The sequence below is a fragment of the Agelaius phoeniceus genome, chromosome 9 (assembly GCF_051311805.1).
Source record: "Agelaius phoeniceus isolate bAgePho1 chromosome 9, bAgePho1.hap1, whole genome shotgun sequence".
Lineage (NCBI taxonomy): Eukaryota > Metazoa > Chordata > Aves > Passeriformes > Icteridae > Agelaius > Agelaius phoeniceus.
The window spans coordinates 3,070,207-3,212,106 of NC_135273.1; the positions used below are offsets into that span (position 1 = coordinate 3,070,207).

Below are 141,900 nucleotides of genomic sequence, written 5' to 3' on the forward strand. Positions count from 1 at the left end.
ACAATAAAGGAGCCACCAAAAAAAATTATATATAATAATAAATAAAATAAATTACCTTTCTGCATGTTTTTCCATTCTGCAGGATCTAAAGCATCAGGAATCCACACCCACAGAGAAAGGAATAAACCTCAGTGCAGAGAAAGGCAGACACCTGTGCCATAAAAACACTTTGGGGGGGCGTGTGTAATATATTTTATTGGGCAAATAGAAAAAGCATTCACATTAATCAAAGCCTAAAGAGGCATTTGGAAGACCTTAGAACACAGAAAAATAATTCTGGAGTACAGAGGCATCTCACTCCAGCATCCATCAGAGCAGCAATGAGCACTCTCAAAGTTCCACAGCTGCTGCCAGGAGCTGTAAAGAAAACTGAAGCCATGAATTCCCAAAACAGAGCTGAGCCCTGCAGCTCTCCCCTTTCACCTCCCTCTTTCCCCAAAATCCACAGATTCACCTGCTCAACACCCCTGCATTTCCCTAAAATCCACAAATTCACCTGCTCAACACCCCTTCATCTCCCCCAAATCCACAAATTCACCTGCTCAACACCCCTTCATTTCCCCAAAATCCACAAATTCACCTGCTCAACACCCCTTCATCTCCCCCAAATCCACAGATTCACCTGCTCAACACCCCTTCATCTCCCCAAAATCCACCTGCTCAACACCCCTTCATCTCCCCCAAATCCACAGATTCACCTGCTCAACTCCCCTTCATTTCCCCCAAATCCACAGATTCACCTGCTCAACTCCCCTTCATTTCCCCAAAATCCAGATTCACCTGCTCAACACCCCTTCATCTCCCCCAAATCCAGATTCACCTGCTCAACACCCTTCATTTCCCCAAAATCCACAGATTCACCTGCTCAACTCCCCTTCATCTCCCCCAAATCCACAGATTCACCTGCTCAACACCCCTTCATTTGCCCCAAATCCACAAATTCACCTGCTCAACACCCCTGCATTTCCCTAAATCCACAAATTCACCTGCTCAACTCCCCTTCATTTCCCCAAAATCCAGATTCACCTGCTCAACACCCCTTCATTTCCCCCAAATCCACAAATTCACCTGCTCAACACCCCTTCATTTCCCTAAATCCACAAATTCACCTGCTCAACACCCCTTCATTTCCCCCAAATCCACAGATTCACCTGCTCAACACCCCTTCATCTCCCCAAAATCCACAAATTCACCTGCTCAACACCCCTGCATTTCCCCAAAATCCACAAATTCATATTCCAGGCTGTGAAAATCTTTCTGCCTGCACAGCAAACATCACCACATCACCAGTACTTTCACAAACACAGTTCCTAACTTGTTCCAGGAACCTCCCAGAGAATATTTCTCATCAGTTTTCCAAGCAGCTCTCTCAGACAGCCCTAGGTCTCTCTATTTCCCACAGTTTTTGCTGCTGCCCCATCAGACATTTTGGCCCCCACCCAAACTCCTCATCCCTCATTGCTGTCATGTGGAAAAAACTGGACTAATACCATCCTAGCTGACTCTTCATCTCATTTTAATCCAAATTTAAAATAGTTTTTATTCTCTTCCCAATGAATTCTCTTTATTTCTCCCTCCTCCTGCAGCTCTGGAAAGTGTTAACTCTAGCACACATGAATATTGTATTTATGGACTGAAAACTAAGCTGGTCTTGCTTTTCTGAACAACAGAAAGAGAATAGAAAACAGATTAAGATATCCCATTACATTAAAAAAAAAAAAGGCAACAATAAATTAGAATAAAATCTCATTTAGGCCTCCTATCATCTGTCTTAAGCTGTCTTGGTGTTTAAATTGTCCTTAAAGCCATTCTCTGAAACAGCCAAGGAAAAAATGTACTTGCAAAAGGCACACAGAGGTAGGAATTTGCTTTTGATGTCATCATTCAAATGGAGAATAAAAGCCCAGATATGCTGCAGGGCTGACAGTTCTGTGGGTGCTGTCTTAACCCAGCTTTACAGCAGATAATGAGATAAGCAATGGTTTTATTAAGCAAATGCTGGTGAGGAATATGGTGATACATAAAGAAAACTTGGTTTGAGCTGTCTTTTGTTTCTGCTTATGAACACTCAGGGCATTCAGACAGTGCTCCACACCAAAGCAGTCTAGCCCAGTCCTTTCCTGGAGCTGACCTGGGATTGAATAACACCCCAGCTAAGTGTATTGGATACAATTGCACAATTTCAGCTCAATTCTCATAGCGTTTCCATCCAATACTGGCCAACCAGTGAGGTAAAATTAGAATTATTTTTTTTTATATCCTGACTTGAAACACTTTGTTCTGCACCAATCCATCACTGGCTGTCAGTACTTTTAAGAGCAGTAATGCAAAATATTTTACCAGACAGCAGGACCTTAAGTGGGAATTAAAACACAATAGGAGTGTGACACATCTGTGCTGCTGGTGTCTCTCTCACTGGTGAAAATCCTCTGCTTTAGTTTTACACTTTGCTCAATAAACTGTAATTTAGTTACTGTATAAGCAAGGTTAAATGCTGCTGTCTGTAGGCCAAGAGAGAAGTAACAGAGTCTTCAAATGAGAGGGGTTTTTTCCCATTTATTTGCTGTCTCTTGGCCAGGCACCAAGCTTTCATATTCATAGCAGCATAAAAAGCAACCAAAACAACAACAACAAGAACTCCTGCTGAGACTATTAAAGTGTCATTTTCAGCAGCAGGACTCCATAAATCACAGAGACATCCTCACCTCGGCTTCTGCCCCTGCAGTCACTGCAGCTGCTGTGCTCACACAGGTGACTGCATCAGCTTTGTTATGTGCAAGGAGAGCCCTGTCCCAATCCCTGCTTTTGGCTCAGGAAACACCTTCCATGAGGATTTCCTGTCCAAAATGCAGCTCTCACCCAGCTTTCCTCCTTGCACGCCCTGCCTTGGGCTGTGCATGCTGAGCTGCAGCTCCAGCTCCAGCCTGGGCTCACAGCCCTGCAATCCAACAGTCCCAGGTCATGGACAAACAGAGGCTCAGCAGCATCACCCAGTCCCAGGGAATAAATCCAGCTCCAGCCTGGGCTCACAGCCCTGCAATCCAACAGTCCCAGGTCATGGACAAACAGAGGCTCAGCAGGACCACCCCGTCCCAGGGAATAAATCCAGCTCCAGCCTGGGCTCACAGCCCTGCAATCCAACAGTGCCAGGTCATGGACAAACAGAGGCTCAGCAGCATCACCCAGTCCCAGGGAATAAATCCAGCTCCAGCCTGGGCTCACAGCCCTGCAATCCAACAGTCCCAGGTCATGGACAAACAGAGGCTCAGCAGCATCACCCAGTCCCAGGGAATAAACTCAGGTGTCTGGGCAGGTAAAACACAGCCCTCGTTAGGAAAAACAAAGGTCAGGTTAATTCCCAGCAGGGGAGACACTGGGTCACAGATCAACCACACAAAGATAAAGAGGAAATAGCAAAAAACACCAGCACACAGCTTTGGGGGGAGGTTGTGTTAAAAGGGAAAATTATCAAAGCCTTCAGGACTAAAATAATTCAAGGTTAGGAGCAGCCCCTCCACTTCAGCTGCAAAGATGCTGTTCCACATCCCACTGGAGGGATCTGGCATCAAAGAGCCTGGGCTGGGAAAGAGGATGGAAGGAGGAACTGCTCTTGACAGCATCTGCTGGCTCTCATTTAACAACAATAAACTGTAATTCTGATGTGAACAGGCAGGATGTCTCACCTTCACATTTCACAGGCTTTGTTCACTACATTATCAAGTAAATTTAATCTAAACCCCTCAATTTAAACAACATCCTCGGGGTAAAAAAAAAAAAGAAGTGACACCCTTAAATTCCCATTTCTATTGCAAAATATTTCTGCTGAAATGGGGGAGGAAAAATGGGGAAGAAAGTTCTCTGTAATGCCACTGATAGCACAGATGAAGTTCTTTTAAATTACACACAGAAAATCCTCCTCTCCTGAAAGATTTAATAGCAAAGCTGCAAAGAGTAGCTGTGTATTAAGGAGCCTTTATTAAATATCCAGAACATGTTGTGTGGTATTTATTCCTTTCCTAGAGTGCATTATCATCAGCACTTGCACAACAATATATAATTTATATCAATAGCAAAGTTCTTATTGATATCTTTGAAAGCAGCTTATACCTAATTTACTAAAAGCACTCATCTGCAGAGAGTGTTTTGTTATTTATTAGAATTAATTAAATCCTTCTGTATTATGTTAAAGCACACATCTTGTAAGTCCTTGAAGGCCTGGCTGAAAAGAAAAATAAAGTTTTACTGGCTCTATTTTGGAAGAGATAAATAAAGTCAATCAGTCAACAGTCTGGTCTGTTAAAACATGATCACAAAAGGAAAACTAGTTTCAAAATATTTCATTTTCAAATAGTAAAATGTTCTTCTTGATTTGGTAACATTTTAATCTGCTTTCTTGTATTACACATACCAGAAAGGGAGAACAAGAAAAAATTGCTGTGCTATGACAATTCAAATTTGTTCAGTGAACCAGGAATATTGCTGTCCAATTCTCAGTGTTTAGGAGATGAGCCTGTACTGCAAATGAGGAAACCAGAGCTACTGCTTCTAAATATGTGAAAAACAAGGAAAATGCAGGATAATAGCAATTCATGTGTTTGCTTCAAGATGTTCTAATATTAATTTTACCCTAAAAAATCCTTAATGTTATTTTAAGATGACTTTTACCAAAAAAAACCCTTTGTGGGATTGAACTTCCAATCCCCTCCTGACATTTCTGCCTTATTGAGTAATTTGGGGCCCATTTGGGAGAGGCAGAGACCCCAAAGGCAGGGAGTTTGTACCAACAAGCAGGGAGGGATGGAACACAAAATGAGACAAACAGGGTGGATGAGAGGGACCCGTGAAGGTCAGAGCAAAAGTGGAATCCAAATGCAGCAGAATGGCCTAACTGAGCATGAAAAGTGGACATCAGCAGCCTCCTGGTGATAACTGCCCTCTGGAGCTAAAATAAAAAGAGTTATTTCATGTTTGTCTTACAGGCCAAGATTAGGAAGCTATTTTGCTACTTTTGAGTCCTCAGAGTTGGAGTTACTTTACATCAATAATGTTTTTTCTTCCACCACCTTCCAAGGCCACTTCTGGTGCCCTTGAAGGATTAGAACTGGGATTTTTTCATGTATTAAGTGTAGTTTAACTGCAGCAAAAGCTGCCAAAGCCTCCCAAGACCTCCAGGCTCATGCACAGAGTGCAATAAAAAGAGTTTTTGCCGGTGTGACTCACTGGAGCTCTGCAGAGAGCACAAAGGCAGCACCCAGGGGTGCAGCCTTTGTGCTGGGATTAGCTCCCACATGCCAGCCCTGCAATCACAGCCACAGCTCCAGAGCCTCCCCCGGCAGCCACAAAGGTCAGGCTCAGCTGCTCTGCCCAATTATTCCCCGGCTTGGACAAGAGCAAACACTGGGACTCGTGGGCTGGACTCAATGCTGAACTGCAAAATCTGCTCAGCTTCTCTTTCTGCTTCCACTGCTGCCATTTGGAAGATTTTGGGGTGATTATTATTTTTTAATCTATTTTCTCCAGGCTCACTGGGATTGTTAAACCACCCAGAGTGAGACAAGCAGACCACAAAGGCAGCTGGACACCGAGCCTGGACTTTTAAACCCAAGAGCTGTGAAATGCTAATCCTGGAGTGAGGAAAAATGGATTTGCTCAGGTTTAGGGGGCCAAAATGATCAATCAGCACACAAAGGACTCCTTCCATCACTAATGTGCTTTTGCTGGGAATAATATATGTAAGAAAAATGGAGTTTTTCACCTTTTCTCCAGAGAACCACTGCTTTTCAGAATTACTCGACGGCAGTGACGGGGATGAAGAGGAAATTCTTGTCTGTGGAGAAGATTTAGAGCTTAATCCTTTTGATGGCTTGCCTTACTCCTCCCGTTATTACAGACTGATGAAAGAGAGAGAAGAGCTCCCAATATGGCAAGAAAAATGTACTTTCATGGAAACTTTGCTTCATAATCAAATTGTGATTGTGTCAGGAGATGCTAAGACTGGCAAGAGCTCCCAGGTCAGTACAACAGACTTGGTTGGGGTTTTTTAATGTGTTTTTAGAACATTTAATGAGGTATGAATTTCAGAGTCACTGTAACTATTGTAATCCAAGGATTAAGGCCAGAAAGGGAAAGTGAAATGCAGAAGGTGAAGAAAGATTAATGCAGTCAAGTGCAGATTTAAAATATATTAAACATTTTAATAACTTTCTTCAAGCACTCAAAAATTTTTGAAGATACTCTGTGTTTTGGTTCTGGTTAATGCTGTATCAGGAAAGAAATCCAGGAGATTTGTCCTAAGATAAAGTGACAAAACATTCCCAGGGAATGAAGGATTGAAATCAGCAGGGCTGATTCTCAGGGAGAATTAATGGTCTTTCACCCACCTCAGCCAGGAGCAAATGTTCTCTCCAACAGCACAAAATTACTTTACAAAACTCCTGTTAAAAGCAACCACTGAAGCCACAGTCTCAGCTGAGTCTAAGCACACAAGTATCAGTCAGGGCTATGAAATTCTGCTTTACCAATATATAACAACCCAGGTCTGTTGTCACAGAGAGTAGAAAAGAATTTTCAAGTAAGTGCTATCAGCCAAAATCCTGTTGTTTATGACTGGGATCAGGAGAAAAATTTCTTGCAGGTAGAGCTGCAGGATAATTACTGTTACAGGGCACCTCATATATCCTACAGACTTCAGTGCTGGACACTTCTAGAGATCACATTTTAAACTAGACACATCACACCTCTCCCTGAAAATTCCACTGTTCCCATAAAAATGATTCACACCCAAATAATTTTTGGAGTGCCAAGTTTTTACCCCTTGTTATTGCCTGTAATTTACACACAAAAAATTGTGTAATAGTAAACAACTTGCTAAGAAATGTTAGCTTTTAAAATGTCCTTTAACAAGGCAAATTTTATTGAACCTTCAATAAGATGTAGCACATTGCTGGTTGGTTTTTAAACATTTCTAGAAATGCATATAACTATACAGAAATAAATTATATGTGGCTGATGCACCTAGGTTTAGATGTTAATTAAATGAAGGATTTGAAACCTAATCCATCCATTAAAATAATATTTTTAATGCAACTTTAATTTCTCATAACAACACATGGATATTTTCCAGTGTTGATGTTAGTAAATATATAAATTAAGGAGCTGCTGTGTAAGTTTCTGGAGCAGTCCAGTTTCAGTTATGTGTTTGCAGAGTAATTCATCTGAAATTACAGATATTGGCTGTGGCATTTGTCAGTTTGAAATCCTGGGATATGTTCTCCATGGATATGATCCAGCAGGGGCAGGTTTGCTGCTGAGCCAGCCCTGAACACAACTGCACTGACCTTGCTGTGATGCCTCAGGTTCAGCTTTTCTATTTTTCCCATTCTGTGCTGCTTTAGTGTGTGGGTCTGGGCTCACATCAGGGGATGCTGAGCTCTGTACACAGAGCAGGGAGACAAAACAATTCCTGCTCCAGCTGGGCACCAAGGACAAATGATCCAAATCTCAGCCCAGGAGCACAAACCCCGTGGGCTGGAGAGAGAAAAACAAGCAGGGTGGGACTGCAGGGGCTAAAGCTGGAATGGGACAATGAACTGCAAGATGCAAATGGAGCAGAACTGATCCCAGGGACAGAGCCCGTGCCCGGCCGTGCATTTTGGGGCCATTTTGGGTTGTGCTGCCCAAGGTGGATCTATTTGAGGCCTCTTAATGAATCCTTGCTTTATTCTTTAGCTCTATCCAGCCTCTGTTCTAGGTCAGCCTTCACAAGGCATCAGCTGGATCCATCAGCATGTGCTTGCAGTGACCCTGCTGTCACATCCTCCCCAGAGGCCCCTTCTGCAGCAAATTCCAACCTGAGTCCAGCTGAGCAATTCCCAGACAAACCTTCTAATCTAAGGAGAATTTAGGAAATTCCAAGAGCTGACATGGGCAATTCCTGTGCATGGTGCAGGCCCTGGCACGCAGCGAGCGCTCAGCTCGGTTTTGCTGTTCTGCACTGCTGAGAAGATTGCAGTTGTTCAGAATTCCAGTCCTGGAATAAGGTCCTAACAGGAATTAGCCTATGGGAAATTAGACTAATAATAAATTAGTAATTTCCATTATAATCTAATCAAACACAAACCCCACAGTTTGTACACCTCACCCTCTAAAATAAACATGTGTTTATTCCATGTGTTTAGTCCAGAAAATACTTATTAGTCTAGGGATAATGGGATAAATCCATTATCCCAATATAAAGGATTGGAAAATGTTATCATTGGCTTTGCAGTATATTCATTTTAATTTCCTTTACTAGGCTCTTTCACAGAATTCACAGAATCACTGGGTTGGAAGAGACCTTCAAGATGATCGAGTCCAACCCAGCCCCAACAGCTCAACTCAACCCTGGCACCCAGTGCCACATCCAGGCTTTGTTAAACACACCCAGGGATGGGGACTCCAGCACCTCCCTGGGCAGCCATTCCAGAGCTTTATCGCCCTTTCTGTAAAAAACTTTTTCCTGCTATCCAACCTGTATTTCCCTTGAGGCTGAGTGCTCTGGTTGTGTCAGTGCTGCTGGAGAAAGAGCCCAGGGCCAGCTGAGCACAGGCACCTTTCAGGAGCTGTGAGAGTGATGAGGGCAGCCCTGAGTCTCCTTTCCTGCAGGCTGAGCACCCCCAGCTCCCTCAGCCGTTCCTCTTTACAAAAAAAAAAAAAAAAAAAAGACGGGGGAAAAAAAAAATTAAATTCATGAAGCACTTTTGATAACATTGATTCGCTCAGCTCATAGCTTTGGTTTCCAAAGGAGCTGAGCGTGCTGATGACGGCGGTGCCGTGCTGTCCCCGCAGGTCCCTCAGTGCTGTGCCGAGCACTGCCTGGCCCTGCAGCCCTGCAGGGATTTCCAAGAGCCCGTCCGGCCCTCACCCTGGTGCCGTGCTGTCCCCGCAGGTCCCTCAGTGCTGTGCCGAGCACTGCCTGGCCCTTCCAAGAGCCTGTCCAGCCCTCACCCTGGTGCCGTGCTGTCCCCGCAGGTCTCTCAGTGGTGTGCCGAGCACTGCCTGGCCCCGCAGGGGTTTCCAAGAGCCGGTCCAGCCCTCACCCTGGTGCCGTGCTGTCCCCGCAGGTCCCTCAGTGGTGTGCCGAGCACTGCCTGGCCCTTCCAAGAGCCCGTCCAGCCCTCACCCTGGTGCCGTGCTGTCCCCGCAGGTCCCTCAGTGGTGTGCCGAGCACTGCCTGGCCCTGCAGGGGTTTCCAGGAGCCCGTCCAGCCCTCACCCTGGTGCCGTGCTGTCCCCGCAGGTCCCTCAGTGCCGAGCACTGCCTGGCCCTGCAGCCCTGCAGGGGTTTCCAGGAGCCCGTCCAGCCCTCACCCTGGTGCCGTGCTGTCCCCGCAGGTCCCTCAGTGGTGTGCCGAGCACTGCCTGGCCCTGCAGCCCCGCGGGGCCGTGGTGTGCACGCAGGTGCTGCCCCGGGCCGCCGTGGCGCTGGCCCTGCGTGTGGCCGATCAGATGGAGCTCGGCGTGGGCCATGAGGTCGGATACTGCGTGCCCTTCGAGAGCTGCTGTGGGCCTGACACCATCCTCAGGTTGGTGCCAGTCGCGGTTTTTAAAAATTTAAAAGTAATACAGTGGTTATAAAAATAGTAATATGATTAGAGTAATGATAATTTGGACGATTTGAATTAGGACAATATGAGACGATAAAAACAAAGAGTTACGGATGTCCGGGTACCTTTTTCTGGGCAGCATAAGCCCAAAAAAGGACCCACGTTAACAGAGGTTTAACCCTTAAAAACAATAGCCTGTTGCATATTCATACACCTCATACATGATGCATAAATTCCATTCAAACACAGCAACAACAGAAGAATAGCATTGAGGGGGATTTTTGGGAGATTAGAAATGCACTTAATGTAGCAAGTACAGGCAGGTGACAGCAGGAACACAGGGATTCAGCTTTTGAGCCTCCCAGAAAGTTATGAGAGTTATTTTCTCTGGTTCCTTAATATGGGAGGCACAAAGTATCATATCTAGACCACAATCTTTTTTCTCAGCCACCAGTTTCCAGTGAAGAAGAGGATGCCCACCACTTCTGAAAATCAATTTCCACCACTCTTCCTCTTAGAACCTGTCCTTTCTCTGTCTGTGGAGAACTCCTTAAACCTCATCCTGCCGCAGAACTTCCTGCAGCTGCTCCTGTTGAGAGGGAGATGAATCCCTCCCTCTCACACATCAAAACCTGCTTCAAGAATTCCAAGTCCTGCTGAGCAACACAACAAAAATAATATCCTTTTAAAAACCTGTCAGCAGCAGGGGTAGAAGTGAGCAGGGCCTTATGGTATAAATGAATTGCTCATCTTGGTTCTGGCTCTGCCTCAAGTGCACCTTCTTTTCCTCATCCAAAGGGATTTGTTCCTAGCTCAGGAATTATTTATGGCATGTGATGGAAGATGAAGAGATGATTTCAGGGCAGGAGGATTTCTGGTTTTGCCTGGAGCATCCTTTCCACCACTGTGTCTCAGAGTGTCATTGAATCACATCAGGTTTGTAGCTGCTAAAGGAAGGATTTGAACATGTAACTTGAGACTAAAAATACTCCCCGTTCTTATCAAACCTTTCCTGTTGGAACAGAAAGAACCAAGCTGCCCCCAAGACACCGAATTCATTTCTTACAATAATAGCCCAAGACTTCTGGTACTTTTGGTAGCTTTTTTTTGGTACTCTGCTGGTAGAGTGTGGTGTGCCTGTGTTGCAGGTACTGCACGGATGAGATGCTGCAGAGGGAAATGATGTCCACGCCCCTCCTGAGCTGCTACAGTGTCATCGTCTTGGACGACGTGCACCAAAGGACGGTGGCCACAGACGCCCTGCTTGGCCTCCTGAAGGGGGTGTTGGCAGCCAGGGCAGAGCTGAGGCTGGTGCTGCTGACTGCCCCCCACATGTGCAGCGCCCTGCAGGGTTTCTGTGGCGGGGTGCCCGTGCTGAGCGTGCGGGGCAGGCACCGCGCCCAGGCCGTGTTCTCCTGCAGCCCCCACAGGGACCCCTTCCTGCCGGCCCTCAGGCTGCTCCTGGAGATCCACCACACCAGGGAGAAGGGGGACATTGTCCTCTTCCTGGCATCTGAGCAAGTAAGTTGTGGAACTGATGCCTTAAGTTTTAGCTTTCGTGTTGTCCACGTTCTGGGCTGCGTTAGGAAATAATTCTGAACTTCATATGAAGTGCCAGCAAGTTCTGCTCACAGCTCAGGCACACAGAACAATCCTTTTCCAGGCCCAAAAAGTGCAAACAGAGAACTGGGGAGAGCAATTTGGGAGGATGAGACTGCATAACCTGGAGCTGGGATTGGACAATCAACCCCAGTATGGAAATGGACCAGAATTTATAAAAGTGTGAAAACTCGTGACACGCCATCCATCTTGGGTCCATCCACATTAAAAATAGAATCAATAAAGTCTCCATATTTCAGCAAAAATACTGCACAAAGAAACTTTGATTAAACTCCTGGCTGTCTATTCCAGGCAGATATTCTGAAAGCAACAACATTTCCACATTAACCCCAATATGGAAATGGACCAAAACTTATACAAGTGTGAAACTCGTGACTCATTGTCCATCTTGGGTGGAGCCATGGCCAGGCTCTTGAACTGCCCAGGGTGTATCTGTGAAGGCCTTTTAATAAATACCTGCTTTATTCTTTAACTCTGCCTAGTCTCTCTTCTAGGTAGCCTCTCTAGGAATCAAACCTGCTCTCTTCCTGATTTTAATCAGGAAATGTGGGTTTTTTTCTCTGACCTATAAATACCTTGCTGTCAGTAGCTAAGACAGCAGATCAGCCACCAGGTTTTATAATTTCAGGGTTTTCCTTCAAAGAAGTCATGGCATACATAATGACATGGCATACATATACTGTGTTTTATACACATAGAGCATCTATATAACACATAAATACTGTGTAGAAAATATATATTTTTCTGTAGGTTTAAAGAAAGGCCACCATCCTTTAGTGTGGTGCAAAAAGCTGTAGAAGCAGCACACAGGGGAACAGGCCACAAGGGCAGGGATTTAATAACCTGTCCTGGCACTGGGCATCCCAGAGTTTGTGTTATCCCCGTGGGGTGGGAATGGACACATGGACACAGGTCCAGCCTCCAGCAATGCCCTACAGCATAAGGGGGTTTTTACCTTCAGCCTCCCAAGGAGATTTTTCCATTTGGATTCTTCTTCCCAACCATTTGTGTGCACAGCAGCAGGAGGAAAAGGTCACTCCAGAGGTGTGAAAGAAAATCCAGGAATCTGCACAGGCTTGGACATTCTAAATAGTGACACCTTTGAACCTCTGTAGACAGCAGTGGTTCCCTAAATTCACTGCACCAGCAGGTCCTTTATAGCTGTCAAAGTAACCTGACAATCAAATAAATATTTCAGTAGTTGTGATTATTATTATTATTATTTTCCTGATAATGATCCCCAGTCTCCCACTGTGTGCCATTAAATCTGCTTTAGAACAACCATGTCCCCAGGAAATAATGACTTTTCACAAGCAAAGATAATTTACCACAAACTACCCAGGTAGTGTTTGTTGCTTTTCACTGTTAAAAGGGGGATGGATATGAAACACTTTTAATAATGTCAATAATCAGTTTTAAACCTTATAGACACCAATTTTACAAATGATAAAGTGATGAATTCTCTGTGGTCATCCCCATATTTACCATAGATAATGTTAGAGAAAAAACACACTCTCTTTCCATTTCAAAAGTTTCATTTCATTTCTGCTTAAAAGGGTTTGTTTTTTTTGACAGGTAAATTCCCCACAAAACTAGAATAGGAATTTCTTTCTTGCCTAGAAGAGATCACTCATTTTTCTCTCTCACAATGAACAGAACACTCATTATAAACCAGAACATCCCCTGAATTCTTGTTTAACTGTGATTTAAAGTTTCATAGTGGTAATGGTCCACTGTTCCCAAGCACTCAACTGTCTTTTAAACTAAACAAAAATATGAGTTAACCAAGAACATCAGAATTTATGAGCTGCCCTGCTGCCAGCCTTGCTCTTAGATGCCACTCTTGTATCTTTATAACAATTTTTATGGAGCACTTTCAACCTGTAACTGCTGGAATGTGCTGTCACTCTCAAAGAGAAACTCAGGCTGGCTTTTCAATTTTGCAAAACCTTTGCTAATAAAAATGCTTTTACAAAAATTCCCTTTCAGACTGAGGAAGGCCATGAATTATTTTTGTATGCCTTTCAAAAAATCGTGCAGAACACAAATGGTTTCTTATTAACCCCTTCCAACAGCAAAACACTAAAACAGCAACAAAAAGCTTTTACAATTCATATCCAACCTCTGGATGTGTGAACTCTTTTAAAAAAAAGCTGATGCTCCATCAACACGAGTTAGGGACATTTTATTGACTTTATTAAATCTTTATAGGGTTTATTAATCATTGGGGGGAAAAAATTGAAACCTTTACAATACTTAAATCTACTCAAATATAATAATTAAGAGAAAGTAGGGAGCTTCCTGCATATTTTGATCATTTTATGTGTTGCAATTGGACTAAGAATATAGCAGTTTTGTAAGGAAAAAATGTATTTCTCTTGATTCCAGGACATTGAAAAAGCTTATCAGATGATCAGACAGGAACAACCCAATTTAAACCCTGACCTTGGAGAACTCATCCCCATCCCTTTGTACCCCACAAAACAAGACCTGACTCCCAAACTAATTCAAAACAAGCAGAAATGCTGCAAAAAATACAGGAGGAAAGTGCTACTCACCACCAGCTCTGGAGAACCTCTGGTCTGGACTAAAAATGTGACTTTTGTCATCGATGTTGGTGTGGAGACAAGAAAGGTCAGTGAAGGGAACCAGAAGCACTTTGTCCAAAATAAACTCTGCAAAAGGGCTTTTCAGGCAGGGGAGAGGGAATTGTGCAGCTCAGATTAATGCAAATAGTCTCTAGAGGATCGTGTGGTTTTCTCTTCTTTCACAGCACAGGTTCCATGATATTTTTAACAGGCAAATTAATGGAATTTATATCATTTTCATGGGCATTTCTTGTGAAAACCAAGCAAGAAATCACAGTTATTTCACAAATTCAATCAGAAATTGAATTTTTGAAGTTTCTAAAGCCAGATGAACACTTGCAGTTGCAACTGCCACTCATTTGGGCACCAAACCCATGACAGGTTGGTTGTAAAATAAATCTCACTTGACTTCTGGCCTATCAGTCATGAATGTCTCTTCAGTATTTTACATAAAGCAAAATACAATCACTTCTTAGGCACCTATTGGCAGATCTCCTGGTTTAGGAGATTATTCTCATCCCTTATTTAATGATTTAGTAATTGCCCACACAGGGAATCTCTATTTTTTTCGACATGTGTTCCCATCCAAATGCTGCAATTTATCTAATTGCATTAGAAATAATTAGATAAATTAACTAAATAAATGGATTTATCTAATTCATACTTAACCTTTTCCAGTTCATTCTAAGTTTGGCCTCATTGTTTTGTTTTCCACCCTGGGAAGGATTAGTGCAACTGCAAAAAAAAAAGAAAAAATCCCATTTATTTCTACAAAACTGATGTCCTAAGTAGGAGGAACATGAACTGGAGAGCTGCACTACTACAGGTTTTGTAACTGTCCTGGTTAAAATAAAAATTCCAGTAACAGGCAAAAGAAACAATGTCATATATTTCCTTTCTATAGTACAAGGTGGAATAGCCAAAATTGGAGTTAAGTGTTCCTAACGTTGTGGAGCAGGGATCATTAATCCTGATTGGCCTTGCAAGTGTTTCAGGGAAAAGCTTGTGAGCTACCAGTGCTTGTCATCTGCATTGCAAAAATCTGTCATTTTAAAAGGTTTTTAACTGGGAATTATGAACTAACTCAGTCTCAAGGCAAGTTTAAAAAAGTTACAGATTTGTGTGCAAGGAGGAAAAGCCCAAAAGCAGTTTTCAATTAGACCATGCTTATTTCTTAAACTTATTCCTACAACTGCATTTTCTTGGATGGCAGAAATGAATTTCACTGCCATGGTGACCTGAAGCCCAAAGTACAATTCAACAAATTACAAATGTTGTGAATTTAAAATACAAATCATTGGGAACAAACCAGATCCAACAGTCCTGATGTCTGTCAAATCATCTCTATCAGGGATGCAATTTTTTACCTTTAAATTCAATTCTTTTGTTCAGTCTTGTGATATTCCTCCCTCACCAGTTCAAATTCCCATTCAGGCAAAGTCAGCTGAGCACAGAGGGAACAGGAAAAGTTCAGTGCAGAGCAAAATCCCACCTGGTCCTTGCAGCTGAGCTAAATCAGCAATTCACCTGCAGGAAAAGAAATTTGTGCCCTGCACTGAGGGATTTTTTTTTTTAAATTTTATTTTTTTTTGTCTGCTCAAAGCAGATAGAGTTGACTCAGAAGGCAGGACTAGAGAGCTGCCTTATCCTGGCAGTTTTATGTCTTGCTGGACACCACAGGTTTGTGGCCAGAGCAGGGAGTGAATCAGCTCCTCAGCTTAATCCAAATAAAGCATAATTAGGATAACTATAAAACATGGCATCATATATCTCCAATGCTGCCCTCATCCCCTGGCATTTCAGTATTAAGGCAAAAATCTGCAGTTAGGGAGCAAAATGCTGTCAGAAAATGTTGGGATTCTGTCACTGCAAGAAATTAATAATATTTTCTGATGTTTTTCTTGATGATACCATTTTCTGCTTCAGTAAGGTACATTTCTTCAGGGGGAAAAAAAAGACATTTATCTCAGAGCACACTTTAGAGTGACTGCAAAACATCTGTCAGTTTGTCAGGGTGCTGAGTGCTGAAACAAAAAGAAATGAAAACTGTTCCTACCCTTTCTGTGAAATGACCTAGAGAGAAATTCAGTACAGACCATTCATATTTTTGCAGCCCTTGTGTACTTGTCTGATGCTTGGTATCTCTTTCATTTAAAGGTGTACAATCCTAGAATCAGAGCAGACTCTGTTCTAACCCAGCCTATCAGCCAAAGTCAAGCAGAGGTGCATAAACAAATTCTGGGCATGTCTCCATCAGGTAGAAATATTAGCTCAAAATTTCAATCCATTAGCTCAAATTTATTAATACAATCAACGTGGCAACATGAGGAGGAAGCATTTTAAAAAAGGTAATTTTCCTGAATTCTCTTCCAGGGAAAATCTTCTGCTTGTACCCTGAAGAATTTACACACAAGGAAATGAAGGCAGAAATCCCAGCTAAAGTTCAGGAATCCAACCTCACCAGCTTGGTCCTGTTCCTGAAGAGGATGGACATAGCAGGCTTTGCACACTGTGACTTCATCAGCAGCCCAGGTAAGAGGATCCACCAATTTCTCATATTTTTATCATTATTTTAGAAGCTCTTTCCAGGTTAATTTTACCCTGTCACTCACAGGATTGTTTTTTATTTAAAGACTTGTAATAATATCACCCTGCTTTTCCCACTTACCTGCTACAGCAATAGCACTTAGAAAAAAGACCATAAAGTATCTGAATGGAATTGGAATGCTAAAAAAATATTCAATATTCCAAGTATCTTCTCATCTAGGTTACATATTATTTTCCTGTAACCCACAAAGAAAATTTGTGCCCTGTTGTACAAGGTATTGTACAGATATCCAACGAAATATATTCCTTTAATCAAAAGTTTACAGGCCAAATAAAGCCCTGTTGTTGCCTGGGGGATGTGTGTGGAGGAAATGAGCTCCCTCCTTATCCTCCAGCATCTCCCACCTCAAATTTACAATGGGCTGCTCCTTAAGGACAATATTCCTTGTAAAATAAACCCAAATATGCTTTCAATACCAGCCAGGGAAAACACTGGATTTTGAGGTAAGAGAAGAAAGGAAGTTGCCTTTGTTTTCCCCCTGACTTCATAATTTAGGTTTTTTTCTATAGGATATTTTCCTCTGTTCTGGCTTATCACAAACCCCAAGTGCCACTGCAGGTTCTGCTGAGGCTTTGAAACCCATTGAAGTGAGGGAAATAGCCCTGATTTCATTGGTTTGGGGATTGCTGGCTTCATTCTTGAAAATTTTCCAGTGCAAACAGGAAAATAATATGTAGAAAATAATTTCTTATATTATTCTGCCTTTCCTCGTGCACATACACAGAATTGGAATGATCCCTTCTATGTGTTGTTCACTGTAATTAATCAGTAATAAAGTGCTAATTCTCACTGTTGGATGTTGCAATAGATGGTTAAGTGGAATTTTTAAGAAAAAATTATTCTAATTTTCCTTTGTGTGTCTGTTTAGCAGAAGCATACCTAAAAGAAATAGCAAAAACCTTGACCAGTCTGATGGTAATTAATTCAAAACCAATGAGAATTGGAGTATTTTGGCCTTGTGTCATCTCCTGTGCTGAACCCACAAAATCTGCATGGAAAATGTTTATGGAATAGTTTGCTCCCACTCAAATTTAAAATATATTTTACTATTAAAAAAATATACTAAAACATATGAATGCTTTTCCTGGATATGAAGAAAGTTGGTCTTGAACTGTAGAAGGAATTAGCAGAATTATATGAGGGACGGCATTTGGCATTTTTGGGTTTAAAGGCACAATGGGGACAACATTCAGAGAGCATGAAGTGCTAGAGGCACACAAGGGCTTCACAGATACAGGAATTCTAAGTTTTGGCTGTATTTTTGGATGATGCAGCTGAAGAAAGCATTGTCCTGATGTGTAAAACCTTGTGAAGGTATTTGATGAGTGAAAGAATTGGCTTTACTTGGATGGGCATCACATATGACAAAGTTTTGCTGACTAAATCAAGAGTGTCAGGTGCAGGTACTGAACAGTTTTAGGAATTACTGAATTATTGTCCACTAAGTACAGTGGACAAACTGGGTGAACAAAGGAAAAATCCCACAAACTTCTTGAGCAAAGGAAAAATCCCACAAACTTCTTGAACAAAGGAAAAATCCCACAAACTTCTTGAACAGAGGAAAAATCCCACAAACACTGCAGGGGTGCTCTGAAAGGAGGGGAGAAAGGATTGCACAATTTCCTTGGCTGCTTCCTGCCTTACACAATTAAACATTTGAGACACAGCTTTGATGATCCAGCACAGCTCTTCCTTTAACCAGGACACATCACACATGGGCTTTCTTTCCACTTTGGAGCAGACAGGGAACTTTTTTCCTAGCAGCACTTGGATTGATCCCTACAGAACCCTCCAGAGATGAGGGCAAAGCTGCCACAGTCAGAACAGAGTTTGGAGTGCCTGCTGGGAAATTCTCTGAAAGAAACTGGAGAGCCCAAGGGAGAAATTTGTCAGGGGAGTCAATTCTTGTGTTGGAACAGCTCACAGAACTCAAAACACATCAGGCTTTCAAACCCAAGGATGGTTTGGGCTGGAAGGGACCTTAAAGATCACCCAGTTCCATCCCTGCCATGGGCTTGGCTGTTCCATGGCTCTTCCCCTCCTTGGAGCTGAGTTCCCTTGGAGGAAAAGGAGTAAAAACATTGCAGCATCCCCTGGGTGCCACAGGCTTCCCTCTGCTCTGTTTCTGTCCAGCAAACATTCTCACCTGCTCTGGGCAGCTGAAACACAGGGAGCCCTTAGGGGCTCTGAGAGGTGCTGGGGTCCCCATGCCTGGGGGTGTTTAACAAGGCCTGGATGTGGCACTGGGTGCCAGGGTTTGGGTGAGGGGTTGATGATCTTGAAGGTCTCTTCCAACCCAGTGATTCTGTGAATTCTGTGAATTCTAGGTGAATTTCTCCTAGCAAAAAATAGCAAGTTTTCACTGAGATGACAGAGTAAGACAGGGCATGAGCTGGTGAACAAACAAATCAGAAGGACACTGGAATTCATAGCAAGAAGGACTTCTCAATCTGTCTCCTGCACATGGAGAACGTGCAGCAGATAAGAGACAAAAAATACATCAGTAAAACATTTTACATTTTATTTCTGCTCAGCAACAATGTGCACAAGGGATTTTTTTTTCCCTGCTGCTCTTTGAGGAGAAATAAAAGCCTGGATTAGGTCTGACTCATTACTGCATTATGAAAGCAACAAACATGTCAGGCTTACAGCTGCTGCATTTAATTCATGCCATAATCGAGAGCAGCAAATGCAGCAGAGCTCGTTCCCCTTTCTGGAATTCATGAGCCAGAGGAAAATGAACCTGGCACTGCAGCTCCAAAGTGCATCAGAGGGGTTTCCTGTACCCCTAGAACAGGGATGTGTTTGCATTCTGATCAGTAAATCAGATAGATCTTTGCTGGGGTTTATAATGGGACAAAAGAATTCCAGTCCCATGGATTGCAGCAACGCTGAGTACTTTTGTAAATTACTGTAAGTACTTTTGTAAATTTAAACTAAGTGAATCATTAGAAAGATGAAGCCATGTAAAATTTCTCTGTGGGATCAAGGGGAAAGCATTTGCAGATTCTGCATTCATTCAGAATTTCCCTAAACAATTTTCAGATTAAAGGATGTATCAATGGTCATGACCATGACATTGAGAGCTATGCTTTCACAGCCCCCTGGAGAATATATTTCTGGAAAATCCAGAATAACAAGAGTTGTATAAATTTACATCATTTCAAATTGTTTCAGAAAAATTAATTGTTGGCATATTTTCACTGGAGACTGTCAAAGTCAGAAACTCAATCCACCACGTAAACTCTGCTCAGCAGAGATCACTTCAGGGCAGATTTATTATCTTACATTTACTTGTGAATTCTTTGTTGTATTAAATTCTGGATTTCATCAATTAAATGATGTGTGCAGACATTATTCAGTATATTCTGTCAGGACAGGGCAGGGCAGGCCCTTCCTGGCTGTCCCTGCTGGCAGAAAAGCACATCAGGGACCATCACCAGCCAGACTGGAGGAGTGATGAAGCAGCATGAGGGAGAATGGAAATACTGCAGAGTGTGAGCTTGGGGAGGTAATTTTTAATGATCAACTATCATTTCAAAATAATAGTTCTAACTGGTGGCTTCACAGCAAAACACACACATAAAAAATCCTGACTCAGAAGGTACAGGGGGAAAAAGAGAATCAGGACAGAGAAACTCGTGCTTGCAGAAGAAAAACCTTTGCATAATTTGAGGAAAACTTGGCATAGAGTCCTCCTTGTTCCCAGTTTGCTGTCCAAGGAGCAGTGTTAGAAAGCAGGAACAGCAAACACCCTTCCCCAGGACTGCTCTGCCTGCAGGAATTACTTGGGCAGTTCTTTCTGCTCTTCAGCCCAACAGAACCTGCAAATCCTGGGGTGTGCCAGGCAGAGCATCAGCTCCTTTAACACAACATCCCTTCACCCCCTGACATCCATGGCAGCTCTTTTTTTAAGTTATTCCTCTGGAAGGAAAAGATCTATCCAAAAAAAGGTATTTTACATCCTCAGCATTTGCAGAGTAGGCAACCAGAACACAGGAGCTGTGGATCTCCAGAGAAGCACAGGAGAGCAGTTAAATGGACTATTAAAATCCCAAAATTTAAGTTTCATTCCTATCTCTAATATCCACTTATTACAGACCAAATCCTTAAATCACTTGCTTCCCAATGCAACAAAAATAATACTTTTTAATTTATTTGCTCACACCTTGAGCACTTGGCATTTCAGCCATCTGGGATGTGGTGCTGAAGACTACAGGTGTAGCTGACTTTAGAGACAGAATTTACTCTGTTCACATCAAAGTCACAGAAATATGAAACCAAGAATATCATTTCAAGTAGCTTGAAACTCTCAGATAAACTGTTCCAGTGCCAACAATAACATTAAGTTATAGATTTGCTTTCCTAAGCCTAAGAAGGATCAAAAGCAGGATCTGTATTTACATAAAACTGGTCAGATCTCCTGAAATGAGTCCAGAGCAGCCAAAGAACACAGAGCAGGGAAAGAAATATCAGGTTAGGAAATGCCTTTTAAAATTCCAGGGATGTGACAGCTTCTTGTTGAAAGCACAGGACACATCTTGAGAGGGTTTTTGAGCTTTGCTGCTGTGAAAGCAGCAGTGGAGTCACAAATCCTCGTGCTTCACACCTCAAGGCACCAGTGGCTGGTGCTGGCACGAAGCCCTAAAAAGCCCTACTCTGTTTTTTTATTTTTGCTTTTTTACTGTTCCTTCACCTGCTCTAATCCACCTTTACTGTCTTGTCCTTTTTAGAGCAATAAAACTCCAGGAATCTTTTTTGTTTTTTTAATTTTATTTTTTTTTTCCAGAACACTCATAGCAAGACAGGGAAGTAATTTGTGCTTATAAATCTCAAGACAACTAACTCTAGGGTATAAAAATGCAAATTACTGATGCCATCAGGGGGTTGAAATTGGCAGCCATATAAGCATGTATTTTGTGAGCTCTAGCACAAACTACCTTGTTGAATTCTGGAAAATAGCTTTCCATGATCTCCTAGTAATTACTACACGTCTGAGTGACCCTTTTACTACCCCTGGTTTTCAATCACTGATTTTTATTTCCTGTCACTGACTCATATTCATCATCAGCTGCTACTTCTCATTTCTTTAAAACTCCTAAGTATTTTCTTCTCAGATACTTCAATTTTTGCAAGGCCTCATTGTTTATCCCACTAAACACCACATTTTTTATAATAAATGAGCTCTCTAGAGAGAATTTTTCAGGCAGAGGGAAGAACTCTTAAGACTGAAATGAAGCAGTTTCATAAGGAATTTGCAGGTTCCCAAGAGAATTTGTGTGAGAACTGGGTGTTTTAAACTTAACCAAAGTCACATTAGCAGATTGAGATGCTGGAGCAGTTCTGGAAAAGCTCATGAAAGGGGAATTAATAAACTATTTTTCCCCTTCAGAAATAGCAGAATGAGGTTAAAAGCAACAGGTGCTTGTTTGCTTCCCATTTTACTTTTTCCTTGACTCTGAGTGGTTAATTCCAGAGAGATGGCAATAAACAATTCACTGCCAATGAAGTCAAAACCTGACCTCAAGATTTTCTTGCAGAATGTGTGGGGAGAGTGTGGCAAAATGTGACCCAGCAGCTCATTACAGCCTTTTAGTCTTGGTGATGCCACACACATTCCCACTCTTAATGAATGCAAGAAATTATTTCAGTCATCTACTAATGAAGATCCAAGTGCAGATGCACCCCCTGCCTGTGTGGGCAGCTGTGCCTGTGGCCTGGATATTTTATTTAGGGATTTTTTTCCCCATTAATGTACAGACTGACAAATGGCCAGTGCAGCTTCCCAGGGCTGGGGGTGAGGCCAAGTCCTGCTGCAGTGGAATTTCTGCCACCAGCTTCAAATTGAACTTGTTGTCCATAAAACTGAGAAAATATCAACCAGATCCTTAGGCTGGAGTGAGGAGAAAGTTGCTGCAGTGGTTGGAGAGCAGCTGTGAATGTAAATGAACTGCTACCCATGAAAGATATTGACCATTCAATATAACCTGGAATAGAAATCTACCTTGGAAAAGAGCTGGGAGGAAAGAACCTCAAAGAACCTTCACACTTCAGGAGTTCCCAAATCTCCACCATGTTTTTCATGCTCTGGAAACAATGTTTTGGAGTGTAGGCCTGACAACTTCAACTTGAGGGTCCCTCTTTCAACCTTCAGAACTGGAGCCACAAAAAGCTCTTCTATGCTTGTTTAACCTCTTGTTATCACCATCAGTTTTCTTTTCAGACCTGCTCAGTTCCTAATTTTAAGTGTTGATTTGTTTAATCTTGTCCTCTCAGGATATTTTCTTATATTCCCTCATTATTTTTGCTGCCTCACTGTTGTCACTTCTACCTGTGGAGGTTGTAAGGAAGTTATAACCCACACTAAGGGAGTGTTATTCAATGAACATTCACACTGAACATTGAATTTTGTGGAGTGAGGAAGTACAGACGATTGCTATGGAGACATTTTCTACATTCCCATTTTTCTTCTGGTATTATGAGAATCTATGTATAAAAAGTATAATAATTAAAAAGACAACCAAGAGAACTCCAAATACCTGGAAGAATAGCAGTTATAACTTCTGTAAATATCAGAATATCTCCTCTGGTTAAAAAAGATCTTTCCTAGACCTGTTCTGTATCTTAGCACCCCTCATATGTAACCACCCCTCTTAAAAAAAGAATAAACATAAAAAACCCACCTGAAATCTGCCAATACTGGAAGCAGTTTTGACAGAGTCTGGGAGTATTGAGGATTGTGTCCAGGCTTTTGACAAAAATTGTTCTGACATTAAAAGTATCAAAAAAGTGATTTGCAGCTCTGTGATTGTTACCTCTTCTTTGCTTCCTCTAGAATTTTCTCAGTCTTTCATTCATCCATTACTTTTTGGTCTTAATCACTTATTTTTGTTCAAATACCAGAAGTATCATTTTCCCACAGCTGAACTATTATAATGAGAGTTCAGACATCCATTCCTGTGCACCACTCTCAAGAACTGGAATTCTCTTCCCTTTTCCTTAGCTCCTGAAAGCCTGATGCAGGCTTTGGAAGATCTGGATTATCTGGCAGCGCTGGACAATGATGGAAACCTCTCTGAATTTGGGATTATTATGTCAGAATTCCCCCTGGATCCTCAGCTGTCCAAGTCACTGCTGGCTTCCTGTGAATTTGAGTGTGTGGATGAGATGCTCACCATTGCAGCCATGGTCACAGGTACTCTCACTGCAGGCCTTGTGCCACCTGCCCAGTCCAGACTCCTTCCATATCTATCCACAAAAGCAAATTCTTGTTATTCTCATCCTGCTTACTTCAAGTAAATGAATATATTTGGCTGTTCAAGTTTTAACTGTAAGGATACAAGGAAAACTAAGTAAAGAATTCCCACTTCCAGAATTCCATTTCCAGGCTTCAGCTGCCCATTGGCTTTCTGCCTTTTGTCAGAAACATCCCTTCAAAATGAAACTTTCTCATATTAATCTACATTTGTGACAGATCAGTGCAGCAAAATAAAGGAAGTTCTAATTAGAAAACATTTTACTGTTTACCTACAAAGAATCACTTTGTGATCTTGTCTTTCTACTTCAAATATTTTATAAAACTGACATAACCTTGTAGTCTTGAGCAGCAAACAAATGAACCACAAGCTATCAAGCTGCATGAGTTGTTCTCCTTGTAGGACAACTTTTTATGCCCAAACTGGGTTGATTTTTAACTTGTGATGGTTTTTCTAAAGTACATACAACAAATGTAAATGTTTGAGCATAGGAACAATTCCATTTTAGAAAAGCTCAAAAGACACAAAAGTAAAATGCACTGGAAAGCCCAAATTTCAACACAGAGGGGCAAATTAAGGCATTAAATCAAAAGATGTCTTTTTATAATAAAGAAACCATTTGTTGGATTCTGGCTGAATTAGGTTGTGACATTAGGAAGCTTTTTTGGCATCAGTCTGGGAGAAAGCTGCTCTTTTGTGTTTGCAATACATATTAACTAAATAATATCATTGTTGCCTCTGGAAATGAAGGGATGGGACTATTGTCAGGCTAAGAAGGATTTATGGCTCAGACAAACATCAGGCTCAGAGTCCCTGAGATTTCAGAGGAGCAAGCATTCAGCCATAGCTCAAGAGCAGTCACAAGTTCTTTGTTACAAGGCACTCTAGAACTTTCTAAGCCAATGGACAGGTGCCACCACAGGGTTTATTTTGCTTTTCTGACCCATCACCTTTACTCACTTCTGCTGCACTGAGGATACTTTTGTCCAATGGGCTCCTGTCTCACAGGCACACATCTGCTTCTGTTCTGACTTCTGAACTCTCAGTTTATTCCACACAACCCCACCCCTACATTATAAACCCTTCACCACCTTATCAGTGCAGTTTCTCCCTTACTTCAGGCATGTTCTTACTTACAACTATAGAAATATGAGTTTATGATTTTTCTGCTTAATATCTGTGTATTGTATTTTTACATCAATCCAAGCTTCTCCCAAGGCTGCAGATCAAACCCTTCAGTGTCTGTGGGAGTTTCTGTTTTTCTGATTCCCCCAAAACAAGACTGGAAGGACACCCACAGAATAAACCCTTAGTGAATGCAGCAGGTTCAGTTCTTCAGCACTGTTCCAATACTGGGGCTTAAATGCAACTGAGGAAGGAGAAACCCAAAAAGAACAATGGGTTTTGTGCGTGCACCTCTGTGTTTTCACCACTGCCCTGGTTTCCCCTCAGCTCCCAGCTGCTTCCTGCACGCCCCTCCTGGCACAGAGGAGATCGCTCGGAGCCGCTGGCGCCGCCTCTCCCACCCTGCAGGAGATCACTTCACCCTCATCAACGTCTTCAACGCCTTCAGGGCAGCCACTGCCAGCCCCACACAGCCAGGCAAGTGTGCCCGAGCCAACAGCAGCCCACCGGCACCACTGTGGAAAAAACAAACCCAAAAATCTGGTGGTTCTTTCTAGAATTGCTGATATGTGGGGAGAAACCTATGGGAGTAGCTATTGCTGATGAATATTAATTGACTAATTAATTAAAAACGTCCTAGGACAGCATCTCTTACCCAACAGGGATCCACAACCACTATTCCAACTGTCCTTTGAAGTGGCACTGTGCAAAACCAGAATGATGGTTCCTCCTGTAGAAGCACAAAATCCAAGTTTAGGATGGATAAAAGCTGTTGAGGAGGGCCTCAATTCCCCCAACAGCCCAACACACAGCCAAAAAACTTGTGAACTGAATAGGATAGCTGTGAACTGAAAGGAAAATTTAAGGGACAAATGGAAAGCAGTAAAGTTCACATTTGCAGGAGCACAAATAAAAGCCAGGAGGCTGCAGAGCAGCAGAAACTCTTCACTGCATTTTCCCCTGCTCCAGGTCATTTAGGCCCAGTCCAGTGCTCAGACAGCAGAGGGATAAATTTGCACACACTGAGTAAAACCTTGAGACAGGGAAGCAGGATTGTCTCCTGTTCAGTCGTGTGGAATGCTGCAGAGAGCTCCAGCAGAACCAGTCCTGTGCAGCACCAGCACTACAGGTGTGATTTCAACTCCACATCCTGCCTAAATCCACAAGGCCTGAAAAACAGAATTGCTACTCATTCTGTGGTGAGCTTTACTCAGAGCTCAAAGAGAAGGGGTTAGATTGAGGAAGAAATAGCTGCAATTCTGTAAAACTGACTGAGGATATCCAGTATTGCCCCCTGACTTTGTGACTGAGCCTGAGCTGTCTGTATGGCTCACTACCAGAATTTTGGACATCACCTGCAGCAGTGCAAGAACATTTATTAGCATTTATTGCACAGAGCAGCACCTCTGCAGCAGTGAGAATTCTGCTTTAAGCCAAACCCTTGTTTTCTCCCCACAGACCTGAGCAGGGAGCAGTGGTGCTGTGAGTATTTCCTGAGCTGCTCCGCTCTGAGCACAGCAGAGATGATCAGAGCCGAGCTGGTGGAGATCATGAAGCGCATTGAACTTCCCATCTCAGAACCAGACTTTGGATCAGAAGCAAATCTGCTAAGCATTAAGAAAGCTCTTTTATCTGGTTACTTCATGGATGTAAGGAAAAACACTGTGGTTTCATCTTCCTGCACTGTTAAATTATGTAGAATGCTTTCAGAAAACTTAAGTTCATTAGTGAAATCTCTTGATTACCATAAAAGCCATTTTTTTCCCAGTCTATCAAACACTTCTTCTCATTTTCATCCCCCTTTTCTCTGAGGTTCATCTCTCACTGCATGGAGTTCACACTCTCCATAGCAAGAAAAAAACTGCCAATATGCCTTTCACTCAAAGAACTCTTACACCTCAAAAAAACCTCTTGAAATTGCAATATTCTCTCAGGAATTATCTCCTTTTTGAAGGTGAAAAATTGCCTGGAAATAGAGAAATGACTTGGATATATTTAGGTGTGCATAACAGACAGCTTGCCTCATCTCAGGAAGGCACTCTTAACTGTAATTGTAAATGTAAACTAGATTGATTTATTCCCACTTGAATCCCCAGGCTTTCCTTTACATGTGCACAGTTTCCACACAAAAATTACCTCTCCCAACTGCACATTTCATGGCCTGACACATTGTATTTAAAACAATGTGCTAAAAAATACATGTTTGAATGCCTTCACACAGACCTGCAAAGCCAAACTCTGAGAGTTTTGTATTTCTTGTAGCTTCCTTTCAAATACACAGATGAACATTTTCTTTAAGTCCCATTTCATGGTATCCACTCCCAAGCTTTCCCACAAAAACTTGGGAAGAGTTTCCAGTTGAAAGTATCTGGAGGGAAGTTTAATTTCTGGTTGAAATCTAAAAGGCACTGATCAATTAAATAATGGATAACTCTCCACATTGTTATTTTTTTCTTAGATTGCTCGTGATGTGGATGGCTCAGGGAACTATTTAATGTTAACACACAAACAAGTGGCCCAGCTCCACCCCTTCTCATCCTATTGCAACACCAGGAGGATTCCAGAATGGGTTTTATTCCATGAGTTCAGCATCTCAGAGGGCAATTCCATCAGAGTTGTCTCTGAGATCTCCCCCCATCTGTAAGTGAACTGTGATGCAAATCTCCTTCACTCCTGAAATCATCACTTTGGGAGGATAATAAAAATAGAAAGGGAAGATCTGTAATCCCAGGCCCTCACTATTCTCAGCAGTTGCCACTGTAAATGTAATCAATTAAAAAAGTCCACATTATGAGCTGCAAAAGTTTCTTACAAGGTAAAATATACAGAAAAAAATTCAATCAGAGTTAACAGAGCAGGGTACTCACACATGAATCCAGCTGGAAAGGTCTTTGCTCCCTGAATAGCTGTTTTCCAGCAAATCCTTTTCTTAACATATTTTCTGTACCCAGCCAGCTGAAATCATGGCCTGTAATGGATTCAGGGAGAAACCAGAGTCCTCCTTCTGCAAAAATCTCTTTACACAAAGAATATACATTATATATTTCACTCTCCCATCTTTTGCATTCCCCATGTTTATAGGAGAGCTGTTTTCATAATGTTATTGAACCATTCTGCTCCAAAGCAGGGAAATTCCTATTTAATGCAGCCTGCAGCACTGGGAACTGCACTGCAGCTCAAGTGCAGGCTGAGGATTTTCAGTGCTACTGAAAGCACAAACTCCTGCTACATCTTGCAGAGAATCTTGGATTCTTGCAGAGTTTGGGGCTTAAATATCAACTCTGTAGTTCTTTTGGATATGCCTAGAAATAATTATTCAAGTATTTCAAAAATCAATTACAAATGAATATAATGTTTTGTGTGATTTTCTCCCCAGATTTGCAGAGCTGGTGCCTCAGTATTATTTCAGCAATCTGCCTCCAAGTGAAAGCAAGGATATTCTGCAGGAAGTGATCAATCACTTGGCACCTGTTTCAGCCACAAAGGAGGAACAGAAAACTGCCAATGACAGCAAAGAGAATGAAGACTTTCCCCAAACTCCCACTGAGCAGAGATGTGTTATTCAGTGAATTTAGACTGAACTCTCACATACTGGACAACAATAAATAAAAGCAATATATCCAAACCACATCCCCACCTTAACCTGTGTAATTATTTCAAACTTTTGACATAAATACATTTAACAGAAGGAACAAAGAAAAAGCACTTTTCTCAACAAAAGGAGATTGCAGGCATTATTTTGGAACAAAACCACCTGATTTAGCTTTGGTTAAAAGCACATTGAACAGATATTCAGGTTTCCTTTTGACACTGGTTTTTTATTGACTGCTTCATGATGATATCAAAGTAAAATAAGATGCAGTATTTAAAAATATTCATTTGGTGCTATTTTTGTTGGTACAAAACCGTTGACTCAACAGCAGTTCTGCAAATATTCTGAGCTCACAGTCCTGCATGGCTGCTCTGTAAAAACCTGGTGTTTGTAGGGGAGCTCAGAGGGAGAGATAATCTTTGAGTTTATCCATAATTCCATGGATTCCATCAGCTGGAACTACCATAACTGTCCTCAGAGGCTTCATGGGCACATCATCAAAGGACCATCTGCCACCCAGACAGGTGTCACTCTCCTCTTGCACAGAGTAGTTGAATTTCAGAAGGGCTTTCTAAACAACAGAAACAAAAGCATTCAAATTAAAATGTTTAATTAGCATGAAGATAATTCATCATCCAAACAAAGTGAAAATAATGAATCTATTATGCCCGTGCTTATTAAGAAGTTTTTTCCCTCTTGAAGTGTCCACCAAAAAGAACAACCAAAAAATTCCACTATCTGAAGTATTTTAAACATACATTTTATTTTCACAGAATTTATATATTTCATATTAAATTCTATAATGATTGCTACCATTATAGTTTGGGATGAGAGAAATAACTTAGGAGGGAGGGCAAAAAAAAAATTTAAGAAAAAAATAAATCCATGTTCTGAGGCTCTCCTGCTTTCAGGGCCTACTCTTGAAAGTGCCCAGAGTCCTAAAAATTAACAAATCTGTAAGAATATGAGAGGAATCAAATATGAAGGGGATGGGCCCCAAATGAATCCTGAGGAGAATTTCAGAAAGGTCTTGGAAAGGTTCCAGATGGCTGAACAACTAGAAGATGTATTTATGCCTCTCCAAACAGGCAGGTGTCTGGAATGTGCATTATTCCTTTCAGGGACCCCATACAGAAAGTCCCTTTCCATCAGCTTTCCTAGACAAAATTTCCTGGTCACAAAAATAACCTAATGAATGTTTCCAGTTCTCCCCCAAGTCAGATGAAGAACTCTGAGCTGAACCATCAAGTAGAAAAACTTACCTGATTCCTTCCCTTTGAAGGAAAATCTAGATCCACTCTCCTTTTAGGTTTGCTCTCCACTAACAATACATCAAGGCTTTAAATCTCATTTTGGATGAATTCCCACACTACCTGAGTGGCTTTGCTCAAGAACAATTGGAGCACCTTCAATCAATTGCAGGTCTGGTTAAAACTGATTTTCTGGTTCTAATTTTAAGGAACAGAATGAAGCCCAGGGCAGGGCCAAGTGCAGGAAAAGGCTTCTCTCAGTTTGATATGGCTCCAAGTGCCTCACCACATTTAATGCTGTTTTATGGCAATCTAATTAACATTATGTGTGATCAGGGAGGACAGACACTCAGCACTAATTTAACATACATTATTAAGTACAGAGAGACATTTCATTTAATACCCTCCATAATGTTTAAAATGATTTTTTTTAAACACTGAAAGACTGTTAAAAAGAAAAACATGCTCAGTTTCAGCTGGGAATTACTGGAGTTTAGATGAAAGCACACAATTAGCCTTTAATAATTAACAAAGCTGAGATAAATAAATACAAAATGGGTCTTCTACAACACAACAGCCATGGACACATGAGCTTCACAGGCTTCTCCCCAGCAGCTTCTCAGTAACATTTTACACTGAGTTCAGCTTCAGCATTTTCAGCTGCTGTGGCAGGAACACAAAAACAAAATCCACAAGCTGCTATTGCACAGAGGCTGCAACACAATTCCTACAGCTACCAGTGAATTCCCCCACTTACATTGCTCTCACTCTCAAAAAATAAAATTACAGCCCTATCAGAGCCTCTGTCAGAATGATTACACACAGGAACCTTTGCCATTAACCACCCCATGCATGTGCAAGTCCTTTGCCCTGCAGGCACTGCCAGAAATGAAAAATAACAGCCTCTTGACAAAGTAATGATATTGTATAATAGTGGTTTTAAAGCTTTGGGAGCAAAAAAAAGGAGGAAAAAAAAAGAAGCCATGAAAAATTCTTTGCATTTCAAAGCACATCTTAAATTTAATTTCCTGCATTTTGCCCTCACCTGATCTGGCTTGGGACCAGCAGAATTGTGTGGCCAGGTTACCTTAGGAAATGGGAAGTAATATTTTCATCTCAGTGTTTCACCACTTTTCATTAATATACTTGCCCTGAGTAGAACAGAGACAGAAAAAGGAAGCAAGAGCCACCTCTTAGGATCTCCTTAAGTTTTTATTCTGAGCATTTTTTGCAAGTAACAGGTACCCATGAGGGAACAGATAAATCAGTACACACAAAGAGCTTGACTGCTCCTCTCTCAACACTACTGCAAAACACCCTGGATTTAATTAAAAAATATGTGTGATCATCTTGCTAAAAGCTCCCCTTGAATTTAAGGTGAAACATCTCTTGTTGATATGTAAAGAAAAAAGAAGGGTTTTAAATTAAATACTCATGTTACCTCATGAAAGAATTCCTCCTCTGCATTTGCAAACATCAATTCCTCCTTTGGCTGATTCCTCCCTTCCTTCCTCTTAGAGCTGCTCTTTGTGGCTTCTGTGAAGGTCTTGCTGATGAGGAGGTAATAGTGGCACTTCCCACAGGGTTTGTTTGTCCTCTGTGCCTCAGTCAGCTCCTTCCTAAAGAGGAAGAAATGTTTACACAACTTAAATGCTAAACAAGCACATAACCACACCTCAGAATGTAGTGGTATAGAAAGGGTATTCAAATTGCAGCCTATTCTTTTCTGACTACCTCAGAAAATCAATTTTGCAGATGCATTCCTGGTACTTAAACATGCTATTTGTACTTTAAACTATAAAAATATGGATTTTTTTCCACAGCTCACAGGACAACCCTTTTATCCCAGAATTCTGTTCATGGTAATGTCTGTACAATGATTCTCAGTGCAACTCTCCTTAAAAATACATCACATTATCACTTCCTTGAGGACTGTAACTGAAAAGACAGAAAATATTCTTGCTCACCCCTGTGTTCAACATGTTGTCACTCCAAAACCTTAAGACAAAGAGGCTGAGATGTGAATTTGAGCTGTGACAATTGCTGTATTTGTGGTGACCTCAATCTGACTTCTAATCTCATCTCGCATGAGAGGAAAGAAGGCAAAAATGAAAGAAGAAAAAAAGATGATCTCCATTCTATTACTGGTTCCTTATCCAACAAAACTTCCTGGTTTCCTGTTCTCAGTGTGACACCAGAATAATGCAATGCTGTGTTTCAGTGGATTAAAACATTTACATTCACCCAGCTTTTGATATAATCCATGAATTAGCAGAGATCAAGCAGCACTTCACCTGCTTTTTCATTACCTGAAACTAATCAAAACACTGCATATTTACATGGGTCAAAACTACTTCACCTTTTAATTAAAATTCTGACATTCCCTCAGTCCAAATCTCCCATTCCTGAACCAGCCATTGACACAGAAACACCCCAACTGCTAAAAGAGCTCTCATTTTTGAATTTTCCTAGATCAGTGTGAAAATAATCTGCAATACAAGGATAACCTGCAACACAGACACAGCTATTTCTGTAGAACAGCACAAATTCTCAAATTGTGTTTGCTATAGAATTTGAGAAAGTTTTGTACGTTTATAAAGATATAAAAATATTTTTTAAATTAACTAAAGACCATATATGAGATAATATTTATTTTGTCCATGCTTTACTCATATCTACAGCATCAACTGTCTTAACACAGCTCTATATACAGAAGAATTCTGAAAAATAGGAAGAAAAATACCATTCAGCATCATGCAAGGAAAAAAATAAAATAAACAAACTTACTGGAGCTGCTGGTGCATGGGCAGAGCAATCTGTGGGGGGACATTGATGAACCTTTCACTCAGGATGAGCCCCACAGGCTTTGTGCTGTCGTTGAGGAGTTTGCTCAGCTGCTCCAGCACCTGCTGCCCACAGCTCTGCTCACAGCGACTCAGGAGCAGCTCTTTGATTTGCTCAGCACACTGGGTGCCCTGCAAGCAAAGGTGCATTTCCTTTACCTGATACAGCAGCTGTTTACACAGGAAAACCCTCAATGCCACCTTGCAGGGAACTTCCTACAGGCCAGGTGGCAATTTCCCTCAGCAGCCTCTAAAGCACTGCACAGTTGCTGTGAAATCATTCTCCAGCCTAAAGCTGAGGGCAAACAAAGCTTGGGAAGTGATGGGAACAAGGAACTGCAAGAGCACAGCAAAACTCCAAACTGCAGAAGATCAGAGGGAGGAAATACAAGAGACTGACAGCTCATTTATGCTGGAATTACTAGGCCCAGTTTTAACTCTCTGTTCCATTCTCTGCTTCCCAAAAAAGCTAAGCCACTTCCAGTTTTATCACCCCAGTCCTCCAGAGTGGAATTCCAAATCCTGTCCAGCTGTCCAGACCTGTTACACAGGCTGCAGTCTCATTTACTACTGATGCTAACATTCATAACCAGATGTTACTGAGGAATACCAACCTTCCTTTCTGTTAAGTTCAAGCAGCTTATAAAACCAAATACTTCATCATCATCTTCTTCGTCATCAGAACTGTCTTCCTGCACTTCTGCTTGCTGTTGGATGAAAGGAAAAGCAACAGCTCATGCTGACATTCTATTTCCACTCTGTAGCAAAAGATGTTTTTCTTTGCAGGTGATATCAGCAGATGAAAACCATTGAGGAAATCTGCACAAACACACAGTGCCCATTCTGCTGCATCACTGAGCACCTCAGTGTGCTCAGAGCCAGCTTAGAGAGGGCCAGGTCGTGCATCCTCCACAGCAGAGCCCTCTGAAAGGCACTGAAGGCTGATAGCTCACATTTAATAAGCAGCAGCTCGGCCCAGGGAATGGCAATATCTTCAACAAAACCAATTTCCTTCAGTTTCTAATGCAGTAAACCTGGAATGTCTGGACAAGCACAGAGCAGTGAAGCTTTGACAGGGAGGGGGACAAAGAGCTGTGTCTTTGTAGGAAAGTCACAAGCTCCTACCTCTTATGGAGATGGTAACAAACCTCTCCATTGCATTTTCAGCATTACTACACTGAAATTCAGGGGGGGAAAAGCTTTCCATATGTAAAAAGAAACCAGCAATAACAACACATCAAATTCATTCTTTGCTTGAAAGAAGGCATGGAAAATTTCAGTTCCCATAGAAAAATTATTCTTAAAGCAGAAAAAGCAAGAAAGCACACAATAACAGACAGGATCCCCTTCTGAAATACAGAAATAATGTCATTTTAACAAAGAAAGCATTGTACTTCCATTACTACTATCCTATCTGTCTTACCTTGATAATACTCCCAATATGGTTCTGTTGTATTAATATATCAGTTAATTCAGCAGTGTTAACAGCAGCTTTTAGAAACAACTGGAAGACAGAAAACAAGTATTACATTTCAGGCACTGAGAGTAACTCCTGGACCACTTAATAGAAAATAAAGTGAGATTTTTTTTTTTTATTTATCTTCCTTCATTATAATACTGCAAAAACTAACAATCAGCTGCTGGAGGTGCTTGCTCCTGCACCTTCCACATGCTGATATTTTCACACTGGTACCCTCTGGAGTTTGGTATGATCTGAAAACTGTGGCTATTCCATCCCTGGAAGTGTCCAGGGGCAGGCTGGATGGAGCTTGGAGCCATCTGGGATAGTGGGAGGTGTCCCTGCCCATGGCAGGGGGTGGCACTGGATGGGCTTTAAGGTCCCTTCCAACCCAAACTACTCTGAGATTATCTAATAAAAGGAATATAAAAGTGATATATATATATATATATATATATATATATATATATATATATATATATATATATATAAAATATATATATATATTTATATATATATATGTTTATATAAATATATATATATATATATAAATCAATACAGAGAATGTGAACTGATGCCTTTGCACAACTCCTTAGATATTATTTATCAATGCAATATCAACCAAGCTGACAAGTAGCCACAGTACCTGCTGTAGCAACTTCTTTATCCCATTATAGTCATTGTCTGATATGGAATGTGCTTCAAATTCAACATTCACTTCCTGTGGAGGAAAATAGAGAATATCACACACACTTGGCAAGAGGTTACATCAGAACAAAGCTAAACTGTAAGAAACTTGAAGACAAGTAATGGCAAAGAGCAGAAACAGAACTTATTTCCACCTTGCAGTAATGTCAGCAATTGCAATAATTTCTCCTGTGACCTTTAGAGAACATCTGTGAAAGTAACTTTTTAAAGCTGACCCACCAGTTGTGCCATGAACAAAGCTTTAATGCTTTGCTCCTGCCATCTGGTTCACACAATTACAGCTGTTGTAGCCACAGGTTCTTCCTGCAGAGAGGCTTGACCCAGGAAATTAAACCCTGGCAACTTCAGCACTGGGGTCTAACACCTTAGTGCAGATTGCTGCAGACATTTAAATAATTACACCCAAACCCACACCCCTCCTATTTCCCCAAATCCTCCTGGCATCATTAATCCCACTGTGGAACTCTGCACATGATGAGGCACTGCACAGCCACAATGGGAACTGCTGCTTCTCCTTCCAGAACAAATGCTGTGTGTCTACCAACATTTTTATTGCCATTCAAATTTAATAGTCACACCTGCCAAGGTTACTCTGCACACCTATTCCACTGTTCAAGATCATTCAACTTTTAATTGCCAGTTTCAATTACACCTCCTGAATAACCTCAACAACTCTGCCTTACTTTTGCCACTATTCAGCCTCAGAACTCTCTCCAGTCCCACATGGAGGTCATGGCCTTTGCTGTCCACTGGAAGAACAGTGTTAAAGACCTGTTTGCAATGTAGAAAACAGGCACACAATCCCTTGGAAGCCAATAAAATTCAGGAGGCACTGGCACAGGCTGCCCCTGGATCCCTGCAAGTGCCCAAGGCCAGGCTGGACAGGGCTTGGAAAACTCCAGGACAGTGGAAGGTGTCCCTGCCATGGCAGGGGGTGGAACTGGATGGGCTTTAATGTCCTTTCCAAACCAAACTACACTGGGATTCTACAATAAAAGGAAGCAAATCTATTTTTATAACAATAAAACATAGCAGAAAATAATAAAAGAGCTAATGCTCTGTGCTGACAGCACCATTTCCAAGCAGCTGCCTCCAGCCCCACACCTGAGCAGACACACCAAAGGCCAGGGGGCTGTACAGCTGAGACCTCGGGGACCCAACACTTGAAAAACAGCGAAAAAATTAAAAACTTTCAACAACAACGCAGCGAACACACTTTGGGACGCGTTCCCTGCATTCCCTGCGCTGCCACAGGACACGCACCCAGCGCCGGCTGGGCCTGCCAGGGGCACAAACCCTTCCCAAGCCCTTCCCGAACATCCCTGACAACAAACCCTTCCCGAACATCTGACAAACCCTTCCCAAGCCCTTCCCCAAACTACCGGACAGTCCCTTCCCGAACATCCCTGACAAACCCTTCCCAAGCCCTTCCCCAAACTCCCGGAGAGTCCCTTCCCGAACATCCCTGACAAACCCTTCCCGAACATCTGACAAACCCTTCCCAAGCCCTTCCCCAAACTCCCGGAGAGTCCATTCCCGAACATCTGACAAACCCTTCCCAAGCCCTTCCCCAATAATCGTATTTTCAGGGAACCCCCGACAAGGGGAGAGAAATGATGCTTCTGACTCCATCTTATCAGAAGGCTAATTAATTACTTTTTTATACTATATTATTCTGTATTAGGTTACCCTGTATTACATTACATCTAAACTGAATTTGCCAAGCACTCAACTCTGCACACACTGCACAGAACTCGTGACTGTCACCCTCAGTCCCGACACACACTCACACACACCTGGCCCCGATAGGCCAAGCAAACAAAACACCAAACAATCTCCACATTGCATTCTTCATACTTTAGCACAAACACAGCCACTGCAAATTATAAGAAGTTTTTCCTTTCTCTGATGTTCAGAGAATGTGAAACCCAGAAGTATTCTTGGGAAGAATTGTGCTTTGTTTTTCTCTGTGAAGAGAAACGTGGCGACACCCGAACATCCTCTGACACCTTCCCAAGCCCTTCCCGAAATCCCCTGACAACCATCCCTTCCCAAGCCCTTCCTGAACATCCCCTGACAGTTTCTTACCGAATATCCCCTGACAAGAAGCCCTTCCCGAATATCCCCGGACAACAATCCCTTCCCAATCCCATCCCGAACATCCCTGCCAACCCCACCCGTGCGGGAGCCCTGCGGGGCCGCTCCCGCTCACCTCAGCGATGGGCTCGTCCGATTCCGAGCACCCGGAGCTCTCGGAGCCGCTGTCGGAGCCCTCGGAGCTGCCGGAGCCGCTGTGGGATCCCTGCTCCCCGGCGGGGCCCCGCGCCCGGCGCTTGGCCGGCGTGGCCATGGCACGGAAGGGCGGTGTGGCCCCGGGATGTCGCCGAATGTCGCCGAATGTCGCGATAGAGAGCGGCAGGCAGCGCCCGCTGAGCGCGGAGGGGCCCGGGCAGCCGCGGAGCCTGAAGGGGGAGGCGCGGCCCGCACCGCCCCCGTGCCCGCGATCCCGGATTTCCTCTCGGTGCTGTGGTGTCACTTCCTTGCGAAGGGAATCCCTTCACGGGAATGGCTGTCGGAGGGTAAATCCGCCTGCCCAGGGCGGTCTGCAGTCCCCGTCCCTGCAGGAAGGGCTGGAGGTGGCTCTCAGGGCTGGGGACGCGGCGGGGATCGGGCCCTGCTCGGGCTCGGTGACCCCGGGGGCTTCCCCAGCCTCAGGGATCCTGTGCTTTAAAAGGAACAGAGTGTCTGAGCATCTCCGACATTAGCAAAAAATCCCTGTAAGTAACAACCAGCGTTAGTGAAAATTGCCGATTAAAGCAGGAATCAGGCTGCTAGCTCTAAAAATCGTGTCCCGGCTTCCCCCGGCCCAAATTCCCTGGATAATTCCAGGCAAACCGCACAGAAGGGTGACAGGGAGAGCACAGTGAGCACAACGTGATCCTGGGCTTTATAAAAAATGCCAGTCGGGAAAACGCGTTCAAACGCCCTGAACACTGAAGAAATGCTCATTAATGATCAAGCCTCGCTTATATGGAACGTGTTCCATTTAACGCTTTGTGTCTAATTAATGAAGAAATGTGCTGTTAATGAGGCCATGGGAAGAAGAGCATTGGGCACTCGCTGGTGCCAGCCAGGAGAAATGCAAGGCACAGAGCCCTGGGATGTAATTCCAGCTTTATAAATGTGCTTCAAGTAAGCTCAGATTTTCATCTTCCCTTTAAAGCCTCAAACACATCTGTGGAGGGTTTTATTTTGGTTTGGTTTGGGGGGTTTTGTTTGTTGGTCTTTCTGGTTTTGTTTTTTTGTTTTGTTTTTTTTTAAAGCTGTGTTTGCTCTGGGAGCAATCAGGTCGTTGCCAAAATTTGAATGCTGATATCCAGGGAAAGAATTTAGAGGAAGGTGAATTTTCCTATGTGTGTGATCTGTCAGGAAAATACCACACTGGTAATTGGGGTAAATATGCACTTAGAGAATGGATTTCTGTTTGTATTATTTGCTTATATGCTTACATTTTGTAACTTTGAGTTTAGCACAAAGTTTGTAAGGAACTGAGAAGTCTCATCTTTTTTCTTCCATTTTTATGGCAGAATAGATATTTTCAGTCCTGCCTTGTTTCCTAGACTATCAGAGAAGACATATGAAAATTATCTATATTACTATAGATGTATAAATATAGACACACATGTATTAAATAAAATCAATCTTTGCATACTCGTGGGTGCATGGAAATTAACAGAATAAATAATCTTTTTGTAGATAGGAGCTGATTCAATTGCAGAACGTGGTGGGGTTGTAGGACCTGTTGCTGCTTTTACAGAATATTCTTTAAAATGTGTTCCCCTTGATGAGTTTGCCAGAGCCTCTCCTTTGAGCAGTGTTATCTAAAGGCAGCATATTATTTTCTGCCCTTATCAGGGTGGGTGTTCCTGCCTGGAGAATGCACAAATAACTGTTTACTCACTGTGTAAGAGCAGTACAACTGCTAGCAACCCCCTTCTTGGAGCTGCTAAAGTCACTGTTAGAGTCAAAAACTGCTCTAGATCCAACTAAGGTAAATTCCATTCCTGCATTTCAGGGTTCTGCTGTGCTTCCTTGGTGAACAATGAAGGTTCTGCTGCTGAAGGATCCCAAAGACAAAGATTCAGGACCAGATCCTTACACTGAAGTGAGTAAATGTTGAGAAAACTAAAAAACAAAAAGTGTCACTTCTTTATTAAATGTGAGTGCAACTGTTTCAAACAGGGGCTTGATCAATATTAGAAGAGGGTGTCTGAAATTATGCTGGGAGAAAAAGTATCTTGGAAAACAGCCCTTCCTGCAACAAATTGTGTTAATTATGGGACATTTGTACTGAATTCATTGTAAGGCTCTTAGCAAAGTACTGATATTAAACCAGCTCCATTTGAATTAATTAGTATTGATATGTTTATTTGGACAGAATAAAGATAACAGAAATTCTTTGTGTTTTTACTGGGACTGTGATGTGAAATAGAGGTTACCTGTTGCTGGGGTCCCTTCTGCTCCTGCCCTGGGCCATGTGAGTAAATCTCACTGATAAGAGGAAGCATTCCTGATAAAGGAGGATTATTTCTTCAGGAGAAACCCACTGACAGAATTACAGAAATGCACAGGGATATCCACAGGACTGGGTGGGCACTTCAGAGTTATGTGCTGGTGTCTCCTGTACCTCAGGAGGTCCCACAGCTGATTCTTTAGTTAAACATTGTAATACTAAATAATTAACAAATTCAAACTAGATTTACCAGGGAAAGGAAATAAAATGTCTTTTTATTTTGCTTTAGCAAAGAGAAATGCTTGTGCTGACTTAGTCAGCTCTTTGAAAAAGCAAAAATGCTGTTTGGAATTTATCCCAAGAGCTGCAAACCTTTTCTTGACAGGAATTAGGATCATACAACTTGGAAGCAACCTTGATCCCAGTTTTGTCATTTGAATTTACCTCTCTTGACAGCTTATTTGAGAAGGTAAGTTTGAAACTCTTTCAGTTGTCTTATTTCCAACAGGATTTGGTTGAAAGATCCCATTTAACCATTCTCTGTGTGGTACCTCTTTCTGTGTTGCCACAAACCAGCTCTGTACAGTAAAATTTCATGCACAGCATCAAGGAGCTTGCCCTTGCTTGTTAAAGAATTAAATTGGTCAGACAGAATCCACATTTAAATTGTAAATTGTCACAAGTGTTGGGGCATTTCAGGCACTCATTGAAGCTGTTCTGTTTGCCACAAGGTTATAAATAATTGATCAACTGATTTTTTTAAAATTATTTATAATTTTTTTTTTTTTTTTACTTCTTAAATGTACTGTTTCTAAATAGCTTTCCCATCCAGAGTGCTATGGAGGCCTAGTTTTTACCAGCCCAAGAGCATTAGAAGCCATCAAGATATGTTTAAAAGAGAAGAGTAAAAAGGAGGGTAAGTACATATTGATATTCCTTGGGCTTTTCTTCTTCTTGACAGTTTCTCTGTGTTTCTTATCTATGGAAAAGGTAACAGCATCTTGTGAAGTTTGGATTTTAATTGATTTTATTTCACCCACCAGTAGATATTCGGAGCATGGTTTTTTAAAGAAACCTGAATTTCATCATTCTTTTAGAATCATAAAGGGCTCATGCTACACTGAGCTTTTAAGGGTTGTGTTTCCACACTGGAAAATGAAGGAAAGGAGTTTTTGGTGCAAATTCCTAATTAGTGAGGGCTTTGCCAGCTCTGCTTCTCCCTTGCACAAGGGATTTTTGCTGCAGTGCCTGGTTTGCTTGCTGGCTGCCTTCCTCCCTTAAAGAGAAGATCATCTCATAGAGACTGGCCACCACTTCTGTGCCTGTAGAATTCATATGGAATGCTGCAGAAAAAGGGAGAAAAATTCTTGAGTAAGAAATTTCTCAAGTGAATTCATTATTAGCTAAAAAATGGTGAGGAAGTGCTGAGGCATCAAAGCCAGGAGATGAGGGGTGAGGAAGAATCCTGCTAAATAGAAATACCCATCACAATGAAATGCCAAAGCCTTATAAACTCTTCCAAATTCTTATCTTGGGTGGTTCTGGCATGGAGTTTCTGCTTCACCTGCTCCATTTTTGGGCTGTGGACAAATCAGTGTCCTGTGAGCAAGGTTACACCCTTAAATGTGTAAATGCACTGAGACCCTCAGCTATGGTAGCATTTGCAGCAGCAGAGGACAATGTATTAAGATTTTAGGTCAAAAGTAGTCTCTAAATTCCATCCCTAACCTTGATTAGGACTTTTGGAAAATAAAGATTTTAATAATAAAAATGAGTCTGCAGTTCCTATTTGGGTTCCTCTCAAAGGCAATAAATCCTTGGGTTTTTACTTCTGATTTTTATTTTTACTGTTGTACTTTGTATTTCTTTTTTCACCCCCAGCAGTCCCAGAAAAAAACTCAGTGTCCTGTGCTGCTCTGGTGAAAACAAGACAATAAAAAACTTGGAGTATCTGTTTTTGGTCCTTTAGGATTTGTACATCCAGGTTTGCTGAATGTGCAGTGGAATTTTAGCTATTATTATCATTTTGCTGCATTTGTGGATTAAAGAGGTCCAGATAGTTATTAAGCATTCACATTCTGTTAGCATGTGCTTAAATTGCATTTAATTTAGTATCATTTAATGTTTTTCAGCCTGGTCAAAATCTCTTAAACAAATGTGGAATATCAAACCAACATATGTGGTAGGAAAAGCTACAGCCTCTTTAGGTAAGCTGGGGTTTAAAAGAAGAAAAATTGGCTAAATCTGATTTATAAGTACAATTTTTAGAGGAGGAGCTGCTCTTCAATGGTGCTGAGAAAGAAATTTAAGTTTTAAACTGGTAAATTTGGAAGAGAGGTAATTATGTAAACATTGGAATTATCCATGCTCCAGCCAAGGATATCCATGGATCTCATCCAGCCTCTGGATTTCTGCTGCTTTTGTTGTAATCTGATGGCCACTGCTTGAAAAATTGGGTCAAAACAGGAAAAAAACCCCTTTGTTCTTAATTTGAATGTGGTTTTGTCATTGCTTTTGGAAGTGAAATTGGATGAAAAGGATTCTAACCTTGCACACAATTTATTTGTGCACAAATTATTTGTGTGCCTCCCTTTCTATCCCAGGCTTCTGTGGCAGGAAATCTGAATTGTTCTCATTGTTTTCCATGGTTTTTTCTTTGCTGCTTTTGGTTCTAGTGGAAGAAATTGGTCTTGTTCCACAAGGAGAAATGGCTGGAAATGCTGAGAAATTAGCTGAATATATTTGTTCAAGTAAGTGGTTAAAATGTTGGAGTTAAATTAAAGTAATCTTAAATAAATTAAGGTCCCTTCCATCATTTCAGAATTTCCTTAAGGTAAAATCAAGTGCACAGTGAGACAAAAATACTTCAAAATACATTTACAAGATATTAATCTACATGTAATCTTAGACCCTCTAGTTAATTAATAAATACTCTATGAGCCAGCAGGAAAAAAATTATTTTTACTGGAAGATCAGAGCTATAATGATTGGAAATTGCTGCTGACTTCCCCCAAAATTACCTTGTGGTATCAGAGGGATCTGATTTTCAGCACCAAAGCTGAGTGGATTTGAAGAAATTAAATTGATGCTTTAAGTTTTGTTTAGCCATTTTGTTATGGTTAAATCTGTAACTCTTCTCAACCTATTATCAGAATTATTGAGGAAATTTAAAAATCTATTTGCTGACTTCTTCTGGTTTTACTCTTAAGTTGTTAAAATTTCCAGTAGCAATAAGGAAAATTTTTAGACTTAGGAGCTTTTTATTTTTTCCAGTGGATGGCCCAGTAGGATCAGTGAAAAAAAAGGAGTTTTTGTACAGATGTGAGAGCTGCTGAGCAAAGTCTGCCCAGCAGCAGAGATTTATAGGGAAAAGGAAAATGGGGTGGGAGCTGGAAAGGATTGGTTTTGCTGGCTCTCTAATTCACAGGCAAATAAAACACTTCAGCTCCAGGGAATATTTAATGATGAAAATGGGAGTTGCCAACACAAGATCAAATAATAAATTCTGAAAATTAAAAATGCAACATGAATATGTCATGAGTGAAGAATAACCCATCCCCTCTGTTCTAATAGCAAATGTATTAAAGCAAAGAAAGGTTTCAGCTGATTTTTAGTGCTGGAAAATCAATTTCTGGCAGTGAATTAATATTTGCCAGGGATTTTTTTGAGCAGAAAGACAAGAGAAATACCTGTTTATTGTGTTGTATGAAGGTGAAAGAAAATTACCCAAGCAGTGAATTTCAGTCACTGGAGCCTGTTTGTTGTTGAGACACAGAAATATCCTCCAGGATTTATTGGGCTCTGCATATTTAAATGCTCACAGCTGATCAAGAGCTTTATATCAACCTTGGAAGTACAGATTAAATTATCTCATGTTCCCTATTATGTATAAATTCATTTTTGTTGGTGCATGAAGAAGTGAATTAAAAGAATAGCTCTGAATCTTCCTTGTATCATGAGAGGTTATTGCCAGAATAAAAATAAAAGCTGAAATAATGAGATTTTTTTTGTTGTCACCTTTTGTGCTTTGGTAACACAAAGGGATTAATTTTAAGGGATTGGGAAATAAAGGGATTTACTCCAAGGCAGTCTGGCTTTACTCTTCTCAAGGCAAATATTTGGCTACAGAAGCAGGAGATCCCAGTCCTTGTTGTGTTGGTCAGGCCTACCAAGGAATTTTTCTGTGCCAAAAGAATTTGGTGTTTGCTTACAGGTGTCACACTGACTCTTCACACAACTGCCATGACTTGCAGGAGAATTGATGCTGGAACATTCCAATTTCATCTAATTTTAAAATCTTTTTTACATTCTGAGCCAAGTTCATTCTTCCTCTAATTTTTAATTTTAATTTAAGAATCTCTGGTTTCTAATAAAACCTCAGTGTGCAGTCAGAGCACTCAGGTGTGTCTGGGTTCACTCCTACAGGGGTCTTCCCATTTGATTTTCACCCTGCTGCCCTTTTTGGTTTTTATCCCTGAAGAATGTTTGCTTGCATAAACCAAAAATCTCCTTCCAGCTCTTAAAAGCATTTCTTCTCTAGTAATTGTCTCTTAAAAATGTATTAACAAATCTGAATTAGTAATAAAATAATTTAATTTCTTTGGAAAGCTGAATGCAAAGCTGTATCAATCTGTGTAGAATTAAATCTTGACATTTTCTCTGTGTTTCTTATCAATAGAAAGGGTAAAAGCTCTGCAAAGCAAGTCTGCTGTTAAATTCCTAATTTGACAAAAGCAGGTGAGGATATCTACTCCCACCCCAGCAGTGCAACCAGAATCCTTTTTCCTTGGGGAATTAAGAAAATGCAATTGCAGATAGATCAAAACGTTTCCAGCACAGTATTGTCCTTTCTTTGTCTGCCTGAATATTCTTCTATAGAGAGCTCTGTCATTTATTGAGTGGGACAGATTTTAAATAGCAAATTGAGGCAGGTTGTGCTGAGGAGGAGATAAAGTGCACTTCTATTCCCCTTGCCCTTCTACAAAGGAAGTTATCTTTTTAGCCAAGATTTCAATTCTAGTTATGGAACATTTTTAATGTTCCTGCTAAGTAGCCTGTCCTGTGAATTGGGGCTGCAGATGTTTTCAGTTACCTCAGAGCTGTGTCTGTGGTGAGGCATTTGATAAATCAGCATTTGATACCTTTAAAATGTATTCAATCACATTTACTCTTTATTAAAGGCCTGAGTTAATTAAAGTTCTTGTTTGTGTGTTTACAGGAGAGAAACCCAATTCCTCAGCTCTCCTATTTCCTTGTGGAGCCCTGAAAAGAGAAGTACTTCCTACAGTGCTTAGAGAAAAAGGTTGGACTTCCCCTGGAGACCCTTTTTAATTAGTCAGTGATGAGAAAAGTTGTATCTAATGCTTGTGAACCAAATTGGAAGAAGTAAAAGTGGAACTTGCTGAGGAGAGGATAGGAGTAAACACTGGGAGCTTGGATGGCTGCCCACAGCTCTGGGACCTGCAAATCCTTCCCAGAACTTTCATGTGTCTTTTTAGCCTAAAATAGTTACACTTCAGTGCAGTTAGGATGTTGTGAGTGCTGAACTGAAATAATAGAAATTAATGAATGAATTAATTATGACTGCATGTCCTGATTGCAGGCATACCCCTGGAAAGCCTCACTGTGTATCAAACAGCCCAGCACCCTGACCTGCAGGAATCTCTGAGCAGTTACTTCTCCCAACAGGTACTGGACACTGAGGTGGTTTGGGATTTTCTGAGGGAGGTGACAATGCCTCCCAGAATATTCCTGGTTTTGAAGTAGTGTAACTGAAATACCACTGGGCATCTTTGCTGTGCATCACAAATCAGAATCCAGGAGTTATCTGCCCTGCATAGTTTGTGTAAAAGTAAATCATTGCTTTTCATTTTTCAAGATTGGCCTACTGGTTTTCCATGTTAGGAGCCTCCATCATAGAATTACAGAATCATGGAGTGGTTTGGCTGGGAAGGGAACTTAGAGCTCATCCAGTGCCCCCCCAGCCATGGCAGGGACACCTCCCACTGTCCCAGGTGCTCCCAGCCCCAGTGTCCAGCCTGGCCTTGGGCACTGCCAGGGATCCAGGGGCAGCCCCAGCTGCTCTGGGCACCTGTGCCAGGGCCTTACACCCTCCCAGGGAACAATTCCTAATTCCCAAAATCCCACCCATCCCTGCCCTCCGGGCTAAAGCCATTCCCTGTGTGCTGTGCCCATGTGCCAAGGCACTGGCACACTGCTGGAGTGAGCTGTGCCAGCCTCTGCTTCTCTCACCCAGGGGATCCCTGCCAGCATCGTGTTCTTCAGCCCCTCTGGTGTCAAATTCTGCCTCCAGCACATCCAGAAGCTTTCAGGGGATTTGATCAACCAAGTCAAGGTATCTTCTCTTACAAATGCTGGAATATGAGAGGCAGTAAATTTGGGGTGGGCAAATGAGATAGAAAGGCTCTAGCAAACACTGCAAACCTTATCTTTGATTTGTGTTTATTTCTCTGAAGAAAACCCCAGTTTATAACAAATACAAATTATATTATACAGAATTATAGAATCCCAGAAAGGGTTGGGTTGGAAGGGACCTTAAAACCCATCTTGTTCCAGCCCCTTGCTATAGGCAGGGACACCTTCCCCTACACCAGGTTGCTCCAACCCCATCCAACCTGGCCTTGGGTGGATTTTAAAAAATAAATTGTTTTCACCTGGAATGTTTTCCCCATCCAATTCCCCCATCTCCACTGGGATAGACTTCATTTTCCCTGAGTGATCCATGGTGTGAGGAGTTGTTGCTTGCAGCAGGCTGCACCTGATTAAAATTCCTCTCACTTTTCCCTGTTCCGTGGGACTCGGAGCTTTCAGTGTTTGTAATGGCCAGATAAATACTCATGTTTCTGAGTCCCTGCTAAGCAGCTCCATTGATAGGTGCCTTTTAATGCTGCAAATCTTCAGCCTGAGCTGGGAGAGCTGGGCCCTGACAGTGCAGTGTTGTCCCTGCAGTTTGCTGCCATCGGCCCCAGCACAGCAAAGGCCCTGCGAGATGCCGGTGTCGCCGTGAGCTGCACTGCAGGGAGCCCCACGGCCCAGGACCTGGCTGCTGCCATCCACACAGCCCTGCAGCCACCAAACTGCTCCCTCTGACAGCCCAGCCTGCCCAGCAAGCACTCCAGGAGGGCTTTTGCAGTCTGCAGACCCGTGGGTTTTGGGATTATGAAGCACTGTCCTGGTCAGGGATGGGTGCGAGAAGGTTGCACTTCAATATCTTAAGAAATCTGGGATCTGTCCAGCATCCTTAAAGCATCCAGCTCTTCCCTTTCCTCCTGTGTGCACTGTGAATATTTTATCCTTGACAAGCAGCTGTGAACACTGAGATTCTGCAATCAGCCCCACACCTCACCTCAGGTATCCCCCAGCACACAGCTCAGGTTGGATTTCTCTGTATGATCAGTTTTATTTGCACATCTTCTTTTGTAGAAAAAAACCCCATATTCCAATGAAGTGTTTTCTTTTGTAAACTTGTTTGCTTGTTGTTCTGCTTTTCAAACACTTGTATAAAATGTTAATTGTAGATTCTTAGTGGAACAGGAGGATTCTTGCTGTGAAGTTGCTCTGTGTGGGGCTGTTGTCAGTTCAGGTCAGCTCTTGCCCCTTGTTACCCTAACAGGGTCTTCAAAATTAGCTTTTGGTTTCTGTTCCTGTAATGAAGGATTTATGAACAGGGAAATAAACTGGCTTATCAGAGTTAATAATGGTGTTGGAGTTGTCTGTTCTGGATGTGGTTTGTGCTTTAATTGTTTATCTCTGGAAGGGGAAAAATAATCCTATTTAGCACTAACACTCCCTCCAGCTAATGCCAAGGGCTTCACAGGAGATTTGAATCATAATATACTCATTTATAATCCTCCTGAAAGTCATTTGTGTTGTTAGCACAGTGCTGAGGTTCCTGGAATAACAGAGAAAGCCTCGTTTGCTGCACAGTGCAGGTGAGGTCTGAGGATGGGGCCTGAATTTCCATCCGGGTGAGAGGCTCCACACCTGGAACAAGGGGGAAGCCAAGTTCTGTTGCTGTCATTCCTGTGATGAGTAATTCCAGAGTGTGGGGGCATCAGGCACACTGACAGGGCACAGCAGGACAGTGTTTGGCCTGGGAAGCACTTCCCTGTCTCAGGATGAAATGGGATCTCAGGAGGGTGCAAACTGCTGCAAGATCACAGAACCCCAGCATGGTTTGGGTTGGAAAGGACCTTAAAAAGCTCATCTAATTCCATAGGAATGCATGTAAAACCCATTTCTACCTTTCTGAAAAGTGGTTTATACTGTTATTATGCAATAAAGAAGCACAATTTTTGTAGAAGAGCATCAGGACATAAAATGCTATATTCTGGATAATACTATCTTCAAATAACACAGATTAGCAAAAAAACCCAGAGTCCTCATGTGCTGAGGTAAGACCCCACTCAGTGTTTGATTGGAGTTTAAAGATTTTTTTTCAAAAAAAATAAAAATTTGTCTTTCAAATAGTTTTAATTCTGTTGGGCAGATTGCTGCTCTGAGGAGGGTCACAACCAAGAAAAACAAGGCAGACTAATGTGCTTATATTTAATAAATAAATTTTTATTGAAAAATATCCTCTCATTTATTCACAGTTTCAAGTCTGAAAAAGATAATACTATTCTTGATCAATTCCAACATAGCTGAAACCATTCACTTTCCAAAACAAAATCCCAGAGATGGCTGATAAATTGCAAGAGTCACATCAAAGCTAGAAAGGCACAGGTTTTTGTGCAGGATCCTCCCTGGGATTAACAAGTGCATCCAGAAATCTCCTGGTACAGCTTGGGCTGCCTTTAGCAGTGGAAGTGCTCCAGTGCAGCCCTGCTTACAAAACACATTTCAATAAATACCAAACCAGAGCAGCTGTGAGGTTACATCTTTATGCAAAACACAGATTTCACTGCAAGAGAAAAAGCAGGAATTTCCCCACGGTGCAAAAGTTCCATTTTTACCTCCAGAACTCCAAGCTGGCGTTTCAAACAAAGAAACGCGGCGAGCCCAACAAGGAGAGCTTTGTGGGGATAAAGAATCCCTGTGCTTTGCCAGGCTCCAAGAGAACAACAGTGGAGAGAGCTCCCCCCTGAGTGAACACAAACAGCCCACGGGAACACCCCGGTGCTCCCAGCAAGGCACTGGTGCTGCAGGCCTGCAGGGCCGCCCTCGCTGCAGGCCTGCACGGCTGCCCTCGCTGCAGGCCTGCACGGCTGCCCTCGCTGCAGGCCAGGGCCGCCCTCGCTGCAGGCCAGGGCCGCCCTCACTGCAGGCCTGCAGGGCCGCCCTCACGGCACGCCAGGGCCGCCCTCACGGCACGCCAGGGCCGCCCTCACGGCACGCCAGGGCCGCCCTCACGGCACGCCAGGGCCGCCCTCACGGCACGCCAGGGCCGCCCTCCAGCTGCTCCAGCAGGCTCAGCAGGAGCTCGCTGCGCTCCAGCAGGGACAGCCCCTTGTTGGCAGTGGCACGGAGCAGCAGGGAGTAAACCTGCTTGTTTGTCCTCAGAGCTGCTTCCTCCTCACTGCTGCCCCTGCCAAGAGAGCACAGAGAGAGAGCACAGTGACCAACTCCTAACTGAGCACAGCGCTGCCTTCTGCACATCATCCACAGCATTATTAAGTCACATTAATGATAGTATTAAATGTGAGTATCCAACTTGTCAGAATTCAGGACATCCCTCTGGCTGGCCAGGACCCCTGCCAGGGGGCTCAGAGACCCTGGCACAGAGCCCAGGATGCCCCTGTGGGTTTGATTATGACCCATGGAGCAAGTTACCAACCTTAGATGAAGATCTGCAAGCCACAACAGTTTAAGCAGAATGACAGTGAATTTATCACGGGGTGGAAAAGTAGATTTTGGGGTTTTCCAGAATGGGGGTTCAGGGGGCAAGAGGGAGGGAACTGGGCATGTCCAGCCTTTCTCCTTCTTGGCCTCCATCTTCTGCTGTGATGGTGGCACTTTTAGATTGGTTTAGAGTAGAAGCTCACTGTCTAACATAGGTGATAGGTGTTGGGAAGTTATTGTAAATATTGTACAGGTAGTTTTTAGTATAAAAAGATAACACTGCCCCTGGGGCAGGCAGAGTGCCTGGAACTGTCCTGCTGAGCAGACCTTGGCTGGACAGGAGAAAGAATTTTATAGATAAGGAACAATAAACAACCTTGAGACTGAGACCTGAAGAGCTCTGACTCCTCCTTTGAGCACCAAGCTGGGAAAAGAGACTTTAAAACATATCAGGGTCACTGTGAGCAGTGAGAGACCCTGAGACCAACTGGGTACTGGGGACATCCTCTCCTTCTACCATTCCCTGCACTGCAGTCAGGGCATTCTGTTTACACTGCATGCAGGAACATAAAACATAAATAGAATAGAATAGAAAATGTACAAGCAGCAGTCAGGTTAATTGTAAGCGCTTCAGGAATGACTGAGAAAGGTTCAAGCAAATTAAATTCATCACACACTTGGCAGGAATCAGGTTCATTTATTAAATAGAACAGGTAGTCAATAAAAAGCCACTGAAATGCAAAGTATTTCTGGGATAAGTTACAAAGTTATTCCCAGAACAAAGAATTACTTTCAATTACTTTTCCCCTCCAATTTGCACAGCCAAGTTCTGTTCTGCTCACGATTCCACTTTGGGAGGGTACAACTGATTTCATCCACTTTGACTGCCAGGCTGCAAGTTTGGCTATCCAACACTGATTTCACTGCCTGTTCTCCTGGTTTTTGCCAAAGTGCACCTGAGACCCCCAAGCACCATTTGAGCTCCAATTTCCCCCCTTTTCACCCCCATTATCAAAGCAGAGGGCAGAACTTCCCCTCTGCAGAGCAGAAGGGAGGAGATGCACACAGGATGTACAGAAGGCACAAGAAAGGTTAAATCAAAGGTAGTTTCAATCTTAGCCTCAAAGTTTCAAGGAGCTGAGGAGATTTTAAGAGTCCCCTGACACAGCATTCAAACTGTAACAAGTTCCCTGAGTGGAATCTTCATTGCAAAACCTCACAATGATGCCAAGGTAAATGAGGGGGCAAAAACCCTCCAAACCAAAAAATGAGGAGTTGCTCATTTTATGAGACAACAGAACTAACCCATTTACTCAGTTAGCTGTGACATCTGCTTGATAACATAGAAATTATCCTGTAAAAATCCTCTGTGTTTCACATATTCAGATTGCCACCTTGTGGAAGCTCTTTTTTTAGGAGCTGAAAGCTCCTAACACTGCCTGAAAAACAGCTAAAAATGCACCCAGGCTGTTTTCTCCTCTCATGTTTTTTATTTACCAGTCTCCCACTACCAAATTCCTGGGCTCAATGAACTCATTTCACAGTTTACTTTTAGCAAAACAGCTCTTCCATCAGCAGGGCTTCAATCCCCAAAACTATTAACCCAACTTCCAAGCCTAAAAGAATGCTCTAAAACTAATGCCACATTTTCAGAACTTCACTTTATGTAACATTAGGAGCAGCTCCTGCAGTCACACGCTTGCTGCAGGGGGAGTAAAAGGCATTTTCTGAGTCCCAAAAGGAACACCACACACATTCAGACCAAAGCAACAGAAGGAGTGGGGGAAGGAATTTGCTGCCACACCAAATCTCAACATCTCTTCCAAGTCAGCACAAAAAGAACTCAAGTTTGTCCTGAATGCCAGCAGCAGGACACAAGACTCCATTAGGAGTTAGTGAATTCTCTGACACCAGGGCACATGTCCCCACATCCATCCCTCTCCCTGCAGCATTACTGATGTGCCTGAATTTCTGCTCAGGTGTTCTGCCTGCCAAACTCCACTGACATTTGATCAGCAAGGTGCATCAAGAGACCCAGCAGCTGCTCCCCCAGAACTCTGCTCAGTCACACACCAATGTCACTCCACTCAGGATAAAGGACACCAAGTTCCAACTTACCCAATCTTCTTTTTGCTTGAAGCTAACAATTTAATGGATTGGAGGAGAAGGAAAGACATCCTGGACTCAAAAATCCCGAGCAGTTTCAAGACTTCCTCTTTGTTAAGGCCTGCAGAGGAATCGCTCACTGACACGCTCTCAGCAGGACTTTTATCCTTGCTGATCTGCAGGAGACAAACAACCCAAAACAATTTAACTGAATTCCACCTCTTAAATACAGGGAGTGATTTAAAAAACCCTTCTTGCAGGTGAGCTGACTTTTACATGTGTTACCCAAACTGCCAGCAAGGGACACACACATCAGCACATCCTGCAAGGAATTCTTGTCTGAGGCATCAGGAACATAATTCACACTGGCTACAGACATCCCTGCACGTTTTAATATTTAAATTATTTAATATACCAGAGACAGAGAACTTTTTTTATTATACACAGATTCTGAAGTTCTCAGAGAAGACTTTTAAGGAATAGCAGAGCTGCACAAAAACAAGTCCATTTGCAGAGTCAGGGAGTCCACAACTGTACAGAAATATGTTTTAATCCAGCTCTGCATCATTTATAAAGAAACTTTTTTTATCCACTTCCAGGTTAAGTGAGAGCTGCAATACATCTAACTGTCCACACTCTTTAAGCCACTGCTTCTATGGAAAAGTAACCAAGGAATATTTTAACTGCCAAATGCCCCTTCATTGGTGAAGGCACAAGCCAGAAGGGAGCAGGTATCACACCACTTGAAGCTCCTTTACCTGTTCAGTTTCTGCCACAAGCTCCTTCCTGATGAGCTGAAATGCACTCTTGGTCTTGGTCATTATATCAAGGGCCCCAGACAGAGTCTTCAGTTTCCCAGCACTGCTGTTCTGACCTAAAAAAATGAAGCACAAAAGTCTTATGTTACAGACTGTATTATTCTTCTATCCAAAGACTTCAAGAGTTAGGAAGAAAGCCCTTACTGCCCCAGTCAGCTGAAAAGCAGCAAGATAAAAAGCGCCTTGTCTCCTCTCTTGAGGAAAATTCTATTCTGAGCAGCAGATTGCTCCTGCTCTCCTATAAATTTAGTTATCTAAAAATGAAACTAAGTAGGCAGTGGTGGTTTGGAAAGCTGTTGAAAGGCAGAGCTGCACTTACTGGCCATCTGGAACTCTGCAAAGGCCACTCTCTCCAGCTGCACACGCAGCAGCTCGCAGGGTGCGTCCTTGAGGAGCTGGAAGAGCCGCACGGCTTTGCTGTAGTGGAGATCAGCCAGGACACGGTGCTGCTTCCTCAGGTGCTCATCACCAACCTGCACTCACAGGAGGGCACACAGTGAATCCCCCTCTGCATGCTCAGGAGGAGCCACTGCACAGCTTTGCTTGGAGAGGGCTGGGAAACAGCACTCCTTCCTTTGGTCAAGTAATTGAAATAAATATATCCCAGCTACAGGTAGAAGGATAAATATCAGCTCCACACATATTGAGCATGTTAAGGATGGAATTTAGAAAATCAAAGAGCCTGGAGCAATACCTGGTTCCTGAGGCAGCTGTGGTACATGGAAGCCAGCCTGTGGTGGATGGTGGCAGCTCGGTACTGGCACAGGGGCTGTCGTTCAGACACTGTATCAACATCACAGTACTTCAGGGACTTCATCATGGCTTCACTGACCTCCTTCTCTATCTACACACAAATAATACAAATGTAAGGGAAAAATCCCTGAAGAGGTGGTGTTGTGCTATTTCTAGAGTCCATACTGTTGTATTGTTGTTCTTCTATTTCTAGAGTCCCCTGCTGTTGTTATCAGATTTCTAAAGTCCCATACCTCCTCGGTGTGTTCTCATGGCTGCAGATCTTCACAGCACAGACTCCTTCTGCTGCATGTTGTTCTCTCCCAGTTCAGGGCTCCTTCAATGCTCTCCCTGACTGGCCAACCCACCCCCTTTTATCCCAGTTCTCTTCATTGGTCACAGCTGCAGCCCAATTAAGGACATGGCAGCTGCAGCCCATCAAGGACAGCCGGGACCTACCGGGGCAAAGCCTCTATACAGATATTCAAGTGCAATACTTGTATTTTGCTAGGACTCAAAGGCCACCTTACTATAAAGAGGGGCTTTTCACAACAGCATGTAGTGTAGGACAAAGGGGAATCAGCCTTCAGCTGAAGGAAGGAAGACTTAAATGGGATTTTGGGCAGGAATTGCTCCCTGTGAGGGTGGGCAGGCCCTGGCACAGGGTGCCCAGAGCAGCTGGGGCTGCCCCTGGATCCCTGGCAGTGCCCAAGGTCAGGCTGATGGGGCTTGGAGCAGCCTGGGACAGTGGAAGGTGTCCCTGCCCAGGGTTTTAAGGTCTTTTCCAACCCAAACCATTGTATGATTCTACAATTCCAGTATCAATTTTGCTCCCTGTTCAGTTCTCCAGGATGCCAACAATGCATTTTTTCAGACACAATGAATGCCCTCTGTTACCTGCTCCTGAGCCTTTCTGGATAAGGGAGCATAATCCTGCTGCAGAGTTGCCATGGTGAAATAGGTTGTAGACAGCTCCCAGTTCACAGAATCCCAAACACCTGGATGCACATCCCTCTTCCCCAGAGACCTCAGTGCCTTCAGGTAGTAGTCAATAGCCTACAAATGACAAAATCATGCACACAGTTACTGCCTGCATTTCTAACAACTACAAATCAACTTGCCTTGACTCAAAATATCTCTGAGCCTTCTTCAGTATTTCTCATTTGATAATCACTTGAATTTTGACCATGCAATTCTTCTCCCTTGTGTGTGTTCAATGTAGGCATGTGAATGTCACAGCAATCAGGCCTCAACACCACCAAAGCCCTCACAGCAAGGATTAGGGTGGTGTGGAGGCAGGACAGCCATCCCAGATTATTCCACCCAAATTTCAACATATTTACCAAAGTATTCACAAATACCTCACAGCAGAAGGCATTTTGGGGTCTGGGGTTACCTTGTTGTAATAAAGGGCCTCTTCTGGGGAAAACTCCCTTTTGAAGTCCCCTTCAGCTGCACAGTGGGCCTGGGCACAGATCCTCATCAGCCTCCCCGTGTTGCACAGCAGAAGGGCAGCATTGGTGGCATCATCAATGGACTCAAAATTCTGAATTCCCTCTTCAAAGCAGGAGAAACTTTTCTTCCAGAGCTGCTGCTCTGTCGTTGAGACGTTTTTACTCACTAGGGTGAAGCACAAGGCTTAGAGACTCAAATTCATCAGAGTTTGAAGTTTTCCCTGATGGCTTTTTGAGATCATTCTACCCATTTTAAAGGAATTTCTCCAAACTGAATATTCCATTAATCAATTTAGGCTCAATTAACTACAGTTTACAAGCCACAGTGATCTACTGTAACCAAATAATCACAGTGGACATTAAAAAGCTACAAAAGTCATTTACATGTCCTCTTTATACAGAGAAATTGATTTTTCATCCAATTAGTGAACTTGATCACTGCTGTAGCCCCATGAAATGGCCAGGAATGGAAAAAGGATACTTGCCCACTCTCTCAGTCTGCACTGCAGCTGCCTGGTTCATGTAGAACACTCCAATCTCATTCCTGATATTGCCCATCCTCTTGAGCACCTGGATGTGCTGCTCTGGGTTTTGACTTTTTAAGTTACTGAAGAGCAGGATTTCATAAGCTGCTTCATAGCATTTACAGCTGACAGAAAGCTGGTATTCCAAGTCTGTGGATAAATCTGTAGCCCAGGCAAACACTGGAAAACAAAATGCACAAGTCTTTGAGTCAAACAGTATTTCTCTAATTTAAGACTAGGGGAAAATGTCCAGGGAAAGTACAAGACTCATGTCAGGTAGATTTTGTTTATCACTGAAGCAGTTACTGCCTTCAGTTGTTTCACAGCTTCAGGCCATGTCATACAATACCTTCACAACTCCCTTCTGTACGACAGGCAGGATGAGCCTCCTCTGAAGAAAGCAGAAGTGAAGTGCAATAACCCCTCTGCCACAAGCTCTCCTAGGGCATGGTTTTGAGGAAACCCAGTGGAATTTTTTATGCCTGTCACGTATCCAAAGTCTGGCACTTCTCCTGTATCAGAATCATACCTTGGCACCTGGATTCTCTGTGAAGGCTGTGTAATATCTCCTGATCTTCTTTAGTCTGGTAATTATATTCTTCAAGGTAAGCTGCTCTGTTGTTTGCATTCTGAGCCAGCATTAACTGGATATCTCCACAAAGGGTTAAGCACTGACACAGGAACACCAGCACCTCGGGCAGCATGCTGCCACACAGACAGCAGTAGGTATCTGGTGGGGAAAAAAACAACATGGATTAGGGAGGGGAAAGAAAAGAATCACACATCAAAAGGCTTGACACAGACTGACAAGATAATTGGGTTTTATGTTACCTGTCTGCAGACAGAGAATAAGTGTGACAATGTGTTATCCTCAGAAGAAATAACCTATTTTAAAGACAGAGCTGCTCTACACAGCTGATGGTTTCAAAAGAGCCCCTGTGCTGTCCAAGATGAGCAGTCACTCTGGTAATTACAAATGCTAACCTCAGAGTTGACCAAGGGAAAACTTGACGTTTTGCAGATTGACTCAAGGGAAATACAGCCTGAAAAGTTAATTTCCAAAAGGTAGAGTTTATAAAAGACTGAAAGCTGCAGAGTTCTGTGAGTTATTGAGAGGTCTATTGATGCTTTGTGCTAAGATCAAGTGGGTTTGCTTTATAAACCTCCTCCTGCCCTAAGACAGGAGCCTTCCCTTATGGCAGAGAAATAGCAGCACTTTAGCACGAAGCTACTGGCATTTCCCAGTTAGTTACTCTCATTATGGCAGTATTAGTCTAAACAGCTTCATTTTACATTTTTCCTTTTCCTCAGTAATACTTCAAGATGTATTCTATTTTAGCATCCAATCCAGCTGCTGAAGAGGTTTAGTATTTCTCCAAGATACATTTAAATAACATGGGAACCACCAGGGAATAAACACCAGCTTGCAGCAGCATCACTTGGAGCACAGAACACTGGCTTGGCCTTGGCACCAGACAGACTCTCCCACATCCAACTGCTCTGGAGCTCCAATGTGCCCTCAAGTTCCCAAGCTGTCAAAATGGGATCATCTTTTATCGGTCAGTGACAGAAGTTATCCTCACTTCAGACTTCTGCCCTCAATACTGAGCTGGACACTGAGTTCAGTTGAACACAAGCTTGTCACACTTGTCACTGCACACCACAGGGAAAACCATGCACAGCAGTGTCTGATGTGGTGGCAGGTGTCTCCAGCAGTGGCACAGGTGACAGATCACTCAAGGAACTCACCGTGGCACTGCAAGGCCAGCTTGATGTAGCGCAGCGCTCGCCCGTACTTCTGCAGGACCATTGCAGCATCAGACAGGACATAGTAGGCTCTTGATGATTTCAGGATGAGCTGCAGTTTCATCTTATACTGCCACGACCCAGGAATCATTCCTGACTGACTGGAATGCTTCCCCTTCTGGAAGGAGCCCACTGTGAGAGGAACACAACCCCATCAGTGACTCTCCCCTCACGCACGTGCCAGAGGTTGGACTGGACTCCATCAACACAGGCAGGATGGGAATTGCCTGATTACAGCCCTGCACAGGCAGAGCTCTGCCACTCCAGTGCCATCTGCCAAACACACCCAACACGTGGCACTTCTCCATGCACTGCTCCTGGCAGCAGCATGCTGGAATCCAGTGGGACAGTGACAGTGCAGGTGACCTCTCTGACCTCAGACAGCTTGTGGAACACAAGAGCAGAGGCCAACACTTCTCCCTCAGGGAGCAACAGAAAAACCACAAGAAAGTCACAGGCAGAATTTGTCATGTTCTCCACCACATCCTTAAGATAAATGCTCAGTTTCTGTATGAACAGTCTCAGGGGGAAAGCTTCCATGTGTGGGTTTAGCCTCCAGCACACAAGAACCTGGATAACCTGGTCCTTCCCACAAGGAAAACCAAGCACTTTCTCACACTTACTTCAGGATATCCTCTGCATAAAGTTATGAAGCTTTTCTTTGATGCTGCAGTGGTTATGGAGCCAGAAAGAACAGATCACCATTCCTGATTTAAGGCCTGTCCCTACCAAGGGACAGAATTTTGCCCTGACAGTATTTGCACACAGAAATGAGTGGATTTCCAAGGCCTGACTTGTAATCCCACTATCTTACCACATTATATAGTAATTAAATATAATAAATCCTTAAGCAGTACATGTTCTCCTAGGACAAAGACCAATCTACAACAGTAACACCCCACCCAGCTAAAGACACACACACTGCACAGACCCTGTATCCATCCACTGTTCACAGGTAGTTCTCTTGAAGTTAGAAATTCCAGCATTTAAAGCACTTATCCTTTCCATATGTACATAAATATGTACATGTGGCAAAGAAAATACAAAATTCACATCACAGAGAACAAACCCATGGACTGGGAAACAGAAGTGAGCAAGCAGCTCTGCTGCTGCTTCAGGGATGGACTCAAGCACAGATCCAGGAATGTCTGAGTGTGAATAACTCAGAATTGAACTGGCTTCTTATTCAGAGAGTTTTCAGAGGCAGAAGGGAAGAGAAAAGAAAGAATAGAGAACTGCCAAAGAGGCAAGATAATTTTTTTTTCTGGGCTATGCTTACAGGGCTCCTTGCCCTGCAGAGAACTCCACTTCTTTCAAACAAAAAGTCTTTCCTGGAACTTGTTATGTTGCTTCAGAACAAAATAAAATAGAGAGACTGTGGTCTGAAACTTCAGGAGTTTGAGCATTTAAACAAACAAAACATCTTTCATTTGCTGCTTCTTTTCACAACTGTAGAGGTACAGGAAAAAACCCAAAATCCTAGTGAACATTTTATATGCAATTCAAGCACCTAATGTAGGAACAAAACCTGCCAGAAGGGAGAAATTCTTCCAGAGAACATCCAGGCCACACACACATAAAGAAATTAGGGCTATTTTTAAATCAGCCCACAAAACTTACGGTGCTGCACATACCAAACCTCAAAATACCAAACCTTTATGGAAGTCATCTGAAAGCCACATCTAAATAGGGTCCAGTAAAATCATGTGTTGACTAATAAAAGATTCTTTGCTATGCAAAATAGCTCAAATGAGCTCCTCTGTTCATATTTAAAAAGGAACAGACTGTTCTCTAATTCTCAGTGCACTTTTCCTTAGGCAATGCTGTAATTAGTGATTTAAGCACACTGTTTTGACAATCAAAATAAAGTAGCAGCAGTTTGTGTTGGGACTGGAAAGGTCTTATTTGCACAACAATACAACTTACTTTTGTCTAGAAATAAGGCCATCTGTTTTTCCAGAGACTCAGGACCACCACTGGTGGATTCATCCTCATATTTCAACGGGATTGGAGTGCTGGGGTCAGCTGCAGGAAGGTCACCTTCTTTTTTCACACTGCTGTCAACAGACTTCAAACCCTGCAAAAGGGAGAAATCCTTTCATTCACCTTGAGAGCAATATTTAGCAAACAGAGCAGATGAAGGACTGGGGTGGGAGGTGAAGCATCCTCAGGAAGCTGGCACTGAACTCACCTCCAGGACGTGGTTGAGCACCAGCCTGCAGCGCTCCTCGGTGCCATGGCAGACAGGGAAAGCACAGCTGGGCTTCAGTGGGGCACCAGGGAGGGAACAGAGAAATGGTCAGCACAGGAAATGCAAAATCACTGGCCAGAAGATGCAAATGAGAGGTACCATCAAAACAAAGTGCAACATGGAAAGGAAAAAAATCTACATGAAGCTTTTACCATAAAATTCAAACACCTCAGATTTTATGAGCAGCTCATGAACTGTTTCTTTGCCCATTTCAGTTATCCTGAAGGCAAAACTACCAGGGAACAGAATTTCAGTACCCATGAACTGAATCATCCAGGAAAGCCCTGAAACACCCCCCAGTGCCACTTACACGTATTCGATGCACAGACTTGTACTTCTCTGGTACTGACAACTCCCCAACAGATTTGATGATTGCCACTGCTTTATTGTCATCTGGGGGATCAGAACTGTTGCTGTAGGAACCATTTTCATCACTGTCTGGCATCTCTTCCTCTTCCTCACTGTAACTTTCATCAGAATTTCCATTTATAGGGAAGTCTGCACTGTCTTCTTTTTTAGGTTCATCCAGCTGAAAAAGCTCTGATAACATGTAGTTTGCTGAAGCAATAATCTTTGCAAAGAAGAGAAAAAAATTATTCATTCTCAAGTTAAATTTTTCTTTTGAGAGGCAAGAATATAAATTATCTCAGAATAAGGAGGACAGAGGACATGCAAAGAGGTGTTTGATAACCTGCAAATACAGCCTGAGCAAATTCCCTGGAAGGGAAAAGGATCCAAGCTGATCAAGTTTAGAAGAGAACTTGCTCAGAACTGTGTCCAGCTGGGCTTTGAGTATCTGAAAAGATGGAAACTACAACTTCTCTGGTTGGCTTGATCCAGTTTTCAGCCACTCTCAGAGTAAAAATGTTCATATATTCACATTTTACACTTTTTATCCAGGATCTGTTCCCAAAGGGCTCTCTGGCAGCAAGAAAAACAGACTGAATGTAATGAGAAGTTCCTTTTTAGAGCAGGACAGAAGACTTGTGCTGTAATGAGGGGCAGCAAAAAATACTAATTTTAAAAAATAGCATGGGGATTCTTCAAAAATAAAATCAATTTTTAAGTTTGTTTATAAATTTAAATTCTCTCCTTTGAGAGGAAGAAGTAACACACTATTTATTACCAGGTTCATTATGATTACAGCATATTTACACAAAAGTGCAAGAAAACTTTGAATTCTCACTTGAGGATGTCTGCCATTGTCCAACAGCTTCAGACAATTCAGGAGCAATGTTCTGATTGTGCCATAGTGTTTCTTGTTCTGGTTTTTCTTCAACATCATATTGCAAGCAACTCTAAGAGAAAGTTGAACAAAACAGTGAAATCCCTGGATAATTTCTCTGTGCTAGAAAAAACAAGAAGCTTTAAACAATATTCTACAGCTACTGATCTTCCAAACTTTATGATGAGTCTACAAGACTTTATCAGCAAAGAAGTTTACATGGAGAAATGGTGAAAAGGAAGAAGTTTGTTTTGATCTGGTGGGACTGAGATTTAGTGAGTTTGTGTGTGATTGTCATTTGATCATGATCTGTGGCCTGTGTTCTGAATAGAACTGCACCAAGAATGAAGGACTGCAATAAAAATGACAAGAACTCACTTGTACAGCAGAATTGCCACTGGCATTGTAAAAGGGTTTTGGTATTTGTCTTCAGTCTCTTCACAAAGCGTGGTGAGGTCATAGAGCTTTACTATGTCACTCCCACTTGCTGAAAAGGAAAATTTTTCATTAATCAACACCACATTAATATCAATCTTTTCAAACTAATCTAAACCTTCTTACCTTTAAACAGCCAATAGGTGTGTCCTTCTTTGGTGCAATTTGATTTCAGAAAAGATAAGATATTTTGAGCAATATCTTTTATCACTTTGGTAGAAAAATTGGAGTTTTCCAAATTGGGAATATCTTCAGTCTTGATCATTTCATATTTCTGCAAAGAACAGAAATTAAGACTCAAGCTCAGGAAGGTTTTGTGACACCAAAATGAATGTATCAGTGTCTCCATCAGCAGCTAAACCAAAGGCTGCTATTATGATAAATTGAGTTAATTTCTATGATTTACTTTAAGAAAGCACATCTTGACAACACTACTCAAACAAAGCTTTAAGAAGGATCCATTTCTGTCACAAACATGGCAAATGGAGAACAAAAGATGAGGAAAAATAAGGGGGAGAAGGTACAACATCTGCTACTTCAAGCAAACCTAGTCAGCCTAGGAAAGAACTCCAGGCTACCAGGTAGGACAGAAGCACAGCTGGTCCACAGTAAAACAGCAGAAACATTCAAAAGCTTGCATCTGTCTTGGCAAGAGAACACTGCAGACTTCAAGATGTAAGAAACTGATTTCTGCAGTTGCATTTTTTATTTTTGCCTTCACTCAAGCAGCAGGGGAAGAAGGAATCTTGCATGCATGAAAGGGAGGGGATGAAAGAATACACTATTTTTAGAGGACTGCTGCAAGCTGTCTAAGATGCTTCTCATTCTGCACCACAGGATTTTTGCCATCTTTGCTCAGAACAGTGTGAAGGATCTGTGATAACTGAGGCAATTTTAGAAGATGAAAAATGAATTATTATTTTAAGGCATAATGCAAAGAGCCAGACTCACCTGAACAATTCCATTGACATGAAAGCACATCACAAGCTCTGGTACGTTGCATATCAAGTTGTCCAACCAATAGTCAATCCCTGTTAGCACATTTATTGGCTTATTGTTATCCCTAAAACAAAGTATTTCTAGTGTTACTTAAACCTTTGTTTAGCCTTCAGAAAACATTAGGAAATTAGGAACATATTCAGGAAATGTTAGGGATGTTTACTAATGGAATTTAGGTTTAAGTCACCTGAGAGTGGATGAAGACTAAAACAATAATTTGTGAATTGTTGTATTAAAGAGTTATAACAAAACAGATGTGCTGATCTCTCCAGTGGAATATGCTCACATTCCATCAGCAGTTTGGAGGTTTTGCCCACATCTAACAGGCTTCAGATGTCACACTATTACCAAGATAAAAAGTACTTCAGAAGTTCTAAAGGAATAGCATCTTTAGCTGCAGCTAATTATAGCACAAACCTACTCCCAGACCTTCCAAAATTCCTTGCAGAGCAAGGTACTGTTAATTCTTAAATGCGTCTTTAAAAGATGACAAATACACCAAATCAGCTTCAAGGTTTTGCTCATTCTTTGCCTATTTAGAGGCAGCAGCAGGATGAGTGGTAATGAAGGGACTGACATTAAATTGGGACTGGAATGGTTCTGTCTCACTGCTCAATAATATTTTAAGTGCTTATGCCCAACAAGCAGCTACTGAAATTCAGACTCCCAGGAAGAGAAATGTTACTGCTCTCTTTTTAAAAAAGAACAAAAAAAAAGCAGATAGCTAACTAGGAAGCAGAGTAACAAACCAGTCAAGGCTGGTATAAACAATATCTTTTCATTTCTAAGCTCACCTGAGACGCAGGCTCACAGCAGGGTATCTCCCACCTCCAAATATTGGCATATTTGATCCCACCAACATGTGGATATCTTCAAAGGTCCACAGGATGTTACGAACAAAGTCATTTTTAAGTCCCTTCATTAAGAGAAAACAGAATTGGCCAGTAAATCAGTGGCATAACACTTGTTCTCCATGACATTCTGTGGAATTCTGAGACAGCAAGAAGCCAAAGCAGCAAATAAAAGCCAGCACGTGACAAACCCGGCGCGTTCGCAGGAACTTAAAATTGCAGCTGCCACAAAAGCCACAAAAGTCCAGAGGGACTGAGGTTTGGCCTTGGCTCCAGTCTAGGCCTGGCTTGGAGGCGCTGCTTTCACCTGGGGTTCAGCTCTCACATAAAGCGTACCTGACTGTTCTCCCCGTCATTGAACAAAGGAGTCAGGTTTTGTTCTCTGGGGGCTGAGGCCACGTGCCCCACTAGATATGAGGGTTCAAGAGGCACATTTCCCTGTGGAGAGCACAAGGATAAGGAGTGATTCTGCTGCTGAGGTCAAGTCAGCCATTTCAAAAGAGATGAACAACAAAAGCACGTAAGGGAAAAACCTTTGCCTCTAACATCTTTAAATAAATCTGCATAAAACTGCAAAAGGCCTCTAGGCAGTGACTAGAATGCTTCTTTTCTGCAGTTAGTGCCAAAATGTTGTGTTTTGTAATATTCTCAGAGGCTCTGGGAAGAAACCAGGAAGTATTTACAAGAGCTCCTTATTAACCAGGGTCAACACCACATTATCAGTGTCCAGAAGCAAAACCTCTATTCCTGCTGGTTTATTTATGAACTCAAGAAAATGGCACTGTGCAAATGCACAACAGATTCTTTATGATCAACAGTCTGCTGAATGGGGCAATGGTTCCTCCAGAGGGTTGAAGAGAGAAGGAGTCCTTTATCTAAAAAGCTTTCAAGCACTGAAGCATTTCTCCACTTCACACAACACATGCAGTTACCATTTTATGGCCAATGTAGGTTAGAAACCCCCTAAATTTGGCAGATCAGTTGGTAACATTGTGCAAGCACAACTGTAGCATCATTATTATATGAATGCAGACTGAAGACAGCAGACCTTCCAACCTCTCCAAAATTTAATCATTTCTGTTTTACATTACTCACAAAAACCACAGGAATGAACAGTTTTCAGAAATAAGTTTAGCCAGAATTGAAACCCAGAATTAGGGCCTGATACTAATCATAGCTTGTTGCATAATTGCTGTAAACATCTCCCCTTTCACTTGTGTAATCTCATGGCAAGTATTTTTAAGTACTGCTTAACTGTTTTCCATTTTCAGAAATTTTCATTTTCCTCTTCCTCTAATGAATTCAGGGACACCAGAAAATGGATTTTAATGGCAGATTTAAAAAGAAAGGCCAGGACTTTAAGGTTCCAAACACATCTTCTGATTATGAGCATTTTCTGACTCTTGGGTAAAGGCACTGATGAACACTCTTAGCCAAAGGATTTGTTTCTCAAGGATACTGGGATAAAGAGCAATTTAGCATTACAGTGACAGAACAAATATCTGAATTTTGGAGCTCAGAACCACTGGCAAATCTGGAACTGCACCTCCTGCCAAGTTCTCCTCATGCCTTAGCCCAGCTCTTTCAGCAAAGGGAGCTGCAGCAGCACTTCTGAGAACCTTTCTCCACCTGTGGCTCTACAAACACTGCGGTGCCATGTAAAACATTCTTCACACCAACCTGGTTGGAGGCACCTGGATCTTCAGAGAGCGAGGAAGGCATTTCAAAAGGAGCTGGCCAGGAGGCCCTTCCTGCCTCATCACTCTCACCTGCAACAGGACCCTCCTGGTGCTGCTTGGAAGTGGAAGGAACAGGCTGAGCAGCTCCATCTCCATTAATGCTGACAAGGAAACATTTACAAGTTCAGCTGACAAGATGCAAACAGATCCATTTTTAGAGTTGTTATGTTTGATGCACCCTTGCCAACAAATGACTTGGCTGATATGCAGTTAATTAAGTCATGCTGTTTATTTTATTCTTTAGTATTTCAATTTTAAAGTCAAATACTTCAAATTCCATGAAAACATTTCATGTTTCAATTCCCTCTGTTTAAGGAAAAAGTAGTAAATAAATCAGACCATAAAGGAATTTTAACATTTACTCCAAGACCAAAAACCAAGCAGAGCTGGTGCAGAATTCAAGTTTCATAGAGACAAAAAGACAAAAGGTTACCTGTAATATAAAAACTTAGAAAGTATTGCCTTCTGGTACCAATGTTCTTTACTCTTCTTCTTTCTTTGCCATTTCTGATCAATCAGCCTTTGATAAAATTCTTTCAGCCATGTCCAGTCCCCTGTCTGGGCAACAGAAGAAATATAAAAATAATGTCAAGAAGCATCTGCCAAGTAAACCAAGTGCCTTATAAACTTACAAATACTCCTCCACAGGAAGAAACCAAGAAAGTAACATCAGAGTTGAAGTCCTGAATTGGTCATTTATTGAAAATACAGCTTCTAGGAAAGTTATGTTCTTATTGATAATGTGACTTAATTAGAAAATCAGATATTTAACAGGCTACATAGAAAGAAATATGTATTGCTTATAAAATCAATCAAAGGGTATAACAATACTGAAGTAATTACACAGAAGTGAGACACAGAATATTAACCTTACAATGCCATAAACACAAGACATCAGTGTAGTTTGTGGGTAAACTGCTGCAGAACAGAACACCCTTGGCAGCCACGTAAGATTTTAAGGGATTTCCAGACATTTTCTTGCTACTCTATTCCTGAAATAATGCATTTTGCTCACATTGCAGAGTTATCAAGAACAAAATGGTTCACCTGAGATGATCTCATGAAGAGCTCCTGGATGTCCAACTCATCCAGCAGGAGTGTCCTCCCAATTCTGTGCACTGCCATGCTCACATGGGACTTGCTGTAAGGGATCTTCAGGAGTTTTTTGATGTTCTTGCAGAAGGAAAGTGAAAAGAGAGAGTATTTAATATAAATATGCTGCATGGGAAGACAACTGTCAGGAAACTAAGGCCCCATCATGTGTAACAGTGACTTGGAGAAACTCCAAGCCTAAACTCCAGCACTCCAAACATTCCCCCTTCCTTCTTCTTCCCCCCAGCCCCCTTTGGTCAGGCAGGGTCCCCTGTCCTGGCTGGGTCCCTTCCCAGTTCTCCATGCACTCCCTGCCAGCAGGGCTGGGTGGGAGCAGGAAAAGCCTTGGCTCTGTGTAAGCCCCACTCAGCAACAGCAAACACATCTATCTCTGCATTATCAACCTGTGCTCAGGACAACCCCACAGCAGTCCCTTACCAGCCTCTGGGAAGAAAAATCAATGCTACCCCAGGCCACATGGCCAAACAAAGCCTGACAGGGCCAGGGATTTGAAAACCATCCCACAGGAAAATGTATTTGCTGAGGACAGAGAACACAAATGACACTGATAAAGAGAGCAGGAACAACACTCATGGCTTAAACACATTCTCTGATTGGATCACCATGACCAGGTACCAACAAAAATGACAAAAATATCCAAGGGCATGATTTGGATTGTAAACCTTTATTTTCACAGCATGAATATCAATTCTTTGCCAGGTGTCCAAAGCAATCCAGACAAAGATCTAAATCTGAATACAAATCTGACAAATATTAATATGAGCATGTTTCCTCTTCTGAGTAGCCTCATCTGAATTCTACAGATATTACCAGCACCAAAAGAGCTGACAAATTGACAAAAATCAAATGAAAGGAGAAGTTGGAAGGGAGCTCTCTCTTCTAGACAAGAATAGAAAAGAAACATCTTGAGAGTAACAGTTAGCATCAAAATAACTGATTTCAAACACAAAAGACTGATGTGCAGCATTCACTAAACTGCACACTTTAGCTGCAGATTACCTGTAGAACTCCAGAGGAAATATGACTTTTCTCTCTACATTTCTTATTCAGTGACCACAATTACTTGGTGATCTGTGATTCATTAAGGGATCTTTCCTTTTCCCCAAAGGACACAAAGATGCCAGAAGCCATCACAGTATCTTAAAATAAAAGTTTATGCAATGTAAAAATTTGAATGAGAGAATTTAGGATGTGTCCATACCTCTGAATCAGATACAACATCCACATCATTTCCAACTGAGTCAATGAAGTCATAGGCCATCCCAAAACTATTAAAAAAAAAAATTAAAATTAAGACAGTTCCAGTGTGACATTACAGACCTGGCTTTTATATCTATTTAATCTTTGAATGGCTTCATAAAATAAAAAAAATTGTAATTTCATCTTCATATTCTGCAAGTTTTTCAAATATATCTTTGAAAGTGCTTAGATCTAATTCCAGGACATTCTACAACACTTAAAGTCTTGTGGAAATCAAGAAAAATCAGAGAAAATGAAAGATTCTTTCTAACACTGAAAATAAGAGTTCTTCAAGGAGTTTCTCTGTAAGGCATTAAGCCTATTAAAGACTTTAATTTTAGTAGCTGTAATTGAATTTTACCTCTTATTCACATTTTCCAGAACTGCCCTACATGTTGTAACAGACACATTGTCTCTTCCTCCACCCTCGTGAAGGAAATTACAAGGTACTTAAGCTGGAATATTTCAATGTACAGGTCATTCTTTAAAACAAATCCAGATACCACTAAAATCCAAAACATACATGATGGGCAAGTCATGCTTTTGTTACCAGCTTTTTAACACTGACACTAGGGAAAGAGATTGAACTGCCAGCCTCTATTTGACAATCAGAGTATCTAAAATAAACATGAAACATTCATAAAGCCCTGAAAAATATGTTACTCTGCTCTGAAAAGCACAGCTCCTAAAAGAGATAATGAGGATATAAACACAGACCTTGAACAAACTGTTAAATTTCACTGACTGACTGACTTGGTGTGAATTTGCTTGTTCAGCACAGGATTTGAGCCTCCTGTTTATGAACACTGTGAACTCAACTCATTCAACAGTTCAGCAAACATCCACACTGAAAGGCAACACTGCTGCTAGGGTGTGCCCCTCATTTCACCTACAGTGTGACAGAAATATGAAATCCTGCTAGAAATACAAAATTTGATTTGTATTGGTCAGGTTCAGTTTCTAAAGATCCAGAAGAGCCCTAAATTGGTTTCCAAGAGGAACCAACCACATGTTCTATTTCACCTGTTATCAAAGGCAGGAGGGCTGGCTGAACCATCCAGTTTGATCTGGGCCAACCAGGGAGGAACAAAAAAGTCACTTTGACTGTCTGAGGCAAGGTGTTAACATGCACGTGAGCAAACAAACCAAACCATCTCTGTATGTTATGTAAATAATCAATATCATCAATCATTCACTAATGAGACAAGATCAGACCATAGAGGCAACAGCTCAAGATGAAAAACTAGAGGGAGAAGGGTTAAGACAAAGCAATATGGAGTTGCTATGGTAAAACCTGTACTTTCTACTTTAAATGGTACAGGATCAAAGTTCACAATCACAATTATTCTTAAAGGCCTGCGAAAAAAAAAAAATAGGGGCTGCTGTTATTTACCTTGAGAAGGGTTTACTCTTTTTGCTGTTGCCCAGAATGGTTGTCCCTGCTGGTCCCAGCTTGGCACTTTCCCGTAACCAGTTGGCAGGAGGCAGCTTCAGGTCTGTTTTCTCCTGCAGTCGGGCAAAGGCTGCCTGAGGAGGGGCTGAGGAGTATTTCACCACAGCACAGCTCTTCACCTCATTGCCTCCGAGGAACAGCACCGAGCCCTGCTTTCCAGAGAGAAATCAGCCTTCTGCTTAAGTGCTGGCAATTAAAACTATCAAGCTTGTTCTGTAATAAGTTATTTTTAAGGCTAAGTGAGCAAAATCCAGTCCTATAATCACTCACCTTTCCTCAGCACATACAGTTTTCCAGTTATCCCAATTCCAATTCATGTCAAGCATAAGCTTCACTTTATGAATTATCACAGAATCATTTAGGTTGGAAAAGATTTCCAAGATTATCAAGTCCAATCTGCGATGGACCACTGAGCAACACATCCAGTCCTTCCCTGCACACCTCCAGGGATGGGGACTCAGTCTATTCCAACGCTTGACAATCATTTATTTCCATGAAGGAATTCTTCCTGGTGTCCACCCTGAGGCTCCCTGGCCCAGCCTGAGCCCATTCCCTGTTCCCTGGGAGCAGAGCCCGACCCCCTGGCTGTCCCCTCCTGGCAGGAGCTGTGCAGAGCCACCAGGTCCCCCCTGATCCCCCTGTTCTCCAGCTGAGCCCCTGCCCAGCTCTCTCAGCTGATCCTGGGGCTCCAGAGCCTTCCCCGGCTCCATTCCCTTCCCTGCACACACTCCAGCCCCTCAATGTCTTTCCTGACATAAAGCCCCAGAACCAAGCCCAGAATGTGAGGCTGGACCTCAGCAGTGGGACACGCAGGGGGACAACCCCTGTCCTGGTCCTTTGGCCACACTGTGGCTGATCCAAGCAGGTGACAGTGGCCTCCTTGCCCACCTGAGGTACGAGAATGAGGTGCCACTAAGGTCAGCTGCCCACACAACACACAGTCAGTCAGAAAGGCTAAAACGAACACGACTCCTCCCACTGAAGTTTGTGAAAGTAGGTGGTTATTAACACCAAGTGTTCCCTAATACTAACATTAAAGCTAAACAGGCTTCTACCTTATTATTATTAAATAATAATAAATTAAATAAGCTTGGTGTTTGCCTATTTCTTTTCAAACATGCAGCTGTCACCCGTGTGAGAGGAGCTTTGAACTAACACATGTCGCGGGAAAAACAGCTCCACGGGACACCACTTACGTAAATACAATGCACTTAGGCATAACAACAGCAACACTGCTCGCAATTAACGCTTAATCATAATTAGCGTGTTCCCTACAGCACTCCGGCCCTGACAAACTGGAAAGAGGATCAAAAACACCGCTTCAATTAAAACACCACTAGGGGTTGTGTCTGTAGGCACCGCTCGACCCCCCCTCAGCCCCTCTACCTCACCCAGCACGGCCCCCCCTCAGCGCCGCTCACCTGCTTGGGCTCCTCAGCGTCTCCCCTCAGCGGGGCAGCGGCGCCCGCGCCGCAGGGCTCCTCCATGGTCCGGGAATGGAACGGGAAGGGAACGGGAATGGAGGGGAATGGAGTCGGGAAGGGGCGGCGGGAGCGGAGCCGCTTCCCGGGGGCGTCCGGCCGGGAACCGCCGCCTCTCGCGAGACTTTTCGAGAAGGCGCGGGAAGGGCGGGCTCTGAGGGCGGTGCCGTGAAGGGCGGGAGGCGGCGGCGGTGGTTCCGTGAGGGGCGGGTGTGGCGCTGCCGGCGGGGTTAGAGAGGTTATGAGGTCGGAAAAATGCATGGCGAATCTGTGAGCGATCCCTACTTTGTCAATTACACCGAAGCACGCAGTGTCACGTCCTGAAGCACCTCCAGGGATGGGACTCCACTACCTCCCTTGGCAGCCCCTTCCAATTCTTGGCTACTCTTTCCATGAATAAATTTTCCCGAATCTCCCGTATAAATCTCCCCTGGCACAGGTTGAGGCCATTCACAGCTGTGCCAGAAGGTCCCCCGAGCCTCCCTTTCTCCAGGCTTGTTTGACTGGATAACTGGGACCTTAATGAAACATGCAAAAACTTGGTGGTGGGGTACCTCAGCATGGGAGAGGGTTGAAAATTGCTGTGTCCTGCCCTCTGTACACTGAGTTCAACAAAAGCTGAGCTCTGATGGCTTCAGTAAGCAAGTAATTCCTAAACAGTGCCCATGGGATTTTTAATATTTATTATTTTCTGCGTAGATGGTATTCTTCATTCTCTAAACTGCAAGAGGCAGTACGCTTCATGACTGGTCAGGGAGTACAAATGCTGGTTGCCTCATAAATTACATCTGTATCTGTATCTATAGCCACATATATCTTTATATATATATGTATACACACACACATAGATATACATCATGGAATCACAGAATGGTTTGGGCTGGAAGGGAACTTAAAGATCATCCAGTTCCACCCCAGCCATGGGCTGCAGCTTCTCTGGGCACCCTGGGCATCCTTATTCTCTCAGGTAATAATTCCTTCCTAATATCCAGTTTAAATCTAGTCTCTCTCAGTTTGAAGACAAAAAGGACACAAGTGTCATCTTCCTTCCAGTCTGTCAAGGCCAAGGAGGCAAAGTCTTGGTTTGTGCTACAGTGGCCAAGTGTGCTGCAGTTAAATAGTTGGGATGTTTTCAAGTCGGCACTTAAAAGAAAAAAAATCCTTAAGACGCAACCAGGTTTTCTGGAAATATTGGGGGTGTGTTCAATTAAGATGTGTATATGTGGAAAGCCATTTTCAAAAGAGGAGGAAGTTCCATCTTAAAAATTCTTTCTCTAACTTCCTTTGGGTTTTCCTCAAAACCAGCTCTCCTTTCCCCACCCGTTCCTATTCAGGCAGTCAAGTGTCGCTGAAGCGACTGTGCAGAACTGATTTGTTTCCAACATTCCAACATTTCCAACTCCTCCCAGGAGCTGTTATTCCCCTCTGCCCTGCAGCACAGCAGCAGCAGCAGCGCTGCTCCCAGTTGTGTGGATCTCCGGGAGGGCTCTGAGGTCACAGGGGAGGAGGTTCCACAGCCCGGCCGCCCCCCGAGCGCGTCTCCAGGGAACCGCGGTGGCGCTGGCAGAGTGACCGCAGCGGCAGTGACATCGAGCCATGGCTAAGGACGGGCCGGAGCACAGCGGGGGGCACAGTAGCGACTGGGTAAGGGCCGAGCAGGAGCCCCCGTGTCCCCCACAGGGCTCCTTGATCCCTAAACTCTCAGAAAAAGCACCGTGCTAAGGGTGGCTTCGTCCTCTAGTCAGGAATGAGTCTTCCCATGCCTGAGGTTTACGAGGAAAGTGTCCTACGTATTCAGTGTGCAAAAGTTCTGGCTTGTTAACCAACCCTGGCTGGATTTTTCATTCCCCCCCCCCACATACACACACAAAGCTGGAGGTCTCTTATTTGATAGTTAGCCCTGGTTGATTTACCTTCTCTTCTGGAGAGCTCCAGCCAAGGTTTGCCTCAGTTCTCGCCTCCAGGAGAGCGCTGTGATCCCATCAGAAACGCTGGGCTGGGACATGTTGGCATCCCAGGGCACTGTGACACTGCTGGCACAGGCTGCTCCTCACTCTCTGAACCCTTTGGCCTGATGTTGGGTTGAGCTGTTCCCAAAAGTTTTGTACTTTCAAACTTGTACTACACCAGGAGTAGCATGGGTAAGGGGGTTAGAAGGTCGTTGTTTTCCTTGGTGGTTATTGCTGTGAACAGTTTCCAGAAAGTTCCTGGACATTCTTGTCTTGAAGATTCCTAAAATTCTTGTCTGGTTGTTTTATCTACGTTTGAACGTCTTTATGGTAGGGTTTGTGTTGTGTGTGTGGGAGACTCCTCATTTTTCCAGGCGCCACTAGGTGCTGCTGCAATCCAAGTAATAAAAAAGAAACGGGAAAAAACCATTTTGCCCACATTTCTGATCAGATTTATTTGTTATGTGGGTTTTGTTTGTTTTGGGTTTTTTTTTTTTTCCCAGCTGGCTTTTATTTTAAAGGCTCATAATCTTCATTATTTTTTAGTTCACTCACGACGGACTGGAGCTGGGCGAGCTGGAATCAGTAACAAGCGCTTCACTAAAGCATGTCCTGAACTCCGTAGCCGCTGTGGGCCAGGAACACAGGATGCCGCTGCAATACAAAGCTCGGGTGCAGGTGAGTTCCTGTGCAGCGCAGCCGATTTTCGGAGCTCTTTTGCAAGTTGTCACTCGCTGAGTTGTGAGTAAGAGCAGCACTCGGGGTCCTTAGCGGAGCAGTCACGGCGGGCTGGCAGACTTTGTGCCTCGGGGGATGGAGTGATTGCTGCCTGTGCTGCGGAAGAAACATATTTCCCTGTTATTCACTCATAATTTTAGTTGCTCCGAGTCCTGCTGTATTACTGCTGATTTTTATTATTGAGACACCGAATACATTATGATCAATCTCAGCCCACAGCCTGTGCGTAAAGAAGGTTTAATGGACATTTGATCAGCTGTTTGGCAATGAATGTTGGAAATTCAGTATATTCACACAAAGGAGTGTTCTTTTTGATCATTAAAAAGTTAGAAGCTCCTCATTTCAAACATTTTTAAGGCTTGGTTAAAAATGGGACTTTTGAAAAAATTTGTGATGAAAGGAAATACAGTATTTTTAAAAATCACAAGTATTTAAAAATTTGCAGTGTTGTAAGCACCTTTTCATGTCCTTATTTTATCATCACACTGAGCTTTGCTTTACCCACCCGCTTTGGGCACCGAACATTTTCTATTTTCATTTTCTATAAGCACAGCAGTTACAGTGGGTTCATTTCACTGGTTTTGCTATAGTGAAGGGCAGAAATGAAGGGCTTGGAAGGAATATTTAAAAGGGAAGCTTGGGACTATGAAAAGGAGATTATATTGTAACATGAGTATACACTGTGTTAATATTACATCCACCTTTCTGTGGAACATCTGGCCTTAGCCACTGCCTGAAAAGGGTAGGTTTTATCAACTGGTAAATATACCTAAAAAAAAAAGGAAGAGAACCTGCCTAGTAAACCAATTATCCTGAGATCTGACCATGGAGCTGACCCTGTGCAGGCACATTTTGTGAATCTTCTTGCTGGATCAGGCCTCCAGTCACATTGATCTTCAGAACTCATTCAGGTTCCCCTATTCTTGAGACACTTCTTTTACACTGTGTCACATTAAAACTTCCTTTTCTGTTTGGAGTGGAATATCACAGTTGGGATATTGCACTGATAACATTTAAAAACTCAGATATGTTCAGTATTTCTAAAATAGCACTTTTTGCAGTTGTCTTTTTTTTCCTTCTGAAACTCTGCTTTCATTTAGAGACTGGATGAACATTATGTTAAAGAATGAGATTATAAATTAGTTAAGTAATTAATACCTCTTCAGCTTCCCCTGCAACAAGCAGTGTCCATGACATTCAGTTCATAAATCACAGACTAATTCAGTTTTGAGGTCCCTTTTGTAGTTTATTTTAATTAGCTCTAGGCCTACTGCTAAATCAAGGAAGGCAATCCTGACATATATCTAGCATTTTGCTGCTTTGCAGACAGAATGTATCATTTCTTATTTGAAAATTCGCACTTTTATATTAATCATGTATATATTCAGCAAATCCTCCTGGTCATTTTATTTAAAAAAAAAATTAAAAGTCCACATTATGGCTATAAAATCACGTGTAGGTGAATATTTAATATAGGAATATGACTTCTGTGCTAGAACAAAGGCAGCTGTAATCTCACAATATAAGAATAAAGACTAATAGACTCCAAACAGAGTTTAAAATTATCTTCTTTTCTTGCTGTAATTTCTTTTCTTGCAGAAAGCAGGAAACAACAATTTCCCATTCTCTTCTCATGACAACAGACACGACATATGCAATGCAGTCGAGTATTTTGACCTGGTGAGTACCCAGCACTGTGACAAATCAGGCAACTCCAGATCTATTGGTCTGCCAGAGATTAAACACAGCATCTTTTCTGTCCCCTAAAAAAAAAAAGAAAGAAAAAAAGAGAAAATAGATGCTAAAACTGTGAGAAGAGAAAAATGTAAATAGCAAAGAAAAATACACTTTTTATTAGTAGAGGGCTGGAACATCTGTGGGACTGTCACAGATGTGCAGCAGCACATACAGTCATTGAGGATGGTGTGATTCAAAGGGAAGCAAAAAGCCATGATCTGGGTCTCTGACATTTTCTGGTATTTTCTAATATTCCTGTTTTGGTTTGGTACCCAGTTAAATGTCCTATTAGTCTGCTCTAAGTGATTTGCCTTGCAATGAATTTCTGTAGATATCTCAGCAACTTCTAATTTGCGGTCCCAAATATTTGGTTCAGACTCATCTTTATCATAAATTTAAACAAAATCCATAGGATACCCACAATATATCTCAAGAATGCATTCTTTGAATTCTTTACAATACACCTGTTTAAATGTATGCTGCAGAAGCCACAACTTTGACTAGAATTAAAATTTTTTTGGGGCTTTTCTCTGTGGGCAACGCTTCCATTCCCCTTAGATTGTTGGTATTGTTCCAGGCAGCAAAAGAAATAGTGCAGTTCACAGGATAATGAGTAAAGGAGGAAGCAGTGAATTGTGATATAGGGAGTTTGTCTGATTTTGGGCTCTGTCAGGCCTAGACTTTTTGGAATTCATTATTCACTGAGTAACCTCAATTTCTGTGCACTTTGGGCAGTGTCTCATTGTTTTAGAGATACTGATCAACCATAATTCCAGCTAAATTTCCTGCGAGCTGTGGAGTGTGAAAATCAGGCTCTGTCTTTCTGTGTTTGGACACACAAGGGATAGCACTGAAGATTCAGATTTCATGGTCTGTCTCAGTTTCTTTATTGCAGTCCAAACCTAGAATTATTAACCTATTTCTATGGGTGCCTCTGAAGATTAATTTAGCCGAGCTAAATAGCCTTGAGTAGCTGGTGTGCTACAGAAATGCAAAGTAAAAGTGGTTTATTAGCTCTGAGAGGTGGAAGGTCAGCAGATTTCCCATTATATATGCAACCAAAAATGTTCATACAGGCAAGTCTGACAATATTATTTTTAACTTGCTAAAGGTCGACCGTGAGTTCTTGCAGTCACTGCGGTAACAGCTTCGTTCACTTCCCAGTGGGGCAGTGACTGTTACAAGATTCATCTGTGAAGCTGTGACTGGAAGTCATATGGTTGCATGAATTTTAGTTCCCTTTTTTTTCCTGCAGGGCATGGGCGTGAGGAAGTTGGACCCAGAGAAGCAGAGACAGAACTCCCATAACTTCTTTGAGTGGTCTCGCGCGCCGGGCCGGAGCAGCCGCGAGGGCTTCGTCACCGTGTACCAGAGCACGTTTGTGTCGGGTCAGAGCCCCGGGAAGGAGGAGCAGTCCCACAGGCGCTACCCCAAACACCACTGCCAGAGCCACAGCGACCACAAACAGAGCTCCAGCAAAGCTGCTACTGAGGATGAGAAAGCCCTGAAGCCATCCCAGACATCTTAATCAGCAGAACACCTCTGGAACACCCCACCGAGCAAATGTGAGCTGTTCACCACTCAGACCAACGGTGGAGGAATAAACATTTGAGTGAAGTGCACGTGGCAGTACATTGAGAGTTCATTACCTGATACTACTCTGAGAACATAATTCTAGAAAACCTTTAAGGAAGAGGAGCATTACAAGGAAAAACAAGATTGTGCATATTTTTTAGACATATGTCTGCTAGAACACAGATAGGGATTGTGCTTGTGTTACCTGATACTGGTTGACCCTCATCTTCACACAAATGCTCCTTCAGCTTCTGAATCAGTAGCAGGGCTGTACCTCAGGCAGCTGACAGCACCTCCACTGACACAGGAGCATAATGGACCTGGATCCTTGAGGGGTTACCACAGCAGGGAGCCAAACCCCTGTGTGCTCAGGCAAGAGAGAAACATTTTGGAGAGGTTTCATGGCTGAGAAGGCAGGTGACCAGCCATTAGAGAAAGCAGAGAAAAAAGAAGCTGTGCTTTAGATTGCTGTGCAAAATCAGTGTCCTGTTTGGTAAAAGCACAGCAGTTGTAGAAGTGAAAAAAGAAGGAGTGCTGTGAACAACATTTGTGCACTTAAAAATTTGATTCATGGCTGTAAGAGGGAAAAAAGTTGAGCTGAAGTGAAAGGTTGCATGGAGGTTTGAGTTTGGGGTGAACTGGATCTTAAAAAGAGCTCATGATTTTATAGTTGCATGTCCCCAAGGAAGATAATTCAAACCCAGTCCTCCAAGCACTCTTCTCCCAGAATATTCCCTGATGTTAGGATGTGGCAGGCAGTTGAGTCACACCTAGAGTCAGACCTCCAGATGATGTGTTTTCCTCTTCTGGATCATTTCCATTAATATCAATAAAATAATAAGCTAAGCTATGTGTCCTAAAATATCCTACAAATAAGCTTGTTGCTATGCAAAATAAAGTTGACTTAAAAAAAAAAATCAATCATAAGTTTATGAGATAATTTCCTTTTTTTACAAGATAAATGGAAAAAATAAACCCTTGACCCTTAGAATTCCCTGCATTGTAAGAGCTGCCTTGAACATGAACTCAGTTAAAAAATGACATTTCTGCCTTTCAGTGAACAGATGCATTTTTTGCTATCAGCATGCAGTGGCTGAAGGCCTTTTTGTGTGCCATCAAAATAGATGGGATTAGATTCCCCAAACGTGTAGCATGTTTATTAGCACATGTTGAAATAATAAACTCATTTTTTTTAATGGAGTTCCCCCTCTTAGAGTTCTTGGGGTGCTACACAATACATCAAAATCCAAAACATCAATGAACAATGTAAAACCAAATAAAAAGCCAAGTAACATAGTGCTATTAAAAAGAATTGCATTTTCTCAAAGTAAAGACAGCCTGCCTGACAGCTCCAGAGTCAGAATTTCCAGAGCTTTAGCCAACAGTTTCATCCCCAGACTGATTCAGAACTGCAGTGTGTGCCAGTCACATGGTGAATGAAGTGCCCCATGCTGTTTGGCAAACTCCAAAGGGCAATCTTGGACCTCCATCAGAAGGAAGGAGCACATTCTTGTTCCATTAGTAATGTTTATCTGTGGTTTAGCATTACAACTGGATGTGGTGAAATAAATTGCTGGAGTTTGTTATGCCTTAAGACACCAATAAAAACACTCCAGATTTCTTTTTTTCCCCTCTTTTTTTTTTCTTCCCATTTTTGGTTAAAATGTGGCTTTAAAAAAAGAAAAGAAAGTACCTGTGTATTAATACATATTTTCAACTATATTGTAATAAGGATTGCAGAGGAGAAACTGAAGAGATCATGAATCCTTTATAAACTGAAATAAACTGTGGTGGGTTGAATAAAGCAGGTGATTCCCACATATCTTATGCTTTGCCAGTGTTTCTTGGGTAAATAACAGGATACACAATACACTGAATTTGGAAATGAATCATGAATTCCTCAGATAAATTTGTGTACTTTGGATAGAAACCACCAGTTTGTTTACTCTTGTGATAATACTGTCTCTGTGAGGAAGGTCCTGTTGAGTTAAAACAGTTTTGAACATACATTTTCTTTTGTTTGTTTCTTTGGGAATGGAAGAAAATGAACTAGGGCTGATAACTCCCCTGAAATGTTCAGGTCAGTGCAGGACAGTGCTCTTGGCTGGGAGCTCACTGGGATCAGATGGGGGTAGGTAGGCTCAGCAGAATGATCATTCTGTGGCTTAAATCAGCCAAATACTGTTCTAAGAGCTGCTGATAAGGATGGACTTTTTTTTTTTTTGCATTGTTATATTTAAAAAATCAAACCCAAACACCCTCTTTGCAGAAACAACAGCCTTCATCCTCCAATCCTTTCCAAGGAGTATTGGTGTCCTCTGTTTTTTTCTCCTGCACCTGCATCAATGTAGGGACAGCCTATGCATCATTGTTAGAAAATCTTTTTTGTGTTAATTTAAAAGTGTTTCCATTGTGTTACTTTAATTCACAGAACAGAAACAAAATCAGTTTTAAAAAGTTAAACCAGAGGGCTGAACAGGCTCCCCAGGGAATGGGCACAGCCCCAGGGCTGCCACAGCCCCAGGAGGGTTTGGACACGGCTCAGGCACAGGGTGGGATTGTTGGGGTGTCTGTGCAGGGCCAGGAGCTGGACTGATGATCCTGTGGGACCTTCCAGCTCAGGATATTCTGTGATTCTGTGATTAGAAGAGCTGAGCTCAAGAGTTTCAACTTTGCCACTGAAGTTTCCATGCCCAGCTGAAGCCCCTTGGTTCTCAGGTGGCCCCTGGAGCTGTGCTGGGGACAATCTTGTGCCTGTTCACTGTGTTATGTTCACTGCTTTAAACTGTGCTTGCTTTTCTTTCCCTTCTTTCTGTCCTGCCTGCTGGTGAGGAGATGTGAGGACATGGTCTCCCTCAAAGCTGCTGTTGCTCAGCCTGTGATGCCCCTGGTAAGCTGGATGTCCCCTTCTATAGCTGTGTCACTTGTGAGGTGTTGTGACCAATGAAAAGCTATTCACAATCATTACAGACCCTGGTTCTATGAGGGCACACTGGCTTTGGTACAACAGGAGGCAAAATGGAAATTTTGTCTTTTGTTTACTTGGTGTCTAAAGACTTAAAGAAGTCCTTAAAGCTGGGGCTGTGGGGAGCACTGGAAGGGGGAGTTCTGCTGCAGCTGGAGATGGTAATTCAGTGGGGATGCAGCAGTTTGACTTCCAAGTCATCTGCTTTAATCTAATCACTGTGTTGATAATCTAATCACTCCATGTAGCTGAAATGTTGTTCCTTAGCTTGTACTCTCAAGGTTAGAGTGAAGGAACTTGGTGTGGATGTGGCACTGGAGATGAGTCCATTTCCTTCCCTGTGCTGCACAGTTTCACAGTGACAATTCTGTTCCAGCTCTGCTTAAACCCAAAGTTGATGCTCATTTATTTACAGGGATAGAGTTCATGTGTGGATGATATTAAGCTTCTTTAAGTACTCTTTTGCTGGTCTAACATTTCCCTAACTGAGGAAAATATTGGTATAACTGTGGTGGTGCTGATGTTGAACCAAGAGTACAGACAAGCCTGTATCTAAAGGAAGTGTTTATGTTGATAACACTGACCACACTGGTTGGCAAGAAATGAAACTTCTGAAATTAAGTAGAAACTTCTTGGGGATCTCTATCTTCAAGCCACAGTACACAAAGATCATCATCATCATCATCATCATCATCATCATCATCATCATCATTATTATTATTATTACTATTATTACTATTACTATTATTATTATTATTACTACTACTAGTACTACTACTACTATTATTAATTTTCCCTAAGACTCCTGCTGCTGATACCTTATCTAAGGAGCAGTAGATGGCAAGGACAGAGATCCATTCCATTCTGGAGTGGGAAAGAACTATACAGAGCTGCCTCATCCCAAATTTTTTGGTTTATTCCTACTTCCCCAACAAAGTAATAAAATAACTAGCTGTTAAAACATTGCCTGTGGAATATCTAATTAAAGGGAAGTCCATTCAACAGGGAAGCAATCATAACTGACCTTAAATTGGATGTTTAGCCATAGTGGGTGTGAGTGAACCAGTAAAACACCCAATTTATTTATGGTTTGTTTTGTTCAGCTGCTTTTATGAAGATCATGTTACCTCTTTTCTGGTCAAGCTTGTTATTCTTCAGTACATTCACCTGAAAGTGAAATATTTCAAATTGTCATTTTTGAAATGTGATGTATTGAAAAACAATGTAGTTTGAAACAGGTAAGTTTAATTCAAAGAGAAGGAAAGAAGTGCTCAGAGGAGACCTCTGGGACTGCAAGGACTGGAAGTCAGGAATTCAGGAATGGCTGCTCACAGGTGAGTGCCCAGCCCCATGAACCAGGGAAAGCCCTGGGCTTTCTCACAAGGCCACTGTTCAACTGCTGCTAACAAAATGCAGACCAGGTAGAGGGTGGTGGTTTTCCAGGTTGCCTGAACCAGTTCAGAAAATCAGAAGAGTCTTAGGAATACCTTTTCTTTTCATTCCTTGCTGTGGGATCTGTAGAAATAGTGCTCACAGAGCACTACTCTAATAGCAACATGTATGTCTGTGATCCTTTTCAATATTCTATGGAATGACAGATTTTGTAACTGAAACAATTCCATGAAAGTAGATTTAAAATGAAGGTCTCCCATCCCTTTCTCACCCCATTACCCCCAAAAAGGAAGGGATTGTGTTCAGGCTGTCCAGGACATTCCAGCACCTACAAATGGCAATGTTAATGTGCAGACAGAGCAGCACAAGTGTCAAGTCCCGTGCCTGGATGTAAACTCTTGTGGGCTCAGGCCCTATGGTATTAACCAGACACTCCAATGGCATTGTAGGCATGCATTAATGACCCTAAGTGACCCTCCTCATCTTATTGCTTAATTAATTAATGGCCCTGTGGCTCATTGGCAGGGCTCTTTTTCAAGCTGTGTCTTCCCTCACAGGGAAATCAGATGCTATATGGCTCTGTCTACTTATGGGAAAAGGCAAACCCAATAAACAAAGTGTAATTTCCTGATTCCCCTGGGATATAGTGATTCTTTTAAACAATGCTTCTTCAGTTGAGTTGAAATTAAAACCCAGCCTGACCAATATATTGTGGAATATTTCATGGTTAAGCACCAGGTTTAAAGACTTAAAAAAGAAAGAGGACTGGAGGGGAAGGCTGTTGATGCAGAAGCAGAATATTTTCCATCAAAAATGCCTAATCCTATCTTTGTTCCTGGTGTTAATCTGTACACTTCCAGCTTTACATCATTGCTATGAAGATTTTCAGTGCATGTGGGATGTTCATTTTCATTCTGAATTAAACGTGCTATCATTGAGACAAGAATTAACATTTGATCTTCCAACTCTTTTGTGACCTGCAATGCATCTTGGTTCCATAGGAGGGCAGATGTGTTGAACAGCTTGATTTTAATATGTGTTGTATCAGTGTAAGAGCTACAGTTGGGAGTTGAATTATCAGATTTATACTGATATCAGTGAGCTCTCAAATTGTGTCAGAGAAATGCAACAACTTGATTCCAGCATAAATAGAAATATCTCATGGGGTTTGATGCTTACAAAGTTCAAAGGTTTTTCAATACTTATTTATTTTATTTTGTCTCAGAGAGCCTATAATCTGATTACAATTACTTATTTAATCACTGGCAGTATCCAGCAAATTCACAAAATTGGTTTTCTGGCTTACTACTTGGATTTAAACCAACTTTTTATTTCTCTAGCATCAAGTTTTCAATATGTGCTAATTTATGCTAGAGTTTTCTTTATGCTTCAAGCTAAATTCAGTCTTAAATATAAAACAGCTTTAGCCTTTGGGTTAAATAATTCCTTACAAAATTTGAAATTTCAAACCATATTTGCCTTTTCAAGTGAGTTGAAAAACAAGTGAAACTTGTTTTTTTGGAGGCAGAAATGTGTGTGTGCCCTCATGGCTTGGCTGATCCCTTCTTGCAGAGCACCTGGGAGGGAAGCAGCAGTTCCTGTGCCCTGTGTTCAGGAAATAGCAGGGATCTCTCCAGTCTGTCCTGACTCTTATTCCTGTCCTGAGGAATTCCAGAGGGGATCCCTGTGGAGCCCTGCAGCCTGGCAATGCTGTGTTCTGTCAGTGCTGGCCAGCAAAGGCTTTCCATGGGCAATGCCATTTCTTGTGAAACGAGGAGAGTTCCCAGCAGCTGGAGCTGGAAGAGCAGGGTGAACATTTCATCTATTTCATGGAACAAAGTCGTTGAAGTAGAAGAGGGGTTATTAACCAGTGAAGACATTAAGAGCTCAAATTTCCAGGAGAAATGCAGTCCCTCAGCTGCAGGAATGGTGGTGAGGCAGCCTGACCTTTCCTTGCTGTGCACCTGACCCCTCCTCTTCCCTCTGAGCTTGACTGGGTCTCTCTCCAAATACACAGGAGCACCTGGAGGAGGGATTAAACCAGATTTCCTGCAGCATGGAGCAGCTCTGAACTGCTGTGGAAGCAAATACTCAGTGTCAGTGCAGGGTGATGGGAAGGTGGTGTTCTGTTGGTGTTCTCTTGGGGTTCTCTTGGGGTTCTCTTGGTGTTCTCTTGGGGTTCCACTGGTGTTCCACTGGTGTTCTCTTGCTGTTCTCTTGGTGTTCCACTGGTGTTCCACTGGTGTTCCACTGGTGTTCTCTTGCTGTTCTCTTGGTGTTCCACTGGTGTTCCACTGGTGTTCCACTGGTGTTCTCTTGCTGTTCTCTTGGTGTTCTCTTGGTGTTCCACTGATGTTCCACTGGTGTTCCATTGGTGTTCTCTTGGTGTTCCACTGGTGTTCTCTTGGTGTTCCACTCGTGTTCCACTGGTGTTCTCTTGGTGTTCCACTGATGTTCCACTGGTGTTCCATTGGTGTTCTCTTGGTGTTCCACTGGTGTTCCATTGTTGTTCCATTGGTGTTCTGTTGTCCCCAGCCCCCACAGCCCACAGAAGGCAAACAAACCCCCCTGCCCTTCAAAAAGAAGCTGTCAGAGGGTCTCTAAGCAGATAGTCAGCCTTGCTTGCAGATGTGGACACTTTTGTTCCATATCCTTCTCCTACAACACAGCTTTGGACTACTAGGTTGTCAAAAAAGAGTGTTTGGGAGTTATAAGTTAAGGAGGAGGATTTTCCTCACCTCCACTCCCTCACTTATTCTCAGGTTGCTCTTATGTTCAGACTCCAGATCCTGACCTTGCTGCCAAAGCAGATATCAGAGGCCAATATGGCAGCTGTCATACAGGCAAAGATCCTGCTGAGATTTGTGAGATAATTCGTGTGTCAGAACACAGGCCAACTGATAATTTTATTTATCTTGATGTGCAGATGTCTGGTTGGATAAATTCAGAATCATTTCAGTCCACTGCCCAGTGGATGGTCTAAATGCTGGTGGTAACTAAGGCAGGAATAGAATCTGTCACAACTCTTGATGTCCTTAGGACATGACACATTGGGAGTCTGTCCTCATGTTTTCCTTGCACTCTGATAATGAGTATCTACAGCTGCTTTGTCTGGTGGAAGCCTCTCTCCCCCTTTCTGGACTGGAAGCAAACATGCCAACATAGCTTTTCCAGAAATGCAAAAACTTTTCCAGCCAGCTCCAGATTGTTTTTTTGTTTTTCACTTCTCCCTTGTCCCCTTGAACTTCCCCAGCAGGATTTTTTGCAGTCCATTTCTAGAAATATTGCATTCACTCTGACACAAAACAATATCTTTGGCTGTGATAATAAATTAGGCTCAGTGGGAATTGAAGCTTGTTCTTTTGTCCAAGGTGATATAATGGGAGCCATTCATAATGAAGAAAAAAGTAATTGTTATGCGGCATTTTTGTATTAAACATGCCTCCCCAAATTATCCAGAGTATAAAAGAGAATGTTTGGAGAGCTTTGTTACAACCATGCTTGAGCAAAATGCATGTGAATGTGCTCTTATTTGCATAAAAAGGATTTCTTAAAATACAAAACATTTGTATTGCACTGAGCTCCCTCAAGCCCTGCTACCTTACAAGAAGGATCATAGTTTTATCATTAATCAAAACAAAGCCAAAATCAATAAACATGCATAATCAGGACTCTCTGATTCCAGTATGCAAATACACTACATATTGATGAAATGTTTCTGAATCTAAAATAGTTTTCCTCTCTTTTTTCCCCTCAGAAGTCCCTAAGCCTTTTAATTTTAATATTTTATGCGCTGCAATGCAAACAGTATAAGAATGAGTTTGTGTATCAGAGATAACAAGTTAAAAGATAAATGTTGGATGAATCTCCTAATAGTTTTTGCTTGCTCTGCTGGCTTTAAAGGCAGTTTATGCCTCCAAAGGGCTGGTAATTACTTGACCTTTCGAGTCCCAAACCTGCCAGAGCAGTTGCTCTGCCGTGCTCCTTCCAGCCGGTACCGGAGCAGTCGGGGCCCGGGCCCTGTGCCAAGGCTGTTTGTTAATTAGTGAAAATCATTTGTTCCTCGTGTTTAGGGTGATGGAAGGGTTACCTTGCAGGGGGATGGAAATGGTTTCAGGCAGGACAAGTTTGTGTCCTTGGTGTGTGGCTGAGGTGACGGTGGGCACCTGCAGCTCCTCGGATTGTCGCCCCTGTCAGAGCCCAGCTCCCTTCACACACACACAGATCATGAGGATAATTCCTGATGCATCTTCAGTGCTGCCTCCTGGAGTTATAAATTCCTTATCACACTTACATTCACTATGGTACAAGGCACAATGTCATCTGATGCTTCCAAAGGTAAACATTGCACCAAGAGTGTCAGTAATTCCATACGTTTCAGAAGCATTGCACTGCCACAGTTAAGAACCTCTAACAGTGCATGGCTGAAATTAATGCTGCAAATTCCTTTACTCTGAATCACAAATTTCTGACAAGTGAGCTGTGATGGGGGTGAATCTTATCAGCAGCTACACTTACTCAGAAGCTGTGCATATCTGTGGCAGGTATGAAACAGACCCAAAAAATGGGCACATCAACAACCAAAGAATTAAAATAAAACAAAATTCTACGAAGGCCATAGTTAAAGGAAAAGAAGGATGAAAAAGATCAGCATTAGAATAGCTAGGCTGCAATTAAGTTGAAGAAGTTCCTTGTTTGCTAGTCAAATAATAAGCCATGTCAGAGCTCTAGAATTGGCTATTCCAGCATAATTGCATCTCTTGTGTATCTGTGGGACTCTGCTAACCACAGGCATGATCCTCTCGTGAGAGTCATCCCCTCCTTGCTGATTTATCAGCCCTGGGAAAAGTTTAAAGGTGTGACGTTTATTTTATATCATCATAAGCTAAATGTGGCAGCCATCATAGATTAGGAAGCCCAATTTCAAACTGTGATTGTCTTTTAGGCTGATTAATTTGCTGGGGGGGGTTTCACAGTGAGTCTGTCTGTTTCCCAAGCCATGCTTATTTACATTTACTCAGTGCTTGCTTCCATAACCATGGAGTGTCTAAATGAATAAATAAATACATTTCTATAGGTAGAAATAGGTGCTCACCTGAAGAGAAATGGTAGATCCTATGTGTAACTGCACTACTTAGAAGCAGCCTCAGCAAAGTCAAGAGTGTCGTGGGTTTGTAGAATAGGTACAGATAAATGTGTAGGGTGAGAGGTGCTGTGAGCTCCTCAAAGTCAGTTACTGCTTGATTTTCATTTACTATGCAGGTGCTTTCCAGAAAACTTTGTACTTTTGCTTTTTTAATCAATTCTTCAGTGATACGAACTGAAACTTTTAACAATAGGATGGGGGTTTAATTTTCATGGTAAACACTTACACAAAGCTACTTGACAAAGAGAAAAGTAAAGGTTATTGCAGAAATGGGTTGATGATAGTAGGAACTGATATTCCTCAGCATCTCCCTCACTGCTTAATTTTCCAAACCAGCAAAAAGAGTGAGAACTATTTCTCTTTGTTTCAACCTCTGTTTGCACAGCCTGAAACAGAATTTTGCCTCTGCCCCCTTTTCTTTGCAAATTTTGGTAGTTGCAGTGCATTGCTGCTGGACTGTCTCAGTGTTACAGTGACTGTGGCTGATTTGTTACTGCATTACATCCATGAGATGTAATGGCAAGTGTTCTACCTGTGCTGATTGTTGATTTTAGCTGTAACTTGTCATTTTGGCAGGTCTAAGGCAAGTGAGTAATTGATATGACCTGGTGTATTAAAACAAGTTCGACATTAAATCTTTTTGTACTCAGTTATTTTCAAAAAGGAGAAAGAAACGGAAATCTCTCTGATTCTGGCAAGAATGGTAAAGGAAAATACAACTGAGTCCATTTCCTTATTGCTTGTGGAAGGTGTTCAAATAAATAAGAACCTGGACAGAATGCCAGTAGTGATGTGAGGGATTAATATTTTTAAACTCTTGGGTTTCTTTGGCTCAGCCTTTCTGCAGAAGGGTGGAGTGTTTACATGAGCCACCAGCATCCATCTCCAGGGCTGCCAGCCTGGCACCTCACTCTGTTTTTGCATTAAAAAGGAGAGGGGAAAAGTGAGCTGGTGATCCTGCAGGAACACTGAAGAGGGTCCCAGGCTGGTGTGAAGGACAGCATGATCTTCTCCTGCAGGTCTGAGGGCTGCAAGTTTTAATGTCAGTGTGTTCTGATCCTCCTTGGGTAATTAATCTCTGGCTCCATGGGCTGCCATTTGCATTTAGAGCCTTGCAACGTTTTGTGTTTTCAAAATATTTTTCACATGAGACTTCTGAAGTGCATTGAAGAAAACAAATGGAGCTCTCTCCACCCACAGGGTGTAATTGACTGCTTGGCACAGCCAGGACTGGAATGACAGAAACCCCCTCGCCTTGATCTCCTTACCCTGCTCTAAACATTTTCATGACCTTTTTTGGAGAAGTCTGGCAAAAGTAATATCAAACAGGGGACTTTTTTCCCATGTCCTCCTCTGTTTTGTTGCACAGTGTGGTCTGTTTTAAATAAGCTCCACAGTGCAGTCATTTAAGGGAATGAAGATATTTCATAGCACGCTTAGCATTTGCATTTGAATATAGGCCACCCTGCTGTTTGATTAAACTGGAGTTTAAGAAAACTGTAAGAATTGAGGTTCATGTGCAGTGCAGTACTTCACACTCGGATTGCAAAGGTTGTTGAAGGAAAAAAAAATGATAATATCCTTGGAAGTACATGACTAATGAGAATATATATAGCACTTCTGAGACAGCTCAAATATATAATTATTGTGAGGATTTCACAGACACATAAATATAATGATCTTCAGCTAAGTAAATTGCTACCTACCAATGAAATAAATATGGTCCCTTCAGAATTTGAAATAATTCAGTGCTGTAGGTGGTGGGAAATGATTCACCTTAGCTGTTATCTCTGGAACAGTAATATAGAAATATATCTGCCAGTACTGTTACATTTACATTGTTCTTCATATCCTGTGGAGTTTGTCAGAAGATCTGCAGTCCCTGCTGGGTTTCACCCCCTTATTTTGATAAGGCTCCTCACAGCATGGCTCAGCCATGGGTTGGAGCAGCTAATATTGTTTACCACAGCAGGCATCCCAGCCATAATATTTTTCCAAGAAACACTGATGTGTTTAAAGGTCAGGTTGATACTGATTTGACTGCTAAACATGAATTCATTTTTCTGGGAGTAAAGGGGTGTACATGCCTTGGGATAAAGGTTAAACTGTTGTTTATGCACTCGATAGGTGGAAAACACAAGGCTTTAATACACAAATCATAATAGCCTGGTTGGTCAGGCAGGGAGATGTGGTGCTTTACATGGAAATGGAAGCTTGGAATCCACAGGCATTTCTGACTGTTGCTGTAGGAAAAAAACCTCACTGATAACTTCGAGGCTTGCCTGGAATTTGTAACGAGTTTAAACTCTTTTTTGGGCACAGCAGGCCAGAATTCATTCAGGTCTTTTGGCAGCGCTGATAAAATTGAATTTTGCTACCCCTGATGAGGTGTCAGGGACTGGATCCTGCTCCTACAGCCCAGGGAGGGAAAGGAAGGCAGGTGGGAGAGATGGACAGTCCTACACCTTTGGATTCGCTGGTTTTGCCATCTCTGCTGGAGTGGGAGTGATGTGGTGGTGTCTGCTATGCCAAAGGCAGCTGCTCTTCTCCTCCTTAGCTGCCCCCTGTCCTTCAGGTGCCTCTTGCCATGGCAGTGAAATCCTGCTTGGGAGGGCTGGCTTAGCCTCAGACATGTCTAGGAGGCAGCTGCAGTACACATCTGGATTTTAAGGAGGGTGTGATGGGTTCTGAGAGCTTTGCCTGGGCTCCCGAGGGAGCAAACCTCAGCCAGGACCTGCTCAGCTCCCATTTCCCAGAGGTGAAGCTGAGCTCTGCCTGCAGAGCCCTCTGCTCTCCTGCTCTGGTGCCTCCAGGCAGCTGAGATCCCACAGCTGAGAGGAGCTCAGAGACCCAGGATATCTGAGCACCCTTATCTGGCTTCTGTCTGCCAGCTACTTGCTCTTATTTAAGCACCATTCCTTCCAGTCTGTAGAAAAATGATGCAGCTCCCAAGGGAGATTTTAACCAAACCCCACACTCAGTTTTGTGGGAAGTGGTTTTGCTTCCACCAGAGCTGTTCTTTGCCAACACCTCCTTAGTTCCTTGCTCTGTGTCCATGTCAATCAGCCCCTCCTTTCCCATTCCTCTCCTGTTCCCTTTTTCCAGCCTCTCAGAGCCTGAGACACCTCACTTACCCATCCTGTAAATCCTTTCCTTCCAGCTTCCTCCTCTCTTTCTGTGTCAAGGAAATCTTTATTCTCAGGTTACGAAGAGGTGGCTGCAGCCATGTAGGATCACATTATATATTTCCTTAACTACACCTTTTGGTATTTTGGGCTTTTGGAGCCCTCAAAGCCCACCCAGGGCTGTTCCTGTTGAATTATCTTATAAATGTTTTCTAGATTTGCTGTGGTATTTATTTCTACAGATTTTGCCTCTGCAAAGACTCCAGTCCTGGCACAGCAGCTCAGGTCACTCCTTTGATGTAGTTTTCAGTGGGATGTTCTGACACCTTGACCATCTTGGCATTTGCTTTGAGAACAGATGGAGGAAACAGTCCATAATACTCCTGTTGGCCTAAAAGCAGAGACTGCAGTAGTGCCACGAGCAGCTGGCTGACATCAATAGCACAGGATGTGTGTTTGATTAGCTTTGCTCTCACAAGAAAGACCCACTGTATTGTTTTGAAGAATGTGTTCAGTTGTTTTAGCAAACTTAAAAATCCCCCGTTGCTCCAGAAATAGAACATTCAAGTGAAATGTCTCCCATGGCAGGGATAAAAAGCCTTGCAAAATGTTTTGTCTACAGATCACCCTTAATCCTGAAGCTGTATCAGTTCAGAAAAACTTCAGGATTTCTTTTTTTCCCCCCCATCTCCTGAAGACACATAAATCTAGAAACCCTGCAGGAGGATTTCTGTCTTAGCAAACAGTGCTTGGCTGCATTTTGGGTTGGTATTTCAGCTCAACATTACAAATACTTGTGTCAAAGATCTTGGCTGGAATCCTGGAATTATTTCAGATGTGATGGTGTGATAATAAGAAAAAAATCCTCGCTAGGCTTTCGTGCCTGCCTCTTATTTCTGCCAGGTTGCCATTGCTCTCTTACTGAAGAGAAAAAGCTGTAAAAATTACATTGTATTCCTGAGGTTTCTCACAGGAAGATTATTCCTGTGGATGTTTGTAAGAAAACTGGTTTGCTGTTTTTTCAAAGGAAAATGTGGTGTAGAATAAAGAAGGTTTGCTTGAGGAAAATCCAGCACTGACTGGAAAGGAGAATTCTCATTTTCTCTCTGTTTTTCTCCTTCCACCCCCGTTCCTCACAGTCAGGACTCCCATGCCTTGTTTTCCAACCTTATTATCAATCATTCCTCTGCACCTCTTTGACTTCCTTGTATATGGTGCTTTATCCCTGAAGCATTTAGCAGGAGTCACTTGTTAGCTTAATTCCAGGTAGATACTTTTACAGGGGTAAGACCATATTCCTTTAATATTTTAATAAGTATTTAAAAATACTATAAAAATAGATATTGTATTTATTATCTATACTTGTTTGTGCAAGGAATTTAAGTGAAAGTTTATATGTGGCTGATATTTAAGCAATATAATCCCACAGATTTTTTCTAGAAATCAGAAAATTGAATTAAAAGTCCCAGTGTTTTTGCAAGAATAGCACAAACCAAACCTGTAACTATGAGATAGTTTATATTTGAATAGTTTATATTCAGATAGTTTATATTTAAATAACTATGAGATAGTTTATATTTAAATATAAGTTTAAGGCCTATTTAAATGTAAAAGGAAAACAAACAGCTCAGAATTTTAAAAAAAAGAAAAGAAAAAAAAGGGGTTCTTGTTAATAGCAAAAGGCAAGGGTTGTGGACACCTTCAGATTAGAAAAGGCAATTAATATTTATTTCATATCAAAGTAGATTGCTAATTAGGGCTGTGCTCTTCCCATCCCCCAGGGAAATAATCAGGCAGTGAATCTCATCTGGAAAGTTCATGTATGGCAATGAGGAGCTCATCAAAAGCCAGCACAGACCTGGCCGACCTGATGAAATGCTCAGGCTGCCTCACAGGCTGTGCTCTCTAATGGGGTCTAAAAGACCTGGTATTAGTGAATTTATTTTCTGGTGTTCTAAAAGGCCATGATTATATATAGCTCAGTCACTTGTCAGTGTCCTTTCATTAACGTGCCTAAAGAATCTTAATTGCTCAATCAGCAGCGCAGATTTTTGGTCTGCTGGTACAGTTTAAGGGGTTATCCAAGCCAAACAGAGAAAATGGAAATCCTGCCCGAATGGATCCTACAGAAAGAACAAACCATTACAGGAAAAAGTCAAGCAAGACTAAGAAGGGAATTTGAAGAGCAAACAACTGAAGATGGAAAGATAAACAAGAAATTATTTCAAATATACCCAAATCAAGACTGGCAGAGAATAAGGAACAAAGGCAGGGCTGGGTATTGGTGTGTCAAAAAATGACAGAGCTGAAATAAACCAAAAAAATTGAAAAACAACAGATAAGATGGAATTTACTAGATGGAATTCTTTGAACTATTAAATAACACTTCCTTTTTGACAAAATCTTGTCTGTATCCAATGGAAAATTTCAGCTCTTGTCAGCCTTCCCAGCAGCATCATCAAGGTCCTCTCTGTTGAAAATGGAATGGTTGGGGTTTGGATGAAGAGTTCATATCTTAATTAAAAAAAAAAATTAAAGAAGATGATGGGGAAAATTCCTGTTTCCAACCAGATTTAATCTTTACTGTGCTGTATGATTTTTATTGGAAAATTATAGCTAGTATGAAAACCATGCCTTTCTGTTCTAGTAGAATTTTTTGTTATGGTTCACTAGTTCAGATAATAAATTTGGATTTTAAAATGTCTCTTGTAAGCTGATAGAGCAAGTAAATTGTCAGGGGAGAGCTAATTTTTCTTCAGTTTTGTAATTACTTTTTAACCTGAAAAAAACCCTTGAAACATCAGCACAGTCAACCACTAATGTGATAAAAAATTTCAGAAATGTATCCCAAGAATTATTATTGCATCTCATTCAATCTTTTAACAGTGAGGATACAGCTTGAACAAAAAGATGTTAAAATTTACAGAGGAAACTAATGCTGAAGAGGGGTGGATGAAATGAGGAAACCAGTTTATGTTGGTGTTTGGACATCATGAAATAAATGAAATTAGGTGTTAAAGTTGCATCAAAGCATATTTGAGAGAATCATTGTAACTCCCACATGGATGCAACACTGGTGGTTTCTAAATTCTTTCCAGACCCTCAGGAAAAAAATCCAGAAGTTCCTGTAAGAAGATAATGGATAAACTTTCAGATGGATAACTTTCAGGAGTTAAATGTAAGACTATTTTCAGAAATGCATAAAAGGGAACTATTTTACTGCCTTGTGTTGCTTCTGTGCAGAGCAGCAGCTGAATTGCTTTCCTTAGTCTGATCAAGCTGTATTAGAAAGGGTTTAGTGGGAATGGAAGAGCTAACACAGATGATTACAGCAATTGGGAAAAACTTCCCCAAAGAATTTAAACAATGAATAATAAACTTAAGCAAAAAGCCTCCAAGATAGTTCAAATAAAACCTGGGAAATTCAGTAAAAGATCTGTGCAATTTTCATTATGTTTTTCTGTCTGGATGTGCATTTAAACTTCTTCAAATTGATTCTTTGATGTTTTGTAGATTGTGATGTGCTTTGAGGTATTTGTGTGAGGAAAGGGGAACAGCCAGGATTTTTCTGTCCCTTCTTTAAATGCCCTGTTTGCTATTTCAGGTTTAACTGAATGGTAGAGGTTGTCTCCTAGAAGCTTAATGTTATTAAATCAGCAGCAAGATGTCTGACATGGTTTGCCATTATTCCTAAAAAAATAATTAGCCAATGTAGTGGAGTCAACCCCAGTGGAGCACAGGTATATCTGCTTTATAACCTTCCAGACATGAGCCCTAATTACACCCTGGCAGAGTCACTTTAACACTCGAGTCCATTTTGCTGCATGTTGACATTACTGAATTATCTCATGTTCAAAATGCAAAGTAGCTGATTTTTTCCTAAATGCATTTCTTGGCAACCAAGAGATAAATTGGTCTGGTTCCATTTTTAAGAAGGGCTTTGTCCTTTAATGGTCCTTAAATTAATCCTGGTAATTCCACCTGAGAGGATGGCACTTCTAGAAAGCACAGAACAAAATTGTGCATTGTATTGCTTGCATGCATTTACAAATATTCTGTAATCTGTTCACACTGGAAAGAGATTTCTACAGTTATTTAAGAAGTGAGATATAAATAGATGAATGTCATTAAAGATCAGCCTCCCTGCCTTTGAATTTAATGGCAGGGCTTTAGATGAAGTGAAGGACAGTTTGTCCTAGAAGATTGCAAGTTCATTTTCAACAGAACTAAAGCCCTTAAATTAGGAGATGGGCACATGTTTATACAGCATAAGAATTTTTAATACATCCCCTACATTTCTTAGTTCATCTAAATTATTTGACTGATCTTTTGGAATAAGAAGCTGTTAGTAATTGTTTTATTTAGTGCAGCTGTAAGGATCAGTGTTTGGGAATCTACATCCCATAGCCTTTGCTCCTTCACAATAAGACATTATTTCAGGCACAGAATTTCAGTGTTTGTTCTGGGATTTTTTTTTAAGGGTTTTTAGGGGGGCCAGAGCAGAACCCAAGCCTGTCACACATTTCAAGGTCTCTCTGGAGTTCTGTTTTAAATCTGTGATCTCGTAGTGCTTTACAAGTATTACTTTGGAGAAAAGTGGATCCTGAGTTCACCAGGAGGGAAACCAGAGCACAAGAATCTGAAGAACCAAATGTGCAAGGTGCCAGTGCTGAGCTGGGCTGGGTGTTCCACACCATCCACTCCTCTCAGTAATAATCTATGGGTTCTCTGGGTCTGGATTGAAGGCACTTGAGAGGGCAGTTCATGTTCAGACTCAGGTGTTTGTTATTCCTTATCAGTAAAACAGTCTCACTACTGTGAGTTCAGCAGCTTTTCATAGAAGGCACAAAATGGCAACAATCTCTTGTTACAAGGTCTTTTAAGACTAAACTATCCAATTAAGAGCTGACACCTGGATTATTTCCCTTTTAACCCAATAACTGATCCCACAGAGTCCCCAGTGCAGACTTTTCTGCCCAATTACAAAATGCCACCCAAACCCAAGAAGAGGAAGGAGGAAGAAGCATGAAGAAGAAGAAACCCAGGATGACACCCTGTGCCCTCCATCTTGCTTCCATCCACAACATACTGAAAACCCCAAAACCTCAATTTCTCACCAAGTGATCCACCTACACCACTCTCTATAATCTATTTCACACTTTTGTGGATTCCAGTCTGTCTTGAGGTCTGGGAAACTTTCTCCATGAATGAGGGTCAGAGTCAGTGCTGCCCTGGGGGTCAGGGCACCCCAGAGCAGACACAGAAATATTCCCTGGGTTTCCACAATCATCTGTGTTCGCTCTTCCATTCCCACTGAACCCTTTCTAATACAGCTTGATCACACTGAAAGAAAGCAATTCAGGTGCTGCTCTGCACAGAAGCAACCAGCCAGGCTTTTCCTTTCCTCCTGGGACACAGGGATCCAGCTGAGCACATCCCCAGCCCTCAGCTGCTCCTCTCAGAGCCTCCCAAGGCCCTTCATCTGTGGGGGTGACAGGGTTAGGATGGTTGGGATGGATGGAGATGAGAGATCTCTGAAGCCAGGTCTTGGAACTTGTGATTTATTGCAAAGGGCCTGGGTGCAGGGCCCTGCTGGGAGCTGCCAGGCACAGCTGGAGCAGAAAAGAGAAGTAAAGAGAGGGGGAAAGAGAGAGAAGGCAAGAGTGTGGTGAAGAGGATGAGAGAGTAAAAGAGGTACAGAGTAAAAGAGGATAACAGAGTGAGGTTCCCATTACAATACAACAAATCTTCTTCTGTGCTGAATATTCCAATTCTCACTAACCAATCTACTACAATATACAAATCCTATAACGTTTACATACAGCCTATAAGAATCACTACATTACCATACTGTGTCACATTTTAAACCCTAAAAACTCCTCTTTGGGCCCCTTCTGCCAAGTGGCAGGGTCTGCTCTGAGCCTTAGGCCTGTCTGCAAGCAGAGGGTGTTGTTCCATCAAAAGGGTGATGAAACACCTTTTACCTTCAGCTGGCCACGCCATTGTTTTCCAGTTGTTCAGTAACTGAGGGATCTCAAAGCTTGTTTTCATTTCAATCTCGCTTATAGTTTCCATATTCTCAAAACCTTTGCCAGACAATCACATTTATAAGTCTTTCCTGTTTCATCTTCCCCAGCATCCATCCTCATTGCCCTCCTCTGGGCACTCTGATAGTTCCATCTCTTTATTGTACTGTGGCAACTCCGGGACTGGAGGCGCGGGCATCTTTGTCCCCGGGTGGCCGCGGGCGGTGCCGCTCCTTGGGGCTTTGCCAGAGCTTCTCCTTCCCCGCTTGGGACCTTTCCGGAGCTTCTCCTTCCCCGCTTGGGACCTTGCCGGAGCTTCTCCCTCCCTCCCGAGTGCCGGGAGGGCTCTGGGTGTGCAGGGAGCCAGGGGCTGTCGGCAGATGGTGCTGCTGTAACCCTCGAGGAGCCACGCACAGCTCAGCCCCAGCCCTCGGGGCACGCAGCGAGGGCAGCCTGAGCCTCTCCACGCGGGCTTTGGGCACGGGTGTTCATCGCAAATGTCCCGAGGAGGCTTTTCCGGCTGAAAAGACTCCAGGAAAAAAAAATATCTCACTTTACTTAGCGTAGCATAATGTGTTTTAAACACCCTAATTATAGCTACATATGGCAATTCATAAATAAAACAATGCAAGAAGTTGTTCAGCCGTGTACCAGCTCCATTATTTAAGGCCAGGGAGACATCAGTCTTGGTACCTTCAAGGAAAGAATTTTTTTACTGACTAAAAAAAACAAAAAACAAAATCTATATAAACTATTAATAAATTCTGTAACAGTGTATCAGAAAAAAGATAGGAATCTGCCTGCTCCCTTTGGCTTGGTTCTGGTGTTGGGAAATCAGTATTTTGTGGTGTACAAAATTTTTTTAAAAATAGAGAACTTGAAGGGTCTTACAATCCTTTTCGGTTAAGTAGGGGACTTGAAGGGTCTGCACTTACAATCCTTTTCGGTAAAGGTGATTACTTAAAATTCTGGATTCTAGGCTAAGACAAAAAAGTGAGGTTAACAACAGTAGTTCAAACCCTCTTCCAAATGCTTTTTCTCTAAAAATTCAAATAGCAAATTTCCATCTTGGCCAGACGAGTAATGAGGGAGGAAAGAGCTTTTAAAAGAGTTGAACTTTCAATTCAGTATCTGAACCTTCCTCTGAAAATCTAGGCCAGGGACTGGAGGTGTTAACACTGTCTTTAATCAGCAGGATCCTGTTCCTTCAAGAGGCCTCAGAGAATTTGGATTTGAAACACGGAAGTATTTATCAGTTCAAAGATTAGTAGCAGATAAAGTGTCCCTTGTATCAGACTTTTGCAGTTGCTGCAGATAAAGTTAGCACAATATGCTACTTTTAAATGGATACAGCCAAAGTCCCACCATCCCTCTCTTTGAACAAACTTCCTGTCAGCAACAGAGCTGGACTTTCCCTCTCTCCTGCCATGCCCATTGCAAATGGGCAATTCAGTGAAAAGCAACAGCCACAACATTATTTTCACCCTTGTCTTCCTGCTTTAAAGTTCTGCATTGGTTCCTTTGGGAATGAGAGATTTTGTATGGAATGACACCAAGACCTGCCAATAACACACAGAGATGGGCAGAGTGGATGCTCCAGAGAGAGACTTTTGTGTGTGTGTGTGTGTGTGTGTGTGTGTGTGTGTGTTTGTGTCTTCCTACCTGCCTTTGATGGCATCAAGACAATATCATAAAGTAGTTCAGAATGTATTTAGCAACTGAATTAAGTTTCAGTCTGAGATGCTGCCAAAGGGAGGGTCCAGGCTTTCTCCTGGTTCTCAGACTCATGGTCCTGGGGTGTCCCAGCACTGGCAGTGATGCTTGAGGGATTTTGGAGTCACTCAGCAAGGTGATGCTGCTGAAAGCACACTCACTGGGGAAGGGAACGTTTAGTTTAGATTCTTGCATGGAGCACTAAAGCTGAATCTGAAGAAGAACAGAAGCACTCAGGGTGGGGATGTCAGGATCACCCCTCCAAGAGTTCACATAGTCTTAAGTACCCTTCAGCTGGCTGCCACACTGTACCATGGATATTAAGTAAAATTTGCTGCCTAACCCAAAAATGGAGTTACCAAAAATTTCAACTTCCTGGCTGTGTGGACTGGAAGATGTCCAAGCTTTAAGTGCTCCTGTTCCTTACCTGTGTTTGCCAGCTGCCTGAGAATTTTCCTCAGGCTGAGTATCAGCTTTGACAAGGCCAAGTGAAGAGCTCCAGGCAGAACTCAGAGCTGATCCCCAGAACTGTCAGAGCTGTAGCTGGGGAGGGTTTGGAGGACAGCAGGAGGAGGGAAGTGAGCTGAACACTAAAATGCCTTTTGAACAGCTGTGATCAGACAGCTATTGTACTTACACAAGGAAATGTAATCTGTTGCATAAACAGATGTATGTTCCATCTCCTCCTTTGAATAATGAAATTCAAATCTCATCTCTCAGGTGAGGTGAGTTCTAGATGGATGGGGCAGGAGCCTTACTAATTTTTCCCTTTGGTCCAGTGAACAGCAGTAGGAGCAGGAGTCAACAACCAGTACATGGAACACTCAGTTTGAAAGGGAAGGGGCTGAGTGGGATCTGTCTTGGGTCCAGTGTCTGTTTGCTTTGGCATACAGGGGAGGGATGCTCTAAAGCAAGTCTGAAACCTATTATGTATTGACTTGCAGCATCCCTGGGAAGTTATCAAGTCCTACTAATCCTAAAATCAGGCCTTAATGCAATTTACTGAGGGAGCAACTTGTGCATTTATCTGCTTGTCAGGCTGTGTGCAATATGGAGCTCAGTCTTTTTATGACCCTCAGTGGTGGTGAGCCTCTGGACAAAAGAACTGCTGTAGGTAAAATCTCTGCTGCTATGTGGGAGTGTTTATGCTGCAGATGAGTTCCCCACCTTCCAGTGGAGCTCTGGAAATCTCAAGTTTCAGGCAATCCATGTGAGAAGAGAGTGCAAATGGTTTGGGTTGATTCTGCTGAAAGATTATTTGGTTCAGATTGAACTGTTCCTTTTTTAAGACCAAATGTGCTTTGGAAGCATTCCCTCAGAGAGTGAGGTTAGAGGGTGGTTGGGTGGTGGGTGGTTTATTTATGTGGGGTAAAGACAGAGGAGATTTTGGAGGGAATGACTCTATGTGCATAATGACATTGATTTGAGTAAAAACAGACTCTGCCTCTCCTTCTGGAAGATAACAAAAAATGGGACTTTTCTCCCATAATCGTGATTAAATAACTGCCCTGTGGCTGCTTTTCTGGTGTCAAAATTAACAAAATATATTTTGCATTGCTTTTATTGCAACTGGCAAGTGAGCAAGTCACTAATAGTAGCAGAGCCGTTGTGTAATCAAGGCTAATCCTTACTCATGGTAGGAATCAGAGCCAAAAGCCTATAATCCTACTCTAGGCCACATTCCTCTGCGGTTTTCCTCTTAATATCTCTTGCTTTTTGTTCCTTGAAAACTGTTTTCTGTATTTTTGGGTTAGATTCTTGACTTAAATTTTGTATCACTTCTTTTGAGGTTTTTCTTTTCATGGGGAAAGTGTTCATTGATTTTGCCTCGGTGCCCTCCTCACTGCACTGCAGCCTGCCTTCATGTCTCCAAAGGCAGTCACAGCACTGCTGCATTGCTCACATTCCAGATTTTTAGATGTCTGCTTTATTTATGAGACTCTCAGATTTTATGTAATAAAAAAGAGGAAATAAAGTCTTTGTGGCTGTGGAGAAAGGTCTACCATAAACCATTTCTCTCTGTAACAGAAAAACAAAAGATCTTCAGATTTGGTCTTCTGCTTTTGGAGACCTGACTCAGAAGTTTTGAATAATTCCAGCTGAATGTCTTCATGTTTGTTTTTCACTGGATTGTGGATAAGAGGGACATGGTGCACATGCACATGTAGGTGTTTGCAAAGGCTTCTTTGCCTCTGTTGAACAAGTTTTGGAGTCCTGTGCTCTAAACTGCTTCTGATAGCAGTTGCTGGAGATTAATTATAACTCTAGTATCTGTACATGCCAATTTCCTGATGTAGTGGGTTTATTGTAATTAATAACTGACAGCTGTTCTGTGGCTTCTTGCACGGAGTTATTTTCTTGGAATAACTTAGATCAGTTGTTGCTCCCAACTTTCATCTACAGCTTTGGCCTGTGGATCCATCCAGTTTGCTAACAGCTATTCTCCCAAACTGCAGGAAACTCCCAGGGTATTCCCCAGCTCTGTGGGAAAATTCTGCTCTGAGACCTGTGGGTGATCATCTTACAACCTGGAGCATGGGAGTGAATGGTCCCTTTGATCTGGGTTTGAATGGGCTCTGTCAGAGGTGGGGGCATCCCCCGCCCTCCCTGCCTGTGTGCCTGGCCTGGGCCAGGAGGGCTCTCCTCAAAGGCAGGCTCCTCTTTGGGAAACAGGATCCCAGGAAACCGTGCAGAGCAGCCAGCCCAGGTGGGTCCCACTGCACTCTGCTGGCAGGGGATGCTCAAGGGGAGAATTAGGAAAAGCCTTGTCTAAACTGAACTTGAACATTCTCCGCACAAATTTTTTCTTCTTGCTTTCTGTGTCTGTGCATCCCTGACTGATGCAGGTACCGGGAGATAGCAGTCCCAAAGTGGCAGCACATCAGCAGCAGCAGGGTCACGCAGCAGCTGAGGCAGGAGGTGCCTTTGGAGCCTCTTTGGTGCATCCGATCCCATTCGGCCGTCAGATCCCTTCTCCCGTGCCCTGGAGCAGCCCCTGGAGGTTCTGCTCCAAAGCACACTCATGAGCCTGTTCCAGCCCCTTCCAGCTGGGAGGGAGATCCCTGGAGGGGATCCTTTGTGCAGGGCTCCATTCCTGCCTCTGGAGGCATTGGCTGTTGTCATTGTTCCATTTGGGCTTGCTGGACCTTGTTCTGTGGGAGGAACACAAGTGCCACTCAGGTTACCCCATCACCCTGGAAGTTCCCAGGTGAGCTTTGAGCAAGAACTGATGGATCATGGATCATCCTCTAGGCAATGCTTCAGCCCTTCTAAAATCACCAAAAATCAATTCATTGTTTTCCTCTCCTGCCTTTCTCCCTTCTGTTTTCCTCATAAACTACTTAGAATTGCTCATCTTCAGGTATTTTTCATCTCTGAAATTTTATATAATTCTTGCAAATATAATCTTGGGGATTGAAGGGCAGTAAAAGGAATCCCAAATCCCTTTCTAGTGAAAGAAGAGCCAGCACAGGAAACAAAGCTGTGTTTAGATCTTTTTTTCTGCCTAAGATAAAAATATGTTTTAAACTAAGGGGAGATTGCAATGCTATCAATTATGAATTGAATGAGGAATTTTGTAGCTGGACATGTACTGGTCATTAATTCAATCAGAAAGCAAGATTTATGACCAGTCTGCAATGTACTCATCCTGCTTTAAACTGTATTGAAATGATGTGATTTTGTATTAAATTTATGTAATGCTGGTGGAACCAAGATCGATATCTGTTTCAAGTTTGTTGTTTTTCTTCCAGTTGTTTCAGGTGGAAGTGAGGAGTAGAAAATCAATTTATGAAGTTTTGTTCCTGTTAGAGCTCCAGGCACCAAACTCCCCATTGGATACAGTGCCATACTCATTCCTTCACCTGCAACAATCAACACTTCATTATCACTTTATAATCTGGAAACTTAATTACTGCCATTAATTACTACCACTGCACAACAATTTCCCACCAATGCAGGTATTAAACTCCGTGCTCAATGTAGGAACTAGGTAGACATTTTCCATGGAGTCTCAGGCAGTTAGTTGGGATTTGTCTGGTCATTAGAAGTGTCTGGAATGCTGTGTAGTGTTATCTGTCACCTCTTCTGTTTCCAAATAAACTGTCCTAGTGAAGTGTGAAACCAAAACCACTTGATCCTTTGCATCTTGAAGTCACAGGGAATTAAAATGAAAAGTTGCTTTGTCTAGCAAAGAATTCTTATTGCTTGTCATCAGCAGCAATGAATTTCTTCCTTGCTCTTGGAGTTAGGAAATCTCTGCCAGTGCACGGCCATGAATGAAGAGTTTTTACATAGACCAGTTCTTTTTTTTTCCTTTTTTTTTATTGATAGGAGTTTAGTCTGGTTTTAAATGCAAGACTTGAAGCTTTGTTTTAAATCATCTTAAATCTAGAGGAGTTTTACAGGACAAGAGGTAGGTGAGGTTTTGAAATAGCTCTTAGAGACAGGTTGTGGTGTCTCCATCTAGGTTGGCCTCAGAAGTCAATGGGTTGATGATCCTGTTTGTGCTGTGGGTTGAAACACAAGACCTCAAAAAGTCCCTCAAAATTCTATGATTTTCTGATTAAGCAGGAAGTTTCCAAAGTTTGCTCTCACATTTATCTTGTATAAACCCAGCTCATTCCACTCTGATGAGATTTATTCCAGGAAGTTTCAGAAGCAGATTAGGAAGCCCTGGAAGAATCCAATGGCAGTTGTCTCTTCTGGCACCACATTTGTTTTTTGACTCCACAATCCTAAAAGGCAATGAAAAAAAAGAAAAATAGAAGAGACAGAGCTATAAATAGAAAGACATCAGAGGAAGGACTCAGTGGATGAGTGTAATAAATGGCAAAAGATGGTTCACAGGGAGGAAATGTCAGCATATATTACACAGAGGGGACAAATAGCTTCCTAAAATCAACAGTTTATTTTGCTGAACTTTCCTCATGGCAAACATGCAAGTTGAAGGATCAAAAGGAGTCAGGATGCACTTCATTTCTGGTGGTCTCTGCTAATAAAGATTGAGTTGGGGAACATTAGGGTGAGTCTCCACCAGTCCAGCTCATTCCTTGTCCTTTCCCACATATTCATTTTCTAAAGTGTAGCAATTCACTCTTGTGATCCTGAGCATTCCCTTTCTCCTGAATTTTTAAATACTAACCAAGGTTGCATAGAATCCATCTTTTGTGCAAGGGGAGCAATAAACATCTTCTTCCTGCTGTCAGGGCCCTGTGATCTGGCTTTGCCCTGTAACTGCCCTGCTCTTGTGGGGCTGGAGATGGGAATTGGTGTTTGCCAACTCCCAGGGAAACACCAGGACCCAACAGAAAACGAGAGCTCCACAGAGGCTCTGCAGCATTTTGCACACTTTTGGTGGTGTAGGAGGTTGGTTTTTTCTTTTCCAGCTTTCAAGAAGTGCCTGAAAAGTAATTTTTTGTTTAAACTAAGTAGATATTTTAAACCAGCTAAACCACTTTATCTGTGAACATTTGTGCCTCCTGTCCAACCTTGCCCTCCAATGGACTTGCAATTTCCTGTTAGCTATCACACCTTTGCAGCAGGTACAGGCTCCATCTGACTACATCTGCCAAATCTTTTCCTAGATTTAAGTCAGAAAGGGTCATTCAATCTAGCTTAGTCCTGCAGGTAACATCTACTCCAAGATTTCACCTGGCTATTTTATTTTTGAATGCAATTCTTTTTCATTGAGCAGGAAGAATCTGAGTTTCATTTATTAAAAGAGTCTTTGTTCTCTTGTAGGAGGAGAATGTAGTCAGAGATAATCTTTATCGCCCAGTCTCCTGATAATACAGAAAAGCAGCTATCTTGAGAGCTGGCTTTCAAGTAGAATGGAAAAACCAGGGTTTTTTTCCTTGTGAAATTTCATTTTTAATTTTAAGTAATTGAAAAACAGGAACAAAAAATAATTGGCACGGTCCCTGCATTTGAGATTACTGCAAATAAACTTTAAATAAATTACAGATGGCTCTTTTATTTACAAAGTGCTCAAAATGCCTCAATTGACAAATATATTTAGCTGGAGTGTATGATGAAGTGATAAGCAAGTCAACAAAGCCAACCAAAAATAAGAAATTATTCTCTTTTTCAAGGATGCCCACAAATGGAGAGTGTTGATAGAGAAGCACAGTCATCAGAACCAGGGGATTAATCTGCACATAATGAGGACTGGGCTCAAGCAGGAGGAGAAGTTTCAATAACAACAATGGGAGCATTGTTGGGGAAAAAAACTGCAGCAAACCCATCTGCTGGAGCCATGTGACAGAGTCCCACACAGAAAGGCAGAGCAGAGCTGAGCATCCCAGGAAAATCTGGTGCTCAGCTGAGAGGAGATCCGAGCTGGAGCTGCCTGGAGCTGCCTTTAGAACACCTTTCTGATGGGGACAGAAAATAACAGCACACTGCAAAGAAATTTCAAATAAAAAGTTCCCACTCGCCCAGTTGATGGAGTGACCTTTCCAGAAACTCTTACGAATTTCCAGCCTCTGAGTCCTGGGTTTGAAATATGAATTTAAAAGGGAGGGGGGTCGGTGGGAGAGGGAAGAGGTAGATGGGTAGTGTGTCATTTCTTTTGGTATTTTGTTTCCAGCTCTATCCTTTGATCTCTGCAGCAGTGTAGTTCAGACAATCTGTAGAAATATTGCTAAACCAAGTTACTTTGTTATATTTTACTTCAGCCATTTGTCAGCATATGCCATAAAAATTTTAGTTTTCTCTCTTGATCTTTATCAGAGATTGCTGTTTCTCTTTGATGTCCCCCTCCTTATTTGACATTTGGATCTGGTTTCCCATTTAATTATCTAACTCTCTATTGCTATTTTAGTTTAAAAGTTCACTGCAATATTTCACTCCTCCTGTTTCTCAGTCCATTCCTCTGTGCTCCAGCTGAGACACAAGAAAATGATGAAGGTATTCACTGTCTTAGGGGGATTTGTGCCCAAGTCCTCCTGTGAGCAGAGGGGAGCACAAGCTGTGGTCAGTGAGTGTGGGCAGTAAACATGATGCTGGGGCATGCTGGATCTCCTAAATCAAAGTATCCAGAGGCCCTTCTTTGATTAAAGGGTAAATATAGCCTGTTTCTTGTAGGTTTGAAAGTCTGAAATGTAAACAGCCATGCAGTCAAAATAGCTGTAAAATGTCATTTAATACAGTCCCAGTTCCTACAAACCATCTTAGGAAAACACCATCCTCACTGCTTAGCTGTGTCAGAAAACAGAAGGAATTCCTCACATTTTGTAGCCCAGAGGAGGAGATTTGCTCTCCAGAGAGACAAGCTGAAGCACAGAGGACATTTCACCTCCTTAGTGCAGAAAGTTTCTCATGATCCAGGAAGGTCCTTAGGACAGCTGGTTCTTGGGATGTTCCACAAGCCATCAGCCCCTGGATGAGGTGGGGATGAGCAGGGAATGGCCAGGGCCTGCTCTGGGTGGTTTATTGCTGCCATGTCCCTGGGATGCAGGAGGGACAAGTGGGAACCTGTGAGGTAACTGTGCCACATCCCTGATGGCATGAAATCCTGCTGAACTCCTACAGGAACACAGAGATTTCAGGTTCATCCAGAACACAGCAAGTTGGACGGGGAGAAGTCTGGGCACTACTTCTTCCTCTGGAGCTCAGGGCAGGTTAGAAGAACCTCCCTATGGGTGCTCTGAGACAAAGGATCCAAATGTTTCCATTGGTTGTCGTTCAGAGCAGAACTGGAGGCGAGCACAGCCACGGGTGAGGCCTGGCATATGGCTGAGGGGCTTCAGTGGAGGGTGTGCAGCTCCATCTGGCAGGCCCAAGGGAGCAGATCCACTGGAAGCCACAGCAGACTGAACATATTGTGCTTCTGGCTGGGTGGCCTCCTCCCCCAGCCCAAATTTGGCAGCCAGACTAAAACTGTGCAGGAAAATACAACATTTGATCAAACCACTCTTTTTTATTTCCTTTGTGTTTTTTGTGTTGGTTTTTTTTTTTTTTTCTTTACTTCCACTTTTAAAATGGAATCTTTGAAAGCAAAGAGAAGGCCAGGGAAGTGGTGATCCCAACCTGCCTATGTTCAAGATGCTTGTCTAGCATGAAAGCATGAAGCAGACCTAAGTTCAACCCTCTCTTCTGCCTGGGAAGTCTGGAATTTGCATTCCCCTTTTCACTAAGAAAAATCACCCAACTGCTGAGATATGGAGAGGTGTATTTGGATATATGGCGACATTTCTGTGGTTTTTGCCATGCATGTTTTCTGTGAAGCCAATTTCTCTTTGTAGGCAGTACTCAAATATTGATGGAGCAGAAGAGAAGGACTGTGAGAGGGACTATCTGATATAACATTCCCAGCCAAAAATATGGAGGTAATTTGCTTCATTTTCTGCTCTTTGCACTGCAATAGCTATTTTTGCCTGCCAGATAAGGCACTTCCCAAAGGATGGTGCTTGGAAATGTGCTCCTTTGAAGACAGGCAGAAAATATTCTTTCACCTCTGGATTCCCTGGATATGGCCAAGGTTTGAAACCCCCATGTACCACGTTTGAAGCCTGTTGTGAGTAAATTTGCTGCCTGCATGGAGATGAGGCTCTGAATTTGTCTACCTTGCCCTGATTCACCTTATCTCCCAATGGGAACTGGGATTTAAGAGCAAAACAAATAAAATGCTTAAAGCCCAGACTAGATTTTTGGCAACAAAACCTAAGTAAAAGAAGAAATTGTATGATCCTGCTTGGTAATTGAGAGGAAGCTGTTCCCAAATCTTCCCTCTGTGTTTTTGTGGATATTTCAGATAAGTTTATCTCCTTGGGTAGTACAAGGACCTTGATGCCAAGGCATTGGATTTGAAGGACAGTCCACTTGTCTTCCCATGAAGTTTTACTCTATCTGAAGTAATTCAAGATTTCTTGGGCAGTTTCCAGCTTATTCTTCAGTTCAGTGTTCGGGGGCTGGGGAGCAGAGTTGCCTCTGTTAATTAGGAAGAGGTCAGGATTTTATTGAGCATTTTTCTAACTACAGGAAGGAGCTTGGATACTGGGAGAGGTGATTTGCCGTAATAATTTTTGGTTTTGATAATATTTTCTTTTCCTTGGTGTAATTCTGTTCAAGTCAACTTTCAGCACATATAAAACCCCTTGTCTCTACTGGGCAGTGACAGTGATACACCAAGGACTTGGGAAAACACTGCCAGGTCCCTGGCTCTGCCTTTGGCAGTTCCCTCAGTGTGCTCCAACAGCCAGCACAGAAAGAATGAAATCATAGAATCACAGAATGGTTTGGGTGGGAAGGAACCTTAAAACTCCTCTCATTCCACCTCCTGCCATGGCAGGGACACCTTCCACTGTCCCAGGTTGTTCCAAACCCTGTCCAACCTTGGACACTTCCAGGGGTGGGGCAGCCAGAGATTTTCTGGGCACCCTGTGCCAGGGCCTCGCCCCCTCACGGGGAACAATTCCTTCCCAAAATCCCATCTAACTCTACTGTCTTTGAGACACTTCAGCTCCAGGGTTGTATTTACTTCCCTTGTGCTTCTGCATGGAAAAGGGAGTTTTTGTTTGATTTCTAGCCATGCACTGATCTAAAAAGACCATTAATATGTTTCTAAGTTTCCTTTCAAAGTTTTACAGGGTAAAAAAGAGAGCCAAGGCATTAAGGTCTTTACATGCTCAGAAGGACAGCAGCAGAAAAACAAAGGCACTTAATCTGGGATACACAAAGCAGGAAGGGGGGCAGCATGATGTAGCTGTAATGAGAGACGGCGAGATTGACGTGGAAAAGATGGGACAGGCAGCAGAGTATAAATAGAGCTGCAGTTTATTTGTAACTTTAATTTTTAGGTGGGGATGATTGACACATGGATGGGCTGGATGAAGGTAACCTCCCTGATCTTTAACTTGCAGGTCACATGGAGAAAACTTGGAGAAAATACTCCAACATGTAGATGTCAGATTGAGTGACAGCCGCGTGTGAGGTGAATTGCATTTCCTGGCTTTTTTACATGCATCACTTCACAGAAATGATGGCTGCCATCGGAACAAAAAGACGTCCTTCCCGACCGGGGTCAACAAACTGACAGTGCCCACCCATTAATAGAAAACACTGTCATTTAAAATAAAATGCTATGGAGAAAACTTCAAAAATCTATTAGCCAACAGAGCAGATAGTATCAGTTTCTGCCCGTGAATTACTGTATACCGTTCCAGTGTTAATGTACAGCGCAGTGTGTGGTAGGATTTTCATCTGTAACAATATATATAGAATGCCATATGGCTGACAGCATGCTCTACACATGTCAGGCTCTTCTGTTTTCTAGCTCTGTACATCTTATTTGCTTCTGTCTAATTATCTTGTTCTGTGGAGGGGAGGGAGAGAAAATAAGAAAAGCCAATGGGAATTCAAAAATCAGGGGTAACAAATAGTGCCAGTTACTCAATTCCATTGTTAATGTGTTCTTGTGTTTCTTAAAATGCAATGCTTTTTAAAGGATGCAGTTGGACATCCATTGCTCAGGGTGGAATGTGGGGCTGTAATAAAAGCTCTATTTGTGGCATTTAAAAAAAAAACAAAAAACACCAAAAAACCAAATCAGAAAGAACAGCCATGCTTTATGCTGTCCACTTATATTGTTTAATTCTAGGCATAATTTTTCCAGCTGCTAGAATGTGCCCATATTGCTTTCCTGTTCCTTTCTGTCCAAAAGAAGTGCCTGTTTGTTTGTTGGTTTTTTTTTATCCCAAAAGAAACAAAATAGTCCTGAAAAGAATTGCTCTAAAACTGGACTCCTGGATCTGAAATGGTTTAAAGAGCTCCTCAGAAGTTTAGCCTTGATTTTTTTTTTTTTTTTCTGAGGGATTTGGTATTGTTTAAAGGTCACAGCCCCAAGATTTGTCTTCAGAGATTTAGTCCTGGCTTATCTGTCAGTCACTTTCCCCCCTGTAAAGGCCAGAGGCGATTGCCAGCACTTCCCTTGCTGTGCTCCCCTCTTCCTGAGCACTTGATCCACAGGGAATCGGGGAACCTGGACTAGAAGGAAGCTGCCATCTCTTCTGTAATGGAAAGTGGAGGGAGAGAAGGGGAAATTTGGGCTGGCACCTATACTCAAGGATCCTAAATGGGGCAGAGCTGCTATGAGTGCTGCAGCCTTCAAGCTTTGTGTCCCCACAGGGCTGAGAGGCAAAACCCTTCACTCCAAGGGTGGAAGGGATTGGTTGGCCCACCGTGAGCTTAAAATAGTGTCATTTTTGGATCATTGACTTCTCCTGGCTGCTGCTCTGGAAATGAAGCTCAGTGCCATGCTGAAAAGTCAATATAGCTAGATTGGAATTGTAAAATTGGTTGGGAAAAGCAAATGGCACAAATGAGTGCCTTGGTGCAGCCATGGGCTGGCAGAGGCTACATAGGAGTGTTAACATTGGTCTGCCTTTATAGCAGTTCAGGAGTGAGGGGCACTAAGTGAACTCTGGTTTTAACCTGCACTGCATGCTCCTCCATCAGGAAAAGAAGACTTGATCCATGAATGTGGTGTTCAGAACCACCCCAATGCAGTACCTGTGCTCTGTGGGAGTGGGATGTTCCAAAAGGGGGCATTCTTTGATCAGGAAGGCAGTTTTTTTCCTTAATGTTTGCCATGGCAAAATGATTTTTATAGTAGAGATCTCATTGAAAATTCAGGAAGCAGCCAAAGTTAACAGCAGTCTGCTCTGTTGTGTGAAGATCCCTTGCCATATTTGCTCTTAAACCTAATTAAACATGACCATCCATTTAGGAAAAGACCCTCTAGTATAATTTTCCAAAAAGTTTTCTTAATTCAATACATTATCACTTTATACCATCACATTTTGCTCAGTGATGGGGCCATTTCTGCTAAAATTACGGCATGATTGCAGCTGGAGTTTGCTGTGTGTTCTTCCTGTGAGCTTTCATGATCTCTGTATGAATTCCAAATACATGATCTTTCATTAACACACATTTCTTCTTGTTCATATTTTTGTTGATCTTGTCAAATTCCTTCTGCAAAAATTCTGTGGTAATTATGAAGAAGAACCATGTTCCATGCTCCCTTTTTGGTGTGAAACCTGTTCCAGCAAATGGTATTTGATTCTTCTCTCCCAGTTAAAGTGGAGTTTTCATTTTCACACACCAGAGGTGTCTGAAATTCCAGAATGGGGACATAGTGCAGCAAGGCAGAAATACAAAAGTTTTAACAGGGAAAATACAAGTTTATTACAGTGAAAACCAAAAAACTGAAACTCTTAAAATACCTCTCTGAACAGTGTTTGAGTAGTTTTTGCAAAGCTGAGAAAGAGATCCCAACAGCATTGAAATACTTTGGGGGAGGAAGGAATGGCCTTGGGCAGAAAAGTGAGACCAGGGTGGCCCTGGAGCTGCAGAAAGAGAAGTGAGCTGTGCTCTCCCATGTGTGTGCTCACTCCAGGACATGAACAGGATTGGCTTTGCTCTACACTTCTATGTTTTCCCTCCAAAAAATAAAGCTATTTAGAAAAATAAAAATATTAGTACATGAATCTGAGCATCTTACTGGAAAGCCACGTTGTTATATACATACTTCTATAAATCTTATATACCATGAGTTAATTTCAGCTTTCACCCTTAGAGATTCAGCCTTTCCAAAAAGAGCTGTTAACAAAGATGTGGTATGAATGGGAAAAAATAGCTCATTTATCCATGGCAAATTACAGGACAAAGTTCTCCTATGTTTCATTAGTGCAATCCATAGTACTTCACTTATTTGACCATCATTTGTCTGGCTTTCTATGAGGGCAACAAAAGCCATGGAGCATCTAATGTCTGTCAGACTGATCAGACTGAGGAGGTTTTTGCTATTGAATAAATTTTTTTTATGGCATCTTGACAATAGCACTGAGTTCTGTCCCCCTCCAGGCTCAGGCAAATGAGACAGTTGCCTGGAGCAGAAGAAGTGAAATGGCCATGGCCCTTTCCCTGTGCTACAGCAAAGCCCCTGCATGGCCAGAGCAGCTCCTGCTGCTGGGCAGACCATCATCCTGGAGGGAAAACATGCCAGGTTCAGCCCCCAGGAACAGGGAGAGGGAGTCTGCCCAACAGGAACAGGAAATCTCTTCCTTTTCCATGCCATGGGCAGCAGAGAGCCACACACACTCTGCAGGGTCCTTGCTCCCCTTCCTACCCCAGTTCTCTGTTTCAAATACGCCCTCTGCCCTTTTCCTTCTGTCTTGCTCCTCTCAGCCACAGCCCAGCTGAGCTCTGGCCAAACCCTGTGCTCCTATTCCCAGGATACAAACATTCCATACTGCTGTGCTGCTGGGAAAACTGACATACACCTGTGGTGGCCAGGATGTCTGCTCAATGGCCATGGGTGCCACTTTGTGACAGCAATATCTCACTGAACTGATGTGCAGGAACAATAAACACCTCCAGTGCCTCTCCTGGAGCTTGTACACATTCCTCTTGTAGTGAACACTAAATATTGCCCACCAGCTGGACCTTGCCCACCTGCATATTCCCTCCTTGTTAACTGATCCCACTGGGTTCCTCCTTCCCCTCAGTCTGCTGCTGTGAAGAGACTTTACAGGGCATCTCTGTTCCTGTTTGAGAAAATGACTCTGTGTGTTGGTCTTTGGTTAAGGACTGGCTTCTGGCTAGTATTAATCATTAATTTTAATAAACTTTGAGGTTTGGGCCCCATTTTCATGTTAAAGTTTTACAAAGAACATTGACATTCTTAGGATGAAAGGTCCAGAATAAACATGAGGTAAAATTGTACTGGGTTTGAATAGCTCCTGTATTGAAACCAGTATGAGTGATTAGCTTTGCCTGTTTGGTCATTAATTTTGGCTACAGGCACTTTAAAGAAAGCAGAAAGCCCATGGGGAAGTCACACCAGGCCTTTGCATCTGCCCTTTCCACCAGAAAAAGCATTCCTGTTTCCTCTCCTGTGTGACCATGGGGCCTATCCTGTGCACCTCACTTGTGCCAGAGGCTCCCCATTTCCTGGAGCCAAACTCCAGGTGAGCAGTGGGCTCTCTCTGTGTTGTCTCCTCTTGGCTTTGGTTGCATGTGAAAATTCAGCTCTCTCTGGTTTACTCCCTCAGGGACTTGGGTCTGTTTGGGGACAGGAGGTGTATTTAATTCTCTTTATCCAAATACCGCTGTGTTTCTTCTCCTTTTGCTAACTTTTAACCTGCTGGTGGTGTATTTAATTCTCTTTATCCAAATACCACTGTGTTTCTTCTCCTTTTGCTAACTTTTAACCTGCTGTTGGATCTGCCTATCCCATGGTAATGTTTCCAGCCTTGTGTATCTGGCTAGTCAGTGGGGAAGACAGTTCCCAGAGCAACTGCTGCAGTAAATGCTTTTGGGCATCCAGATGTGTATTCTGTCATTTCCCATGCCGTGCGTGTGCTGTCTCTCGCATCCATGGATCAACAAGTGTGGACAGGTCTGGAGGCATCTGGTGCTGTTATTTCTGCTCTCTCTATTTCTGGTGCTGTTATTTCATTGCTGACACTGAGGAGGTGCTTCCTCACCAGAAACAAACCCACTCCTGTGTGACACCTGTGTTGTTACAAAGGGACCTTGGCAAAGTCAGCAGCAAATCTGCTTTTCCCTTCAATTTTGACTGCCTTGCAAGTGGGCAATTTATTCTCCATTTCAGCCTCAGATATAGCTGGAAGCATCCCACCAAAGAGGTTGTTTGGATGCACTGTGCTATTTAAGAGCACAGTTCCCAGACAGGTACTCCAGGATGGGAAGCTGATCCTGCCATGACAAACCCAAGCTGTCATTAATCCTGCTCTGTGTTGGATCTCTCTTCCAGAGTTGCCCTGGGTGACAGAAAGGGTATGCACAGGAGATCTGGGATTCTTGGTGCTGCTCTATGCCTTGCTCCTCTAACTGCAGAAAACATTTAATCCATTTTATTCCAGCAAAATGAAATTTAGATATACAATTAAGAAAAATGCCTCCCATGGGATTTCCTGTATCCCTAATAGCTGGATTTGCTTTCTGCCATTATGAAGAAATTGTACAAAGGATCTACAGATTCAGAAGCTATAATGGGTAACTTTCAGCTCTTTGAATTATTTAATTATTCTTCTTCTATCTGTACCATATGCTAAATAATGCTGTTAAATTTGACTGTGATTTTTATTGTTTTACAGTCTTGAAACATTCATAATCTTGGCTAATCCTAAAAGTGTTTGCTTGGGAGCCTTATTCATTATTTAGGCCAAAATATTCAAAAATGTCTGTTGACTCTGGGGCCTTGTTTTTTTCTGAGTTTTAGTTGGGTTTTCTGAACTTTTTTTTTGCAGCAGTGCAGAGCACCCCCCTTCCACTGGTGAGAGCAGAAGTTTCAGAGGAACATTTCTGCTTCCTTCAGAGGAGTATCTCCGTGCTGCACTGAGTAGCAGGTGCATGGTGGGGCTTTTCTGTAGGAGAAGTGATTTCTGGTGACTGCTGGACACTGGGCTGCACTTTAATGAAAAAATTCAGCTGTAGGGATGTGGAGGGAAGGGGGTGACACACAGGCACCAAACAGTGTCTCACTCCATGGCTGTGTGGTGCTCTGAGCAGGAGTGCAGCTGAACACCAAAGAAAGGGGAGAGAGCAGAGGACAAGTGAGAGAAGGAGAGAGCTGAGCCTGGGTCTGCAGGAGCACGTTGGAAGTGAATCACAGAGAGCAGTAAGAGCCCTCTTGCCTGTCCCAGAGTGCCATGGCAAGGTGAAGGTGCTGCTGCTGGAGCTCTAGGTGCTGCTGCTGGTGTTTCAGTGCTGGACATGCAGCAGTGCTGCTCCTCACCTCTCCCATGGTACCTGGTTCTTTTTGCCAGCACAGCTCTGCACTGCAGCCCCTGGGCTGAGGTTTCCATGTGCTTTCCTTCCCCTGCAGAACCTCCTGCAGAACATCTCCCTGTGCTGCTGGCATGTTAGGTGCTGCCATGTGTATCCAACACTGGAGATTAATAAACCTGAATAAGCACAGCCTCTAATGACAGCAATCTGACCAACCAACCAGCCAGCTTTGGGAAGCAAACTGCATTTGCTTCCCATCCTCAGCTCAAAGTGCAGCAGTGATCCTTGACATTAATTATACAGACTTTCACACAGCACATGTACTTGCAGAGAAAGGACATCTACTACAAAACTTGTGCACAGCCAAGCCTTCCCATGCTGGTGATGAATATTTATGCCAAGAATGTGGAGTGCAAGGTGGCGTCTTCCTTGATGAATTGGGGGCTAGATGCTATGACTACATTATTTAGACCACTTTATTATAAGGGTTACAGTTTTTATTGCCTGTTGCAAAGCAGAGAGATACAGTAGATCTTCCCAAAGATCAAAGTGTGTCTCTAGGGCAGCCAGTAAATTAGTGGAGATTATAAATGAGTGCATAGTCATTGATGTCTTGAGAGCTCGGCTCAAGAGATCAGAGAGTATTCTTTCCCCCTTTCTGTTCATAAGTGTCTTTCCAGAACAGATTACTTTTTTTTTACACTTAAAAGCAATATTCATGGACTTCATAAGAACAAGCATTTCAGTAGGACATTCTCTGATCACATCACTCCCTGTTGTATATGGACTTATTATGGACTGCTGCTTCCCTGTAATGCTGGCTCCTGGAGGCTGATGGCAGGGATGTGTGTTCGGAGGATCGTATCACTTAACTAATGTCATCATATTTTACAGCAAGTACAGCCTCTGTAGGAACTCTCTCACCAGAGTGGGAGCTCTTCAAAGCTCTGTTACGAGGAGCAAAGAGTATATGAAGCAAAATAAAAGCCAATTAGAGAACACTTCACTATCCTGAAAGGGGAAATTATTGCTATGGTGGGGAAAAGTAAATATAAACCAAATCACACTATGCCAAAAACTGCAAATAAAAAACCCCAGAATAAACATCCATTTCATGAAGGGATTTGAAGTTAACTTTTAATATCCAAGTTGGGAGAGAAGTCAGAATTGTGTCTTTGTGCAGAAGATGGAACAGAGCTCTCATTTACTACTACAAATCTAGAATCTGTATATTGTAAGAACAAACTCAATCTCAAACATTTAAAAACTTTTTTTTAAAGTTTCTGTATATCCCATAAAATAGAAAGACCCAATAAAAAATCTCAAACCATAGTTTTCTGGACCACTCAGCTTTAGAGAAATGCTTTGTGTGGAAATCACCACTGCAGAAATAAGGGAGTAGGATTACATGATCAAGTTTTAAGGCAGTTTTCTGCCTTAGTGTAAACACCAGCCTTAGGTTTTCAGGGATGGCTTTGATTAACTCATTTCTCCCAGTGCTCTGTTAGAGGAAGCTCCTGCTGCCCTGCCAGTGGATGCTCTGTGCTGGTCAGTTTGAGAAGGTGAAGCCTGGTGATAGTTCCTTGTGGAAGAAAAGACTCATACTGCAGTAGGGAAATCAATGAGCAGATTGGTCCTTAGTGCTTTTCCACAGGTCCCTCTGCTCCTGGAGTAAATTGAATGTCTCAGATAACATAGCAATAGGTCATTTTTCTGCCCTTGGGCAGCTGAGTCAGTTTTTGTCAGGAATGTGCTACCTTTTCCTTCAGGTGTGTTCTGAGCCACAAGCCAAGTTCCTCTGAGTTCAGTAAAACAGACCTTTTGCCTTTGCAGTGACAGGAAATGGTCAGTGCCATTAGTTTTATTGCTTGTTTAAATGAGGATTGACCAGCATGAAAACACCATGCAAGGGGTCAGGTACAGCAAACACAATTTTGATAGGTTTGGCACTCAGAATAGTCTGAGTATCTGGTTAGGTGGAGAGCTTAGTATTGATCTTCTAGTCTTGGCTTTGTGTGATGGGGCCAGGTCCTGTGCAATGTAGATTTCATGATTGACCACTGAAGCCTGTGTGGTCACAGGGTACAATGTTACCAGCCCTCAGCACTATTTTCAAGTGACCTGTATGTTCTCTTTTCTAACTTTATCCATTCCAATTACTCAAAGGAAGCCAAAGATACCACAAAGATGCAATAGAACCCAATTTGACTGAAAAGAATGAGATGGAATGTCCATGGCAAGAAGTAGCTTCTTGCCAAGGACAGGTTTGCCAAGATGAAATGTGCCATTGTGGCACAGTGCTGAAATGCTTCACTCCTCACTGGAGGGGCTTTGGATGTGCCTTTGCCTTTAATCCCCTCCTCCCATGACTGGTAAGACTGATGAGGACTGGCAGCCAGCACCAGCAGAGCAGTGGATTTTGTTCTGAAGATCAGCATGTCTTGAATTGTGACCAAGTCACAGATTCCTTGAGCTGAGGCATTGCTACAAGTTGCAGACATCCCTTGGCCACTGTAACTGCCACAGGAAAATGGGACATGGAAGTTTAGAAAGCAACATCTCTTTGAAGATGGCACCATTCTGATGAGGAAACCCAGTCTGGAAGACATCACTGATGAAACCTGCAGCTGTGTAAATGGCATGAAGTAAATCTCAGCTGTAAATAAAATGGTGTGGGCTGTGTTTGCTGTGTTGGCACTGGAGCTGACCTCGATGAGTGACAAACCATGGGGTGACATGGACCGTGCTGTCCCCAGTGCAGCGCTAGTGCAGCTCAGATCCTGAGGGCTCAGCTCTGTTTCTGTGAGCAGCGGAAGCTGTGAAACATCTGCTCACAACTGCAGCAAAAATGATGGTATCAGTTCTTACAAAAGGAAATTCCTGCTCCCCAGGTGAATTCCTTTGGAATTTGTTTCCCCCTCTGGACACAGAGGATTAGATGAGTGACAGAACGCCATGTCAAGAATAGCTCTGATTGTTGATGCTTTTTCATATGGAGAGGAGTGGGTTTGTTGGGGAATTTCTTTGCTTGAAATGTGGAGCCTGTTTTCTAAGACGATCCCAGAGGGATTGAATTTTTGTCGTTGTGGCCTTGTGCTTTTCCACCTACCCATACAAAATACAGCATTTTTCGAAACTTGACGTGATACTTTCTTAAATGTCTGTACCAACTTTGATGACATCTTTTGCTGCTTTCACAGAAACTCCAAACTCTTTAATTCCCTGTCTTTGTTCAGAGGCCTTGATTACCCACTTTGGTTGTTACACAGTGTAGCTGTTTGCTTTATTGTTAAGATCCATCTGAAGACAAGTGAGGTTGAATGGCCAAGGCAATGTAAACATGTGCGACTAATCCCTCTGATCTGGTGCTGTTTGGGCTTTAATATTCTGGGCTGAAAGATAATGTCTGAATGCTCCTGTCAGAAGGGCTGGGAAAGGAACAAGAAACAGCTTCCTTTGGATCTGAAGAATAATCTTACAAGGCTGTAAGGTGGTAAATTGAGATTTGGATCATTAAAATATGTTTAATTGTTGGGGGGGTTGGGGTGTGATGAGTGGCTAAGACAACCTTTCATTCAGGTTTGAGTGTTCCAGACATGCTTAAATAGCTCAATTACCCCTTTCATGCTTCTGGACAGAAGGGAAAATACACTTAAAACATTTTAGCTTTGAAAGTATGTGGGAAAAAATTCTGTCCCTTTCTGCTGTGATGGAAATGTGTGGGAATCTTACCTGAGTTATCTGGCATGACATGTTTTCTCCCTGTCACTGGATTGCTACTCTGGTTTTCAGTTCCTTCTGGGTGAGGAAACTTCTACATGAATCACAGATTGCACATCAATGTTTGTCTTCCAAAACCAGGTGAATTGACTCAGTAAAAATCACTTGGCCTCAGAAATGTAGGTGCTGCTCCGTTGTAGCAAATGCTGTGAAAAGTGATGGGAAATTCAGAGATGTTTGAGTCAACCATGGATGAATCCTTTTCCTCTGGGGAATGTAGCATTGACCAAGTTTGGACAATGCTCTGAGACACAGGGGGGATTGTTGGGGCATCCTGCACAGGGCCAGGAGTTGGATGAGCTGGTCTCGATAGGTCCCTTTCAACTCAGCATAAGCTGTGGTTCCATGATTCTAGGGTTTCTCCTGGAACCTGAGGGAAGCGATTGAGTTCAGAGGCTGTGAAACACCGTGTTTGCAGAACAGTGAGAGAACAGACAGAGCGAACAACAACGTGTCCATCTCCGTGCAGGGCGCTGCCCCTCGGACAGGTCCGTGCCCTGAGCCGGGCCGGGCGGGGCAGAGCACATCTCCGAGGTGTCCGTGAGGGCAGAGCAGGGCCGGGTCGGGCAGAGCACAGCTCCGCGGTGTCCGTGAGGGCAGGGCCGGGCAGGGCAGAGCACAGCTCCGCGGTGTCCGTGAGGGCAGGGCCGGGCAGGGCAGGGCTGAGCTCCGCCGTGTCCGTGAGGGCACAGCCGGGCCGGGCAGGGCTGAGCTCCGCCGTGTCCGTGAGGGCAGGGCCGGCCGGGCTGGGCTGAGCTCCGCCGTGTCCGTGAGGGCAGAGCCGGGCTGAGCTGGGCTCAGTTCCGCCGTGTCCGTGAGGGTACAGCCAGGCTGGGCTGTCGGGGCAGGGCCGGCCGGGCTGGGCTCAGCTCCGCCGTGTCCGTGAGGGCACAGCCGGGCTGGGCTGTCGGGGCAGGGCCGGCCGGGCTGGGCTCAGCTCCGCCGTGTCCGTGAGGGCACAGCCGGGCTGGGCTGTCGGGGCAGGGCCGGCCGGGCAGGGCTGAGCTCCGCCGTGTCCGTGAGGGCAGAGCCGGGCTGGGCTGAGCTCCGCGGTGTCCGTGAGGGTACAGCCAGGCTGGGCTGTCGGGGCAGGGCCGGCCGGGCTGGGCTCAGCTCCGCCGTGTCCGTGAGGGCACAGCCGGGCTGGGCTGTCGGGGCAGGGCCGGCCGGGCTGGGCTCAGCTCCGCCGTGTCCGTGAGGGCACAGCCGGGCTGGGCTGAGCTCCGCCGTGTCCGTGAGGGCAGGGCCGGCCGGGCTGGGCTCAGCTCCGCCGTGTCCGTGAGGGCACAGCCGGGCTGGGCTGTCGGGGCAGGGCCGGCCGGGCTGGGCTCAGCTCCGCCGTGTCCGTGAGGGCACAGCCGGGCTGGGCTGAGCTCCGCCGTGTCCGTGAGGGCAGGGCCGGCCGGGCTGGGCTCAGCTCCGCCGTGTCCGTGAGGGCAGAGCAGGCTGGGCTGTCGGGGCAGGGCCGGCCGGGCAGGGCTGAGCTCCGCCGTGTCCGTGAGGGCTGGGCCGGCCGGGCTGTCGGGGCAGGGCCGGCCGGGCGCATCTGCAGGGCTGATGGGCCGTGAGCTGATTGCCATTGATCGGGATGCTGCTGACACCCGCTCCGAGCGCCCGCTCCATCGCCATGGCAACCAAGAGCCCGAATACTTGTCCACATACTTTAGGAACCTCATTAAATCAGGCAGCAGGACAGCAGCTGTGGGCTCAATGTGTTAGGCTGACAGCCGGGGACTCAGTTTATGATGCTCAGGTGATTTTTGGCCCTCTCTAGGCCAAACTGTTGAGAATGCGGGGCTGGTGGGACAGATGGCAGAATAAATAAATATTGCCAATATGTTTAATGTGCACACATCTTCTGAGAGGTGCAAAGCAACCTCGCTCAGTCTTATCAATTCTGGTGATTTTAAACAAAGCATAAATAAAGGATAAAAGAGCTGAACTGAGCCGAGGGTTTTCTTAAAAATTTATTTAAGAAGATGATTTTAAGAGCAAATGGATTGAACTGCAGGCTCGTAGCAGATCTCATAGCTACAGGCTTGTAGCAGATCTCATAAAATGTTGCATAGATATAAGCAATTAAAGTTCTCCACCTTGACATATAATCATGGAAATTTAGCTGTGCAAGGCCCAGATCTTGAGAGGTTGATTCCATTTTTACCACTTCCACGAGACTCTGCCAGGGGTAACATCAGTGGAATAATATCCAAGATTTCTTCATCAGAGGAATTTCTCATGCTCCAGCAGAATTAAATACTCCAGTAATCCCCCCCAAATTTGGCTTTCATCAAGCTCTGTTGCACTCCCCTGAACTGGGGTTTGGAATTATTAGCACAAAAGGGACTTCATACCATGAGGCTAAGCTAAAGATAGATTTAGCCCAAAACCACTCTAAAATCATATTCAGTGCATTTTATGTGATAATGATTGCAATTATTCCATATTCTTCATAGTTCACCTACTTTGACTTAGGGTGTTAGGAAGCAGTAAAGTCAGAATGTAATTAGACACTTCATGTCCTGGTATTTTGCATAATTCTGAGTTGGTCTGGGCTTTCACATTATTGCACAAATAAAGTGGGAAAATGGTGGCGTGGAGTTCTCTTTCTTCTTTTTAATGCAGATAAAATTGGTTGTATTGCTGAGCAATGATTCCTTTTGGTCCAAGGTGCTCACCCAGAGGATATTCGTGGTTCCAATCATTTCCAAAGGATCAATGAAAGCAAGGAAAACACCAAACTATATGAAATAAGCATGTTACCAACTTGAAGATCTCAAAACTGTTATGCTCAACAAGAGCTGTAAAATAGGAATACTGTCATCCAGGTGCTTTAATTTTTTGTGATAGGGAATGACAGATGCCTCAGACCCTGAACTGTAATTTGTAGATTCTAAACAAAGAACCTCAATTAGTAAAGCAATTATTAATATTGGCTGGAATCCATTCTGCCCAGGGTCTCAGACTGAACCCAGTCCAGTTGGCTGCCCAGGACTGTCTGACCTGGAACTTAAATTAATTTGATAATTCCTTACATGATTTGGAATTGCTCCTTAACCATAGAGCCAGGACTGGGTCCTTTGTTTTGAATTTGGGTTTTCTTGGCAGCCATTGATGGTGACATTTAACATGGTCACAGATCATAGGGCATGGGCACCAAAATGTGAGGGTTTCCACCTGTCTGGCAGGTGTGTGGTGTTCAGTAGGGAGGAGATTTTCTCTCAGCTGGAGGACTGTTGATGCCCACCTGCAGGGACCAAAGACAGAGACCCCTCAAGCTGAGCATCTCCTGGAGAGGACTTCTTGTGGGGTCAGTTTGGCTGCCCTCAGTGCCTACCTCTCTTTTGTCCCTAGACTGGTTTGCAAAAGCAGAGAATTGCTGTTGCTAATCTGGTGGATGAGTGCTACTGGAGATGAAGAGACCTAGAAAATCTGGAAGTGGTGGAGTCCCCATCTCTGGAAGTGTTTAAGAAACATGTGGATATGTCTCTTAAGGACATGGTTTAGTGGTGACCACGGTGGTGGTGCTGGGTTGACTGTTGGACTTGATGATCCTAAAGGTCTTTTTTCAACCTGAATGATTCTCATTCTGAGATCTGAATTTAAGGTGGAGAATGGCTCCTGAAGGTTCATATTGCTTCCTATGGCCTCAAAGAGACTAAGATGCATTTTCTCATGGAAAGGAAATCCACTGAGGGACTAATAAATCCATAAAACCAACCTCACGCTCAAAGAAATCCTTTGTTTCCAAATATTTACTGGAAATAAATATTTCGAGTGGTCTGGCCACTCTAGAACAGAGGTATCACCCTGAGATGAGCCTCTGGTCTCACCTCAAGCATGACCATTCTTATGCTGAATTTCCATGGATTGGATTTCTGGCTGGAGGCACAGTTACATTTTGGATATAGCTGTTGGGAAGATGGGAATGCAGCCATGGGACAGAGTGGGTTCTCTCTGTGATTCTGCAGGATCTCCATTCATTGCATTAAAGATTAAGCAGTTCCATTGGATGAACCCATCTGGCCTTGCCCACTGACCCCAGTGCAGGTACCTAAAATCTCAGTCAGTCAACAATTAAGGTGTATCTGTCAGGGGGACTGTCAGGATATGTCCTTTAGAATAATATTTTCAGACTGCTCCAGCCATTTTAGGAATATGATCTGTACTATGCATGGAAAATTGGATCCTTTCTTCTTTTGGCAGGTGTATTTTCTCATTCGCCGTCTTTAATTCTTTTGTGTATTTGGAATTCCAAATAAGTGCATTGCTTTATATAATTCATGATCAAGGACACTTGTTATGCAGCTAATTTTATTCCATCCATTGAAAAGCAAAATGATACAAATACCTTTCTTGACTGTGTGAATAAGATGAGCGAAAAGAATCTAAATTTAATGACCAAATCTGGGTTGCTTTTCTCCTGCAGTAAACTCCAGGGAATCTGCTTAAGTAACCAACGTGCACAGAATCAGGGTTTAGATATGGCTGTTTTACCTGGGAGAACCGAAGGATTGACTTAACAGCATTTTCCATGAGTCCTGCACAGGAGAGGAGTAATGCCATGACATCTGCAGGTAATATGTGATTGTCAGGTGCAGGCAGTGGGTGATAAAAATGGTTTTTGGTCTCCAGCATGACCCATAAGAGCTCGAGAAAAGCTGCTGGGGCATCCCCTGCCCAGTGCTGCACATCAGCACTGATGAACAGCCTCTCTTGGGGCCAGCTGTGCTCTGCCAAGTGCAGCACGAAATGTCTGGGACGCAGCTCTGTCAGCGCTGCTCACCTCAACTGCACAGGGCACTGGAGGCTGTGTGGGTGTTGATCCTGGGAAAGTACATTGTAGTCCTGAGTTCTGATAGAATAAAATTACTCTCTGAGTCATACATGAAGTGCTTTAATGGTTAGTCTGTACAAAAAATATCAAAAGTAATGTCATACAACGGAAGGGAAAATCTTATTTATAACGGCCAATCATTAGTAAGTGACACAGAAGCTGCTCATTTCATCCCTTGTAGTGACACCTTTATTCCTTTCTCATATTCATTTTATGGGTCCTCACTTAACAGATAAATATTTTCACTGTATAATTAAAATGAATTAATTTTAAAAATGACTAATTTAAAATGACTTTTAGTAAAACCAATTAAACAGCAAATATTAGTTTTGCTTTGTATCAGTAGTTTAAAAATGGCTTTTTAAGTTGAGCAGTGAAATACAGCTCAGTGAATGCACCTGTATTTCTAATTAAGCAATCCACACAGAAAAAAATAACAAGAACACTTTCAAATGATAGCAAGTGAAAACCAATTCAGCTTCCATTTTAGTATTTATTGTGCCCAAAGATAATTCTGAAATCTCATCAACTCCTGAGACTCCAGCAAAGTTATTAAATTTCTGTCTTTACTTGCAGACATTGCTGAAGAGTTGGCTTAAATTAAGGTCCATGACAGGCAGGAGTCCCATGGGAGTCAGCAGAGTTATATTAGCACGGGAGAAAATCAGCTGTCCTGGTAAGCTCTAATTTCTTTTTCCAAATCCTGTAACAAATTCCATTTCATTATGCACCATTAAAGCAGTTCCATGATAGGACTGATAGGTTTCCTTCTCCATGTTTCAGTGGAGCAGCTGGACACATGAGAGAGTCCATAGACCATTTTAGAAGAGTTACCTAAAACTTCTTGGTCTTTTTGTCTCAGAAAGCTTTAGTTTACACTTTAAAGGAAACCCACTGTGAAATAAAGGCATCCAGTTGGGAAGAACCATTTCCCAGGTTTTTCTGGAAGCACGTGGATTTGTGCATGCTGCAGACAGACACCTCACTTGTTCTTAAGTAGAAATGACCATTTCTTCAGCAAAGAATTAGTCATAAAAAGAAAACTGGTCAGTTTCTGTAAGACCAACCAAATTTCACATAAAAATTATGTTTCATTCTGTATTTACAAAGCAGCTCTGGTCCATTTTTCTTCTCCCATGCTGACCCCATGATGATGGCAATGAACCATAGGAGATTCTGGTTCCTGCTGGTGTCTGGTGTGACTAACTCAGACACTCAGAACAACCCAGCAACTCCCTGCCAAGTGTGATAAGGTCGATTTCCCTCACTTCTTTGGAGTAGCAGAGGATAGGGTCTGGAAAGGAGTGTGCTGTGTGGGGGGTCTGCACCATGGGGAATGTGCTGGAGGAGCATCTGCTCCCCTGGGACCGGGGTCATCCCACCAGGGCTTCATCTTGGAGATGTTGCCTGTGAGGGACCTGTCCTCACGTGCAGGAAGGGATGAAAAGCAGGTTCAGGTTCAGTTTATTCTTTCCAGAGCTTGTGTGACTGGGTAGATGATGTGTTTGGCTCTCTGCTGGCCCAGGGCTGGTTTGCACATTCTACAGGAACGGGGTTGGCCACTTGGCAAAGTCCCTTTGTGAGCCAGCAGATTGTCAAATAGCCTCTCCAAACCTCATTAGCAGCAGCACGTGGACTGATCTGTCCATAAGGAGGTGGAGGTATTCTTCAGCAGCTGTATCATTGTACAGATTAGTTTTCTGCCATACTTTGAAAATTAATCTCTTTTAAATGAAATGTTCATTTAAAAATGATGTTTAATGATGTCTAATGCATCCTGAGATGCTGGCAGGAAAAGGTTTGTTCTGCAGCTGACAAAGGAGGGCGGGGAGCTAATTAACAAAGACAATCAAACTTTCATTAGTATTACTAAAGCCTGAACCTTAAAATGTTTTGCTGCAAACAACTGCTATTTATGTTTCCAAACCCCATCCTTTTCTATCAGTGCTTCCTTTAAAGATGCTTTATTGTGTGGCTTTCTAGGTGACACCACATGTAATAGATTTCTTGGAAATAGGGTTTAACCATTAACCATGAGGATGTGTGTCATTATTTTCTTCAGCTAGTGCCTGAAGGTGAAGCTGAGTGAATTTAATGCATTAAGAAAGGTAATTATCAGATAATCTTGATTGCCAAGGTTCTTCCTTCTCCAGCAAAAACTGATGGTGGCATAATCTGTGTACACGAGCATCTCGTTTTTCCTTTCTGACTTTGATTTAGGTCTGACAGCATTACACAGCATTGTTTCTCTTATTTTTGCATTTTTTCTGCTAATATTTCTTCCATATATCTCATCTGTTTCCTTGTTCACCCTCATAAATTACGCTTCTTTTACCAACTCCTTTCCTTTAAGTAATAATTATATGGTCAAATGGATTGCTCTGCATTAAGGGCTAGAGGGGAAAAATTGGCAAATTTTCCAGTAACAGATTTTTTTCTCCTTTTCTGAAAGCTGAGGTGTAAGTTTGTCACAGCCTTCACAAATCTTCTTTCTCAGCAGTCATGCATCAAAGGCTTAGAACTGCAAATGAATTATTTTGATTACTGCTGCCTTGGGAAGGTCTCCAGGGATGGGAGGTGGTGGGCTTAGCTACTGTCCATCCCTGCCGGGCCAAATCCTGCTCCCAGGGGAGGAAGGCATTAGGAATTTTGCCACTGACTTCAGTGGGGCTAGGATTTAGCATGGAGAGCACATTTTTCTTTGGGGGAGGAAAAAAAAAATCAGGCTCAGGCTCCTGTGAGGTTGAGTCCCCAAATTTGGTAGAATTTTGTGTTTCCTGTATTTAGCCAGTATTCAGCTGAATGAGGGAAAAGAAGACAAAATGTAGGACACTTGAGGATACAACAAGAAATAAAATGTAAAAGAAAAAAAATCTTTCCAGATAATTGCATAATCAAAGGAAGAAACAGCTTTTCCTTCCCTGACTTTTTGCTTTTGTCTGATAGATCCTTGCAAATCTGACTTTGCCACCTCACTGTGGGAAAGATTAGAGATGAATCTTTGATAAAACTAATGAGGATCTAGAGAAAATCATCAAACCCAAATAGACTTAGTATTTTCTGCAGGATATTTTAATCAGTTCACACACCCCTGCACTACCAGGCATGTAAGGTTGGTTTCATTAGGTTTTTTTGGTTTTTTTTCCTCCTCTTCATAACTGGAAAGGGAGAAAGCTGGGACAGGAGGAATTTCTAAAGCCTCCTGTCTTCTCCCCCTTTCCTTTGTCCTTATCCTTAGGACAAGTAAACCTGACAGGAGGGGGCAGCCAGGTGGGGTTGGGCTCTTCTACCTGGGAACAAGGGACAGGACAAGAGGAAATGGCCCCCAGCTGGGCCAGGGGAGGTTTAGGTTGGGTTTTGGGAAAATTTGCTTCACCCAAAGGTTTGTCCAGCCCTGGCACATCTGCACAGAGCAGTGGTGGAGTCCCCATCCCTGGAGGGATTTAAAATCTGTGTGGATGTGGCACCTGGGGACATGGGGCAGTGGTGGCCTTGGCAGTGCTGGCAGAGTTGGACTTGATGGTCTTACAGGGCTCTTCCAACTTAAATGACTCTGTAATTCCATGATTCCCTCTCCTTTTTCAGTCTGGATGTCCCTGCCTCACCCACTGTGCAAGGAGCTCTGCTGTCCCCAGGTTTGTCACTGCCCTTGTCCATCACTGAGCCAGCCCAGCTCTGCTGCACTGCCTGCTCCTCCCTGAGTGACCTGGGGATGCTCAGGCAAAGTCCAAGAGCTGGGAATCCCCAGGGGAAACTGCATCTTAAATCACAAAAAATCCATGAAAAGTATTTACGTGGTGGCAGTAGTGGATTTGCCAGGTAGCATGAGGCAAAGTTCTTGTCAAGGAGAGCAGATAAAATAGTCTCTTATTTTAATTAATTATTCATGGAACTCCAGATGTTAAAAAAAAAAGAAAAAGAAAAAGAACAAACCCCTTTGCCTAACAATGAATAGCAACATAAATTGCCTGAGTTCTCTGTGTCAGGACAATGGCTCCACTAATCAATATATCTCTCCAGTTTTATAAAATAATGTTAATAGCTATTGCTGTCAATACTTCTATGGGAAATAATTTAATAGAAGATTATTGTCGATCTATTACTTTTTTTAAAAGTCCCATTCATTAGAATTATATCCTTCTGTGAGTTGTCTGAAAAAAAAAAAGGGACTCTGAAAAGGACTCCCTGCTGTACTAAATTCTATAGGCCTTCAGAGGAAATTCCATAGAGCTGTATTACATTTCTATAGATTTAATTCCTGGTGCTTTCTGTGGGAGTTTTTCCCCAGGAGGACATATGTGAGAGATCTAATGCTCTATTTGTATGTGCTTGGGTCCTCGGTGGTTTTCATCCTTTTTTTGTTTGTGGGCTACCAAAAAAATTTCCACTGGAACATGTGGGCTCTTGTGTATTGAATTTGCACTCAGTGACCGTGGGCTTCACTGCTTTATGTGGGAATAACTCCAGTGAATCTGTGGACAACAAATTGAGAACCACTGTTTTATTTATTTCCTTTATGCTGTCCGTGGAATAGAAAATGAAACCACCACTCCATGTGTCTGGGAGCAGCTGAGAATACTCATAACACATTACTGTAATCATCACTATTGTCATTTATTAATTTACACCAATTCACATCTGCTTTTCCAAAGTGAGGATCAGGCTGGAAATACCCCTGAAGTAAGGAAACAGGAGCAGTCTTAAACTACATTCAGTATTGCTGCCATGGTGTTGGTTGTTAGAAAAGGAGCATTAGGGGAATGGAGGGGATACTTGAGGAAAGAAATATACCCAGGCTGCTGGGAAACTCAAAATATGAGAGAGTGCAGTGAATAAAAAACCTACAACCATAGCAGTGAAATTTAGTTTGTGTTTGAGTGTGTCCAGAAACTCAAAATATGAGAGAATGCAGTGAATAAAAAACCTACAACCATAGCAGTGAAATTTAGTTTGTGTTTGAGTGTTTCTCACTGATACTCATTAAAATATAAGAATCAGTGGCCTATTCTTTCCAAGACCAGCATTTTACCCCCCTTTAGATGTTCAAAGACGAAAGCAGAGCCTTTATAATATTTGATAATTAGATTTCTTGACTTCTAGGCAGTGAGTGTTTGCTGTTGTATCCCTCTCAGTGCACAAGGCAGACAAATCTGTTGTGAAAGTGTTTCTGGCTCTGAGAAATCATACAGATGAAGGAGCAGAAGTTTTAAATTATCCTGATGTAAAACAATTCTTGAGTCAGGGTAAACTTTTTTTTAATGTTTTAGGAACTTTACAAATCCCCATGAATCAGTGCATTTGGAATCTTATGGAACAGGTTCAAAAACTGTCAAAAAGGTCTATTCAATATTGAATATGCTTGCACTGTGAATAGCAGAGAGGAAAATCCAATGTCTGCCAAAGGAATGTAAAAAGGACTGATAAAACAAGCAGAAATCAGTTCTTTCAACTCCACAAGGTTTTGTTTCTTTTTTCTTTCTCTCTCTTTTTTTTTTTTTTAAGTAAAAAAAGACATAAACACAAAAGCTGCAGTTGACAGTGTCTCTTTGACAGCACTTTTGTAGCCATTTAAGCAAAACAATGCAAAGCAGCTTTCTGGAGGCCGCTGGCAGAACATACTGCAGCTCTCAAACTTCACACAGACTGCTGAGAAATGAAATGTTTGACTGAGAAGCTGATGTGGGTTTGGCAACATTGCTTAATTGATAGTGTGAAAAGAAAAAGGATTCTGCTTCCACCATCTGCAACAGTAACAGGGACCAGCTCTTTGTCTGACAGCATCTGTAGCCTTCCTCCCACCTCTGCCTCACCAAAACAGGGGAATTGCAAGGAAACAGGGCAGCATGTGCTGCAGGATCAGAGTGTGGATTTCCTTTCAGGTTTAATTACTGGTGTGAAACTCCTCTTTGGCCTTGCCTTATTCCTGTTGGCAGAAAGGTTCTTTGGAGCAGGAGCTGGCTGTGCTGCATTGGCCCTTCCAGGCTCACAGGTTGGTGTAAACCTCACCTGAGAGGAGTGAGGGGATTTAGTGTAGGATTTCCTTACTTAGGACTTCCAGGGCCACTTGTGCATTTGGGAATGGGATTGGGATCTCCTGCTAGTTACAAATTTAAAATAATTTCCAAGCCACTTGTGGCTCTCGTACCAATCCTTGCTCCTCCTCTCTGTCCTTCCCCTTTGAGAAAGAGCATTTTCTTGGCTTTCCTTGATGGATAGAGCATGGCCAGATTATTGTAACAGCCTGTCTCTGGCAATGGCCAGTGCAGGGAAAATGCAAGAAATATCACCAAGGCCAGTTAATGGGCAAGCCAGACCAGTGCAGAACACTTCTGCCCAGTATTTATAAATCATGAGCTAAATTAAGTCCTATGACAGAAAGTTTTAAATCACTCAGAAGAAACGCCAAGATTTGTTTTCAGGTAACAAGAGTGGTCTCTTGTGCAATTTTCCACACTTTTTTAGCTCCTTTCTTGTTTTCCTTTTTAATATGGGAAGGGTCCCATCTAGTCCTGATGTGGCAGAACTTAAGCAAAGAGCAAGTTTCCCAATTAAATAACTTGAACGCTGTCAGATTTTGCAATAAAGTTCTTGGTTGTCAAATTTTGATATGAAAGAGACTTGCAGAAAGTCTCTGGTAAGCATAAAGTTCTATCACAATGGGATTTCAGTTTCTGTAATGTTTAAGAGAGGAACTGTAGGGCAGTTCCTGCTGTAGTATAATCATCTGTGAAAATAATTTCATGTGATGAGAGCATTTGTGACTAAGAAGTTGCACTGTGCCTTGCCATTATTGGTCTAATCCTCCTCTGTGTCCATCCATCTGAATTCCATTCCCAATCTACCTTCAGGCATGTTATGTACAATTAATAAATCATCCTGACTAACTCTGTTTTTTTCCATATATGTAATTTTGGCTGAATTGTTTTCACTAAGGAGGACAATATGATGCTTGGTCTGTCTTTGTAATATCTCCTTTATTTAGTAGCATATATCATGTTGCTCAGACAAAGTTGGAATCCTAATAAATCTGTACCCAGAAGTAGGGACCATGTGTTGGTCTACCAAGCCAATGGCAGATCAAGCAAGGAATACACTGAAGGTGAATGTAAACAGTTCAAAAGCAGGAGAAAATGAGTGAAATTTATTGAAAATCTATTTTCAGGAACTTTATACCCAGCTCTTATTTGGACTCCTGAGCACGAAGCTTGTCCTCCTTGCTCTTGACAGCATTCCCACAAAGATTTCCTGGCTTTCTCCCAGTGCTGCCCTCACTCCAACTGCAGCCCAGCCTCAGTGCTGGAGTGGTTCTTCCCATTTTTCATAGAATGGTTTGGGTTGGAAGGGACCTTTAAAGCTCATGTACTCCAACCCCCCTGCAATAAGCAGGGACACCTTCCACTAGAGCAGGTTGTCCAGAGCCCCATCCAATCTGAGCTCAGGTGTTTCCAGGAATGGGGCATCCACCACCTCTCTGGGCAGCCTGTGCTGGTGTTTTACCACCCTGAAAAAATCCTTGATCTAATCAAAAGCAACCCTCCTTCAGTTTAAAACCATTCCCCCTTGTCCTGTCACAACCAGCCCTGCCAACAAGTTTGTCCCCATCTTTCTTCCAGGCCCCTGTAAGTACTGAAAGGCTGCACTGAGGTCTCCTTGGAGCCTTCTCTTCTCCAGGCAGAAAACCCCTGTTTTAGGAGTTACAGCTCCTAAAGAGAAGGACCAGGCTAAAAGCTGGTGAAGTGCTCTGAGTCCATCAACAATACTGGGAATGTTGGTTCTCTTTGGAAATGGGACGGGATTGTGGAAGGAGAGAATCCCAGCAAGGCTTTCACTCATCCACCCTCCATCTCTCTGTGGGAATGAGCAGAGCCTCTGGAGATGGCTAAAGCCATTCCCTGTAGGAGCATCAGCACTCATGTGACATTGTTTTATATGTAGATATAATCCTTAAATACAAACAAGTATCTCTTAATTTTTACACAGACTAGCTGCAACTCAGACTTTTCCTAAAATGCAACTTCCAAAATTCATACCTTGAAAAACCTGTTTGCTGACTCAATTTACTTATTTTTCTGGAGCTGTAAATAGACAAACACATTTTCTTGTAATGGTGTAACCCAGAGGGAGGCATTCAAATGTCCTGGCCTCAGAGGAGATGACCCCTACTCTTGTGACTTGTAATTAAGAGCCTCTCATTGAAACTGCCAGGAGTGTCTGCTCATTCTGTCACTTGTTTTAACTCCAGCTGGCTAACAAGAAAAAAAGAGTTTTCTTGCAGGTTTTTATCTGCAGAAATCACTGCAACCTGTTGTGACTGGTATAGATCTGTGAGAGAAATTATAGCAATGTTTTGATGTGTAGTGGTAATACTTCTGTCATCGACACCCGATGCTGAAGGCAGAGATAACTTCAGCAGGAGAAGGATTAGACAAAGTAATCTGCAATAAATAAATTTGGTCTGGGCTGTAAATCACTTCAGAATTCTTCACAGCGTTTTGTCTTCCTCACTGGCCTTCAGATATCTGGTGTCTTCACTGCACTTGACAAGTGTTTGTGTCTCTTCTCTAATGAGGAATTTGAGCAGGACAGCAGTTGGGAAGGTTCTGAAATATGAGTTTAGATTTTTACAATTGAAATTTTAGGGGTTTTCCTCCCCAGATACCTAAGAAACATTTTGGGAGTTACTTGATAATCAGTAAGGCAGAAGAAAAGACTGCAGGGAAAGCAGAATGTGATTCAATGGAAAGCTTTCTGAAAACTTGAAAATTTGATTTTATTTTAGTAAAACAAATCTAAAGTTTTGGGAAAAAAAAAATCCACTGAAAATAAAACTAAATTTCCTTTCAGTTGACAGTGTGCTGTCTTTTAGTAGACAAAATTCTGCTGCTATCACTGCTTATGTACTGTACATATGTGTCACTTCCCAAGTTGTGTACAGGATTTAAAGCCATGCCTTTCTTACCACTTTGTAATAGAAGAGAGAAGAACAGTTCATCACATTTTAAAGTGGCTTTTTTTCCTTCCATGGGACAGAACAATGTTTCTGAAGAAGAGGTTTGTGTGTTCATGCTACCCAAGAGCTCATGAGGGGCTGTGAGGCACCAGAAGCAGCCTGAGGAGCCTGGAACAAGCTGAGCTGTGCTGTTTGGAGCTGCCTGGCTCTGCCTGGCACAGGCAGCACCGTTATCACCTCCTCCACTGAAGTGCTGCTAGGGGCACCCTTGGGAACTGCAGCCCAAGATGCCTTTCCCAGGATACCCAGAGCCCTCCCACAGCTCCTGAGCCAGGCAGCACCTGCCCCTCCTTCCTGGGACACCCCACGGCTCTGGCCAGGCCCCCTTTCCCTTCCCTTCCCTTCCCTTCCCTTCCCTTCCCTTCCCTTCCCTTCCCTTCCCTTCCCTTCCCTTCCCTTCCCTTCCCTTCCCTTCCCTTCCCTTCCCTTCCCTTCCCTTCCCTTCCCTTCCCTTCCCTTCCCTTCCCTTCCCTTCCCTTCCCTTCCCTTCCCTTCCCTTCCCTTCCCTTCCCTTCCCTTCCCTTCCCTTCCTTTCTGTGTTTTCCACTTCACACTTGGCTAAACCTCCCCTGGATACGAGCGTGTCGCCGTATATTTCCCCACTCCTCATGTGGCATGCCTTGCAGTTAGCTCATTCTTTCTGCTGGATAGAACCTCAATACATTAAGAAAAGGATTAGTATGTGCAAAGCACAAAAAAAAAAAAAAATCAGAATACTGGAGAGTACTTAATTGGCCAACTGCCGTCAACCATTTCAGCACTTGCATCTTCCGAGCTGCTTGCACCGTATTGTTAGAGGAGAATAAATCATTTGACACAACTAGGTTTTCGAAAAATATGTGAAAACCATTCAGGCAAAAAATCAGTTGAAATGTATGAAATTTTCCATCTGAGTGCTCTCTGCTAAGAGAGAATATTTCAGTGAGGCGCAATATTTAATCTTGTTTTAAAATAAATAGTTTACTATATAAAATCACTTGGGGTGTGATTTTTTAACACGCAGTGTAATTTTATTTTACTTTTAAGGTTTGTACTGAGGGATGCTGGAACATGACAAATAAGGTCTAGGAAAAGTTGTGTGTTAGAAATAATCCTGCTGCAGCGGCTTGTGTGAGGCACATGCACGGATTTAAATCTATGAAACATTTAAACAGATAGAAATCTGTGAATGTGGCTAACACATGGCACAGCCCATCCTTGCTTTTGTACCAAGTGGGACTTCTGCATCTCTACAATGCATGACCTGGGTGAGAAGTTTTTCCTTATCTGTTGCATTATCCTGTACCGTTGGAAATGATGCATTTCACAGAACCACAGAACAGTTTGGGTTGGAAGGAACCTTAAAGCTCATCTCATTCCACTCTCCTGCTTGGGTAGGGACATGTTCCACTACCCCAGGTTGCTCCAAGCTCCATCCAAGTGACCTTGGACACTTCCAGGGGTGGGGAGTCCACAACCTCTCTGTGCACCCTGTGCCAGGGCTTCACCACCCTCACAGGGAAGAACTTCTTACTAATATCTAATCTAAACCTTCTTTTCTTCAGCCTAAAGTCATTCCCCCTTGTCCTGTCACTCCATGTGCTTGTCCAGTGTCCCTCTCCAGCCTTTTTGCAAGCTCCCTTTAAGTATTGGAAGACTTCTGTTCTCCAGGCAGAACAGCTTTGAGAAGGAAGCAGAGCCAGTAAATGATGGACTGGATGTCTGAGCCCATGGAGCTGCTCCCACATTCTGCCAAAGGCTGGATGGTGCTCACTGATCTCTGGGGCTTCTGAGCCATGCTGAGAGTATGGCATAAAAGGACAAAGCCTGTGGAAGATCACTTTGTGCAAAGGTTTTATGACAAACTCCATTTTTTGGACTGAGATTTAAGTATAGAAAAGAGTGTGCATACCTGAAGTACCGCATTGAAAATGCCCACTACGGAACATTTAGCTAATTAAGTAGCTTATTAAAACTGCAGGGGTTTTGCAACACATGCATGGGTATAAGCCAGTCATGGCTCATTGAAGTCCTAATCCTGAAAGCTGCTGAGAACAGGAGACATTTCTCTGAACTGTGCAATCTTTTGCTCTGAAGTTTTATGATCTACGGGAAAACAGTCCCGGATCCGCCGTCAATACACGGCCGATACAATCAAACCCTAAGTGGCTCCACATGCATTCTCTTAATTGTTAGCTGTCGTATTGAGATTAAATTGGGCATTAAATTAAAGAGAGATTAAATTGTGACCTGAGGTGTAGGATTCATACATGCACTTAAGTATAAATCCCATTGTTTATTGGGAATAAAAGAACTCACGTTGCTTTGTTTGCAGTGTTCGGTTTATTCTTCTTAATATAGAATAAGGAAATTTAAAAATAACTTCTGACTGTGTAAGTCTGTGTTTACTCTCTCAAAGGAAGAGCAAAAGAAAAAGCTTTAGGGTGCAGAAAGCTTTTCTATCACCCTCCAGCTGCTTCTGCAACTCTCTCCCATCCTCACAGGTAGTGATCAGGGAACCTCCTTAGAAATCCTCTGCACACACCTGGGCGTCTTCAGTTTTGTGCATCCTAGAAAATGAATTTTATTCTTTCTTTCTGAATGTATAGGGGAAATGTGTATTTTCTTTGACTTTGTTGTTGCAGGGAGGATTTTTTAAAATTGTTTTTATCATTGCTTTGGTGATTTGACCATCAAATCTGCTTTTTGGCCTTTTAGGAGGAGGGTTGGCAACTTGTGGAGCAGGTTCTGAGAGGGTAGTGGGCAGCAGGTCCACACAGGCTGAAGTTTGGGAGCTGCAGCATCTGAGGCTGCTGCAGATCACTGCCCCCATTCCCTGCTGAATTTGGGACAGCAGTGGGACAGGCAGCCCTTCTGCCTCACAGCAGCAAGGCATTGCCAAGCAGCTGCTGGCAGCTTCTCTGTCTTCCAACTCCCACCAAACCCCTATCAGTGCAAGTAACCCGTAATTGAGAGGAGAGAGATGCAGGCTGGCACACAGCTCCTGAAAGCTGCTGATCTTCACATTAACAACTGCATCTTCATTTTGTTCCTGCTTGTGCTCTGCTTGATGGGTTCCTCCTCTTTGTATTTTGTTATTTCCCCAGGTTCTTCGTGTACATCAATCACCGCCCAGCTGAGATTTCCAGTGGTGACTGGGAAGATGGTAATGAACAATCATCCAATGCATTTGAGGCTTTTTGGGACTCTTGTCCCTAAATGAATGTCTGAGAATGGCAAGCCTTGGTGTAGGAGATAGACCTGGCACAATTTAGCTCCAAACCCAGTGTGCCATTGCCCTGCATGGATGAATTCTTCTGACCATGAGGCTTGGTGAATGTACAAACAGGATGATCCCAGACCTAGGAACAGGAGAGAGAAATGGGTCATGCTTAGGCTGTGCTTGGCTAAAAGTGGCAGCTGAAGATCCAACCCATTCTATTTTTTGTCCTTTTGAGGCTGAGAATAGTGCTGATGTGAAATGGGACATAAAGTTAAATAACAAAAATACAACAAATTTGGGTCTTTTAAGCACTGTCTAGCAGAGAGCTGACCAACCTCAGATGAGATTAATAACTTGCCTGAGACAGCAGTCTCAAGCTGGGTCTAATCAGGAATATCTATTGAAGGTTTCTGGCTTCCTGTCCAATGCTCAGCTCATTAGATCACACTTCAAATAAGCAGTTCTACAGTTTGCTCATTTTAAACCTTTTTATTCCCACTGCTCCATTTCTTATTTATAAGAATGTTAAATTAAGCATTTACCTTAAATTAAATCCTGTAAGTCTATGATATACTTTTCCTCTTATGAAGTATTATGAAGTAAACCTTGTCATATAAACAATTAAACCAAAGAGGAAATTCAGACACATTCTAGACCTTGAGCTGTCAGTGAATGAATGAAATGCAATGCAATGAAATGCAATTCAATTCACAGAAAAATAAATGATGAAATTACATAATTAAACCCCTTACCCAACCAGAGCCAAAACACATGAGCTGATCTATCAGAGTTCCATGAGATCAGTTCTCAAGCTGTAGATCCAAAGAGAAGATGATACAATGGCTCTCACAGCAAAAACCTCCCACAAAAGGGCACGAGCTACAGGCATGAATTACTGTAATTACAATTCATTTAGCAAAATTAGGCTCCATATTACTCATAGATTTGAAAGCAGTATGGGTGTTAAAGAGAAAAGGTGATGATCCCATGCTCAGGGGAGTGTAGAATGTTCTTGGAATTTCCTGGGATCCCCAGGACAGCTCCGGCCATCCGAGCTTGCCACAGCTCCAGCGTGAGAGCCTGGCTTTAACTGACATGAGGTTATTTGAGATTTAGATCATTTCTGTCAGCTTCTGAGCCAGATCCTGGGCTAATCTGAGCTTTGTGCAAATCCATGAGCTTGCAGTGTTGAAAATTAGAGCCAAATTGGATCATTTTATGCAAAAAAGTACACGGTAGTGGGTGATGCGTACTTGTTCTCTTCACTTCTGTTGATCATGTTTTTCTGGGATCTAAATTTGCTTACTCCATCCTCCACTTAATTGCACTTGTACAGCACATAGATTATCCTGCTCCCAGTTGGTTTCTACAGCCTTCACTGAAGGTATTTTTTTCTTTCCACCTGAAGACTGAATTTCATGCTGTTTTCATAGAGGTTTTGAGGTTAAATGCTCCAATATTTCTATTGCTATTTCTGGGCTTGGAGTAAAGTTTTTCTCTGCTGTTTCCTCACTGACCTTTTTAGAAATTGAAATTACTTTGAGCTCCCTGTTATGTTTGCAAAAGACTTCTGCATTCTCCCCCTCTGCAGTGGCATATTATAAATATTTCCTTTGATGTGTCTTTACTCCATTCCCTCCCACCCTCTCCTTTTCCAGAATGGTCTACTGTTCCCTTTTCCTTTTCTTCCCCACCAGGGCTGCTTATCTGCAGCCCAAAGCGAGGAGGTGGTTCCCTTTAGCATGTAAATAAAGCAACATTTTTTTTTTTTCCAGCAAGCAGCTCAGGCTGGAATTCCATGCCAGAAACTCTCCTCTACACAATGATGAGTTCGAGTTCTGCATTGTGCCAATGGTTTTTTCTTTCACAGTAGGAAAGGTGATCAGTCTGCAATTAGTCCTCTCCTTCCCCAATCTTTTGTAACTCCGTCTTTGCTAATTTCTCATCTCCCAGGACCAAAGGCAAAGGTAACTTTTGGGAATCCATTTAATGTGACAGTGCTCCCATCATCCAGTTCTGCATAAAATTAGCCTGTCCTCCAGCTGATGGTAAATGATGTGGCATTAGAGCAATATTTGGAAAGATGTGCCTCGAGATCTCTATTCTGGTCAGATGAGCGGGGAACATGCTTTTGCATTTTAATTTGAAATTCAGTGAATATTTTGAATGCCACAGCATGTCTATAACATTATTTAAAAGATCCTGTGCACTCAGGCATGTAATGATTGACATTGGCTGTAACTTGATGCAATGTTGCACTGTTTTAATTCTTTTTGGGGCAGTGTTATCTTTGATCACTTCGTATTCACTGGAAAAATCCCACAATTGCAATCCCACATTATGTTTCAGCGAGGATGCCAAGTTCTCTATGGTGCGTAGCTATTCAAGGCACTTTGTCCACCCTCAGGCTGCTCATTAAAGTGATGGCAGTTTCTATTTTAATGAATAAGGTAGAGTGCAAATTCCCAACTTCATTCATAGACCTTGAATGGTCAAAAGGAGAGGGTTCTTTTTTCAGTTCCCAACTTCTTTGTTTTCTTGGAAATTGTGTAAATGTGTTCATAACCATGGCCACAACTCCATGTACATGCAAAACCCATCAAATTACAAGTTTTTATCTTGTGCCTAGGGCTTGTATTATTAAAACTTCCTTTTGTGACCAACATCCCCCGTCCCAGATTTCCTTTCTAGACACAGTTACATGTCCATATTGCAAAGAGGTAAGAAAAGGGGATGCCTGACAAGACCGACTTAGCTCCCTCTTTTAATTCCCTGCTATTCCCTCGCTAATCGTCAGTCCAGTGCCAGAAAGCCTTCCCATACAGCCCAACATTCCTTGCTTTCAGAGGCTGCCATTTCAAAGGCTGCACTTGCCCACAGTTACACAGCAGGGGCATGAAAGCTGCTGCACGTTCCCTCTCCAGTTGAAAGGCGGCACTTTAAGGTAAAGCATGAACTAAGTGCAGCGCTGAAGTGCTGCACAAACGCGAGCACTCGGCGGCAGGGAGGGAGGCAGAGTTCCCTGCTTGCTCTCCTGCCTATTATCCACGTGCCATTCAAACCTAACAGCCTGGACGCCTTCTTTTGGCCGCTCTCGCTCCCAGTTTGCTGTGAAAAACCCTTTTTTCCTGCCCTTTCCCCAACGTTTGGGAATAGCCGTGGCTGCCAAGGAGAGGTTTTTTTGAAGGCGGTGCCGAGTTGCTCCTCGAAACTGGGTTAAGGATTTTATGGCTGTGCCCACATTTATTCTGAACCCCCTGCCAGCCAGAGGGAAAGGCATTTTGGGACGCTCATAGCTGTCCTGGTGGATGAGATTATCCACTGGAGAGGCATCGATGCAGATGTGGAGCGCCGGGCTCACCCTTGGGTGTCAGCCTGGTGGGGCAGGTTTGGCTCTGGGCTCTGCTCAGCTTGTGCTCAGACTCAAGGAACGAGCAGCAAAAGCTGCCCAAGGGCCTTTGCAACCCCCCAGCACTCTGGTGAAGTGCCCTTTGAGCCTCCCAGAGCTCAGCAATCCCAAAAAGTGCAGGTCGTTCCCACAAGGCCAAGCCATGGGGCGGTTGGAGACCCACCAAGAGAACTCTGCCTCCATCTTCCCCTGCCCACAGCTTCTTGGACCAGATCCATGTTTTCTGCAGAGACTTTGGCTTTAGCTGGGAGGTACAAGTTCCTTTACTTAGCGCACAATAATTTTTACTCGGTTGTATAAAATCAGAGAATCAACTACAGGCGCCTTTTAATTTTTTTCCTTGAGAAAAACTGAAGATAAATATTGAAATGAAAAAAGGGTTTGCTATTTAATAGTATTAAATCACTGCACGCAGTTGCAGGAGACTAAGGAATTATTTTAATATTGTTTCCATTTGCATATGTTCCTCCAAAATCCTCTTGCTGAGGCACGCAGTTTCAGGGGAGACGCTGGAACATTTAATCATTTAATAAAAGCAGCTCTTGCCGTGTATTTGTTATAGTCATGGATTTTACACACCAGAGGATCTTTGTGGTACAAAAAGAACATGATCCAGAAGGGAAAAGTCCTACCTCTTTTCAGCTACACTAAAATCAGTTTACTCCTTAAAAATCTTCCCCTTCATTATCCATGGGGCTTAGGGCTCCCCAGATGAGAAGTTGACTTTAATGCCAGGGAATGCTCACCTCATCATTGTGTTGTGATAGAAACTATATTTGACTGGAAAATGTGATTTAAGGGAGTAGAATTGGTTACACTTGGGCCATGGAATGCTGACACCCCTCATCTCAGACTCCTCCATTGGGCAAGTCAACACCAAGGACAGGAATCAAATAAAAGGGCTCTTTACCTTGTTCTTCCCTCTCCCTGTCTGTGGAGCCTGGAGTTTCCTTCCCAAGGCTCCCAGCTGTGCAGAAGAGAGTTTTTTACTGAAACCTGCAGTTTTGGTAAGGTTGATGACTGTTCCCAGGGAGGGAGCACTGAGCAGTGGTGCTGCCTGGCAGGCAGGAGATGTGTCCCAAGGGAGCTGGGCTCACTGCAGAGCCTGCATGGGGAGATTTGGCTCTCCTCAGAGAGATTCCATGGGATAAATCTTGATGACTTCAAATCTGATGAAATTAAAATTTAAATAACAGGTTGGTTTGGGTTTTTTTTTTCCTCCTTAGCTGGTAGCTCTGTGAATTCAACAGAGAAAGCCACTCAGTGGCCTTTTTGCCTTGAGCATCCTCAGCACAAAGATTTAGTGTTTGGAATTTAAATTATGATCTGATGATTTTCCATGTGCCACAACAGATATTGCTCAGTCTCCTAGAGCTGCAGGAGCTGAAAAAAAAACAAACCAGAGAAAAAGCAGGAGGGCTAAACAAACAAACCTCAGCATACAGAACTTGAGCTTTTTAAGGAGCAGACACCTAATGCCAAGGACTTTGGTCTTAGCAGTGTGTGACCCCTAACAAGCAAAAGGAGTAGATCATTGAATTAAAAAAGAGCCATTTTCCAGAATGTAATTGCACCTTAAGGGCAAATAAATATCTTCTTGCTGCTTAGATTGGTAGCGTTCCTTCCCATAACTGAAGCATCAGGAATAATTATGCTAAAAGACACTTAAGCTTGTAGAGAAAACACATATTGCATTTTATGATGCTCTTGCTGGGCTTCTTGTGTAACATGAGAGAGATTATATTAACACTGGTGCTACATCGGTGTAGAATTACACCCCCGTGTTGGTCTGAACTGCATTGTGCAGCTTTCCTCACTTTTTATAGCTCTATTAATGGTTTTCAAAAACTGTGGGCTAAAGGAGTATTAAAATGTCTTGGCAATGTACAGTCACTCAATCTTTTTACTGTGGGATTACATATACCTTGTTTCTATTTGATTTTGATTGCTTGCTTGGCCTAGATTCCCTGCAAGCGTTCGGTATGACTGAATAATTTTTAGTTGTACTTTCTTGCCATGCTTTATGCTAATCTGCTGATGTTTTGCAGCCGCAGCACTGCCAGTCAGTGCTGCAGCCCACAGTCTTTATCCTTTACTGGATTTTTAAAAGGGTATTTTATTGCCTGTCATTACCATTCATTGTGGCTTTATGGACTGTGCTCTGTGCTCGGCGCTGCGGCTGCCGCTCGCTCCCCGCTGCAGCTCCCGCGCCTTTGTTCTGCCCAGCACAAGTTTTCTGGGGGCCCTTCTGCCTCCCACCCCTCCAGAGGGCCTCAGATAGAGCCCCCTTTCCATGGGGCAGATGGGGGAGTGTCATTTCAGCTCTGTGATTTATAGGGAATGGGTTTTTTCCCCTGAATATCGCTGGGGAAATGTTAAATGCAGGATGTGAAATGCACTGGGCTGCGGGAGTTTTGGTACCTCTCAAGCAGCTTTTTATGATGCTAATGCAGACTGGAAGGAAATGCCTCTGTTTCATCCAAATGACATAATTCAATTAATAATTACTTATTAAGAGCACATTAAATTTCTCATGCCTTGCTTATGGGTATTTCTCAGCTTTATTTAATAACATGTGGGTGTAGGTAAGGATCAAACCCATAGCTGCAAACTGCAAACCGATTGCCTCAAAATTGGTGGTTCACATAAAGCAGAACTCAACTCTAAATAAAATTACTGCACCTTGAGGGCATTCTTCCAACTCAATGCTCACCTTCTTTCATCTCTAGCAGGGATACAATTTTCAATACTTTCTTTAGGTTGGAGTTGCTTTTGGGACAGTTAAGTCAATAGGAAAATATTGAAGCTGTAGGAAAATAGAGCTTTGTCAGTTTAACTTTCTGGAAAAAAACCACAAATGCAATGAATCAGAATAATTTTTTTAAGTGGATTGGACCTCATGCCATGCTCAGTCCTGAGATCCATTGGGAAATGTGCATGGACATCCCTCTGGTCTGAGATAGGGCAGAGGGAGCTGGAGCTGCCAGGCAGGTCTGATGTTACCTGTGGTGCATCAGTTTTTCAGTGCTGTTGTCCTGTGAAGGTCTGAGATCATGGAAAGGAGGGAAGGCTGGAGATTTACTGGTTTGGATTTAGCTAGATTTGAACAGAAGAATTTATGTATGAATACAAATATTCATAAATCCTTGCGTGACTACTCACCCAAAGGAAAATGGATAGTTTCCTGTAGCAACACTTAATGTTTTGATTGGTGTCTTCAAAGTAAATAAATCACTCTGTACTTTTTCATGAAGTGATTTATATCCTTAAGATGCAGAGCAGGCTGATGTTAGATGGGGATGTGCTGTGCAAGCCCTGCTTCCCTGCTCGAGGATCTGCAGTGGCTGTTACCCACCAAGCTATCTCCCCTGGGCTGCACAGACACACTCTGGGAAAAGCCTGGAACACTGACTTCAGTGGGAGCTGAGTGCTCAACACCTCCCAGGACTGGACCTCAAATACTTATCTGTAGGAGCTTTCCATTATTCATTCTACAAATGAAACTGGTTGTAATGTAAATTATAAAATGAATCTTTCTACGGCTTAAGATCCTGTAACTTAAACCTCCTAGGCTGCTTATCTGCCTTCTGCCACCTACCTACAGTTTATCCAGTGCACTTGGCATTCTTGATTGTTCAGTGCATATAAATTTCAATCATACCCACAGGGTCCCTCTATTCTATAATAGCTTGCATTGTGAGCAATTTAGCAGAGAACAGCTCTGCCCAAACACTGAGTGAGACATTTGCTATTGGGAAAAGCAAAACCCTTGGGAAGTACCATGCATATTCCTCACATAACGCTGTAATAAGGCAATTGTATTGAAATTAAAAAAAAAAAAAGAGATTGAGAGATTTATCTCCCCTTTCAGTCACACGTATCATGGAGCTGTCCGGGAGCCTCTAAGCGAGGCAATCCCACGTCTGCAAAATCAGTCGGTGATTGGCTAACGATGGCTTGATACCTTCTACCAAAGTCATTAAAATTCCTCCTTATCTCAACAGAATAACTTCTCACTGTAATAATCTTATTACAGCCCAGTTGTTCTGTTCCTCTGCCAGGCAGGTTGCACACAACGCCTGCCTCTGGGGTGCCGTGCCTGCCTCTCATCCCGCTGGGTGTACGGCCCCAAGCCAGCCCCTTCCAGCAGTTTCTCCAAAACACCACAGATGTTTGTCACCCTGATTTTTTTAAGATTTTCTCAGCCTTCTGATGTTTACATTCTTGTAACAAACTTTCTCACACACTTTCTGGAAATAACTTATTGTTTTGCATTCTTTTATGGAGGTGGAGAAATTTGCTGGACTGTTGGTTTGTCCAGTGTCATTGGAAAGGTGGCACTGTCACCCTCCAATCCACTGTCACTTTTGGAAATCTAAACATGTTGGAGTCAGAAAATAAACTTCCCTTTTTTCACCTTGAGAGCAGATGTGTGTGAGCTCGTGTTGTTTCGTGTCCTATAGTGACAGACGTTGTTGCACAAACTCCTCTGCCACAGGAAGGAGTGAAAAATGGTCCCTGGCTGTGGATGCACAAACACAGTGGGCCTCTCAAACCCCAGCATGGAAACCTGAGTAGCAGAGAGAGTGTAAAGGAAGTCTGTGTGCTGGCGGTGCTTTCCAGGAGAGGCAGCAGGGGACTCCATCCTCCCCCTGCCCTCACTGTCTGTCCTTGGCATATGGGGATAAGAACAAACACAGAGAAGATTATGATGCCTTAGGGAAATGAGGTTTGTGTCTGTAGGCTGAAAGTGGAATGAGTCTTAAAGCCCAGTGGTCGATGAGAAAGCCTAAGGAGATGGAAAAGGTGCCATTTGTATGGTCACAGGATGACAGAAAGGTTTGGATTGGAAAGGACCTTAAAGAACATCTTGTTCCACCCCTCTGCCATGGGCAGGGACACCTTCCCCTATCCCAGGGGGGCTCCAAGCCCCAGAGTCCAGCCTGGCCTTGGGCACTGCCAGGGATCCAGGGGCAGCCACAGCTGCTCTGGGCACCCTGTGCCAGGGCCTGCCCACCCTCACATAATTAATCCAAATAATTTCATCCCAATAATTTCATCCCAATATCCCATCTAAACCTACTCTCTGTCAGTGTGATTCCATTCCCCCTTGTCCTGTCACTACTTGCCAGTGCTGTGATTTGTAGCAGTCCTTAAAGTCTCCCAGGAAGACTTTAAAGATGTCCTTTCTAAGTGAATCCTGAGAAGTTTTGACATTTTTGTTTGTAGGATTGTATTTAACTCTATGTAGTTTTTAATTAAAAAAAAAACAGCAACAAAACCCTCTTGTAGAGTAACAAAACAATTGCCATTGTGATTTATCATCTTGTAGTACCTTGTAGTAGCATGGTCAGAACAGAGCAGTTTATTTGGAGACACCACAGGGGATCCACAGCAGGAACTGTTTCAGGGCACTATAGGCAAAGGAAGTCCATGAAAGTCTTCGTGGGTACCTAAAATATGCATTTAGTGGTTCCTACCAATATTAAAAAACATCAAGAAGGATTATGCTTTAATCTATTGCAAGTGATTTCCTTTAATAAAGTTAAGGAGATTTCTCTCCATAATACTCATCATGTTGCTCCTGAAGTTCATTCTATTATCATCCTCACTGGTAGTTCCATGAAGTATAAGTTCCTAACATTTATGAGATATGAGAGTTTTGGCATCAGGTATGGAGGGGAGCATTTTAGGGAGGAAAACCACTTTGGGGAGACAGTCCCATGGCAGAGTGCTAGTTTGTCCTGCTGCCAGCACCACAGGAAGAGAGTGAAAAATGTATTTGCTCAACAAACAAATAAAATTTTCTTTCCAATCTGAAAGAAAACATTAGTTTCTTATTCAGTTTTCTCACTGAATAAGAACCAAAATCATCTGAAATACGTTTTTTGGGTCAAAACTGGAAGAGGTTGAGAAGGTTGAGAAGAGATCTCAGAAAATCTGTGCTCTCCCCCCACCCCTTCTTCTGACAGCCCTCCCACCCAGGGTACTTGGGCTCAGCCAGAAGAATCAATTTGCAGAAACAGAGAGACTTTGAGGACTTTTACTGTGGCCCTCATTTTATGAACTTTATGAAATAATTCTCTTCTTTGGCTTCACTTCACCATCTGTAGAAAAGCGAGAATACCCTTTGTCCTGATGTATCCTTTTAAACACAGACTATTTTTGCATACATTTAAGAGAGAATCTTTTTTAATAAAACTTTAAGGAATGGTCAATTTGTTATGTTTTAGCTGACATTTGCAATAATCCCCTGGACACGCACATGAATATTTGGACTATATCTAACTTGCAAGGAGTTTTAGAACATAATACAGAGGACTGAATAGCATGGCCACAGCATGACTCTGTCATCAGTGCTCTCCAGGTAG

General features: G+C 42.8%; 5 protein-coding genes and 1 long non-coding RNA gene across 9 annotated transcripts; 3 read left to right on the forward strand and 3 right to left on the reverse strand.

Annotated features, from left to right (window-relative positions):
- The first annotated feature begins 5,450 nt into the window (after positions 1-5,450).
- Positions 5,451-28,403, forward strand: DHX32 (DEAH-box helicase 32 (putative)). Its single transcript, XM_054637556.2, has 11 exons — positions 5,451-6,011; positions 9,372-9,562; positions 10,732-11,104; positions 13,592-13,837; positions 15,949-16,048; positions 16,165-16,323; positions 23,403-23,594; positions 25,108-25,257; positions 26,239-26,429; positions 27,239-27,420; positions 28,157-28,403. The coding sequence occupies exons 1-11, from the start codon at positions 5,742-5,744 to the stop codon at positions 28,347-28,349; spliced, it is 2,247 nt and encodes a 748-aa protein (XP_054493531.2). The 5' UTR covers positions 5,451-5,741; the 3' UTR covers positions 28,350-28,403.
- A 174-nt stretch (positions 28,404-28,577) lies between these two features.
- BCCIP (BRCA2 and CDKN1A interacting protein) lies at positions 28,578-37,156 on the reverse strand. Its single transcript, XM_054637334.2, has 7 exons — positions 36,845-37,156; positions 34,571-34,645; positions 33,889-33,969; positions 33,080-33,172; positions 32,410-32,597; positions 31,064-31,241; positions 28,578-28,943 (listed from the first exon to the last, which is right to left on the reverse strand). The coding sequence occupies exons 1-7, from the start codon at positions 36,980-36,982 to the stop codon at positions 28,773-28,775; spliced, it is 924 nt and encodes a 307-aa protein (XP_054493309.1). The 5' UTR covers positions 36,983-37,156; the 3' UTR covers positions 28,578-28,772.
- Positions 37,157-37,166: 10 nt separating this feature from the next.
- On the forward strand, positions 37,167-46,863 carry UROS (uroporphyrinogen III synthase). 2 transcript variants are annotated; one of them, XM_054637589.2, is made up of 10 exons: positions 37,167-37,824; positions 38,708-38,797; positions 39,531-39,614; positions 39,965-40,061; positions 41,278-41,352; positions 41,821-41,895; positions 44,364-44,447; positions 44,748-44,833; positions 45,402-45,500; positions 46,115-46,863. In XM_054637589.2, the coding sequence occupies exons 2-10, from the start codon at positions 38,735-38,737 to the stop codon at positions 46,253-46,255; spliced, it is 804 nt and encodes a 267-aa protein (XP_054493564.2). In that variant the 5' UTR covers positions 37,167-37,824; positions 38,708-38,734; the 3' UTR covers positions 46,256-46,863. The 2 variants fall into 2 exon arrangements, with proteins under 2 accessions (XP_054493564.2, XP_077038895.1); XM_077182780.1 differs by lacking the exon at positions 41,278-41,352.
- Positions 46,864-47,707: 844 nt separating this feature from the next.
- Positions 47,708-69,448, reverse strand: EDRF1 (erythroid differentiation regulatory factor 1). 3 transcript variants are annotated; one of them, XR_013183417.1, is made up of 26 exons: positions 69,113-69,448; positions 67,632-67,840; positions 66,201-66,267; positions 64,934-65,059; positions 64,320-64,444; positions 63,828-63,987; positions 62,484-62,585; positions 62,091-62,212; positions 61,249-61,360; positions 60,424-60,571; positions 60,241-60,349; positions 59,824-59,935; positions 58,948-59,208; positions 58,578-58,649; positions 58,313-58,463; positions 56,330-56,518; positions 55,110-55,310; positions 54,542-54,760; positions 53,999-54,222; positions 53,500-53,658; positions 52,565-52,714; positions 52,190-52,343; positions 51,811-51,926; positions 51,065-51,228; positions 48,432-48,692; positions 47,708-48,337 (listed from the first exon to the last, which is right to left on the reverse strand). XR_013183417.1 is itself a non-coding variant. In XM_054636989.2 (25 exons), exons 1-25 carry the CDS (start codon positions 69,431-69,433, stop codon positions 48,536-48,538), a joined length of 3,930 nt encoding a protein of 1,309 aa, XP_054492964.2. In that variant the 5' UTR covers positions 69,434-69,448; the 3' UTR covers positions 47,708-48,535. The 3 variants fall into 3 exon arrangements, 2 of the variants coding, with proteins under 2 accessions (XP_054492964.2, XP_077038896.1); XM_054636989.2 differs by having other exon boundaries at positions 47,708-48,692; XM_077182781.1 differs by lacking the exon at positions 62,484-62,585 and having other exon boundaries at positions 47,708-48,692.
- Positions 69,449-70,661: 1,213 nt separating this feature from the next.
- Positions 70,662-77,178, forward strand: TEX36 (testis expressed 36). The gene is made up of 4 exons (XM_054637861.2): positions 70,662-70,816; positions 71,668-71,799; positions 73,459-73,539; positions 74,852-77,178. Exons 1-4 carry the CDS (start codon positions 70,769-70,771, stop codon positions 75,122-75,124), a joined length of 534 nt encoding a protein of 177 aa, XP_054493836.1. The 5' UTR covers positions 70,662-70,768; the 3' UTR covers positions 75,125-77,178.
- Positions 71,709-94,189, reverse strand: LOC143694757 (uncharacterized). The gene is made up of 4 exons (XR_013183418.1): positions 93,784-94,189; positions 79,161-79,303; positions 73,537-73,622; positions 71,709-71,955 (listed from the first exon to the last, which is right to left on the reverse strand). It is a non-coding gene; the product is annotated as an uncharacterized LOC143694757 (long non-coding RNA).
- Positions 94,190-141,900: the final 47,711 nt, after the last annotated feature.

What these genes read in the sequence shown, in the direction of transcription:
- EDRF1 (XM_054636989.2), bottom strand. Translation starts at nt 69,433, where the DNA reads ATGCATTTTTCCGACCTCATAACCTCTCTAACCCCGCCGGCAGCGCCA. An exon ending in CACCTATTGGCTGTTTAAAG is followed by an intron (nt 60,350 to 60,423) that starts GTAAGAAGGTTT and finishes TTTCCTTTTCAG; the next exon opens with CAAGTGGGAGTGACATAGTA. An exon ending in CCAGAAAGGCTCAGGAGCAG is followed by an intron (nt 52,715 to 53,499) that starts GTAACAGAGGGC and finishes ATTTGTGTGTAG; the next exon opens with ATAGAGAAGGAGGTCAGTGA.
- UROS (XM_054637589.2), top strand. Translation starts at nt 38,735, where the DNA reads ATGAAGGTTCTGCTGCTGAAGGATCCCAAAGACAAAGATTCAGGACCA. An exon ending in AAAAGCTACAGCCTCTTTAG is followed by an intron (nt 41,353 to 41,820) that starts GTAAGCTGGGGT and finishes TTTTGGTTCTAG; the next exon opens with TGGAAGAAATTGGTCTTGTT. An exon ending in GCAGTTACTTCTCCCAACAG is followed by an intron (nt 44,834 to 45,401) that starts GTACTGGACACT and finishes TCTCTCACCCAG; the next exon opens with GGGATCCCTGCCAGCATCGT.
- DHX32 (XM_054637556.2), top strand. Translation starts at nt 5,742, where the DNA reads ATGGAGTTTTTCACCTTTTCTCCAGAGAACCACTGCTTTTCAGAATTA. An exon ending in GGGCCTGACACCATCCTCAG is followed by an intron (nt 9,563 to 10,731) that starts GTTGGTGCCAGT and finishes CCTGTGTTGCAG; the next exon opens with GTACTGCACGGATGAGATGC. An exon ending in TGACTTCATCAGCAGCCCAG is followed by an intron (nt 16,324 to 23,402) that starts GTAAGAGGATCC and finishes CCTTTTCCTTAG; the next exon opens with CTCCTGAAAGCCTGATGCAG.
- TEX36 (XM_054637861.2), top strand. Translation starts at nt 70,769, where the DNA reads ATGGCTAAGGACGGGCCGGAGCACAGCGGGGGGCACAGTAGCGACTGG. An exon ending in GGGGGCACAGTAGCGACTGG is followed by an intron (nt 70,817 to 71,667) that starts GTAAGGGCCGAG and finishes ATTATTTTTTAG; the next exon opens with TTCACTCACGACGGACTGGA. An exon ending in CAGTCGAGTATTTTGACCTG is followed by an intron (nt 73,540 to 74,851) that starts GTGAGTACCCAG and finishes TTTTTCCTGCAG; the next exon opens with GGCATGGGCGTGAGGAAGTT.
- BCCIP (XM_054637334.2), bottom strand. Translation starts at nt 36,982, where the DNA reads ATGGCCACGCCGGCCAAGCGCCGGGCGCGGGGCCCCGCCGGGGAGCAG. An exon ending in CGGACGAGCCCATCGCTGAG is followed by an intron (nt 34,646 to 36,844) that starts GTGAGCGGGAGC and finishes TTTCCTCCACAG; the next exon opens with GAAGTGAATGTTGAATTTGA. An exon ending in ATATTGGGAGTATTATCAAG is followed by an intron (nt 33,173 to 33,888) that starts GTAAGACAGATA and finishes TTCATCCAACAG; the next exon opens with CAAGCAGAAGTGCAGGAAGA.